The sequence below is a fragment of the Pongo abelii genome, chromosome 10 (genome assembly GCF_028885655.2).
Source record: "Pongo abelii isolate AG06213 chromosome 10, NHGRI_mPonAbe1-v2.0_pri, whole genome shotgun sequence".
Taxonomy (NCBI): domain Eukaryota; kingdom Metazoa; phylum Chordata; class Mammalia; order Primates; family Hominidae; genus Pongo; species Pongo abelii.
Window position 1 is genome coordinate 100,463,625 of NC_071995.2, and position 126,804 is coordinate 100,590,428.

The following is a 126,804-nucleotide window of genomic DNA, read 5'->3' on the forward strand; positions in this document are numbered from 1 at the left end:
GACACCACCCTACTCATGAGCTCTCCTTGTTGCTCTCAGGGCAAAATCCAATCTCCTTAGCATGTTACATGACCTCCTTTACAATGTCATCACCACCAATCTCCCCAGCCTTATCCTCATGTGTTCCAATCACATTGGACCACTTATCCCCTAGACGAATCAAGTTCATTTGAACACCATGACCTTGAATTCAGGCACTGTTTTCTTTCCATATCCTTGATCACAAAGCACAATGACAAATTGTACATCCTCAGTCACCGTTTGAATGAATTAATCATGGATCTTGGATGGTGGTTTCTGAATAAGACATTAATTAATATTATTATTATTACATATTTTTTGAGACAAAATCTCTTTCTGTCTCCCAGGCTGGAGTGCAGTGGCTTGATCTGGGCTCACCACAACCTCTGCCTCCAGGGTTCAAGTGATTCTTTTCCCTCAGCCTCCTGAGTAGCTGGGACTGCAGGTGCATGCCACCACGCCTGACTTATTTTTGTATTTTTAGTAGAGATGGGGTTTCACCATTTTGGCCAGGCTGGTCTCGAACTCCTGACCTCAAGTGATCCACCTGCCTCAGTCTCCCAAAGTGCTGGGATTACAGGTGTGAGCCACTGTGCCCAGCAAGATATTAATTATTCAGTAAAAGAATTATGAAAGAAACCCCCCTCTCAAAAGAATCCCCCTCTCATTGTCCTTGAGCAGGGAAGCAAACAATTACCTTCTGAACTTTTTGTCATTATCGTAGCCACTTTCAATTCTTGTCCAATTCATGTCAGACTATAAAAAGAAAAACAACTGTGGCCAGGAGTGGTGGCTCATGCCTGTAATCTCAGCACTTTGGGAGGCTGAGGCGGGTGGATCATCTGAGGTCAGGAGTTTGAGACCAGCCTGGGCAACATGGTGAAACCCAGATTCTACTGAAAATACAAAAAATAACCAGGCATAGTGGTGGGCGCCTGTAGTCCCAGCTACTCGGGAAGCTGAATGGGGAGAATCGCTTGAACCTGGGAGGCAGAGGTTGCAGTGAGCCAAGATCACGCCACTGCACTCCAACCTGGACAACAGAGTGAGACTCTGTATCAAAAAACAAACAAACAAACAAGCAAACAAAAAACCTGACAAAATCTTTTCCTCCTTTTGTAATATATTCACTATGTGGAGAGATAAATCAATGAGATCTTTGTGAATGGGAGTATCATACTTAGTTTGTCTGCAGATAATGACAACTAAAACATGAACTGCACCTTGTAGGAATACCCTAGTAGAATTGTTGAAGTAAATAGAGATTTATGATTAGCTAAACTGAGAAAGTCAGAGCATATGAGTTCCTATATTCATGAGGTAATTTAGAAACTATTCATAAGGGGAAGGGAGAAAAAAAACCTGACCTCTTAAAACTTACAAGAATTTCTCATGTTGTCATAATGGAAATTCCCAAATTTCTCAAATGTGCTTTTTTTCTTCATCTCTGGTAGCATGAAAGCATCTGCCAAAAAATATGAAACTTAAGATGTATTTAATGCCATTGCCCAAACTTGTAACAACTTGTAATAATCAGATTATCCTTACAACAGTCAAGTGTCATTCCCACAAAGAGCTCTCTCCCTTTGAGTAATGAAAAATTTTAAACCTTTGCTTCTTCCTTCTGATGTCTGTACTCATAGGGTTAACAGTACCTTTTATGAGGTGCTACTATGCTGCTGGTATGTACAAATGTATAGCATCAGATTCTCTAGGTAATAGTGTCAAACTACTATCAAGCATGCATCTATCTGTACATATGTTTTCAATAAACATGTATTAACCACTTATTTTGTGCTGGTGCTTGGCACTGGAAATATAAATATATGAGATTCAATTCCTGCTCACAACATGTAGAGTCTAGAGTCTATCCACTATGTTGACAAGTTAACATTGTGAAATCTGTAATAGAAAGAGCCTGAGGATACAGAGAAGTGACACAGAGGTCACACTTTGGGGCTGTTAGGAAAGGCTTCCTGAAGAAGGCCATTGCCAAGGAGAATACAATCCGCAAGCGTTTATTAAGTGCCTGTGTCAAGCCCAGCTCCAAGCCTGGGAATACAGTAGTGAATAAAGGAGAAAGATATTCCTGTCTGCATGGAGCTTACATTCTAGGAGAATAACCTGAAGAAAGAACAGAAGCTTGCCAGATGAAGGATCTGGCATAGAAGAAATGAACAGCATATCTTTGGAGGTTCATTATATACAAGTAAGTATAGCTCAGAAAAGTCTCCAGCTCACTGTGTAATCTCTGTCTGATCCAAAACTCATTGAGAACACGTTGAAGTGTCCCCAGTTTCTATAGAGGAGTGCTTCCCTCCACACCAGCGAACAGGGCCTAGAATCCATTCACAGGTGAGGGGCCTCTGCCATGAAAAAGACATGTGCAGGCGCATATGTGCACTCAATCACAGAGACACACATGCACATGCACACACACAGGGTGAGCCATTCACATGGTGACCACTGACACTGCACCGGCTGGTCCCAGTCTTGACATCCCCATTGTAACAATGCTCAGTGCCAGAAGCAGGAATAGAAGGAAGAGATTCTACCTGGTCCCTACCCTCAAGAGCTTGTTTTAAGTTTCTTCCTAATCACAAAAGGGAGAGTAGATGTTGTAGTATTTATGGTGCTTTTTAAAGAGAGAGTATGCACTAGTATGTGTACCCCTTTTATTCAGAGCAATGGTTATGCACACTCACTCAAATAAACTTACTTAAGTGTTTCAAAGGACTCTTGGATGGAGGATGGTAACATCTACTTGGGTGTAATGATCCCTATGATCTTGCAATTTAAAAATATAGTATCTTGATTTTTTTCAAAAGATATAAAGATGCGGGCAGGGTGTGGTGGCTCACATAATCCCACCAGTTTGAGAGGACAAGGTGAGAGGATTGCTTGAGCCCATAAGGTCAAGACCAGCCTGGGAAACATAGTGAGATGCTGTCTCTATTTAAAGAAAAAAAGATATAAAGGTGTGGGTGTGAATGCATTCCCTCCCTCCCTCTCTCCCTTTTTCCTTCCTATTTCTTTATTGAACACATACTGTATATCCAGTGTAAAAAAATTAGGCATACAGATATTTTTATAAATGAAAATAAAAGGGGAATCATATGGTTCCAGATGACGTTGCTAATAATTTGGTATATCGTTTTACAGATTCATTCTTCATGCTTATTTTTCATAAATTAATACACATGCATTTTATTTTACAAAGTAAGTATAATACTATACATCGGGGTCCCCAACCCCTGAACCATGGACCAGTACCATCTGTGGCCCATTAGGAACCAGGCTGCACAGCAGGAGGTGACCAGCAGGTGAGCAAGCAAAGCTTCATCTGTATTTACAGCCACTCCCCATCACTCATATTACAACCTGAGCCACGCCTCCTGTCAGATCAGTGGCAGCATTAGATTCTCATAGGAGCATGAACCCTATTGTGAACTGTGCATACCAGGGATCTAGGTTGTGGGCTCCTTATGAGAATCTAATGTCTGATGATCTGTCACTATCTCCCATCACCTCCAGATAGGACTGTCTAGTTGCAGGTGAACAAGCTCAGGGTTCCCACTGATTTTACATTATGGTGAGTTGTATAATCATTTTATTATATATTACAATATAATAATAATAGAAATAAAGAAATAACTAATGTGCTTGTCTCATCCCAAAACTACCCCCCAGCCCCCAGCCAAGTAGGTTTTTAAGAAAAAGAAAAGGTAATTCCTAACTTGTTTCCGAAGAATTTATATTCAAATAACATAAGCTATTGATTGGCCGTACATTGTTCTTTGTATCACAAATTCCAGGAATTCAATGATAATGGGTAAGGCAGCTAGTCAGGAACAAAATATCTTTAAACAATTGTCCTCAGGCCTGGGCATGGCAGGGCATGGCTGAAGTCCTCTACTCATGTCTTTCCGGCCTGCTAAATTTTACATACTTCCCATACCACAGGCTGCTCTGAGTTATTTTTCTTTTCTCAGAGGCCTAGGAAATGAAGTCCCTGCCTGATAAGCCTCTTCCCAGCAAGAACTACACAGTAGAAAAGTAGCATAAATCTCTTATCCCAGGTGAACATCTCATCATTTCTGCCTCGACATATGTTTTCTGCTTCTACAATACAACTTAGAAAAGTAGTATGGTTGTCAGACTAGGCGCAGTGGCTCATGCCTGTAATCCCAGCATTTTGGGAGGCAGAGATGGTCAAATCAGCAGGTCAGGAGTTTCAGACCAGCCTGACCAACATGGTGAAACTCGGTCTCTACCAAAAATACAAAAATTAGCCAGGTGTGGTGGCATATGACTGTAATCCCAGCTACTCAGGAGGCTGAGGCAGCATAATCACTTGAACCCAGGAGGCAGAGGTTGTAGTGAGCTGAGATCACGCCATTGCACTCCAGCCTGGGCGACAGAGCCAGACTCCAACTCAAAAAAAAAGGAAAAAAAAAAAAGGAGTATGGTTGTCATAGTGAAATGGGATTGTTCCCTTGACCTTGACCCCCGTCATGAGTGGGAACTGAAATGGCTCTTTTCACTCAGCCCACCGCTGGCCACTCCTCACGAGAGGTAGCATGTGAGCAAGTGAGTGTGGGAACCGGAGGGAATGAATGCTGGAACCACCCAGTCACTCCTCTCTGGTGGGAGCAGGCTCTGTGCAGTGTTCAAGCCCCTGCCCTCTTGGCACCCAGGTTCTTGTCCGGCATCCAGGAAGAATCAGGTCACATGAATAGATTGAAGGGTAGTGTATACAGAGGATTTTATTGGGTGATGGATGTGGCTCTCAGTGGGATGGGAGTTGGAAAGGGGATGGTGTGGGAAGAAGGGATCTTTCGTTGAAGCTGCACCCTCTGAAGTTAGCTGTGTCTATCCGTAGTTTCCAATGCTCAGTTGCTGCTTCTCTGCTTGCCGTTCAGCCGCTTGTATCCCCCATGCTTAGCTGTTTTTTTCTTTTTTTGCTTTGCCAGCTGATGTTCTTTGTGGGCACAGCATAAGGGCAGGGCAGACCAAAAAGGTAGCGTTTGGGTGGAAAAATGGAGTCAGTTGTTTTCACTTAGGGCCAGGCTTAGAGTGGGTTTAGCTGGGACCCCAGGCATTCTGTATCAGTAAGGTGACTGAGTGTTATGAGCTACATATTTGTGTCCCCTTCAAAGTCATTTGTTGAAACCTTAAACCCCAACGGGGTCAGTTGCAGTGGCTCATGCCTGTAATCCCAGCACTTTGGGAGGCCGAGGCAGGTGGATCACTTGATGTCAGGAGTTTGAGACCAGCCTGGCCAACATAGTGAAACCCCATCTATACTAAAAATGCAAAAATTAGCTGAGCTTCGTGGCATGCACCTGCAGTCTCAGTTACTTGGGAGGCTGAGGCAGAAGAATTGCTTGAACCCAGGAGGCGGAGGTTGCAATGAGCTGAGATCACTCCATTGCACTCCAGCCTGGGCGACAGAGAAAGACTCCATCTCAAAAAAAAAAAAAAAAAAAGAAGAAAAAAGAAAAAAAAAGAAAAGAAAAAAAGAAAACCACAATGGGATGCTAACAGAATGCGGAGGCTTTGGGAGGTAATTAGATTATGAGGGTGGAGCCCTCATGATGGGATTGATGCCCTTATTAGAAGTCATGAAATGTGCTGGCTTCCTCTCTCGTTATACTCTCCACCCTGGGAGGACACAGCAAGAGGATGCAAATCAGGAAGCTGGGGTTCACCAGACATGGGATCTGCAAGCACCTTGATCTTGGACTTCCCAGCGTCCGCAACTGTGAGAAATATATGATTGTAATTGGAGCCACTCTATCTATGGTAATTTGTTATAGCTGCCCAAACTAAGACACTAATGAAGTGTGAAATTATATGAGATTGTATTTTTGGTTTTTGAGACAAGGTCTTACTCTGTTGCCCAGGCTGCAGCGCAGTGGCGAGATCATGGCTAACTGCAGCTTCATCCCCCTGGGTTCAAGCAATCCTCCTACCTCAGACTCCTGAGTAGCTGGGACCACAGGTCCAGCTATTACACTTGGCTAAATTTTTAAATTTTTTTTGTAGATACAGGGGTCTCCCTATGTTGCCCAGGATGGGCTTGAACTTCTGAGCTCCAGGGATGCTCCCACCTGGGCCTTCCAAATTGTGAGAATTATCCAGGCGCAGTGGCTCATGTCTGTAATCCTAGCACTTTGGGAAGCTGAGGCGGGCAGATGACTTGAGGTTGGGAGTTCGAGACCAGCCTGGCTAACATGGCAAAACCCTGAGGTCAGGAGTTGAAGACCAGCCTGACCAGCATGATGAAACCCCATCTCTAATAAAAATACAAAAATTAGCCGGATGTGGTGGCACATGCCTGTAGCTTCAGCTACTCGAGAGGCTGAGGACTGCTTAAACCCAGGCAGCAGGGGTTGTTGTTAGCTGAGATCATGCCACTGCACTCCAGCCTGGGTGACAGAGTGAGACCCTGTCTGTCTCACACACACAAACACACACACACACACACACAAATTATGAGAATTACACCCCGAGACAGGCCTATTGAACTTTCTTCAGGGCTCACCAAATGTCACCAGACAAATAAGAAGGGTTCTCTGAGTTAGGCCTGCTGGACTTCCATCAGCAATTCCTTCTGAGATCCCTTCCACATATACAAACACACACAAAGATATGACGGACAGAAGGCCTTCCAAATCAGATCCCTAACCAAGAATTCCAAGAGTATCCCTTCCAAACTGTCTTATTCTCCATCTGAGAAATCTCCCTGAAATCTTCCTCATCAAGGAGAAGTCTCCAGAATCAGGAATCTTCCTATTAGTTAGGGAGAGCCAAGTGAGACCTCCCAGGAGCCAAACAAGACAGACAACCTATGATGGAGCTACAAACAGACACCCTGCCAAATCCATCTCTTTGGGTCAACTGTGTCCCACCAGCAGAGAGTACCAGAGTCAGCCCCCAGTCCAAGAGAACTAGGTGGCTGCTTGGGCTGGCCTCTGGATCCATTGTTGGAGGGGGGCTACTGAACCACAGGCAGGTAGTTACAGGGCAATCCCAGACAAGCCCCCACATTTGTAACCGCCTAATGGGTTCACCTTGTCCACTGCCTAGACAGAGCCAATTTATCAAGACAGGGGAATTGCAATAGAGAAAGAGTAATTCATGCAGAGCCAGCTCTGTGGGAGATGGAGGAGTTGTATTATTACTCAGATCAGTCTCCCTGAGCATTCGGGGATCAGAGCTGCTTGTTGGTTTTTTTCTTTTTTTGAGACAGAGTTTTGCTCTTGTTGCCCAGGCTAGAGTGCAATGGTGCGATCTCAGCTCACTGCAACCTCCACCTCCCCGGTTCAAGTGATTCTCCTGCCTCAGCCTCCCAAGTAGCTGGGATTGCAGCTGCCTGCCACCACACCCACCTAATTTTTGTATTTTTAGTAGAGATGGGGTTTCACCATGTTGGTCAGGCTGGTCTAGAGTTCCTGACCTTGTGATCTACCTGCCTTGGCCTCCCAAAGTGCTGGGATTACAGGCATGAGCCACTGCGCCTGGCAAGGGATCAGAGTTTTTAAGAATAATTTGGTGAGTGGGGAAGGTCAGTGAGTCAAGAGTGCTGATTGGTTGGGTCAGAGATAAAATCATGGGAAGTTGAAACTGTCATCTTGTGCGGAGTCAGTTCCTGGGTGGGGGCCGCAAGATCAGATGAGCCAGTTTATCCATCTAGGGTGGTTCTAGCTGATCCATCAAGTGCAGGGTCTGCAAAATATCTCAAGCACTGATCTTAGTGATACAATGATAGAGGCAGGAGGCAGAGAAATTCTAGGCAGACAGGGGCAGGTCTCTGGCGAAGCCCCATCCTCAAGCTGAAAAGCCTGAGACCATGGCTCAAAGTGAGAACTTATATCCCCGTTTTCCCACTTGAATGTTGCCTTTTCCTGAATCACCTATGGCCCCGCCCTACCCTAGCTTGTGCCTGTAAATACCCCGGACTCACCTTCAGAAAGGAGAAGCAGCTGGACACTGGGGACTATGGCTGGACGTTGGAGAGAAGTGACTTGACTTCAGAGGGACAGTTTGATGGCATAACTTCAGAGAACAATCTGGCCAGAGACAGCTGACTTCAGGGGAAGATTACCTACCCACTGCATCTTTTTTTTCAGCTCCCCTTCCCGCTATAAGCCACTTTAATCAGTCATAAAATCCCCTGCATGACCATCCTTCAATTAGTTTATGTGACCTCGTTTCTTCTGGACTCTGGACAAGAGCTCAGGAGCCACAAGTGCAGATTCAAAAGGCTGTCTACTGGCCCTTTGCCTTTGCTGGCAGAGGGCAGCTGCCTACACGAAAGGGCAGCGGGCCCACTGAGCTGTTAACAAAGTTGCTCATGGATGGCAGAGCTAAAAGAGCACTGTAACACGCCCCCCGGGGCTTTGGAAGTTGCAGGTACCCCTGCGTGGACCCTGCTGGGGGGCCTGCACAAAGTTCACTACTGCTGGTGCCCAAAAGCACTCACTCTGGCTCCTGCATCCATTCACCTGTGTGCTCCCTCCTGCAAGGGATGGAACACAATGGGCCTGCCTGAGTGGAATTTGATCCCACTGGTGCTGAAGGAGCTAGCCAATTCCAGTGCTTGTGCACTCCAATTCCTGCCTTGCTCGCTTGCGTGCTTCCTCCTGCAAGGAGTTGAGAGTGGTGGGCTAAGTAAACAAGGCACCCCTGTTGCAAGTCCCGTGAAGGGGTCAGGGAAATATCCTGCTTCATTAGGAACAGTATAGGGAGGGTCAGAATCTTGTAGCCTCCAGCTGCATGATTCCTAAACCATAATTTCTAATCTTGTGGCTAATTTGTTAGTCCTACAAAGGCAGTCTTGTCCCCAGGCAAGAAGGCGGTTTGTTTTGGGAAAGGGCTGTTATCATTGTTATCATCTTTGTTTTTTTTGTGATTGTTTTGTTTTTTGTTTGTTTGTTTGTTTTGAGACAGAGTCTCTCTCTGTCGCCCAGGCTGGAGTGCAATGACGCAATCTCAGCTCACTGCAACCTCCACCTCCTGGGTTCAAGCAATTCTTCTGCCTCAGCCTCCTGAGTAGTTGGGATTACAGGCATCCATCACCACGCCTGGCTAATTTTTGTATTTTTAGTAGAGACAGGGTTTCGCCATGTTGGTCAGGCTGGTCTCAAACTCCTGACCTCAGGTGATCTGCCCGCCTTGGCCTCCCAAAATGCTAGGATTATAGGCATGAGCCACCGCGCCTGGCTTATCTTTGTTTTAAACCATAACTATAAGTAAGTTCCTCCCAAAGGTAGTTCAGCCTATGCCGAGGAATGAACAAGGACAGTTTGGAGGTTGGAAGCAAAATGGAGTTGGTTAGGTCAGCTCAGTTATAATTTTGCAATGGTGGTTTCAATGTTAACTTTAATCAGCTTGTTAAATTGGTGTCTACCATATTTCTCCTGCAAAGATCTTTTTTTCTCTTTCCATACTCAAGTCTTCAGAAGCAAATCACTTAGTCCACACTCCTTTTTATTATTTTTTTACATTTTATTTATTTATTTCAGACAGGGTTTCACTCTGTCACTTAGGCTAGAGTGCAGTGGTATGAGCACAGCTCATTGCAACCTCTGCCTCTGGGCTCAGGTAATCCTCCCAGCTCAGCCTCCTGAGTAGCTGGAACTACAGGTATGTATCACCATGCCTGGCCAATTTGTTGTATTTTTTGTAGAGGTGGGTTTTCACTATATTGTCCAGGCTGGTCTTGAACTCCTGGCATGAGCCACCATGCACAGCTTTAGTCCATACTCTAAGAGAGGTGATTGGCCAGGCGCGGTGGCTCACGGCCATAATCCCAGCACTTTGGGAGGCTGAGGCAGGCGGGTCACCTAAGGTCAGGAGTTTGAGACTAGCCTGGCCAACATGGTAAAACTCCATCTCTACTAAAAATACAAACATTAGCCAAGTGTGGTGGCAGGCGACTGTAACCCCAGCTACTGAGGAGGCTGAGGCAGGAGAATCTCTTGAACCTGGGAGGCGGAGGTTGCAGTGAAGTGAGATCATGCCACTGCACTCCAGCCTGGGCGACAGAGTGAGACTCCGTCTCAAAAAAAAAAAAAAAAGAGAGAGAGAGAGGAGATATTCCAACTTTTTGAATGGAGAGATAATTGAGGTTTTTACTGCCTGTGAATAAAAACATATAGAAGTAAAGACATGAGGCTGGGCATGGTGGCTTATGCCTGTAATCCCAGTTCTTTGGGAGGTCGAGGCCAGTGGATCACCTGCGGTCAGGAGTTCAAGACCAGCCTGGCTAACATGGCGAAACCCAGTCTCTACTAAAAATAAAAATTAGATGGGTGTAGTGGTGTGTGCCTGTAATCCCAGCTACTCAGGAGACTGAGGCCAAAGAATCACTTGAACCTGGGAGGCAAAGATTGCAGTGAGCCGAGATCATGCCAGTGCACTCTAGTTTGGGCAATAGAGCGAGACTCTGTCTCAAATTAAAAAAAAAAAAAAAAAGGCCAGGCACGGTGGCTCACGCCTGTAATCCCAGCACTTTGGGAGGCTGAGGTGGGGGGATCACAAGGTCAGGAGTTTGAGACCAGCCTGGCCAACATGGTGAAACCCCGTCTCCACTAAAAATACAAAATTAGCTGAGCGTGGTGGCGCGTGCCTGTAATCCCAGTTACTTGGGAGGCTGAGGCAGGAGAATTGCTTGAACCCAGGAGGTGGAGGTTGCAGTGAGCCGAGGTCGCCTCACTGCACTCCAGCCTGGGCGACAGAGCGAGACTCCATCTCAAAAAAAAAAAAAAAAGAATTACGCTAAATCTGCACTGTGTTCTATAAATGAATAACAACATGTGGATGACAGCACATCTGTTTACAGCATGATTTACTGAATATTTTAAGCCCACTTTTGAGACCTACTGCTCAGAAGATTTATTTCAAAATATTACTGCTCATTGACAATGCATCTAGTCACACAAGAGCTCTGGTGGAGATGTACAAGGAGATTAATGTTGTTTTTATGCTTGCCAACACAACCATTCTGCAGCCCATGGATCAAGGAGTAATTTCAACTTTCTTTTTTTTTTTTTTTTTTAAGAAAGGGTCTTGCTCTGACACTTAGGCTGGGGTGCAGTGGTATGATTGTGGCTCACTGCAACCTCTGCCTACCAGGCTCAAGCTATCCTCCCACCTCAGCTTCCTAAGTAGCTAGGACTACAGGCACGTGCCACCATGCCCAACTAATTTTTTAAAATTTTTTGTAGACGTGGGGTTTCTCCATGTTGCCCAGGCTGGCCTTGAACTCCTGAGCTCAAGCAATCTTCCTGCCTCAAAGTGCTGGGATTACATGTGTGAGCCACCATGCCCAGCCCCTAACTTTCAAGTCTTATTGTAGAAATACATTTCATGAGGCTATACCTTCCATAGATAGTGATTCCTCTGATGGATCTGGGCAAAGGATTCACCTTCTGGAAAGGATTCATCATTCTAGACTCCATTAAGAACATTCATGATTCATGGGAGGAGGTCAAAATATTAACATTAACGGGTGTTTAAAAGAACTTGATTCCAACCCTCATGGATGGCTTTGAGGGGTTCAAGACTTCAGTGGAGGAAGTAACTCCTCCACTGTGGAAACAGCAAAATAACTAAAATTAGAAGTAGAGCTTGAAGACGTGACTGAATTGCAGCAATCTCATGATAAAAGGTAAACAGACAAGGAGTTATTTTTTATTTTATTTTTTTTTGAGATGGAGTCTCACTCTGTCACCCAGGCTGGAGTGCAGTAGTGTGATTTCAGCTCACCACAATCTCTGCCTCCCTGGTTCAAGCAATTCTCCTGCCTCAGCCTCCCGAGTAGCTGGGATTACAGGCGCACGCCACTGCACCCAGCTAATTTTTGTATTTTTAGTAGAGATGGGGTTTCTCCATGTTGACCAGGCTAGTCTTGAACTCTTGACCTCAGGTGATCTGCTTGCCCCGGCCTCCCAAAATGCTGGGATTACAGGTGTGAGCCACTGCACCCAGCCGTACTTACTTCTTATGGATGAACAAAGAAAATGGTTTCTTGAGATGGAGTCTACTCTTGTTGAAGATGTTGTTAACATTGTTGAAATGACAACAAAAGATTTAGAATATTCCATAAACTTGGCCGGGCGCGGTAGCTCACGCCTATAATCCCAGCACTTTGGGAGGCCGAGGTGGGTGGATCACGAGGTCAGGAGATCGAGACCATCCTGGTTAACACGGTGAAACCCTGTCTCTACTAAAAATACAAAAAATTAGCCGGGCATGGTGGCGGGTGCCTGTAGTCCCAGCTACTTGGGAGGCAGGAGAATGGCGTGAACCCAGGAGGCGGAGATTGCAGTGAGCCAAGATGGGGTCACTGCACTCCAGCCTGGGCGACAGGGCGAGACTCCATCTCAAAAAAAAAAAAAAAAAAGAATATTCCATAAACTTAATTGATAAAGAAACAGTAGAGCTTGAGAGAATTAACTCCAATTTTTAAAGAAGTTGTGCTGTGGGTAAAATGCTATCAGAGTTGCATGCTACAGAGAAATCTTTTGTAAAAGGAAGAGTCAATTTTCTCTGTCTTATTTTAAGAAATTGCCACAGCCACCCCACCCTTTAGCAACCACCACCCTAAGTCAGCAGCTATCAACATCAAGGAAGACCTTCCAACAGCAAAAAGATTATGACTTGCTGAAGGCTCAGATGATGATTAGCAATTTTTTGCAATAAAGTATTTTTAAAAATACATATTTATCTTTTTTTTTTTTCCCCCATAGAGATGGAGACCTCACTATGTTGCCCAGGCTGGTCTTGAACTCCTGGCCTCAAGCCATACTTCTGCCTCAGCCTCCCAAAGTGCTGGGATTACAGGCGTGAGCCAGCATGCCCTGCCAGCAATAAAAGTTTTTTTTTTTTTTTTTGAGACAGAGTCTTGCTCTGTCACCCAGGCTGGAGTGCAGTGGTGCAATCTTGGCTTACTGCAACCTCTGCCTCCTGGGTTCAAGCAATTCTCCTGCCTCAGCCTCCTGAGTAGCTGGGACTATAGGCGCCCTCCACCACGCCTGGCTAATTTTTGTATTTTTAGTAGAGACAGGGTTTTATCATATTGGCCAGGCTGGTCTCGAACTCCTGACCTTGTGATCTGCCTGCCTTGGCCTCCCAAAGTGCTAGGATTACAGGCGTTAGCCACTGTGCCCAGTCAATAAAGTTTTTAAAAAAATTATTTTTTAATATGTTTTTTAAGGGAGCCATGCTAATCTTCTCTGTATTGTTCCAATTTTAGTTTATGTGCTGCCAAAGCAAGCACCATTTTGTTTTGTTTTTTGTTTTTTGTTTTTTTTTGAGTCAGGGTCTCTCTGTCACCCAGGCTGGCATGCAGTGGTACAACTATGGCTCACTACAGCCTTGACCTCATGGGCTCAAGCAGTCCTCCCACCTCAGCCTCCCAAGTAGCTGGGACCACAGGTGTGCATGACCATACCTAGCTAATTTTTTGATTTTTTTGTAGAGATGAGGTTTCACTATGTTGTCCAAGCTGGTCTGAAACTCCTGAGCTCAAGTGATCCTTCTTCCTTGGCCTCCCAAAGTGCTGGAATTACAGCCATGAGCCACTGTGCCTGGCCATATTTTTAAATTAAGGTCTGTACATGGTTTTTAAAGACATAATGCTATTGTGCACGTAATAGTTTATCGTATAATGTAAATATAAATTCTATATGCACTGGAGAACAAAAAAAAATCATGTGACTCTGAAACTGCCATTGCAAAATTATAACAGACAGTGAAAGAGATCTGATCTAACCAACTCCATCTTGCTTCTAACCTCCAAGCTGTCCTTGTTCATTCGAACTAACTTTGGGAGGAACTTAGTTTATAGACTATAGTTTGAAACAAAGACAATAACAGCCCTTTCCTGAAATAAACCCCCTTCTTGCCTGGGGCCTAGACTGCCTTTGTAGGACTAACAAATTACCCAAAAGATTAAAAATTATGGTTTAGGAGTCACGCCGCTGAAGGCTACAAGATTGACCATCCCTAAACTACTCCTAAAATCAATGGCTTGGCTGGGCACAGGTGGCTCAAGCCTGTAATCCCAGGACTTTGGGAGGAGGAGGCAGGTGGATCACCTGAGGTCAGGAGTTCAAGACCAGCCTGATCAATATGGCGAAAACCCTGTCTCTACTAAAAATCCAAAATTAACTGGGGGCGGTGGCACATGCCTATAATCACAGCTACTCGGGAGGCTGAGGCAGGAAAATCGCTTGGACCCAGGAGGTGGAGGTTGCAGTGAGCAGAGATCGTGCCACTGCACTCCAGCCCGCATGATGGGAGCGAGACTCCACCTCAAAACAACAACAACAACAATAACAACAAATTAGCTGGGCATGGTGGTGCATGCTTGTAGTCCCAGCTACTTGGGAGGCTGAGGAACAAGAATGCTTGAACCCGGGAGGCAGAGGTTGCAGTGAGCCAAGATTGCACTACTGCACTCCAGCCTGGGTGACAGAGTGAGACTCTCTAAAAAAAAAAGAAGTAAAAAAAAAGCCAGAACTTTTACACTTACAGTGTATTTATTTTAAATATATATGTATACATACTCTTTTTTTTTACACTCATTTACATATTTTTATTTGGAAATGTTTATATCAGTACAAGGAAACAATTTTGGAGACACTGGATGTTATTAGTTTATTATAAAAGAGAAATATGGAAATTATTTACATGATGAAAGATTTCAGAACTTCAGTAGAATGGGCAGCTTCACATTGATGCCATTTCAATAGTGACATTTCAGTCTACGTACTTTCCAAGAATGTCACCATCTCTAAATAGGAAATAATCCTCGTCATCTAGAACTACTTTGGTGCCTCCATATTCTGGGAGAAGAACTTTATCTCCAACTTTCACGCTAACTGGTTGAATCTCTCCACCCTTTCCTTTAGAACCCCATCCAACAGCGACTACTCTTGCTTGCAATATTTTTCCTTGAGATTTTTCTGGAAGCATAATGCCTCCTTTGGTTACAGTTTCAGCAGCACTCCTTTCAACCAAAACTCGGTCAAAGAGTAGAAGAAACTTTCTAAATGCTTAGCCTGCCATGATTTCCTCCGCCTCAGACTCGTACTCTGCTCTCGTGTATACATACTCATCTTAAGTGACAAATTCTTGTTAGCTCTATAGTCAGACAACTCTTTTTTTTTTTTGAGACCGAGTTTTGCTCTTTGTTGCCCAGGCTGGAGTGCAGTGGTGTGATCTCGGCTCACTGCAACCTCTGCCTCCGGGACTCAAGCGATTCTCCCGCCTCAGCCTCCCGAGTAGCTGGGCTTACAGGGGCCCACCACGACACCCGGCTGATTTTTGTATTTTTAGTAGAGATGACATTTCACCTTGTTGGCTGGGCTGGTCTCGAACTCCTGACCTCAGGTGATCCGCCCACCTTGGCCTCTCAAAGTGCTGGGATTACAGGCATGAGCCACCATGCCCGGCCTCAGATCTTTTTTTTTTTTGAGACAGAGTCTTGCTCTGTCGCCCAGGCTGCAGTGCAGTTGCGCTATCTCGGCTCACTGCAAGCTCCGCCTCCCAGGTTCACACCATTTTCCTGTGTCAACCTCCTGAGTAGCTGGGACTACAGGCACCCGCCACCACGCCCGGCTAATTTTGCTTTTGTATTTTTAGTAGAGACGGGGTTTCACCGTGTTAGCCAGGATGGTCTTGATCTCCAGACCTCGTGATCCGCCCGCCTCGGCCTCCCAAAGTGCTGGGATTAGAGGTGTGAGCCACTGCACCTGGCCAGACAATTCTTATATCTGTGTTAAAAGTGATTAGCCAATTGAATTGCTTAATTAAGGGAATTACGTAAGCAGCAGAAGGGTAAGATGATCAGGTGAATTCCCTTTGATATTATAATTTCTTTGCTTACGGAGAGTTTTTTTTTTAGTCTGATGAATCAGTAGTAGGGCCGGAAAGGAAAAAAGGGAAGGAATAGAGTGATTTTCAGAACACAGAAACCTAGGTAGAGATGACAATGAAACCATGGTTGCTAACTTTTGTGATTTTTATTTTTTATTTTTTAAATTTATTTATTTATTTATTTAGAGACAGAGTCTCTATCTGTCGCCTAGGCTGGAGTACAATGGCACGGTCTCCACTCACTGCAACCTCTGCCTCCTGGGTTCAAGCAATTCTCCTGCCTCAGCCTCCTGAGTAGCTGGGATTACAGGTGCCCGCCACCACGCCTGGCTAATTTTTGTATTTTTTAGCATTGACGGGGTTTCACCATGTTGGCCAGGCTGGTCTTAAACTCCTGACCTCACGGTCCGCTGGCCTCCACCTCTCAAAATGCTGGAATTACAGGCGTGAGCCACTGTGCCTGGCCATTTTTTTTTTTTAAAGACAGGGTCTTGCTCTATTGCCCAGGCTGGAGTGCAGTGGCTGCAATCTCAGCTCAACTGCAATCTCTGCCTCCCAGGTTCAAGCAATTCTCATGCCTTAGCTTCACGAGTAGCTGGGATTACAGGCGCGCACCACCATGCCCAGCTAATTTTTGTGTTTTCAGTAGAGATGGGGCTTCATCATACTGGCCAGGCTGGTCTCGAACTCCTGACCTCAGGTCATGTGCCTGCCTCAACCTCCTAAAGTGCTGGGATTACACTGCACCTGACCATTTTTAAATTTTTATTTGTTTTTGAAATAGAGTCTCAATCTGTGATCCAGGCTGGAGTTCAGTGGTGTGATCACAGCTCACTGCAGCCTCGAACTCCGGGCTCAAGTGATCCTCCCACCTAAGCCTCTCATGTAGCTGGAACCATAGGTTATGCAACACCACACCCAGCTAATTTTTAAATTTTTTGTAGATATGGTTGCGGGTCTCACTATATCGTCCAGGCTTCAGCCTCCCAAAGCGCCGAGATTATAGAACTGTGAGCTACCACGCCTGGCCAGTTTTGTGGTTTTTAAAAAGCCTTATTTTAAATTTTCTATTTTGTTTTGTATGGCGGGCACTCACTCCACAGCCACAGTGATCTCTTGAAATACTAGTCTGCCCATGTTCCTACTTTCTCCTTAATACCAAAAATAATCCAAGATTCTCAGCAGGACTCTGGTGACTTGGCCTCTTTGTTCCTCTCTCCATTTGCTGCCTCACACTTATTTAAGTGCTTTCATAGTCCCAGGGAAGCAAGCTCTATGTATGCATTTCCTCCAGTTGTTTTCTGGGCCTGGAATGCTAATCTCATTTTTCTTTGCCTGGTTAGTAATTACTTCCTTTTGAAAACTCTGATGTCATCTGTCAGAATACCTCTGTGGTCCTTCATCTGAGCCCAGGCCCCTGGCCCTCAGCTCTGCGCATGTCTCTCCTTTCCATTTTAAAATCCTCTCCTTTCCATTTAATAAACCACATAGCATAATTTTGTTATTTTGTTTTTATTTATTTATATTTTTGAGACAGAGTCTCGCTCTGTCACCCAGGCTGAAGTGCAGTGGTGTGATCTCAGCTCACTGAGAAAACCTCCACCTCCCAGGTTCAAGCGATTCTCCTGCCTCAGCCTCCTGAGTAGCTGGGATTACAGGCGGGAGCCATGGTGCCTGACTAATTTTTTGTATTTTTAGTAGAGATGGGGTTTCGCCATGTTGGCCAGGCTGGTCTCAAACTCCTGACCTCAGGTGATCCACCCACCTTGGCCTCCCAAAGTGCTAGGATTACAGGCATGAGCCACCATGCCCGGCCTAATTTTGTTATTTTGATCTATCAGTGTCCTCGTCCTGAGGGTACTATTACTATTTCATCTTTGTAGCCTAGCATGGCACCCATGAAATGTGTTTGTGGCTGAAAGGAACCTATCTTTGGTCACCAATGACCCAACAATTTCGGCCACATATGTTGGGCTCAGACTCCCTAAACTGTCAAAATCATGTGCTTATAAGTGCCTCCAGAACACAAATCCCTTTCACAGGGCTTGAAATGTATCAAGTCACCATTAATCATCTTAGGCCAAGGCTCCAGAACCCGGAGGGGAGAAAGGGGATTTTTTGTTTTTTTTTTTTGAGACAAGGTCTTGCTCTGGCACCCAGGCCGAGTGAAGTGGTGTGATAAAGGCTCACTGCAGCCTCGACCCCCAAGGCTCAAGTGATCCTCCCAACTCAGTCTCCTGAGTAACTGGAACCGGCTTTTTTTCTTTTTCTTTCTTTCTTTTTTTTTTTTTTTTTGTAGAAGCGGGGTTTCGCTATGTTACCCAGGCTGATCTCTAGTTCTTGGGTTCAAGCGATCCTCCCACCTCGGCCTCCCAAAGTGGTGGCAATTCCAGGGGTGATGGCTTTTGGATGCCTCCCAAAGTGATGGCTATTCACGGCGCCCGGCCTGGGAAATCTTATTTCCAGGAAATATTCTCCTGTTGCGCTCTCCTAGAAAGCAGCACAATGGGCCTCCCGGCTCCGTGGGAGCGCAGTCCCACCCGCCTGCCCCGCACCCCACCCGCGTACTCTCCACCCCACCCGTTCCCACTCTGTCTGGGTTTTCGGGTGTTCACCATTGAGGTGGGAGCCACATCTTCGCCCCGTCACCTAGCGAACCTCACTGAACACTTCTGCCCGACCCCCGCAGCAGCAGCGCGACCGGATGGCGTGGGTGTCACCACGCAGTGGCCACTCTCACTGCCGCGACGCGCCGGCGGCGGGACCTCGGAGGGGGCGCCCTCGGGGTGCGAGGCCCGGCACTCCGGAAATCCCCCGGGAGGGAAGGGTTGGGAGAAATAAATCCTTTTCTCCAGAGTTGCGCAAGAGCCAGCGCGGTAGGGCCAGGGTGGGAAGGCCAGAGCGGGCGTCCCCGCCAGTGACCCCACGCCGCCCGCCCGCGCCCAACCCGGCCCCCCCCGAGTGTCCGAACCAAAAGCGAAAGGAACCCGACCCCCGCGTCCCCTCCGCGGGTCCGGCGTCGCGTCCGCTTGGAGGTCGCCGCGCGCCTGCGACCCTGCCGGGCCGCTTTGTGACTTCACTCGTTTCGCAACAAGCCCGGGCAGCCCGCGCCCCACCCACTCTGGCCCGGCAGCCTCGCCGCCCGCAACCTCGCTCCGCTCCTCGCGCTTCCCCTCCCTCCCGGGCTGGGCCTGCCCAGGCCGTCGCGGAGCCTCCCTTCCCACCATCCGTGACTGTCCGCGCCCGGCTGCCGCCTCCAGGCAGCCCGGAGCAACCCGGCGCCCGGCCCCGCTGGGCGCAGCACTCCGTCGGCGGCGGCGGCTGCGCGATGCTGTGCTTCCTGAGGGGAATGGCTTTCGTCCCCTTCCTCTTGGTGACCTGGTCGTCAGCCGCCTTCATTATCTCCTACGTGGTCGCCGTGCTCTCCGGGCACGTCAACCCTTTCCTCCCCTACATCAGGTGAGCGGCAGGGTGGGCGGCAGGGCCCCAGGAGCAAGGCACAGGGACCACAGGGAGCGCTGCCGACGGGGAGGGAAGGCGTCCGGACCCAGCTGGGGGCGTCGTGTGGTCAGGCCGAGGTGTAAGTAGGAGGAGAGGTACTCCCGACAGCCTGGGATGTTTAGGGAGGCAGCGGGTGCGGCGCTGAGCACTTCTGCCTGTACCCGGAGCATGGAACAGGGTGGCAGCAAGGAGAAGTTCAGGATAGACGGTAGAGCTTTCAGTCTGGGTATGGGACAGAATCTCAGCAGGCCGTTCTTAGGCGATATTGAAACAAGATGGGTCCTGATAGATGACATATATTATACAAGAGGTAGATCCAGGTATATGCTAACAGCCACTATTTTCACTTCTGCATCCCAACATCCCTTGAAGTGGATGTTTGGGCTTATTATTCCTGCAAGGGAGCAGTAGTATAAAGTTGATGAAATATCATCAACGTGACACTGATGTCACACTAGTTAATGGTAGGAGCAGAATTCACACCCAGCCATGCGGAAAGCAACACTGTGCTGCCCCCAGGTCCCTGGGAGTCTGGCTTAAATTCTCTGGAGCTGCACCAGACACCTCTGGGCACTGTGACCCCAAAGCCCTCAACTTGTCAACAACTTGTGACATCTTTTGTGTTATTTTACCCATTCACTTTTCCTGTGCTTTGGCCTCCACCTTTCCTGAGGGGCACTTCAGTGCCAGGGACAATGGTCTGATCCTCCTATGTGGGTTCCAGCTCAGTGCCTTTCTCATAGTGGCAGTATTCTTTAAACGTTAGAACCATCCATCCTTATCTAAGTAGTATGACCCCTCTGGACATGCATTGGTTGGTGAACGGATGATAAGATTGGTGACACCCAAGGTTTGTTACTGCTGTGATAGAAAATGTAGGGCGTCTTCTTCCCTACAGCCATTCTGTCTGGTGAGCAATGTTCTGTTTTTTGTTTGTTTGTTTGTTTTTCGGTTTTTTTTGGGGGGGGGTGAGGAGTGTGGAGAAAGGGGAAACAAAGATCGAGCAAGAGGGGACTAGCATTTTTTAAAAATTTTTTTATTTTTTTGAGACAGAGTCTTGTTCTGTCGCCCACGCTGGAGTGCAGTGGCGCAGTCTCAGCTCCCTGCAACCTCTGCCTCTGGGGTTCAAGCGATTCACCCGCCTCAGCCTCCCAAGTAGCTGAGGTTACAGGCGTGCACCACCACACCTGGCTTAATTTTTTTGTATTTTTAGTAGAGACAGGGTTTCACTATTTTGGTCAGGCTGGTCTCAAATTCCTGACCTCAAATGATCCTCCTGCCTTGGCATCCCAACATGCTGGGATTACAGGTGTGAGCCACCGTTCCCAGGGAACTAGCATTTAAAAGATACAGGGAAGAGAGCAATAGGTAGAATAGTGCACAGAAGCAAATTTGCAGTAATGGTGGTGGTTTTTGCCTATGAAAGAAGAGATGTTATGTATATCGAGGAGACGTTCCCATCTGGCCTTTTGGTTTTTTCCACTTTTTATTATGGTTTTTTATTTTCAGTAGAGACAAGGTCTCATTATATTGCCCAGGCTGGTCTTAAACTCCTGGGCTCAATCATTCCCCCTGCTTTGGCCTCCCAAAGTGTTGGGATTACAGGCGTGAGCCACCACACCTGGCCCTCCCATCTGGTATTATGCTTGAAAGAAACCTAGGCTTGGTTTCTCATGGCACATCTCAGGCCCAAGTGCCATCATCTTGCTTCTGAAGCAGGATAGATCCTTCTAGATTTGTGTAAAAGTAAAGAGCTGCTCGGCTGGGTGCGGTGGCTCATGCCTGTAATCCCAGCACTTTGGGAGGCCGAGGCTGGCGGATCACGAGGTCAAGAGATTGAGACCATCCTGGCCAACAAGGTGAAACCCCATCTCTACTAAAAATACAGAAATTAGCTGGGCGTGGTGGTGTGTGCCTGTAGTCCCAGCTGCTTGGGAGGCTGAGGCAGAATTGCTTGAACCTGGGAGGCAGAGGTTGCAGTGAGCCGAGATAGAGCCACTGCACTCCAGCCTGGTGATGGAGCGAGACTCCGTCTCAGAAAAAAAAAAAAAAAAAAAAGGTAAAGAGCTGCTCTACCTGCAGTGCTGTTTCTTTTGTTTGTTTGTTTGTTTGTTTTTTCAGACAAAGTCTCGCTCTGTTGCCCAGTCTGTAGTGCGGTGGTGGGATCACAGCTCACTGCAGCCTTGACCTCCTGGGCTCCATTGATCCTTCCGCCTCAGCCTCCTGAATAGCTGGGGACTGTAGATAGGCGTGCACAACCATGCCCAGCCAATTTTTAATTTTTTTTTATTTGTAGAGATGGCATCTTGCTGTGTCCTGCAATGCTTCCTTTTTTTTTTTTTTTTTTTTTTTAAGACAGAGTCTTGCTCTGTTGCCCAGGCTAGAGTGCAATGGTACAATCTTGGCTCACTGCAACCTCCACTTCCCGGTTCAAGCAATTCTCCTGACTCGGCCTCCCAAGCAGCTGGGATTACAGGCACCTGCCACCACGCCCAGCTAATTTTTTTGTATTTTTAGTAGAGATGGGGTTTCACCATGTTGGTCGGGCTGGTCTTGAACTCCTGACCTCAGATGATCCACCTGCCTCAGCCTCCTAAAGTGTTGGGATTACAGGTGGTGTGAGCCACCGCGCCCAGCCTGCAGTGCTTCTTATTGAGAAAACAGTAGCCATGTTTGTCCCAGATCTGAAGGTTGAGGACAGATAATATGTGATATTCATTGGCCAGGCTGTCAAAAGCAGGTTTTGAATGTTCATAGAGGTGTCTGATGTAGATGTGATTAATATCACTCCAAGGTGAACTTGAAATGGGAGACATTCAGAAATGGGAAAATAAGCTGACAAGGTTAACCACTTATGAGATGCTCAAATCACAGACCCTACAAGGAAGGGGTTTAAAATTTAACGAGGAAACCATCAGGAAAAGCAGAATTACAGGAGAAAAAGGCATGCCCCCTTGTTGCCAGGAGTTCTCAGCCAACACACAACAAACATATGTATTGATTGCCCATGTGTGCCTGGGGCTTTTAGGTTGTTTGCTCTCTGCTTACCTGAGCAGCCGGAACACTGGATTGCCTCTGCCTGCTCCTAGAAAGCAAGTCCTTGGTGCAGCAACAAGATGTGGATAAGAACGACACATAGAGAAGAAGGCCGGGTGCAGTTTCTACTAAAAATATAGAAAATTAGCTGAGCGTGGTGGCACATTCCTGTGATCCCAGCTACTCAGGAGGCTGAGGCATGAGAATCGCTTGAACCTGGGAGGCGGAGGTTGCCGTGAACCAAGATTGTGCCACTGCACTCCAGCCTGGGTGACTGAGTGAGACTCTTTCTCAAAAATATAAAAGAACTAGACATAGAGAAGTGATAACTCTACATTTATCCACTGGCCCTGAAATATTCAACCTTATCTCTTTTTTTGTTTTTTTTTTTGGAGATGGGGTCTTGCTATGTTGCTCAGGCTGGTCTTGAACTCCATGGCTCAAGCAATCCCCTGACCTCAGCCTCCTGAGTACTTGGAATTAAAAGTGTGCACCCCCATGCCAGGCTGACAGTATCTTTTAGCTCATCACCTCCTCCTCTCCTCTACCCCTGCTTTTTGTACTTCCCTTCAACCACGCTGGCCTTGTGTCTTAAACACATCAAGCACCCCTCCTTCTCAAGGCCTTTGCAGTGGCTGTTCCCTCTGTCAGGTGTTCTTCCTGCAGCTATTTTTCACTTACCTCTTTTGTTCAAATGTTACCTTCCTGCAGACCTTTTCACTTCCTTTGTTCAAATGTGATCATCTTGATGAGACCTGCCCTGATCACCCTTTTTAAAAATTGCACCTGGCCACTACTGGTCCCCATATCCAGTCTTATTATTCACCACAGCACGTATCACCTTCTAACAAATCATGTGATTTAACTTATTTATTATGTTTATTTTCTGTCTCCCTTCACTGGATTGTAAGATCCATGAAAGCTTTCAATATCTGCTGAATGAGTATTTCTTGGGTACTCACTCTTTACTCCAGGACAGGGCACATCCCTTAAGGAAAAGCTTGACATGGCCATTCGGTTTGGTGGCTAGTCAGTGATTTGAAAGTACTCAGGATGAGTTTCCTTTTACATTCTAACATTGTTCAGCCATTCTGATGATCTAAGGTTTTTTTTCTTTTTTGAGACGGAGTTTTGCTCAGTCGCCCAGGCTGGAGTGCAGTGGCATGATCTCGGCTCACTGCAAGCTCCGCCTCCCGGGTTCACACCATTCTCCTGCCTCAGCCTCCCGAGTAGCTGGGACTATAGGCGCCCGCCACCACCCCTGGCTAATTTTTTGTATTTTTTTTTAGTAGAGACGGTGTTTCACCGTATTAGCCAGGATGGTCTCGATCTCCTGACCTTGTGATCTGACCGCCTCGGCCTCCCAAAGTGTTGGGATTACAAGCTTGAGCCACCGCGCCCGGCCCCTGATGGTCTAATGTTTTTAGCACAATTGAACACCTTAAATAAGAGCCACAACCATAAGGAGGACCTCTCCCCAGTATGACATTTAGAATCAGCTTCCTTATCAGATACTTTCTCTTTGTAACATTGTTATTCTTCAGCATATTGGATAAATTGGCAAATGGCTCTTAGACATATGAAAAGATACTCAACTTTATGACTAGGAATAAATATTCAAATTAAAACTCACTGATGCCAGTTGTGATCTACTGGGTTAGCGGAAACCCAAATGTTTGATACTAGTACTGGTGAGAATATGGGGAAACAGTCTCTCTCATACATTGCTTACAGAAACGTGAATTGATTTCAGTCTCCATGGTGGGACTTGGGCAATATCTATGGAAATAACAGATACACACACACATCCCCATCATTTGATGCAACAGCCTTTTTTTTTTTGAAATTTATCCTATAGGTATACATGCCCATGTGAAGAATGGCATTTCTGCAAAGTTACTCAGGGCATTGCTTTGAATAACAAAAGATTGGAAACTACAAATGACTATCAGTAGAGAATTGCCTAAATAAATATGGTTTATTTATTAAAGGATACTTCAAGTGAAAGCTCTCTGTACCTAGCAGATTCTTTTTATGTCAATACACTTATATGGAAAAATCTCCAAGATACATTGTTACATGGGAAAAAGCAAGATGCAGAACAACATATGCTCTCATTAGTTAAGAAAAAAGAGGAGAAAAATAATATATATTTGCATTAGCTTGCATAAAGAAACTAATAAAAGTGGTTTATCTGTGTGATGGAGGGAGGAGTAGGTCAAGGTCAGTGAGACATTGGCAGATGGGGAAAAAGGATGATTATAAGGCATACCTTTTTGTTTTATTTTTTAGCCAAATGAATAGGTTTCTTTCTTTTTTTTTTTTTTGAGATGGAGTTTCACTCTTGTTGCCCAGGCTGGAGTGCAATGGCACGATCTCGGCTCACTGCAACCTCCGCCTCCCGGGTTCAAGCGATTCTCTTGCCTCAGCCTCCCGAGTAGCTGGGATTACAGGCATGTGCCACCATACCCGGCTAATTTTTTTGTATTTTTAGTAGAGACGGGGTTTCACCATGTTAGTCAGGATGGTCTCGATCTCCTGACCTAATGATCCGCCTGCCTCGGCCTCCCAAAGTGCTGGGATTACAGGTGTGAGCCACTGCGCCTGGCATGAATGTTTCCTACCAGAAAATTAAATTAAAAACATGAGGCCGGGTGCAGTGGCTCACTCACGCCTGTAATCCCAGCACTTTGGGAGGCCAAAGCGGGCAGATCACAAGGTCAAGAGATCACAACCATTCTGGCCAACATTGTGAAACCCTATCTCTACTAAAAATACAAAAATTAGCTGGGCGTGGTGGCATGTGCCTGTAGTCCTAGCTACTCAGGAGGCTGAGGCAGGAGAATCGCTTGAACCTGGAGGTGGAGGTTACAGTGGACCGAGATTGTGCCACTGCACTCCAGCCTGGTGACAGAGCGAGACTCCTTCTCAAAAAAAAAGAAAAAAAAATTGAAAACATGGGACCAACCACCATGAGATATAACAAGTTAGGACAGCATAAAGTGATATTTCTTATTCTGAAACCACTAACAAAAGCATATCAAAAGGAAGGACAAATAAAAGCTAATCTCAAAAAATTAGTTTAGATTTGCACTCGGGTGCAGTGCCTCATGCCTGTAATCCCAGCAGTTTGGGAGGCTGAAGTGGGCTGATCACTTGAGTCCAGGAGTTTGAGACCAGCCATGGGCAATATGGTGCAACCCTGTCTCTACAATACATACAAAAAATTAGCTGGGCGTGGCGGGATACACCTATAGTCACACTTACTCAGGAGCCTGAGGTGGGAGGATCACTTGAGCCTGGAGTCTGAGGCTGCAGTGATCTATGATCACACTGCTGCACTCCAGCTTGGGTGACAGAGTGACACCGTCTCAAAAAAAAAAAAAAAAGATTTGCACAAGGCCACACCCACATTCTCAAGCCAAATCATGCTTAACTTGTTATAGTTTTTTAATCAAATTATTAACTTTTTCCAGCTGATAGACCACTGTCTTCCATCTTCTTTTTGGCATGTGTGTCTTGCCGTGATATCTTGCTCATGATATTCTGTGATCCTTTACTCTTCAGTGTTGCCAGTTCTAGATCCTGCCTTTTCTCTTTATTAGCATGTCTCACTTTCTGTGTGAATACAGTTTTGTGAGATAGATTGTGGCCTTTGGCCACCCATATTGTTCTTCCTCATGACCCCACAATCTCTGCTCAGTAGTTGATGACAGAAAACTGGGTCACCTAGAATCAAGCCACTTTAAAAGGAGGAACAAAATTGCAGAGTAAATGAAGTAAAAGAAATTTGGTCTTGTCTTTAACTTCAAAAATGATACTAAAAATTAGGAAAATAACGATTTTAACTTGCATTTATATAACAATCACAAATTTTGGGTTATGACAAGTATGTGTTAATTCTTCAGATGCTGATCTTTATAGAGAAAATGTTTTTTCTTTTTTTTTTTTTTTGAGATGGAGTTTCACTTTTGTTGCCCAGGCTGGAGTGCAATGGCACAATCTCAGCCCACTGCAACCTCCTGCCTCCCGGTTCAAGCGATTGTCCCACCTCAGCCTCCCGAGTAGCTGTGATTAGAGGCATGCGCCATCACGCCCGGCTAATTTTGTATTTTTAATAGAGATGGGGTTTCTCTATGTTGGTCAGGCTGGTCTTGAACTCCCGCCTTGGCCTCCCAAAGTGCTGGGATTACAGGCGTGAGCCACCACGCCCAGCCTTGCATTCTTTTTCCAATACAATTTTATGATTATATTATAGTAAGTCTTTCATTTCACATTTAACTTTAAAGAAAGTTTCCTTCTTCTCTTTTTGTTTGTTTTTTTATAAACCCTTGTGTCAAGCGCTTTCAGTAGCTCAAATCGAGGGAGGGAGCTGCTCTGCTACTACAAAACCCTGCCCCAGGAGCAGGTTGTCTATGAATGGTTTAACACCAGGTTTCCCGTGAACCACATTAAGCTTTTGAAGGGGGATATGAAGAGGTTCATTTTTGCAAAAATGTCTGAAGACTCCAATTTTCCCACTGGACTTTTTTTTTTTTTTTTTTTTTTTTTAGACAGAGTCTTGCTCTGTTGCCCAGGCTGGAGAGCAGTGGCATGATCTCAGCTCACTGCAACCCCTGCCTCCCAGTTCAAGCGATTCTCTTGTGTCAGCCTCCTGAGTAGCCAGGACTACAGGTGCCCGCCACCATGCCCAGCTAATTTTTTGTATTTTTAGTAGAGACAGGGTTTCACCATGTTGGCCAGGCTGGTCTCGAACTCCTGGCCTCAAGTGATCTGCCCGCCTTGGCCTCCAAAAGTGCTGGGATTACAGGTGTGAGCCACCACGCCCGGCTTCCCAGTGGCGATTCTTAATCTATATGTAAGGATATTGATCTTGTTTATTGCCTGTCTCACACAAAATATATGCTCCATGAAGATAGAGATTTGGGATTTGTCCACAGCATTTGTGACAGAGCCTGACACATTGCAGGCACTTGATAAATATTGGTTGAATGTTGAACAAGGTAATTTGTGTAATATGGTCCTGTTTCATTAACCTTGTTAGTTTCCTCCTCTTTAATTGTTAACTGATTCTGCCAGCATCTCATTGTTCATTGACTTTTGTTGCAGTTCTGTTTTCCAGCACAGTTAGAAATGAAATCCCTGTGTTTCAGAAGATTTGCAGTCCCAGTTTGTGGTCGATTTGACTTGCATTGTTGACTATTTACAATATTTAATAATAATACTGAGAGGGAACATAGCATGATTAAGAGCAACAGCTTTGGAACAGACAGCCTGGATTAGGGTATGGTTCTATTATGTGTTCCAGCTGTAGAACTTTGGACAGGTTACTTGACTTCTCTCTGCTTCTCTATTGGTTAATAATTGCACATACTTCATTATTAACATGAACTCACAGAAAACTCATTAACACCCTGTTGGAAGAACATAGTATGTAGAAGCACTTGCTATTAGTATTATCAAGGGGCCAGTCCACATTGGTCTAGTTAAGAAAGGATGTTTGGTTGGGAGCTAATTTTAGAAGTGATCGCTTTATATGTGAATGTAATATCAGAAGCTCTTTTATTTAGTAGCCTCAACTTAATCAACTTGCTGGGTTAACTGATGAATTTGTTCTTTGAAAAACGCACTGACTGAAGCCAATGGCCCCTCAAAACTCCTTCCTGTGAGGGCCACTCTGTAGGTACTTGCTTCTCTTACCCATGTCTTTGTATTCTTATCAAATGCCAACTGTATTTATTCCCAAATTGTATTTATGTTCATGCCAGTTTTATTTTGTATTATAACTGTGTGACTTAACACAATACATATTAACTATTGATCTGTGTAGGCAAAAAGAGAATTGTAATTTCTAAAAAAATTTGGTTGGGCCAGACGCAGTGGCTCATGCCTGTAATCCCAGTGCTTTGGGAGGCCGAGGTGGGCGGATCACCTGAGGTCAGGAGTTCAATACCAGCCTGGCCAACATGGTGAAACCCCTTATCTATTAAAAATACAAAATTAGCTGGGCATGGTGGCACATGCTTGTAATCCCAGCTACTCGGGAGGCTGAGGCAGGAGAGTCGCTCGAACCTGGGAGGCAGAGGTTGCAGTGAACTGAGATCGTGCCATTGCACTCCAGCCTGGGCGACAAGAGTGAAAGTCCGTCTCAAAAAAAAAAAAAAAAAAAAAAAAATTGGTTGAGTGCTTTGGAAAGATTAAAAAGAGACAAATTGTCCAAAAAAAATTTGCAGTCCTTTTAGTAATTGATCTGACAACTGTAAAGATTTAGGAAACGAGTATAAGGAAAACTGGAAGGAGTCTGAATTCAAATTGCTTCAAAAGTGTTTTTAAGACTTCCCTCCACTTTAAAGAAACCAAAATTAGAAATAAGATGATTCAGAGTAGATGTGATTTATATGCCAAGAAGACATAATGGACCCATACTCTTGTAACGGCATTGGTCTATATCCACAGGTGGGCAAATGAATATACATTGATACACTTTAAGTTAAAATAAAATGTTTGTGGTATGTATTCATTCATACAAGTTTTGAAGACTTTTTTTTGTTTTTTTTTTTTTTTGAGACGAAGTCTCACTCTGTCACCCAGGCTGGAGTGCAGTGTTGCAATCTTGGTTCACTGCAACCTCTGCCTCCTGGGTTCAAGCAATTCTCTGGCCTCAACCCCCTGAGTAGCTGGGACTACAGGCTCCCACCACCATGCCCAGCTCATTTTTGTATTTTTAGTAGAGGTGGGGTTCACCATGTTGGCCAGGCTGGTCTTGAACTCCTGACCTCAAGTGATCTGCCTGCCTCAGCCTCCCAAAGTCCTGGGATTACAGGCATGAGCCACTGTGCCTGGCCCTAATTTTTGATGACTTTTGCTTAAACCAACTTTTTTGATTACTGAGACTATACAGAATTTCAGGCAGTGGTGATGTTGGCTTTCCTGTTCAGCCGTAACAATGGGTACCAGGATAAAAAATAGTCAGTTAATGAGGGCTGTGTGCATAAAATCACATGTTCTGACATGATGTTAATGACATATCAGTTTTTACAGTGCAGTGATTATAACCTTGTAGTATTTCTAATCTATAGTGTCACAAAGACAAAAAGACAGGCATGCCATTTAAAACCTTTAGCTAGAAAAGTATTATTATTATTATTGTTTTGAGACAGAGTTTTTGCTCTGTTGCCCAGGCTGGAGTGTAATGGTGTCATCTCAGCTTACTGCAGCCTCCTCCTCCTGGGTTCAAGCAATTCTCCTGGCTCAGCCTCCCAAGTAGCTGGGATTACAGGTGTCCGCCACTGTGTCCAGCTAATTTTTGTATTTTTTAGTAGAGACAGGGTTTCACCATGTGATCAGGCTGGTCTCGAACTCTTTGACCTCAGGTGATCCATCCACCTCAGCCTCCCAAAGTGCTAGGATTACAGGCGTGAGCCACTGTGCCTGGCCGAAAAGTATTATTTTTGAGATGATCATTTATAATTGAATATTGATTTCACAAACACATGAAATTAGTTGATTCTAAGAAAAGCACAGTAAGAAAAGTGAAGATCCCAAACTTTTGCAGCCCCAAAATTAACTGAGGGTGATGGATGCAGTGTTGTTCAGCCTGAGTCTACTGTAAATATATAATTTATCCTCTGGTTTAAATTTTCCCTGTCATTTGGGTACAACAAATTCTTTTGTTCTCAGTGAATTCAGTAAAATTATGAATATTTTTCTTCTATTTTTCCTTTTAAAAGGGCATTAGAGTATTGCTCAAAAGTCTTGACTGATGCAGGGCTGACAACTTTCAAACATCTCAATTTTTTTTTTTTTTTTTTTTTTTTGGTCAAGGGACAGGGTCTCACTCTGTTGCCCAGACTGGATTGCAGTGGCATGATCTCAGCTCACTGCAGCCTCTGCCTTCTGGGCTCAAGTGATCCTCCCTCCTCAGCCTCCCAAGTAGCTAGGACTACAGGAACATGCCACCATGCTTGGCTAATTTTGTTTTTTTGTAGAGACGGGGTCTCACTGTATTGCCTGGGCTGGTCTTGAACTCCTGGGCTCAAGAGATCCTCCCACCTCAGCCTCTAATAGTGCTGGGATTACAAGTGTAAGCCACTGTGCCCGGCCTCAATCTCAATTAATAAAAAGTTTCATAGTCTTCTTTACCTCACAGTAATTGCCTTTCATTCCATCAAGAACATGCATTGAAGAGCTATTGTGAGCCAAGGACACGATAGCTGGCTCCAGAAGAAATAGCTAATACACCCCTGATTGAAATGTACAACATGTAAACTCACATGAAAATCATAATAACTTTAAAGAAATGTGATATAGCACAGCAGAGAAGAGTTCCTGAATTGTTTCCATTGAAATTAGAGAGTTCTAGGGTTCTTTCCTCTTGGAAGTCCCCTCTCATGAGAGAGCTGTTTTCCTTTCTCTTTCTTTTCCCTATGAAACCTCCACTCAGAAAAGAAAAGAAAAGAAAAGGAAAGAAAAGAGATGAGATGAAACGAGAAGGGAAGAGAAGAGAAGGGAAGAGAAGAGAAGAGAAGGAAGGAAGCAAGGAAGGAAGGAAGGAAAAAGGAAATTGGAGAGTTCTAAATGCACAGCTTGGCTTCCTTGTTTACTCTGTGATCAAGTTAGTTTTCTAAGACTGTTTCCTCATCTTTAAGATGGCAATAGAGAGCCGGGTGTGGTGGCTCACGCCTGTAATCCCCACACTTTGGGAAGCCAAGGCAGGTGGATCACTTGAGGTCAGGAGTTTGAGACCAGCCTGGCCAACATGGTGAAACCCCGTCTCTACTAAAAATACAAAAATTAGCCGTGCATGGTGGTGGGTGCCTGTAATCCCAGCTACTTGGGAGGCTGAGGCACGAGAATTGCTTAAACCTGTGAGGCAGAGGTTGCAGTGAGCCGAGATCGTGCCACTACACTCCAGCCTGGATGACAAGAGTTAGACTCTGTCTCAAAAAAAAAAAAAAAAAAAAGATGCCGGTAATGAGTACTTTCTAATGTTGTGAATATCAAGTAAGATGTGCCTGGCAGAATGTAGTTGCTAAGGAAGTGTTCATTTCTAATTTTTTCTTTTTCTTTTTTTTTTTTGATTTTTATTTATTTTTTGAGATGAAGTCTCACTCTGTCGGCCAGGCTGGAGTGCAGTGGCACGATCTTGGCTCACTGTAACCTCTGCCTCCTGGGTTCAAGCGATTCTCCTGCCTCAGCCACCCGAGTAGCTGGGATTACAGGTATGTGCCACCACGCCTGGCTAATTTTTGTATTTTTTAGTAGAGACAGGGTTTCACCATGTTGCCCAGGCTGCTATCAAACTCCTGACCTCAGGTGATCTGCCCGCCTTGGCCTCCCAAAGTGCTGGGATTACAGGTGAGAACCACTGAGCCCGGCCCTATTTTTTTTGGTCCTTGTAGCCACTGGAGTCCATGTGGGGATGGTTTCTAGAGATTCCCCTCAAATAACTTTCCAAATCAAACCACGTTCATCTCCCTCTTTATCACCATACCGGGCTAAGCCACTGTCATCTCTGGACAAACTGCTCAAATAGCTTCCTTACAGTCTCCGTGGTCCACAATTGCCTCTCTACAGTCTTTTCAAAACATCCTTTAAAGACGTGTTGTATGTGTGAACAAGAGGGAACTCTGATGGAGAGAGGGCAAAATTGCTTGTGGGTAGTGAGAAAAGAGCAAGGTATTTGTATTTGTCAGCAGGAAATTCTTTTTAAGTTTCAGAATAGTTGATATAGCTGAAGGGTGCCCCCCCCATTCTATTTTTTTTTTTTTTTTTGAGACGGCGTCTTGCTCTGTCGCCCAGGCTGGAGTGCAATGGCGTGATCTCAGCTCACTGAGTCACTCAGCTCACTGAATCCGCCTCCCGGGTTCAAGCGATTCTCCTGCCTCAGCCTTCCGAGTAGCTGGGACTACAGGCGCCCGCCACCATGCCCAGCTAATTTTTATACTTTTAATAGAGACGGGGTTTCACCACGTTGGCCAGGATGGTCTCGATCTCTTGACCTTGTGATCCACCTGCCTCGGCCTCCCGAAGTGCTGGGATTACAGGCGTGAGCCACCGCGCCCGGCCTGCCCCCCCATTCTAAAACAGTCATCACCAAGCGAAGCTGCCAGAAAGTTAGCTCTCGTAACTAAAAGTAGCTAATAAAATGTAGTATGACTTTTTATTCTGTACTTATCCCTTTTAAATAATATATTTAAATATTATAAAGATAAAGGAAATAATGTTCTCTTTATACTGGGGAATTATGGTTTTTTTAGATTCTAAGTCCCTATCAATCATCCAAGCAATTAGCCTATGAGTTTGGAACAATCTAATAAATTTCAGGCTGGAGACACACATGATGTTGCATTTTGTTAGCATCTAAGTTCCTCCAATAAACCATAATTCTAGGCTTTGGAGTATTTAAATCCTGTGTATCCAGTAACTTAAAGAACAAAGTTTGACCAAGCTTCGGAAAGTCTTCTATTATCCAGCATGTTTTCTTTGTATCGTTTTCATTCCTTTCAGTATCAAGTGATTATTCACTAGCTTAACATCATAAATTAGTTTGAAGTAGGATGTTACACAAATGACTTGGAATTTTCCACAGTCTGCTTAACTTGCGGAAATGTAAATACAGGAAATGTGGACATAAACGGATTTCCTAGGCACAACCTACCCCTAAAATAACTGTGTACACATAACAGCCTCAACAGCTTCTGAACCACAGGCAAATGAACAATTTGCTGGCCTTGTCCTCTTTACAGTTTCCAGAAAGTGCCTTATTAGCAAGGAGGCAAATCAGGTGGTGGGTGGAGCTGGGCAGGGCCCACTGCACTGCAGAAACCATGTGGTGCAGAATGATGTGGTAGGAGCCGGGTAGAGAGACTACTGCTGCCAGGCTGGGAAGCAACTGGTTTTGCCTCTCACTCATTCTCCAGGTTACTGAATCAGGCACCCAGGCACAGTTAGGCCAACCAAATACTACTACCTCTGCCCTTGCATGATGGAATCATTTAGCTTGAGCTTAAAAAAAGTAAATAAATAAAAAGAGGTTGCCCACAGGGTCTCTTGGTTACCTCTTAGTGTTTACTTATCTGGATTCCAATATCACCAGAAGATGTGACTTAATATTTACTTATGTATGCTGTCCAAAAAAGCAAAAAACAAAACAACAAAAATAAAACATATTTACTTAATATATAGGATCAGACATGGAAAGACATAAGAACATTTTTCATTGAGAGGTAAGAGCTCTTTCATTTTTATTTTATTTTTTTTGAGACAGAGTCTTGCTGTGTCGCCCAGGCTGGTGTGCAGTGGCGCGATCTTGGCTCACTGCAACCTCCACCTCCTGGGTTCAAGAGATTCTTATGTCTCAGCCTCCTGAGTAGCTGGGATTACAGGTGCCCACCACCATGCCTGGCTAATTTTTTTTTTTTTTGTATTTTTAGTAGAGATAGGGTTTCACCATGTTGGCCAGGCTGGTCTCAAGCCCCTGACCTCAAGTGATCCACCTGCCTCGGCCTCTCAGAGTGCTGGGATTACAGGTGTGAGCTAATGTGCGCCCAGCCTTCTTTCATCTTTAAAATGGTAATGGGCAAACGCTATTGTTCTTAAAAGTTTTGAAACATTCACATTTTCATTTGCCTCTTGGAAAGTTTTCATGAACTATTCTTGAGCAAAATTTCAGCTGATGTAAATTGGTACTGCTTTGTCACTTAGTGGAATTTTTTTTAATTTTTAAAATTATTTTTATTTATTTTTTCTTTCCTCACCTCTTTGAATTCTACACTTAGTGTAAATAAATCACAAACTGATCATTGTTATCTGATAGATTTGGGAATTTTTGACTCAGATTGTATCTAACAAATATTTTGCTGATGAATGAGTAAATTCTATAGCTATCTGTGGAGTTAAAAGAAAAAACTTTGGAAAGATGGGTGTTTAATCAAACAACTGGTTATGAATTTTTGTTGTATCAACACTGTTGTATTGTACTGTTGTAGTGCAAAGGTGTAGGAATGTGGGCTATTGATATTCAGGCATTGATGGTGGGTGTTATAGCCTCGGTCATCCTGAAAAATAATCAGATTTACCATGGCAGTATTTGGCAGAAAGGTTTTACAATTATGGCGTTTGAGGAGTTTCTAAGATCTTGCCTAGTTTACATCTTTCTGGTCTACAACAAAGGCATAATGATGTCTTCTCATCACCATGCTGGTTCATTCCCATGGTGTGCTGGAGCTAGCTGGTGTCTGCTCCTGAGCGTGGACTGTGTGCTTCTCTTCCAACTCCACGTTCAGTGACCTGCAGTTTGGTAGCCCAAATTTTATTTTTATTTATTTATTTCGTTTTTTTGTTTTGATTCTTTTGGTAGCCTGAATTTTAACATGTTGAGAGTATTTTCACCATGGAAATTGGCAAATGCCACAAACCAGGCACCCTCCAGAGCTGGCTGTTAAACACTGACCAGCATCTATATTAGTGTTTGCTCCCTGCCCCCAATCATTCTCCTAATGGCTTAGTTCCTTGTCTGCTGTTAAAGCAGAGTAGAGGCTGGGAAGTCAGGGAGTTAAACATCTGGATTGGGATAGGGAATCCTCTGTGTAGCTCTGTGATCTTGAACAAGTTATATAGCCTTTCTAATACCCAGTTTCCTACTTTGTAAAATGGGATTGATATAGACCCCCCTCAGGTTTGTGAAGATGAAATGAAATGATGTATGGTAAGCACCTAATGGTGCCTGGTGGGTACATAGTCAATGCTCAGTAAGTGGTATCGATTAGATCAATTTTTTTTTTTTGGCCAGTACTGATACTCATTCAATGGCTATTTGCAAAGTGCTTTTGGTTCCACCTGTATAGTTTTATTTATTTATTATTTATTTTAATCTTAGTCCCAAATATTCTGAGCTTCCCTTCACCTGTATGCTTTTTTTTTAAATTTGTTTATTTATTTATTTATTTTTGAGACAAGATCTCACTCTGTCACCCAGGCTGGAAGGCAGTGGCATGATCTTGTCTCACTGCAACTTCTGCTTACTGGGCTCAAGCGATCTTCCCACCTTAGCCTCCCGAGTAGCTGGGACTACAGGTAGGTGCCACCATGCCTGGCTTTTTGTATTTATTTTATTTTTTATTTATTTTTTAATTTTTGAGATGGAGTCTCATTCTCTTGCCAAGCTTGGAGTGCAATGGCACGATCTGGGCTCACTGCAACCTCTGCCTCCCAGGTTCAAATGATTCTCCTGCCTCAGCCTCCTGAGTAGCTGGGATTGCAGGCATGCACCACTATGCCTGGCTAATTTTTCTATTTTAGTAGCCATGAGGTTTCACCATGTTGGCCAAGCTGGTCTTGAACTCCTAACCTGAAGTGATCCGCCCGCCTCAGCCTCCCAAAGTGCTGGGATTACAGGCATGAGCCACCGCACCTGGCCAGTTTTTGTATTTTGTAGAGACACAGTTTCACCATGTTGCCCAGGCTGGTTTCGAACTCCTGAGCTCAAGTGATCCATCCTCCTTGGCCTCCCAAAATGCTGGGATTACAGGTATGAGCTACCACACCTGGCCTCCACCTGTATGGTTTAAATGTACAGATAAGCAAGAATAAAACACGACCCTGGAATTCCGAGTTTTCAGATCACGTGTTTGATGTCATGTGGACTCCACACCTGGGCCTTTGACATAGTCTCAATTTGCCATCAATAGACAGAGTCCCCAAGTCTGGTCTTCTCTTCAGTCAGAGCACCTAGAGCACCTTCATATCCCCACCTTCCTATCTTCCTAAATATCCTCCTCATTCTTTCATTGCCTTCCCTTTCTCCACAGACAGGAAAACAACCTTCTTCCCAGTGCTTCTCTGTGTTTGCTCGCATGCCTGGCATGTTGCTGTCTGAGGTTCAGAATTATTCTCAGACCTGTGTAACAAGAACTCTAGGATGAGTCACCTGATGCCTGCTTTTTTATACCCTCAGGCCAAGGCAGGGAGGCCTGATTTCCCTGGCAGAGTTAATTGTGTGGCAAAAGTGCTGCCCAAGGTTATGAGCTGTCTCTGATTTTTTTCCCCATTGCTGGTTCCCATTCCTGTCTCTTTGCCCATTCAGCATTGTGCTCAGAAGGGCATCCTCCACCTCAACATTCCTTTAGTGTGAAAAACGGCTATTGTAGGAAAAGTGGTAATGCTAAATTCTAAACCTTTCAGGTTCTTTTTTTTTTTTGGGACGGAGTCTCGCTCTGTCACCCAGGCTGGAGTGCAGTGGCGTGATCTCAGCTCACTGCAAACTCTACCTCCCAGGTTCAAGTGATTCTCCTGCCTCAGTCTCCCAAGTAGCTTGGATTACAGGCACCCTGTACCATGCCCAGCTAATTTTTGTATTTTTAGTAGAAACAAGGTTTCACCATGTTGGCCAGGCTGGTCTTGAACTCCTGAGCTCAAGTGATTTTCCGCCTTGGCCCACCAAAGTCCTGGAATTACAGGCGTGAGCCACTGTACCCGGCCTAAATCCTAAACCCTTCAGGTTCTTGCAAGTACCAGTGACATTGAAACTGAATTAATTTGGAATAAAGGCATTTGCTGTAAGGGAGGCTTTTTTTTTTTTTTTTGAGAAGGAGTCTCACTCTGTCACCCACACTGGAGTACAGTAGTGCGATCTCGGCTCACTGCAACCTCCACCCTCCAAGTTCAAGAGATTCTCCTGCCTTAGCCTCCCAAGTAGCTGGGATTACAGGCATCTGCCACCGCACCTGGCTAGTTTTTTATATGTTTAGTAGAGACGGGGTTTCACCATGGTGGCCAGGCTGGTCTTGAACTCCTGACCTCATGATCCATCCGCCTCGGGCTCCCATAGTGCTGGGATTACAGGTGTGAGCCACCACGCCTGGCCATAAGGTAGGCTATTAACTTTTTCTTCTTTTTTTTGAGACGGAGTCTTGCTCTGTCGCCCAGGCTGGAGTGCAATGGCGCAATCTTGGCTCACTGCAACCTCTGCCTCCTAGGTTCAAGGGATTCTCCTGCCTCAGCCTCCTGAGTGGCTGGGATTATAGGCATCCACCGCCATGCTCAGCTAATTTTTGTATTTTTTAGTAGAGATGGGATTTCATCGTGTTGGTCAGGCTGGTCTCGAACTCCTGACCACAGGTGATCCACCCGCCTTGACCTCCCAAAGTGCTGGGATTACAGGCATGGGCCACCGCGCCCGGCCCTATTAACTTCTTTATACTCCAGTTTAAATATGAAGTGTTCGCAAAACTTAAAAAGTTCCTGCTTTCTGCACACAAAGGCTCCTTGTGGAATTCTTCAAATACTTACAAGTGCATCATTTTCACTGTGATCAGTTTTTTAATACTTAAATTTCAGAGCTGTTTACAAATGTAGAAACACTCAAAATGAGTACAAGTTGTTTCATGTTGGGAGCTCTTTTGCCATCAGTTTTAAAGTGAGCAGCCTGAAAATGAAAAATATTAAAGCTTGGCACTAACAGAAAATAGAACATGTTGGCCAGACATGGTGGCTCACACCTGTAATCCCAGCATTTTGGGAGGTTGAGGCGAGAGGATTGCTTGAGCTCAGGACTTCAAAACCAGCCTGGGTAACATAGTGAAACCCTGTCTCTAAAAAATAAAAAAAAAGAACATGTCAAACAGTATTTTCCAACTCATTTAATTAATTGAAATACTGTACCTGAAAAATGTTTTACAGAAGCCCTTTTTTTGTTAAAATAATTTACCACAATTAATATACCCTAGATACCCTATTATTTCCATAAAGTATTCCTAGAGATCAATAATATTGTTCAGTTTTATTTTATTTTATTTTATTTTATTTTATTTTATTTTTTTTGAGACAGAGTTTCACTCTTGTTGCCCAGGCTGGAGTGCAATGGTGCGACTTTGGCTCACCGCAATCTCCGCCTCCTAGGTTCAAGTGATTCTCCTGCCTCAGCCTCCTGAGTAGCTGAGATTACAGGCATGTGCCACCATGGCTGGCTAATTTTGTATTTTTAGTAGAGATGGGGCTTCTCCATGTTGGTCAGGCTGGTCTCGAACTTCTGACCTCAGGTGATCCGCCTGCCTCAGCCTCCCAAAGTGCTGGGATTACAGGCGTGAGCCACCGTGACCGGCCTCAGATTTTTATCATAATATTTTCAGCAGATAATAAAATCTCAGTTATTAGAAGATAAAGTGATGTGTTTATGTGTATTTAACATGCCAATATTAGAATTTTCAAACATGATTTATTTTTATTTTTATTTTTTTTGAGACCGAGTCTTGCTCTGTTGCCCAGGCTTGAAAGCAATGGCATGATCTTGGCTCACCATAACCTCCGCCTCCCTGGTTCAAGAGATTTTCCTGCCTCAGCCTCCCAAGTAGTTGGGACTACAGACACCCGCCACCATGCTGGGCTAATTTTTGTATTTTTAGTAGAGACAGGGGTTTTACCATGTTGGCCAGGCTGGTCTTGAACTCCTGACCTCAGGTGATCCTCCCACCTCCACCTCCCAAAGTGTTGGGATTACAGGTGTGAGCCACTACGCTCGGCCTCAAACATGATTTTAGATCTTTTTTTTTTTTTTCAAAGTAGTCATTCTTCACTGAGAATGAACACATACCAAGGTTAGTGGGTTTGATCATTTGAAAAATGGCAGCACTATTCATTTTAAACATTTCCTGGCTTTTTACTATGGAACCTCTCATGGTATAAAAATAAATTTTAGATTTTTCAGAGCCAAAATGAAAATACTTTAGAACAAAATCAGGCCAAATCTTGGGAATTCAAAGTGGCTGAACACCTAAAAGAAACACAATATAAAACTTGCCAATTACATGTCTTCCCAGAGGTCTGGACAGAATTTCTTTCTAATAATTAGGACATTTCTTGTCTTTGCCAGTGATACAGGAACAACACCTCCAGAGAGTGGTATTTTTGGATTTATGATAAACTTCTCTGCATTTCTTGGTAAGTACACAATAATTATAAATAATTGAAAAGCTCACAATTCCAAGTGAAGTTAATGTGTCATTTGTAGTTTTCGTATAATTTTTATTTTGTTTTATTTTATTTTATTTATTTTTTCTGAGACAGGGTCTCTGTCATCCAGGCTGGAGTGCAGTGGTGTGATCACGGCTCACTGCAGCCTCAACCTCCCAGGCTCAAGCAATCCTCCCACCTCAGCCTCCAGAGTAGCTGGTACTACAGGCACACACCACCACGCCCAGCTAATTTTTTGTGTTTTTTTTGTGGAGATGGGGTTTCACCATGTTGCCAGGCTGGCCTCAAACTCCTGGGCTTCAGTGATCCACCTGCCTTGGCCTCTCAAAAGTGCTGAACTTACAGATGTGAGCCACTGCACACGGCCTTGTGTATAATTTTTTTAAAAGCACAACCTTTGCAGCTAGATTTTTGTCCTATTTTGAGAAACTGAAGTAAAAAGACATAAAAAATTATGGCTTTATTACAGAACTACAATTAGTAATTTGTAACAGGATTTGCTGTAGGTGGTTTTAAATACCAAACTTCTGGAATGGATTTTAAGAGTAATTTGGTTTTTAAAAGTGTTGATTTATGGTCAAGACACTTAGGTAAGCCAAAGACACCCAATGTGTAAGCTAAGTTTCGCAAAATGTATTCTGAAGGCAAGCTGATGAAAAATCACCTGGAGTTCTGGTAAAATGCAGGTTCCTGGGCCATGCTATTCAACCAGAACCTCTGGGAGTGTGGGTTCCTGAAGATGTGTTGTAAACAAGCACTCTAGGGGACTTGGTTTCTCACTAAAGTTTGAGGACCATTGACAGAGGCATTATCTTAACTGTTAGAGAAAGGGGACAGGTGGAGCAAGGAATAGTATGATTTTTCTTTTCAGTTCCTCAGATGTACCTGAGATGCAGTTGATAGGGTACAACCTTGTCATAAGCCAATTAATGTAATGCATATTAATTACAACTATTGTATAATTAATGTAAAGCTCAGTCTTCTATAAGGTGATCCAAGTATATAGATATCAGATGTGGGGCATTTTCTCTTAGTCCTTCTATAGTCTCCCCCCATGGAACAATCAAGTGTTTGCCAAGGGCCTATCTTGTAACCAGCGCTTTCTGTTCCTCTCTACTGGTACAGTATGAGAAGGGACAGTGATGCTGACCCTACTTAGTGACTTGGCATTTTTGGAATTTGTTCATCCTACTTGGTAGTGGGAAAGTTTCACCGCATCACCATTTGTAGTCCTCCTAAAGTTTTGGAGGTGAGCAAGGGGAAGTAGCAATATGGAGTCAATCAATCCCAGTGTCCTCTTACACCATCCTTGCCAAGAATCCAGACTTGGAAAACAGAGAGATTATTTTATCACAGCAAGTGATAAATACAGCTTTTGCTTCTGAATAAAGCAGAAACTGACATATTCATTTGAAATGGTCTATGTGAGCTCACGCCTGTAATTCTAGCATTTTGGGAGGCTGAAGCAGGACGATCTATTGAGCCCAAGAGTTCAAGACCAGCCTGGGCAATGTAGTGAGATCTCATCTCTACAAAAAGTTAAAAAAAAACAAAGAAAGAAAAAAGAAATTAGCTGGGTGTGGTGATGTGTGCCTGTAGTCCCAGCTACTTGGGAGGATAAAGTGGAAGAATTGCCTGAGCCCAGAAGGTCAAGGCTGCAGTGAGCCATGACTGTGCCGCTGCACTCCCACCCAGGTGACAGAGCAAGTCCCTGTCTCCAAAAAAGAAAAAAAAAAAGATTTACGATAAGTTATTAGTTTACAGCCTGCTTTTTAAAAATTCAGGAATAGATTATGGCCATCATACTATGTAAATATATACACATCTACTTTATCCTTTCCACACATGCATGATATCTTTCACAAGGATGTATTATCATTTATTTAGTCAGTTCCCTATTGTCCAACATTTAGGCTATTTCTGGTATTTTGTAATTCTAATGTTGAAGTGAACATCTTTTAAATATATCTTTGCATATTTGTGTGAGTTTTTCTATAAGATAAATTTGCTGAGTTAAAGGGAATACGTATCTAAAATTATGGTAGCTATTTATTTATTCAACATTTACTAAGTACGTACTATGTGATAGGGTTTGTGCTTGTTTATGACTTAGTGTTGAGGTTACAACAGCAAACAAAACAGACATGGCCCCTGCTCTCATGGAGGCTACATTTTATTGCCAAATTATAACAAATGGTATTTGGTTAATTGACTAGCTATTTGGAAAAACATACCTTTACTATCCTCCTCACATCATACACAAAAACCAATTGCAATTTAATAAACATGAAAAGCAAAACTATGCAATAATTAAATTACAGGAGAATATTTTTTAAACCTTGGAATACAGACACAAAACCCAGAAGTAGATTAAAAATTAAAACTTCTAAATGATGAAAGATACAAGATACAATGTTAAAAGACAAATAGCAGAGCAGAAGAAAATTTGCAATATTTATAGCAGATAATAGACTAATGGACATAATGTGTAAAAAGTAACTACAAATTAGAAATCGACAAGCCCAAGAGAAGAATAAAAAGAAAATTGTAAACATGCATTTCTCAGAAGATGAAATGCGAATGACCAGTAGATATACTGAAAGTTGCTAAATCTCACTAATGATCAGGGAAATGCAAACTAACCCAACAGGTTGCATTTTCATTTATTGGACTGACAGAATTAAAAAGGCAAGGGCATACAAAATTGCTCGCAGATTCTGCTGGTGGGAGTCTAAATCGTCAACGGGCTGGAGCAATTTGGAGGTGTTTCTAATTGTGCATGGTTTTTTGACCCAGCAATATTACTTCTAGGAACTGGTCTTTCAGAAACCCAAAGATTTATATACAAGGATATTCATTGAGTATTGTTTGTAGCAGGAAAAACATGGAAACAATGTAGAAATTCATTCTTAGGAGAATGAGGAATAAATATAGTATCTCATACCATAGACCATGATGAGATCCCTGAAAACAATGAAGTAGATCTGTTTGTAATTGCTTGAAAAGATCTCCATGGTAAATTGTTAAATGGAAAAAGCAAGTCACAGAGTAATACATGTACTATAATAGCATTTACATGAAAAGGACAACAGCCAAGGTGTGTGTGTGTGTGTGTGTGTGTGTATGTGTCTGTTCATGCTGGGGAGAGAGTAAGATGGAGTCAGGAGGGACAGGGGTGGGAAAGTGGGGAGACTTGCTGTCGGTACATTTTTAAAAAGTGATACAAAACTGCTCCTGTTTTCCATCCTAAAGAAATCAAATTATGAACATTCATCAAAGTTCTCTTCTTTTTCAGGTGCAGCCACGATGTATACAAGATATAAAATAGTAGAGAAGCAAAATCAAACCAGCTATTTCAGCACTCCTGTTTTTAACTTGGTGTCTTTAGTGCTTGGATTGGTGGGATGTTTCGGAATGGGCATTGTCGCCAATTTTCAGGTATAACCTGGAGCTTTTTCAGTTATGAGGAGTGGTGGAGTGTATGTGTCTGAAGAGAGCAGCAGAAATGCAAGAGGCACACTTATGCCATTATAGCCATTAAATGCTTGATGAGTTTACAACAAGTGGGTTAGTTTGCTTTTTAGAAACCTTTAACATTTGGAAATCAGGGCCAGGTGTGGTGGCTCACACCTGTAATCCCAGCACTTTGGGAAACCGAGGTGGATCATGAGACCAGGAGTTCAAGACCAGCCTGGCCAACATGATGAAGCCTCATTTCTACTAAAAATACAAAATTAGCCAGGTGTGGTGGCACATGCCTGTAATCCCAGCTACTCAGGAAGCTGAGGCAGAGAATCGTTTGAACCTGGGAAGTGGAGGTTGCAGTGAGCTGAGATCGTGCCACTGCACTCGACAGAGCGAGACTCTACCTCAAAAAAAAAAAAAAAAGAAAAAAAAAGAGCATTTGAAAGTGAGTTCTGATACTTGGGAGAAATGGGGTGCACATTTGCATAATTATGAGAGAGTGTGTGATTCAGAGGAGGCCTTGGGCTTTGCATTGCTGCATGTTGTCATTGATGTGGTTTGATGTGTTGGGAGAGCTACTTCAGCTACTGTGATGATTTTGTTAAGAGTATGAAAATATTTGTATGTGTTTACCAGTTCTACCATTTAAACCTCTGGTATTCAAAGAGGAGGCTCTCGGTGACATTTCCTTATATTTTTATGACAGTATGCATTTTGTTTTTCATAACAACAAACATTTATTAAAATTTTCCTGTGACACATTTAAGAAAATATTCCATATTTTAACTCATACAATTATAATAAAAGCCTTGTAAGATAGGCACTATTATTTTCCCCATTTATCAATGGTAAAATGGAGGGCTAGAGAGGTTAATACTTGCCCAAGATCAGATGAATAATGCATGGCAGAGGCGGGCTTTGAATTGAAGTCATCTTCCTAGAGCCTGTGAGAGCTATCGTCAATGCTAACATGAAGATATATCTGTGACAAAAAAAAAAGCAAGTACACGATGCATAGTTCTACCTTCAGGAAGCACACACACAAAACATTTAAAAAGGAAGACCTTGAGTGATATAATTTGTCTAGTACAGTGTGGTTATGGTTTAATGGGGGTTAGTATAGATATGTCACTTTATCCTCTGAATAACCACATCATGAGAGATACAGATGTCAGTTTTTAAACCATTTAAAGGCTGACTTTAAGAAGAAAACTTAGATGATTAAATAATTTCAACTTTTGGTTCCCCTTAAGTCTTCAATGATGTGATTAAATCTTCACAAAAGCCAGAAATAGAATCTTAACTTCCCAAGGAGCAAAGTGTTTGACTTGTCATTGTTCCGATAACTGTATCTTTACAACTTCCTTGTTTGGTATCCTGTAATTCATTTTTGTCATCTCAGGAGCAAACCAACTTGAGCTAACTCAAGACGATTTTGAGATGTGAGGGCAAGAGAGAGTGTGACTGCCTCTTTTTTTTTTTTTTTTGTGGAGACAGAGTCTCACTCTGTCGCCCAGGCTAGAGTGTAGTGGAGCGATCTCGGTTCACTGCAACCTCCGCCCTGGGTTCAAGTGATTCTCATGCCTCAGCCTCCTAAGTAGCTGGGATTACAAGCACCCACCACCATGTCCAGCTAATTTTTGTATTTTTAGTAGAGATGGGGTTTCACCATGTTGGCCAGGCTGGACTTGAACTCAAGTGATCTGCCTGCCTTGGCCTCCCAAAGTGCTGGGATTACAGGCGTGAGCCACCGTGCCCAGCCATGGTGATTTTTCTTGAGTTGCAATAAATCACATTTTTGAGAATTTCACAGATAATCTTTTCCCCAAACGGGTGGGTGAGATGGCTACTTTTTGGTGTGTCCTCACTGACTTCTGTCAATACTTTATTTTCCTTCAGAAAGTTTTCTTTTTGAAATTCTGTCATTTGTGGCAACATGGACGAACCTGGAGAACCTTATGCTAAGTGAAATAAGCCAGTCACAGAGGGACAAATACCGAATGCTGTCACTTATATGTGGAATCTAAGAAAATCAGACTTATAGAAGGACAGAGTAGAATGGTGTTACAGGCGTGAAGAGGAAGATGAGGAGGGGGGAGGTATTGGTCAAAGGGTACCAAGTTTCAGTGAGACTGAATTAATAATTCTGGAGATCTATTACTGCACAGCATGGTGACTGTAGTTAATAATAGTGTATTGTATATTTCAAAATTGCTAAAACAGTAGATTTTAAACGTTCTCATCACACAGAAAAATGAATAAGTATGTGAGGTGATTGATATGTTAATTACCTTGATTTAATCATTCCATAGTGTAAACATGCATCAAAACATCTACAGCCAGGCGTGGTGGCTCATGCCTGTAATCCCAGCACTTAGGGAAGCCAAGGCAGGAGGAATGCTTTAGCCCAGGAGTTTGAGACTAGTCTGGGCAACATAGGGCAACACAGGGAGACCATGCCTCTGGAAACACATACACACATACACACACACACACACACACACACACACACACACACCCCCCTACAAGCCTCATAAATATGAACAATTATTATTGTTTTTTGAGACAGAGTTTCTCTCTGTTGCCCAGGCTGGAGTGCAGTGGCGCGATCTCGGCTCACTGCAACCTCCGCCTCTCAGGTTCAAGCAATTATCCCTGCTTCAGCCTACCAAGTAGATGGTATTACAGGCACCTGGCACCACGCCCAGCTAATTTTTGTATTTTTTAGTAGAGATGGTGTTTTGCCGTGTTGGCCAGGCATGTCTTGAACTCCTGACCTCAGGTGATCCGCCCACCTCGGCCTCCTGAAGTGCTGAGAGGCGTGAGCCATCGTGCTCAGCCTATAAACAATTATTATTTGTCAATTAAAAATAAAAACTTTTAAAGTTTCCTTTTTAGAAAAGAAACTTTCCAAGGTTTAACCCTGTCAGTATTCACATATTCTTTTTTTTTTGAAGCGCTGAGTGATAGAGCTTTATTTAACCATTATCCCTCTCTCTCTCTCGTTGTTGTTGTTATTACCTTTTAAATTACCAAGAGAGTTTCTAAAAAGCAGTCCAAAAAGAGTGCCAGATTTTAACTTTATCGAAAATTCATGTCTGATCTAAAAATCATTTCCCTGCTTTTTTGATTGATTGGTTGAGAAAGGGTCTCGCTCTGTCACCTAAGCTGGAGTGCAATAGCACAATCATAGCTCACTGTAACCTTGAATGCTTAGACTAAACCTTGAACTCCTCCTGTCTCAGTCTCTTGAGTAGCTGAGACTATGAGTGCATCACCATGCCCAGCTAATTCTTATTTTCACTTTTGTAGAGATGGGATCTTGCTATGTTTCTGAGGCTGTTCTTCAACTCCTGGCCTCATGTGATCCTCCCATCTCCACCTCCCAAAGTGTTTGGATTACAAGCACAAGCCACCGTACCCTGTTGTATTTTATTTTTCATATGTAACGTCCCTGAATCTATATGCCTATGTTAGGAATCTTATTTATTTATTTATTTGTATTTTTATTTTTACCTTTATTTTTTGAGACAGGGTCTTGATCTGTTGCTCAGGCTGGAATGCAGTGGTGCGATCACGGCTCACTGCAATCTCTGCCTTGTGAGTTCAAGCAATCCTCCCACCTCAGCCTCCTGAGTAGCTAAAACTACAGGTTCTGCCATCATGCCCAGCAAATTTTTATAGCTTTTGTAGAGACAGTGTTTCACCACATTGCCCAGGTTGGTCTTGAACTCCTGAGCTCAAGTGATACACCTGCCTTGGCCTCCCAAAGTGATGAGTTTACAGACATAAGCCACTGTGCCCAGTCTTTTATTTATTTTTATTTTATTTTTGGAGAGAAGGTCTCACTCTATTGCCCAGACTAGAGTGCAGTGGTGCTATCATAGCTCACTGCAGCCTTGGTCTCCCAAGCTCAAGTGATTCTCCCACCTCAGCCTCCCAAGTAGCTGGGACTACAGGCACACACCATCATGCCCGTCTGATTTTATTTATTTATTTATTTATTTATTTATTGAAATGGAGTCTCGCTCTGTCACCCAGACTGTAGTTCAGTGGCACAATCTCGGCTCACTGCAGTCTCCATCTCCTGGGGTCCAGTAATTCTCCTGCCTCAGTCTCTCTGGTAGCTGGGATTACAGGCACGCGCCACCACACCTGGCTAATTTTTGTATTTTTAGTAGAGACGCGGTTTCACCACGTTGGCCAGGCTGGTCTTAAAGTCCTAACCTTGTAATCTACCTGCCTCAGCGTCCCAAAGTGCTGGGATTACAGGCGTGAGCCACGGTACCTGGCCCATGCAAGGTATCTTAGGTATACAGAAACTATGTGATGTGTTGCAGAGTCAGTGCAGTCATATTTGAATATAATACCAATCATGTAATGAATTTCTCCCCTTATTTCTAGGTTTGATACTAGGAAATACATTTCCTTAGAAATAGGTTAAAAGGTCTTTTTTTTTTTTTTTTTTCTGCACCTCCCTTTCTTATGTGGTGAATGAAAATTTAATATCAGTTCATTTGTGCTCCAGCTTGAGGCTGAACTGTCTGGATGGCAAACATTGTGGTGCTGGGGAAGCCCAGGTGGCTTAGGTCAGAGGGAAGCTGGGGGAAGAGTGTGTTCACCATGAGCTGAGGCCAAGGGGTGGCCTGTGGTCAAAACCAGGCTCTCCTGGACAACACTTTAACTTGCCCTTTGCAAAGCTTGCATTTTCAAGCTTAAGTCGAGACCCAGTGGTTCCATCTAAATGTTCCTCGACTGGAAGGTTGTGCACAGTGCACATTTGAAAAGAGCCGAGGCCGCGTGTGGTGGCTCATGCCTATAATCCCAGCACTTTGGAAGGCTGAGGTGGGTGGATCACCTGAGGTCATAAGTTCGAGACCAGCCTGGCCAACATGGAGAAACCCCCGTCTCTACTGAAAATAGAAAAATTAGCTCAGCGTGGTGGTGCATGCCTGTAATCCCAACTACTCGGGAGGCTGGGGCACGAGAATCGCTTGAACCCGGGAGGTGGAGGTTGCAGTGAGCTGAGATCTCATCACTATACTCCAGCCTGGGTGACAGAGCAAGACTCTGCCTCAAAAAAAAAAAAAAAAAAAAAAAAAGAAGAAAGAAAAGAAAAGAAAGGAGCCGAAGGTGAGGTGCATTCTGAGTGTGTAGTGTGTACAGGGTCTGCACCAACTTTCTGCCTAGACTGGCATAGGGGCTGCCTTCTGGTTGAAATGGCTGGTTACAGGATGGCAGGGACAGGGAACTTATTTAGAAGCTGCCTTTGAAAAAAAATTAGCCAGAACTGGGTGTGGTGGCATGTGCCTGTAGTCCCAGCTACTTGCTGGGGTGGGAGGGTCTTTTGAGCCCAGGAATTCAAGGCTGCAGTGAACTGTGATCATGCCACTGCACTCCCACTTAGGCAACAGAGTGAGACCCTGTCTCAAAAAAAAAAGAAGAAAAAGAAGAAGCCGCATTTGCATAACAAAAGCAGTGGTTTTTACTTAGATGGTGTGTTCATTTGAGGTGCCTTGGGAGGGATGAGTAGAGATTATCAGGGAGCAGGGAGCCTAAAAACCCCAAACCACCCTTGGCACCATCATGGAACGAGTCACGGACTTTGGTTTTTTTTTTCAATCATATCATACTGAAGTTTACTGATGACATCAAACAAAAATTTCTGTAACGAAAAAGGCAGGGTGTGGTGGCTCACACCTGTAATACCAGCATTTTGGGAGGCCGAGGTGGGAGGATCACAAGGTCAGGAGTTCAAGACCAGCCTGGCCAACATGGCGAAACCCCGTGTCTACTAAAAATACAAAAATTAGTCAGGCGTGGTGGCACGTGCCTGTAATCCCAACTACTTGGGAAGCTGAGACAGGACAATTGCTTGAACCTGGGCGGCAGAGGTTGCAGTGAGCCGAGTTCGTGTCACTGCACTCCAGCCTGGGCAGCAAGAGTGAAACTCTGTCTCAAAAACAACAACAACAAAAAAAGAAAATTGTTTTGATATGTATCCTATAATCTTCACTGCAAACATGCAAGACTGAGATGATTATGCCCATTTTTAGATACAGAAATGAGGCTTTGCAGTAAGGTCACAGAGCCCTATGGTGGAGTCAGGACTTTTAATCCAGGTATACCAGACTCTGAAGCCCACCATACTGAACCCTCCCACCTCTAAGGCAGACCTCCTTTCCTTGTCCCATGAGCCCAGGTTCGCTGTGGAACAACCAACTTTTTGGCATTAACTTCAGCACCTGGAAGGCTTTTCTTTTGGTAGTCAAACAGCCACATTTTCCAAGAAGTGGTGCATCTGTGATGACCAACGGCTCAAAGCAGCCCAGAGTGAGAGTGCTCGCAGCTCGATGTTGACAAACCCACCCAGAGTAACACACATTTATGACTTTTTCTCCAGGAGTTAGCTGTGCCAGTGGTTCATGACGGGGGTGCTCTTTTGGCCTTTGTCTGTGGTGTCGTGTACACGCTCCTACAGTCCATCATCTCTTACAAATCGTGTCCCCAGTGGAACAGTCTCTCGACATGCCACATACGGATGGTCATCTCTGCCGTTTCTTGCGCAGCTGTCATCCCCAGTATCCTTTTTCACATTTGTGCCTTGTTAAAGGAATAAAACATTCAATGACACTTGTTAAAGAAGGGTAATGAAGACTTTATAGGGACCACTGCAATGGGTTCTGACAGCAGGGCAGAGAGATTGGGCTCAACTCTGAATACAGCATTGGCAAGTGCGAATTTATAGCCAAGGAGTAGGATGAGGTCAGTGAATGGAAAAGTACTAAAAGGAAACCTCAAGGATGAGTGGGAATTCTGGCCAAACCAACCTAACAGGATTCTTGTTGAGTACTGGCCATGTGATCAGACATCACCTGGGAAGGGTGGAGGAGGAGGAACCCAATCAGATATCGAGTGTGATCAGATATCAGGGTTGAGGGGGGGGTCCTTGCTAAACTGACTTAGCCAGGGTTCTTTGCTAAAACTGGATCTTACAAGGAAGTGCACAGATGGACCTAGGAGAAGTTTCAGGAGCTTGACTAAAGTTCAGCCAAGCAAAGGATCTTTGTCACGGTGTCTTAGCAAAGCTTGACACTTCCTTTCCCCACAACCAAAAAAAAAAAAAAAAAAAAAAAAAAGAAAAAGCAAAGGATAACAACCAAGTTTCCACGTTTTTCAGAAAAACAATTGGGATAAAAGTGTAGATCAAGCCGGGCACGGTGGCTCACACCTGTAATCCCAGCACTTTGGGAGGCTCAGGTGGGTGGATCACCTGAGGTTGAGAGTTCAAGACCAGCCTGACCAACACGGAGAAACCCTGTCTCTACTAAAAATACAAAATTAGCCGGGCATGGTGGCACATGCCTGTAATCCCAGCTACTTGGGAGGCTGAGGCAGGAGAATTGCTTGAACCCGGGAGGTGGAGGTTGCGGTGAGCCGAGATCACACCATTGCACTCCAGCCTGGGCAACAAAAGTGAAACTCCGTCTCAAAAAAAAAAAGTGTAGATCATTAAGAAAATGTCTCAACATTGTCTAGTTAGATCAAAAGTCTCTTTAGGGGGAAGAATGGTATGAAAGAAGGGTGGAAAATGTAGGAACACTTCAGTCTCTGTTTACTTTCCTTCTCACAGGGCCAGTTTCATGAGCCATATGAAAATATTTATTTTTCTTTGTAGTGCTTGGCTAAAGACACCAAATATTGATATTGTACTCAAAGTAATAGCCCCACGAAGTCCCTCAAGGCTAAACTCTCCCCCTCCCTGTACGTAGGTGGCAAGACAGTTTGATTTACTCATCCATGTGAAGAGATTTTTAAAAAGCTCTAAATCACTTATTACTGAGTAAATTAAAATATTTAGCCTTTTCTTTTTATAGTTACTCATTTCATTTTCAAAATGAAATCCATTTTATTTTCTAACTCAGCAATCTGAAAGGAAATGAAAATATAAATTTAGCATGCTTGTAGATTCTGATTTAGAGGAAACGAAAGCTTTTTCTTTCTCTTTTTCTTTTCTTTAATGAAGTATTTAACAAAGAAAAAAAGCCGTTGTCTTAAAGAGTTGCAGAATTCCCCATCTTTCAAAATACCATCTGTAGTCATATCAGAGAAAGCTTCAGGGTCATTAAACAATGATGACTAATGTCAGATTGTAGGAAAATTGTAACTATGTTATCGGCGGCACTTTTGTTAGTCTGGGTTGTTACGGTATGAAGTGGGCAAGATGGAGTGAAAACACATCACTTGCTTCTAAATATTAAGCTTTGTGTTTCTTTTCTAAAGTAGAAACTACAAAATGTGAAGTCTAAGTATGATTTTGGGTTTTTTTTCCATCTTGGGGAAGGACGTTTTTAATTACAAAATCTCCAAGCACAGAGTAGCCAAATCCTAGTACCGAGAAATTTACCAACAAAATATATACCCTTGTTCCTAAGATAGTTGCTTCTCAAATTCCTTGTCTTACTTATAGATTAAAGGAACACTTTCTCTTTGAATATATCTCCTTCAACTTTTTATCTTGTGTTAGTTGTAAAATTCATAATAGTGGTTGTAGTGTTACAATCAAAGTTTCTTGATGCAGGAAATCTTCCCTTGCTTCCAACTTCGGAAACAGATCCCTAGATATCAAAGTCAGAGAGTTTTAGCAAAATAAGCATTTCAGGCCTCAGAGTTTCACTTACTAATAATTCTCATTTCTAGGAAGTTTTTTTTTTTTTGAGACGGAGTCTCGCTCTGTCACCCAGGCTGGAGTGCAATGGTGCGATCTCCGCTCACTGCAACCTCCGCCTCCCGTGTTCAAGCGATTCTCCTGCTTCAGCCTCCCTAGTAGCTGGGATTACAGGTGCCCACCACCACCCCCGGCTACTTTTCATATTTTTAGTAGAGACGGGGGTTTCACCATGTTGGCCAGGCTGGTGTCAAACTCCTGACCTCAGGTGATCCACCCGCCTCAGCCTCCCAAAGTGCTGGGATTACAGGTGTTAGCCACTGCGCCTGGCCTCTAGGAAGTTCTTATTATAAGTCATGCCAACAGGAAGCAGCCCCACACAGAAGGGGGTTACAACCCTATTTCAGATTAGCTTGAAGGAATTCATCCACATGAAAAGATCTTCTGTCTTAAACGTTAGAGTGGTATTTATATTTCCTTACAAAGAATTGACAGCATCTTTAAATAGGCTGGGTGCGGTGGCTCACGCCTGTAATCCCAGCACTTTGGGAGGCTGAGGCAGGTGGATCACTTGAGGTCAGGAGTTCGAGACCAACCTGGCCAACATGGTGAAACCTCATCTTTACTAAAGATACAAAAATTAGCCAAGCGTGGTGGCATATGCCTTTAGTCCCAGCTACTTGGGAGGCTGAAGCAGGAGAATCGTTTGAACCAGGAGTGGGAGGTTACAGTGAGCCAAGATTGTGCCACTGCACTCCAGCCCAAGTGACAGAGTGAGACTCCGTCTCAAAAAAAAGAATTGAAAGCATCTTTAAAACGCCCTGATTTCTTCTTACTGCAGTATTTCTGGGTAATAGCCTCATTTGACTACCGAAGAAACCGAGGCACCTAGTCAGGCAGACATTAGAATCCTGCTTCTAAACCTTTCCTGATGAATTATCTGTCTTGCACCGGGCTTCTAAAGCTTCTGAAAGCCTTCACAGAAGTCACCAACAGCATAAAGTCCAGGTTCCTCTGCATGAGACCCATGATCTGAGACCTCCTATTTATTTCTTCATGCTTGTTTTTATGGTTTCTCCCTCAGGCTTGGTTGTTTGTTGTCCTCTGTTTTTAATCAATCTCTACTTGGCTGGATTATCCTCCTCCGCTTTGTCTTGCTAGAGCTGTTGGTTCAATATGGTACCCACATGTGGCTTTTGCATACTTGAAATGTGGCTAGTCCAGATTGAGATGTGTCCTAAATGTAAAACATACACCTGATTTCAAGGACTTGATAAGAAAAATAAGTAAAATATCTCAATAATTTTTTATATTATTACACATTGAAATGATAATATCGTCAGCAATATTGTTTGATATATTGAGTCAAATAAGATGTATGTTGTTTATCAATATATAAGATATGTTTTGCATATTATGTATATCTTATATTGACAATATTTTTATGTGTTGGGTTAGATAAGATATATTATTAAAATTAAGTTAGGGGTCATGCATGCCTGTAATCCCAGCATTTTGGGAGGCCGAAGTGGGCGGATCATTTGAGGTCAGGAGTTTGAGACCAGCCTGGCCAACATGGTGAAACCCCATCTCTACTAAAAACAGAAAAACTAGCCAGGCGTGGTGGTGGGCATCTGTAATCCCAGCTGCTCAGGAGGCTGAGGCGGGAGAATCGCTTGAACCCAGGAGGCGGAGGTTGCAGGTGAGCTGAGATCACACCACTGCACTCCAGCCTGAGTGACAGAGCGAGACTCCATCTCAAATAAATAAATAAATAAATTTGGATATTAGAAAATTAAAAATTACACATATTTCTGTGGGATGGTGCTGCTCTAGAGAGCTCCTTAAACTTCACAACCTACATTAAGTTTCACTTAATGAAGCTTTCTCCCATTCCATTCTGAATTAATAATTTTCCCTTACAGTCATTGCTGTACCCAGTTCTTTTCTCTCTAGTATGGTACGTTCCCTGGGTCTGGTCCAACAAAGTTGTGATATTTCTGAGAGCTGAGACCAAGTTTTCCCTTCTCCCACCCCCAGACCAGAATGGTACCTGGTGCACTGAAGATGGAACTAAGAATAAATAAAGGAAAGAATTAAGAGGCTTTTAAACTATTAGAAACAGATGTGAGGTGATGAAATGATCAGAGAATCTTCTGTGCTCTCTACTTCTTTTATTTTGAGAATCAGAAGTGTTAAACTCTGCACAATTCGCGGGGGTGGGAGTTAAGAGAGATGGCGCTGACTCTGAATTCAGAGGAGGCTCTAAACTTTGCTTGGCTCAACATTTTTTTTTTTTTTTTTTTTTTTGAGACAGAGTCTCACCCTGTTGCCCAGGCTGGAGTGCAGTGGTGCAAACTCAGCTCACTGCCACCTCCTGGGTTCAAGCGATTCTCCTGCCTCAGCCTCCCAGGTAGCTGGGATTACAGGTGCACGCCACCATGCCCAGCTAATTTTTGTATTTTTAGTAGAGACCGGGTTTCACCATGTTGGTCAGACTAGTCTCGAACTCCTGACCTCAGGGGATTCACCCGCCTCAGCCTCCCAAAGTGTTGGGATTACAGGCATGAGCCACCGCAACCGGCCTAACATTTTGAATTTCTAATATTTTGCAGACTTTTTAGAGCATCCCATTTCTCTCTAGCTTTCTCTTTTGCATTCTAAGTTCAATCAAAATGGTTATCACTGCCTTCGTGCAGAAAGTATTGCCCGTGGAAGATAGGAGCCTCAGCCCTCGGCATTATTAGGCTGGACTGTAGGCATGTGTCAATCATCCCTGAAGTCTGATATGGGGCGAATCTCTTTGATTTGCCAGATCTTTGGGCCAGGAAGGAAGGGCTCACCTTATACCCAATTACCCAACAGAAGTCTGTTTTTTAAAGATAATAGTTTGAGTTTCTGTAGCTTGTTTTTGTATATGAGCCTTGGCACTTTGGAATTTAACATTTTCCTTAAAGCTGTTACCTTGGAAATAGTATTTTAGGCTGGGCATGGTGGCTCACACCTGTAATCCCAGCACTTTGGGAGGCCGAGGTTGGCAGATCACCTGAGGTCAGGAGTTCAAGACCAGCCTGACCAACATGGCGAAACACCGTCTCTACTAAAAATACAAAAAATTAGCTGGGCATGGTGGTGGGTGCCTGTAATCCCAACTACTCAGGAGGCTGAGGCAGGAGAATGCTTGAACCCAGGAGGTGGAGGTTGCAGTGAGCCGAGATTGCACCACTGCACTCCAGCCTGGGTGACAGAGCGAGAGTCCGTCTCAAAAAAAAAAAAAAAAAAAAAGGAAAGGAAAATAGTATTTTAGGGAAAAAGTATTTTTATTCAGTGGGAAGTACTCAAAAAGAACCATCTTGGACTGCTGGGTCAGTCATTTTGACCAAATTTAAACAGCTAGTTTAAGTGGGAAGATCCAGAAACATGCAGGGTTGTGCAAAATGTAGCGACAAATTTTAATAAATTTTACTATACACACTGGAAAACTATTATGAAGGTATTTCCATATTGTTATTTAACTCTCATCATTGAATTTAAAGTTTGAGTTTATAAGAAGCTAATATAACTGGTTTGATTGTAGAAATGTTGGTATTAACATTTTAATTGATGATAGAAATGTTGGTATTAACATTTTAACAGCGTATAATGATTATATTATTAGGAGAATAATCTAGTCTTAACATTAAAGGAACTGTTGTGTGCTGTAGTTTCCTTAACTGTTTACCTTTTTCAGTGATTGTCTGTGCTTCACTAATTTCCATAACCAAGCTGGAGTGGAATCCAAGAGAAAAGGTAACATTTAAGTTGTTGTGAATGTGGTTGTTGGACGTGGTTATGTGAGCTTGTGGCCAGGCTAGGCCTAGGGAAGATCACTGCCGTTTCTTAGAACAAGTTGCAAAATGTGAAATAAACATGGCATGTAATCAATTTACTGTCCAATCATTTGGCAGTATGTAGTAATTAGCTATCAGGGTAATTCCAAATGCTTCCTGGAATTATTTTCAAAATTTTGAGTTCCTAATTTCTTTCTTTCTTTCTTTCTTCTTCTTTTTTTTTTTTTGAGACAGAGTCTTACTATGTTGCCCAGGCTGGAGTGCAGTGGTGCAATCTCAGCTTACTGCAACCTCTGCCTCCCAGGCTCAAGCGATTCTCCTGCCTCAGTGTCCCAAGTAGCTGGGACTACAGGCACCCGCCACCAGGCCCAGCTAATTTTTGGTTTTGTTTTGTTCTTTTCTGAGACAGAGTCTCGCTCTGTTACCCGGGCTGGAGTGAAGTGGCGTGATCTCAGCTCACTGCAATCTTTGCCTCCTGGGTTCAAGTGATTTTTGTGCCTCAGCCTCCCGAATAGCTGGGACCACAGGCCTGCGCCATATGCCTGGCTAATTTTTGTATTTTTAGTAGAGACAGGGTTTTTCCCATGTTGGCCAGGCTGGTTTGGAGCTCCTGGCTTCAAGTGATCCCCCCGCCTCAGCCTCCCAAAGTGCTGGGATTATAGGCATGACCCACTGCACCCGGCCCTCTAATTTCTTTGTTTTCTTTATTTTATTTTTATTTTTTTGAGACAGAGTCTCGTTCTGCCGCCCAGGCTGGAGTGCAGTGGCACAATCTTGGCTCACTGCAAGCTCCGCCTCCCAGATTCACGCCATTCTCCTGCCTCAGCCTCCCGAGTAGCTGGGACTGCAGGCGCCCGCCACCACCCCCAGCTAATTTTCTGTATTTTTAATAGAGACGGGGTTTCACCGTGTTAGCCAGGATGGTCTCGATCTCCTGACCTCGTGATCTGCCTGCCTCAGCTTCCCAAAGTGCTGGGATTACAGGCATCAGCCACCGCACCTAGCCTCTAATTTCATTCTTAAACACTTCAACTATCTATCTTCAGTAAAAGAGGGTAGAGGGACAGTGCGAATGAAGGTGTTTGGTGGCTAAAGGGAGCGTGGAATGTTAAGTAGAGAGGATGATACCAGCTCCAGTGTGGTGGATAGTTTATTTCAGGATAGAGTGAGAAATCACTGCGGCCAGGGATAACTGTGCAAGGGTGTAGTGGCTGTAAGAGGCAGGCAGAGAGGCTTGTACTTGACATGGGTGACCAGAGTAAGACTTTGAAGACTTTTTTTTGAGACGGAGTTTCGCCCTTGTTGCCCAGGCTGGAGTGCAATTGTGTGATCTTGGCTCACTGCAGCCTCTGCCTCTCGGGTTCAAGCAATTCTCCTGTCTCAGCCTCCCAAATAGCTGGGATTACAGGCGCACACCACCATGCCCAGCTAGCTTTTGTATTTTTAGTAGAGACGGGATTTCACCGTGTTAGCCAGGATGGTCTTGATCTCTGCACCTCGTGATCTGCCCGCCTTGGCCTCCTAAAGTGCTGGGATTACAGGCGTGAGCCACCACACCCAACCTGCAGACTTTCGAACAGTAAAGCAAATAGAAAGAGTATTATTAGATGAGTGTTAGACAGAAGCAATGCCTGGGATGGCTTGGAGAGCTTGGCATTAGGAGGGCAAGGAGAAGGCAGTTCTACTAGTTCACATTTCAAATAGGGGAAATCTGATGGGTGTTGGCAAATGACTAACATAAGAATGAAGTGGCATGATGAATCAAAGATGACTTCTAAGTTTTTATCTTAGGTGAACCAAAGAATTTATTCCCTTGACCAGAAATAAGGCCCCTAACAGGGATAAATAATTTAGTAGGTGGAAGTGGATGAGTTTGGTTAGAATTGATGACTCTGAGGATATGATGAGATATCAAGGTTAGAAACATGGGCCTAGGCCAGGTGCTGTGGTTCATGCCTGTAATCCCAGCACTTTGGGAGGCTGAGGCAGGAGGATTGCTTGAGTCCAGGAGATCAAGACCAGTCAGGGTAACACAGTAAGACCCTGTCTCTACAAAAATTAGCCAGACGTTGTGGCATGCACCTGTAGTCCCAGCTACTTGGGAAGCTGAGGTGGAAGGATCGCTTGCACCCCGGTGGGCCTAGACTTCTGGTGGGACTGGGAGTCATCCGAGTGTAGGGTAGAGTTGTTAGAGTGTGGGGTAGACCAGGACATATTGGACCAAGCATCAGAACACATGGAACCAAATGTTTGACACTGAGATCAACTCATCCTGTTAGATACCTGTAGTAGTGGTTCATCTAGATGTCTTGTAGGAGAATCAAGGATACCCCAGGAAAGAAGAGACTTAGTGAGAGACAGAGGATTCTTTCCCCCAAGGATCGGGTGGAAGAATACCTCCAGCAAAGGAGAAGTAAAGGGATCATGGACCAGAGAGAAGAACTAGACTTGTGCTGTATGGTAGACCTCATTGATGAGTCCCTACCACATGCAAGACTGTGAAAGATTATAGAGGGCAGGGTGGCCATGGGATAGAGGATCCTGAGGGATTTTATAGTTCAGAGGGGCAAACAGCCAGTTGTCAATGGCTAAATGTAATACTTTGAAGAATAAAAAAATGCTGAACTGGACTTCAGACAACACATTGTGGAAATGCAGAAGCAATAGCAATTAATCCTAACGATGGATTAATCCCAGAGGAGATACGATCCCAGAGACTAAAGGACATTTTTCAAAGGCAAGGGAAATGGCTAACTATGGCATATGCAGCTGAACAGCCTTTAGGAATGAAGTCCCTCAATTTGGGCAATAAGGGAGTCAGTGATGTTTGTCAAAAAGTAATTTCAGTAAAACGCTGAGGTTAGAAGCCAATGGCAAGAAGTTAAATAGTGAGAGGGATGGTTCATTCATTCAGCTGTCAACCAAATGTTTATTGAGTTCTGTTCTGGACTGGAGGTAAGTGGTAAAGGAGGAACACCAGGGTGGCTAGAGGAGACAGGAGGATTTCCCAAGACGGAGAACTCTGGCAGGTAATGGAAGCCTGCCAAGACAAAAGAGAGACAGGAGATGGTGAGGAAGAGAATGATCCAGACAGGAGATCAAAAAGTGCTTCTTGGCTGGGCGCGTTGGCTCAGGCCTGTAATTCCAACACTTTGGGAGGCCAAGGCGGGTGGATCACTTGAGGCCAGAGTTCAAGACTAGCCTGGCCAATATGGCGAAACCCTGTCTGTACAAAAAAAAAAAAAAAAAAAATTAGGTGTGGTGGCACACACCTGTAGTCCCAGCTACTTGGGAGGCTGAGGCAGGAGAATTGCTTGTACCCAGGAGTTGGAGAGTTGGAGGTTGCAGTGAACCGAGATCACACCAATGCCCTCCATCCAGCCTGTGCAACAAGAGTGAGACTCCATCTCAAAAAAAAAAAAGGGCTTCTTTAAAATCTAACCTTAAAATGGTCAAATTAGTCAATAGATTAGACCTAGGCAAAAAGCAGTTTTTTTTTCTTTCTTATATGTGGGGAATTAGCCCCATCATGCGAAGGGGGTTCAGTTCCTCTTTCCATTGGTGAGAACCTCTTTCCGAAAGTGAGACCGCATAGCGGAGCAGCTCAGGTGTACTTTACTTTTCAGCCACTCGGGGGAGACCTTCTACCGCAAACCCGCTGCTGGGAAGGGCTTATCGAAGTATATTCCCAGGCAGTTAAAAATCTGTTATATTCCACTTTCTATCTTAAAAATGTGAAAAGCACATGGTTTTCTATTCACTCCATAAATGACTGTGCCACTCTTGCATTTCCTTCTGTTCCTAATATCAAAGGATGTAAAAAAATTTCCTTTACATTAATTCATTGAATAATCATTTAGGTACTGCCTCAAACTTCTGTGTAGTGATCTACAGCTTTCACAGCACATTTATATGCAGTGACTTACTTGGTAGGGGGAGGTGAGAATTATAATGTCACTATCTCATTTCACATAGCAAGGATATTAGGGCTTTGCCTTCATTCAGGACTCTTGGTTCCATGTACTTTCATTAATATCATGCTTAGGAAATTCCCCCCGAAGTTCTGCCTTTATTTTTAGAAGCCATCTTCCTTGTTCAGGGATGATACAGGATGGGGCAGGTCCCCTGGTGCTGGTACCAGAAGGAGGAAGCCTCTGTTCTCTACCTCCTACTGTAGGCTGGTCAGGTCCTCCTCGGTGTGACCTAGCATGAAAACAGTGGGTGGATGTGACCATGACAAGGAGAGTGAAGAGTGACACTCAGAGGGCTTGGTGTGCCTCCACTCGATCTGTCTGGATGAAAACAGGATCAAAGAAAACAACTGTCACCATGGAGCTGCCCTGTGATCCAGCACGTTTACTCACCCTCGTAGCCTACAGCAGTTTGGGGCAGAACAGCAGTGGGATCAGCCCTCAAGGGCACGTGCTAAGGGCAGAGCAGCCCATGTAGACAGCTTTGGAGGGCATGGGGGTGTAGGGAGTTAGGGGTAGTTCCTCATTTCAGCAGAGCAGAAAGTGACGTAGGAAATCAGAGGGGGCACACTGACAGTCCCCAGGCCTCATTTGGCATGTGAGCTAACGTCAGAATGCAGACGTGCATATCTGACTCAGAGTTTTATTTATTTTTATTTTATTATTATTATTATTTTTGAGACAGAGTCTTGCTCTGTCACCCAGGTTGGAGTAGAGTGACGCAATCACGGTTCACTGCAACCTCTATCCCCCAGGCTCAAGTGATCCTCCCAGTTCAGCCTCCCAAGTAGCTGGGAATGCAGGCGCAGGCCACCATGCCCAGCTAATTTTTTTTTTGTCTCGTTATGTTGCCCAGGCTGGTCTCAAACTCCTGGGCTCAAGTGATCCTCCTGCCTCAGCCTTCCAAAGTGCTGAGATTACAGGTGTGAGCCACTGCAACAGAGTTTTAAAATTAGTTTCCAGTACTGAAAAATCAGGGGATATCACACACAGACACATACACAGACACACAGACACACAGACACGCACACACACACACACACACGGTATTTTTTTTTTTTTTAAAAACCTCTTTGAAAGCAACACCAGTGTATTATTTTCCCATGGAATTGAGCTGATGAGGCGTGGGCCCCCAAACTTCCCTCTCTTTTCACAACCATCAGTTTTATTTATTATTGTTAATTTTCTGGCCTCCATAGGCAACTGAGTTTGGAACATCTGATTGAAGCCATTCTCCTTGGCTTCCATTCTCTCATTCTTGCCTCCAAGAAGATATACAGTTAACATGTGGATGTCCATTATTAGCATTTTCTTTGTAGCTGTATTTACCTTAGGATGTTAAGCAGAACTATTTCCTGAATGATCATTTCTATATAAACAGGGAAACACGAAACCTAGGGGACTAGTTGGCCAAATTCATCTAGATGTGTACACACTTTCTTTGGAACAACTGTGAGAGCACTTGTTAAGTATGCCCTTACACTTAGGGATTCTCAGCAGAGCGAGACCAAGTCATGCCTTGTATGGAAATTTCTTTCTTCTGTTGAGTCCAAATTTGCTTCCCAGTCTCAGCCATTTTGTAGTCCTGAGTCTACCTTTTGAAGTGACAAACTGAATCTTAAAACGAGAGTTTGTGCGAGCCAGAAAGAACTTTGGAATACCTGCCTTCGCATTCTCAGTGGGTAGGTGCCCTGACACTTAGTAACGTGGTTGTGCTTACCGTATATCCTCAAAGTTGTGACTTATGCTCACTGGACAGCTTTTTCCTTTGGTTGAACCTCCTCATTGTATTTCAGTATGTACATTAAAGTGAGTTTTTTTTAGGCTAAATTCTGTTTCTTTATTATTGCATTAGGATTATGTATATCACGTAGTGAGTGCGATCTGTGAATGGACAGTGGCCTTTGGTTTTATTTTCTACTTCCTAACTTTCATCCAAGATTTCCAGGTAGGTGTTTATCAATTCAAATGTTCTAAATTGCTGACAATTAGGATTAGTAAAAATTTGCAGAAGACATTTTGCATTTTTAAAAAGAGCACCTACTTTTTATCCTTAATGTGTTTGACAAAAATATGTAAGGATTGTGCAACTTCATGTGTTAGCTTATTCCCAGTGGGAGGCATCTTTAATAGCTCTCCCACCAATGAGATTTTCATATGTCCTCTGCTGTTTGATGTTAATAGTCATGTATCCTGGTTGTTTTCTTTTAGGAGGTCTCACTTACTAGTTCCAAGTAATACAAAGTAAATATAGTTTTTGAAAAAATAAAAGTATGCTGGGTGCAGTGGTTCACATCTGTAATCCCACACTTTGGGAGGCCAAGGCGGGCAGATCACCTGAGGTCAGGAGTTCGAGACCAGCCTGACCAACATGGAGAAACCCCGTCTCTACTAAAAATACAAAATTAGCTGGGGGTGGTGGCACATGCCTGTATTCCTAGCTATTCGGGAGGCTGAGGCAGGAGAATCGCTTGAACCTGGGAGGCGGAGGTTGCAGTGAGCTGAGATCATGCCATTGCACTCCAGCCTGGGCAACAAGAGCGAGACTCTGTCTCAAAATAAATAAATAAATGAATAAATAAAACATAAAAGTGTGTTGTTCAAAAAACATTCCCAAAGCAGATAGAAGATGGGACTATATCTGATTTGTCCACAGGAAGAATCTTACATTTTGAAACAAGTGAATTATTAGCTCAAAGGATATAGAAAGCCAAGAAAATTCTTTAGGACCTGACTCAAGCATAGCACAAACCATAGTGAGATCATTCCTTAGGTGGTGCAGAGCTGTTGGAAATGTCATTGTCGATGTTGGGATTGTTTAACTTCTTTTAAACCTTTCTCTTTCATTTTTAAAAATAGAGTGTCACCCTAAGGATATCCACAGAAATCAATGGTGATATTTGAAGAAAGAACAATTCGATCTCACTCAGTGAATGTCGCAGGCCATTTCTAAAAGTGCTACAGAGGACAGACAGGGTTTTGAGGCCACCCTGATTATTGGGATGCATCTGCAGCACATCCAGGACTTGAATTTCGTTACGAGTTCCTAATAGTTGTACTATTTCTAAAGATGTGTTTCCTAGAGAATGTACAGCCTTATGACACTGTAGTGATGTTTTTATAATTTTCTAAGTAGACTTTTTTTGTATTAACAAATTCATATACAGAAAAAATAAGGTGTTACAAAAAATGGAGAGCTCTTATTTTTGTACAGATTCTGTCGTTTATTTTTATTTGTGTGCGATTTATGGAAATACACTAAATGAGTAATTTAGGTTCAGTACATTTATTACAAAGTGAAATCAGGGGATATTCATTTGTAAATTTTATTCTTAGTGAATGAACTGTATAATTTTTTTATCATGAGAGCATTTATAAAATTCAATTTATAAAGATCATATACCCAAATCATAAAGATTTAGTTGATACACTAACACTAAGATACTCTGATTTTTAGCCGAACTAAGCAAAGTGCTTCTACTGAGAGGCTTTTATACCACCATGTACAGTAACTCTAAGTGAATACGGAAGACCTTGGTTTTGAAATTCTGCCACCTTGTTTCTCCCTGCTCATGAGGTCGCACCTTTTGTTCTTGCTGCTAATTGCCCATTCGTAGTGGGTGTAATTCCAGGTGGAATGGTTTCAGCAAGTCAGGTGAAAATCATCCTTTATTGTTGCTGGCACAACTTGATATATAGTCTGACTCAAAACTGAAGCTCACATCTCAAATTCACTTCATGCCAGTAAATGTGGCAAAGAGAAGAAAGGCCCAAGAGCGAGACAAGAAGAATGGAGAAGGGGGCAGCCAAGAAGAACTTCTGGGTTCAGGGTGCTGTTTATTTGCTCCTCCTCTTCATGCCTGTGACTGGATGTCCCACAACACTATAGGAAATATGAGTCAAGCCCTTTGTGTTAAGCAAGAACTACAGACTCCATCTTTTCACCCAAATCATGAATGACCAATAAAAAGCAAGTTATTCCAGAGGAAGAAACAGCCCTTGAAATGTTAAGGCTTAGGCTTGAAAGGTGAAGAGCAGGAATTCTCTCTTTCAAAGACCCTAGAGCATAAACCCATGTGTGGCCAAGTGGGATCAGCCCTCAAGGGCACATGCCAAGGGCAGAGCAGCCCATGTAGACAGCTTCAGAGGGCATGGGGGTGTATGGAGTTAGGGGTAGCTCCTCATTATTTGTTGGGTGAGTAAAGGGGTGAGGCTCAGTGGCAGGTACCTCTGCAATGACAAGCTGCCTCCCCTCTACGTGTTTAGCATATGTTATTAGAACACGTCCCACACCCCTACCACTGCCATTTGGGCCCTTTAATAAGGCCAAGTAGAGAAATCTGACAATAAAAGGCAAATGTAAGCATGCTTTCTTTAAGATGCATCATAAATGGTTTTCTTTAAGTGAATCGAAGAGTTTGACAGAAAAACACCTTTGTAAGAAAACATTAAGAATGCTGGCTGGCTGTGGTGGCTCACACCTGTAATCCCAGCACTTTAGGAGGCCTAGGCAGGAGGATCGCTTGAGCCTGGGACTTCGAGACCAGACTGGGGAACATGGCAAAATCCCATCTCTACAACAAAAATACAAAAATTAGCTGGGTGTGGTGGCATGTGCCTGTAGTCCTAGTTACTTGGGAGGCTGAGGTGGGAGAATCACCTGAGCCCAGGAGGTGGAGGCTGCAGTGAGCCATGCCAATGCACTCCAGTCTGGGCAACAGAGTGAGACCCTGTCTCAAAAATAAGTAAATAAATAAATGAATAAAAAGAATGCTAATCATTTCTGGGTTCACTGTGACTCGTTGTAATGCTGGGGATCCCCCTTGTATCACTGGAACTGAAAGACAGTGATGAAAGCTATGGCAAGCATTCATTATTCCGAAGAGGAGGAGAAATGCCACATACCTTTCCCATGGGACCTGTGGTGGAATGAATCCATAGTTCTGCCTCACTTCGAGCAGACTTTTGTTCTCAGCACTCCTCACGATGGATTTTCATGCTTCATTTTCACATCTCTTCACAATTAGATTGGGAGCTCCTTGAGGGCAGAGTATGTGCCTTTATCTTTGTAATGCCACAATGAACACGGTGCCTCCTGGTACACTCTAGGTGCTTAAGAAATACTCACTGAATGCATGAATGAATGAATGAACAAATGAAGGAATGTTTGTAGTAAGGATGTTTGTAGTGCTATAATATAGAATGAGATTTACTCTGCTTTACCAGTTAGTTTCATAATAAACACATAGTCTGTATCGCCTGGTAATGTTGACTGTTTTTCTTTGTGTACTATAAATATTTCAGTTGTTTCGGCATCACCATTCTATGACAACTATCTTCAACCTGGACAGTTACCACAGAAAATTGTTACATGGGCTAGACCAAATGGTACACCTGTCTTGGCAAACTGAGAAGGCCAAAAAATCACTCCAGACAACCATATTCAGCAGATTCCATGCGACCTCTAAACCCGGTCTTATTCACATTTTGGTATTATTTCTAATTTCCATGAACTTGCATTTCCTTGTACCTCATGGCTGAAATAGTTAAATGAAATGAAATATTTATTTTAAAATTTGTTTTTCTTTTTGCTTTTTTTGAGATGGAGTCTCGTTCTGTTGCCCAGGCTGGAGTGCAGTGGCGCGATCTCGGCTCACTGCAACCTCTGCCTCCCGGGTTCAAGCGATTCTCCTGCCTCAGCCTCCCGAGTAGCTGGGACTACAGGCGCCCACCACCACGCGCAGCTAATTTTTTGTATTTTAGTGGAGACGGGGTTTCACTGTGTTAGCCAGGATGGTCTCAATCTCCTGACCTCGTGATCTGCCCGCCTCGGCCTCCCACTGCGCCCAGCCCAGTAATTTGTTTTTCTGTTAAATTATAAAATGTCACTTGGCTACTACTATGAAGTAGATTTATCTGGGAGATGATTCCAGATCCATCTGGACTTTATAAAGGTATGATTACGATTTAAACCTTATGCTTTCTTAATTCATGTAGTTTTCCACGTGGGCACGATTGGTTCATCTTCGTAGATTCTCAAACGTTAGCATCAGAAGTTTATGTCAGTCAAGATTCAGAGATGAACACATCAGAAATCCAACAAGAAGGAGAAAAAGGAATCAGAAATCCAACAAGAAGGGGAAAAGGGGATCTATATTGCCTCAAGTAACTGAGACATTTAGGAGTGGAACTGGCTTTATGGGGGCTGGATCTAAATGTGCCATTAGGACTCCATCTTCTTTTTCCTCCTCTCAGTTGGCTTCATTCTCAGGCAGGCTTTCCCCTGGTGGAAGTGAGCGGGCATCTAGAACCCCCAGACTCCCAACCTATCCACAAAAAGACGTGGAAAGAAAGGACTTCACAACAGTTCCAACCACAAGCCCATGAATTGTCTCCCATTGGCTGACTTGGATCACATGCCATTGGGAGGTCTGAGGCTCTGATTGGTCAGACGTGAGTCACATGTTCACCTCTGGAGCAGGGAGGGGTCAACACCGCCGAAACTAGTGGGCTGATAGTGGCTGAAAGTTGTTTCTCAGAAGAAAAGGGTGGAAATGGGTCTCTAACAGACGAAAAGCAGCAGATTCCACTGTAGAATTAAAACCCCCTTTCCCTTCATACCCTCCCCGCCCAAAAGTCAACCTAACTCGCTTCACAGTAAACCAAAGTATACTTGCTAATGACCTTTTCGAATTTGAAAGTAAATAAGCCATTTAGATAATACAAAAACCTTGTGTTAACTCCAAAGTTATGTTTATATTTTTAAAAAGTTCTTGTTTTCTTATTTAGTCTCTCTTATTTAGAATCAGTTTTCCTGATTTCTAATCAAGTGGGTCTTTTTTTTTTTCTTTTTTAACATTAACAGAGGATTCCACAGAAATTGCATTTTATAAACCAAATTAAGTGCATCAGTGTTGTGCTGTGTTTGGGTTTCCTAACATCCCTTACATGTGGCATTGTCCCATGTTCCCATTTTTACTCAGTTGGAGACACACTAGTCTGGTGTTTGAGCCTGGAATGAGGAAAGGGGAGTGGGAGGAAGATAAGTGGTATCCCATTCTCTCCCACTGCCTGATTCTGGCAAGCCAGTAAGCCCAGCCGTCTCCCCACACACATACTCTTGGTCTGGCTCTGAATGCCCCACATTCTCCAGTCCAGAATGTCATGCATCTGCATCATGTCTGTTGCACAAGAGATCAACCACAGCCTCAAGCCCTGGAGGAGAAGCCTCTGACTCTCCTTGGTCACTCCCAGCAGATTCATCTTCATTTTTTTTTTTTTTTAGACAGAGTCTCGCTCTTGTCGCCCAGGCTGGAGTGCAATGGCGTGATCTCGGCTCACAGCAACCTCTGCCTCCTGGGTTCAAGCGATTCTCCTGCCTCAGCCTCCCTAGTAGCTGGAAATACAGGCGCATGCCACCACGCCCAGTTAATTTTTGTATTTGTAGTAGAGACGGGGTTTCACCATGTTGGCCAGGCTGGTCTCAAACTCCTGACCCCAGGTGATGCACCCACCTTGGCTCCCCAAAGTGCTGGGATTACAGGCGTGAGCCACTGCGCCCGGCCCCAGATTCATCTTCTGAAATGAAGGGTAGCAGTTTTCCAGACCCATATTGGAGGTGGCAGTGACCTCCAGAGTCCATGCTTGGAAAATGCTGAAGAAGATGTCAACAATCTGCCTTGTGGTTTAAGACAGGGTGGCGTGGGGTGCCTGGAAAGCCTGTGGTTTAGGTAGTTCCTCAGCAAGGAGCACTGCTCTGTGCCCCACCATCCTCAAGGCCAGTTCCGTCTCTGGACGACTCAGTTACATGAGTTGATAAAGTCTCTAACTTCAATAAACTGGGGTTACACTTCAGATGATTATACCTGTAAGAGTCCTGACTGATAATGGATACACAAGAGTTCCCCTAATATGAAAATACAGTAAACAACTATCATCTAGAGTCATTTTTATTTCATCTTTTTCTTTTGCATTTTTTTTTCAGTACAGACTTGCCTTCACAGGAAAGATCATTTTTATATAAGTGGATTCAGCTGCCCCCACTCACAACCCTCACCCCCTGAACCATTTGTTTTTATTTCAGAAAATTTGAGTAATATTTTCACAATTCAAAACTCAAAACAATATGAAAAGGTATACTGTGAAAAGCCTTTTTGCTTTTCCCTACGTGCATTTACTCAATTCACTCTCTCCTTGCAGATACCCACTTTTTTTTTTTTTTTTAACGACAGAGCCTTGCTCTGTCGCCCAGGCTGAAGTGGAGTAGCATGATCTCGGCTCACTGCAACCTATGCCTCCTGGGTTCAAGCAGTTATCCCTGCCTCAGCTTCCCAAGTAGCTGGGATTACAGGTGCCCACCACCACACCCAGCTAACTTTTGTATTTTAGTCGCGTTGGGGTTTCACCATGTTGGTCAACTCCTGAACTCAAGTGATCTGCCTGCCTTGGCCTCCCAAAGTGCTGAGATTACAGGTGTGAGCCACTGTGCTCATCCTAGGTATCCAATTTTTATCAGATTTTTATGAAAATACAAGCCAAAACAAATATTTTAACATGTTTTCCTTTTCATTTTCACTCCAAATATAGTATACTGTAAGAACAGTTTTGAGCCTTACTTTTTTGACATAGCAATGTATCTTGGAGATGTTTCCTTTATCAACACATAGAGATCTCCCTCATTTTTAAGGTTAATTTGCTTTGTTTTATACCTTACAGTATTCCGTTGTACGGCTGTGCCATCAATTATTTAGCAAGTTCCCTATCTGATGAGCAATTATGTGGTTTCCAAATTTTTGCAATTGCAAGTAGATGACCTTGTACATACATCATATCACACATGTGCAAGGAAATCTCTAGGACAAATTCCAGTGAGTGGAATGTTGGAAACTTCATCTGTTATTTTGCAAATGTTATCTTGCCTTTAGAACTTTTTTACTTGAATATTTTTGTTGGGAACCTCTTTTTCTTTTTCTTGTTTGTTTGTTTCTTTTTTTTTTTTAAAGGCTGGTCAAGTGCAGCAGTGGGAGTGGAGAAGGAAGAAAAAAATCTGTAACTGGGCTGGGCATGGTGGCTCACGCCTGTGATCCCAACACTTTGGGAGGCTGAGGCGGGTAGATCGTTTGAGTCTAGGAGTTCAAGACCAGCCTGAGTAACATAGCAAGACCCCATCTCTACAAAAAAATTAAAAAATTAGCCAAGAGTGGTGGTGCAAGCTGTGGTCTCAGCTACTCAGGAGGCAAGCGGGGAGGATCACTTGAGCCTGGGGAGGCAGAGGTTGTAGTAAGCAGAGATCGTGCCACTGCACTCCAATCTAGGCTATAGAACGAGACTTTGTCTCAAAGAAAACTAAACTAAAATAAAGAAATCTGTAACTGGTTGTGATCAATTCGTTGTAAACATCACTGCACTCGGACAAGCCAGGAATCTTCCTGATTACACACATTTTCTTCTAACCTGAGGATGCTGAATGTAAGTTCATGTTTCCTTGGTGACTTAGTCATCCATGACTGTAGATCAGGTGCAAATGTGGATTTTGCAGTAGATGGTGTGGGACAGAGGCCTGCCAACTTGGTCACGGGCCTTCTGCAAACACCCCTTCTGTTCCCTCTTTTATGTAACCACCTACTGCAGGGAATGCAAGGCTGTGTGCTCCTTTTTCTGCTGACAGCAGAACTCACCTGTCTTCTGCCTCCTACCCCAACCCGGACATGTCTTCTTTTTATGGGCAAGAGTGTCTCCAGTTCACTTGGGTTTTTCATTATGATCTTGCAAACTTTAGCAATTAGTTGCAAAAGTTTTGTCAATGCCTCTTCCAGTTTGTACTCCCTTCCTTTTTGGTATCTCTCTGCAGTCCTGTTACTTGTCTTACACTTCTTCCCTATCTTTTGAGAGGATTGTATTTTTTTTTTTGTTGTTGTTGTTTTGTTTGTTTGTTTTAAATTTTGAGATGGAGTCTCGCTCTGTCACCAGGCTAAAGTGCAGTGGTGTGAGCTTGGCTCACTGCAACCTCTGCCTCTCGGGTTCAAGTGATTCTCCTGCCTCAGCCTCCCGAGTAGCTGGGATGACAGGCGTGTGCCACCACGCCCAGCTAAGTTTGGTATTTTTAGTAGAGACGGGGTTTCACTATGTTGGCTAGGATGGTCTCGATCTCTTGACCTCATGATCCGCCCACTTCGGCCTCCCAAAGTGCTAGGATTACAGGCGTGAGCGACCGTACCCAGCTGGAGACAACTGTATTTTTATAGACATCAACAATCAAGCACAATATTCTCTCCTCCTTTCTGGCAAAGTGATCCAGGACAGAACACCAGGGGCAACCCACAGACCTTTTGATCCTCCCTGACCTTGTAGCTTGGTGGTCACAGCAGAATGACTCAATGAGTGGGGGACACCAGCAATTTAGTAGTCAGAGAGAGAGAGAGAGAGAGAGAGGAAAGAAACTTTACCTTTGAGGAACTTAAAAATTGACTTGGAAATAATCAGCTTTATGTTTGCCTAAATGTATCCTTTATGTCATTTGGAAAAAGAAAATATTATTTGGAATTACCTATGGGGAGGCATCATAATTTTTTTCAGTACCAGGTATTCAGGGACTTTCACCTAAAAACTAAGGATATTTCTTCATCTGCTTACATGATCACTTAGGTTCTGTTAATACTGATTGAGTATTTCCTATATCACAGACACTGTGAGGAGGGCGTTTCCTCATAGTTAACCCTATTTTATTAATAAGGAAATTAAGATGTAGCGAGGTTGTCACCAGATACCAAATGATGGGGCTAGAACCAAACCCAGGACTGTGACTCCTATGGTCAACCTTTGCCATGCTGACAGTGTGATTCCCAGTCACTGCCTTATGAGTATGAATTAATTTGTCAGCTTTTCTAGGGTTATATAAGGCCTGAGAAATGAAACCCTTAAGCTGGCAAGTTTAGAAAAATGGGTGAAATGTTTGGATTGCCACTTCAAAAGGGCAGGTCCTGGTTGAACTCTGAGCATCTAAGAATTGTGGGGGTGGGAGCAGGTGATAGGAATCAGGAGTAGAAACAGTAAGAGAGGGTTTGTATGGTACACCTGGTCTTTGGTGGGAATGGGGATCAGTTCTTATATGAGTCAGTTCTCACGCTGCTAATAAAGACGTACCAGAGACTGGGTAATTTATAAAGAAAAGAGCTTTAATTGGCTTACAGTTTCACACGGCTAGGGAGGCCTCAGGAAACTTACAATCATGGCGAAAAGGGAAGCAAACACATCCTTCATCACATGGTGGCAGGAGAGAGAATGAGAGCCGAGCAAAGGGGGGGATGCCCCTTATAAAACCCCCACATCTCGTGTGAACTCAGTATCACAAGAACAGTATGGGGGAAACCGCCCTCATGATTCAATTATCTCCACCTGGTCCTCCCTTGAATGTGGGGATTATTACAATTCAAGATGAGCTTTTAGGTGGGGACATAGCCAAGCCATATCAGTTCTCCTGCAACCACCACAGCCCGAGGAGGAGCACTGAAGAGGCCAAGGATTCCACTGGGCAGTGAGACAGGGGTGCAGCAGGCTTTCAGTACGATTCAGGCTCTGGTGGCTGTGAGGTGTGGGTTCTTACGACTCTCAACTCCTGGTATCTTTTGCTTCTGGATGGTGCGGTAAGAGGGACTGGGGGTTGTCGTCCATCTGTCTGGACTTCCCAAAGGAGAAGTCATGGTGAGGCCCAGGGAAAGGACCATCTAGGCTATCACAGGGCTGGGTAAAAGAAGTCCTCAGTGCTCACTTTTTTAAAAAGTTATTTTAATTTATTACTATAATAATTATTATTTTTTTGAGACGGAGTATCACTCTGTTGCCCAGGCTGGAGTGCAGTGGTGCAATCTTGGCTCACTGCAAACTCTGCCTCCCGGGTTCAAGCCATTCTCCTGCCTCAGCCTCCCGAGTAGCTGGGACTACAGGTGCCCCCCACCACGCCCGGCTAATTTTTTTTTTTTGTATTTTTAGTAGAGACGGGGTTTCACCATGTTAGCCAGGATGGTCTCGATCTCCTGACCTCGTGATCCGTCTGCCTCGGCCTCCCAAAGTGCTGGGATTACAGACGTGAGCCACTGCACCCGGCTACTATTATTATTTTATTATTATTTTTGAACACTCTTGGTGACCATTATTATTATTTTACTGTGATAAAATATAACATAAATTTTATCATCTTGGCGATTTTTTTTTTTTTTGAGACAGATCTCACTCTGTCGCCCAGACTGGAGTGCAGTGGTGTGATCTTGGCTCACTGCAGCCTCAGCCTCTGGGCTCAAGTGATCCTCCCACCTCAGCCTCCCAAGTAGTTGGGACTACAGGTGTGCACCACCATGCTTGGCTAATTTTTGTATTTTCTGTAGTGATAGGGTCTCACTATGTTGCCTAGGCTGGCCTCAAACTCCTGGACTCAAGAGATCCTTTTGTCTGGGCCTCCCAAATTGTTGGGATTATAGGCGTGAGCCACCACGCCTGGCCATCATAGCCATTTTTAAGTGTGCAGTTCAGTGGTTTTGAATACATTCATAATGTTGTGCAACCATCACCACCATCCATCTCCAGAACCCTTTTCATCTTGTAAAACTGAAACTCTGTGCCCATTGAACAATAACTCCTGGTTTCCTCTTGCCCCAGCCCCTGGCAACCATTATTCTACTTTCTGGCTCTATGATTTTGACTAGTTACCTCATATAAGTGGAATCATACAGCATTTCTCTTTTTGTGACTGGCTTATTTCATTTAGTGTAATGTCTCAGCACCATCCATGTTGTAGAATTTTTTGTGTTGGAATTTTTTCCATATTAAGGCTTAGTAAGATTCTATTGTACATTTGTACCCACTTTGTTTACCAATCATCTGTTGATGGACACTTTGGTTGCTTCCACATTGTGAATAATGCTGCTACAAACGTGTGTACAAATATTTCTTTGAGACCCTGCTTTAAATTCTTCTGGGTATATACCAAGAAGTGGGATTGCTGGATCATATGGAAATTCTATTTTTAATTTTTTGAGGAACCACCATACTGTTTTCCATAGCAGCTATACCATTTTACAGTCCCACCAACAATGCACAAGGATTCTAATTTCTTCACATCCTCGCCAGCATTTGTTTTTTCCTATTTATTTATTTATTTGGGATTTGAGGGTCTTGGTATGTTACCCACGCTGGCCTCCAATTCCTTGGCTCGAGATATCCTCATGCCTCAGCCTCTAAAGTAGCTGGGATTACAGGCACAAACCACAGCACCTGACATATTTTCCATTTTTTTGGTTAGTAGCCTTCCTAATGGGTGTGAGGTGGTATCTCATAGTATTTTGGTTTGCATTTCCCTAAGAATTAGTGATGTTGGGCATTTTTTCATGTGCTTATTGGTCACCCATATATCTTCTTTGGAGAAACATCTGTTCAGTTCGTTTTTGAATCGGGTTGTTTTCCTCAGCCCTCAGTCTTGTCACATGTATGGATGTGATATCAGATCAACAGCACATAAGTTAGTCTTCTTGGAGCTGAAGCAGCAGCAGGAAGCGGTGAGGACTCTGGCTCCTGGATTCCAGCTCTCTTGCTCTCCCTTGCTCATCAGGGTAATATCAGCATGAGTGACAGGAAAGCCTGGAAGACCAACTTCACCTTCTTTAACAATAGTTTTACTCAGGGTCAGCCCAGAGTAGCAAGTTCTGGGTACCACCTAAGACATCTGATTTAAGGTGAAGAGTGATGTATTTAGAATTGGCCAGTGCTTTGACAGCTGCAAACATAACCTTTAACACGCATATTAAAATGAATACTGAGCTTAGTTCAGTCTTTCATTTCCTTTTAATACTTGAAAAGCTACAGTTTTGTTTTAAAGTTCTCTTAAAAGGCTCTAGCAGGTGAATTTATTCTTCCGCTTGATTGCATTTGGACCCTTAAGTAACAGCCACCTTGAAACTGAAACCGGGAAAACCCCAGGTCTCTGGCCAGAAGAAGCAAAGGTATGTTCTGAGATTTATTAAATAATTACCTACTTGTTGAAATGTTGTAGGCGGGAGAAAAAAGCTGAGATGTTGGCAAATATGAGTAGAGATTAGTAAGGATCTTGAGTCATGAGGCTTATAAATGTGGTAGAACATTTTGGTGTTACTGACCTTTGACTCAGGACAGTTGAACCAAGCGATGTGGTCTTCAGACTCAACCTGGCCTTGGCTTGGTATATCTTTATATTGACTGTCTCAATGACCGCAGTCAACTGTGATCCAGTTGTTTGGAGCATTTACAGCAATGACTTGAAGGGAAGAGAATAAGGAGTGAGAAACAAAACTCGGAATTCGTTGGCCTTTGTGACAGCCCGTCTGCAGTTGGTCTGAATGGCACATAGAGAAGGTTTCCTAATGTAGTACATTGCTCTGAAACTAATTTGATTTAGAGCGCCAGGGAGGGAGGATGTTTTCACTTGGTGATACCTTCCATCAGTTTTCCAAACCTCAGCCATCTGTGCTTCTTTTGAAATTTCTTGTCATGCTGTGTACCAAAATTTACTTAATACTTTGCAATGGCTCCTTAACTTAAATATTTTTATTTTAAAGAGAAACTTCTCCTACTGCTTTACCTCCTGGATTGCCTAGGTTGGTCAATGATGTTACCATCTGTTGGGTCACCCAGGGCAGAAACATGAGCATTATCCTAGACATCTCACTTTGCTCAAAGCCCACACCCCATGTTCTATTAACATTGTCTCCTGGCCGGGTGCGGTGGCTCACGCTTGTAATCCCAGCACTTTTGGAGGCCCAGTCTGGTGGATCATTTGAGGTCAGCAGTTCAAGACCAACCTGGCCAACATAGTGAAACCCTGTCTCTACTAAAAATACAAAAATTAGCCGGCGTAGTGGCACACGCCTCTAATCCCAACTACTCGGGAGGCTGAGGCAGGAAAATCACTTGAACCCTGGAGGCGGAGGTTGCAGTGAGCCAAGATTGCACCACTGCACTCCAGCCTGGGCGACAGAGTGAGGGAGACTCCGCCTCAAAGAAAAAAAGAAAACGCTCCTATGTACAGTATGAATAGATAATTATCATCCACATTAGGGCATTTTGGGGAGCAAATGGGACACTACTAATAATCATACCCAGGGTAAACTGTCTGAAGCAAATGGGGATGTATGGTCAACCCATCCATATGGTCTTGAATCCTCTTCCCATTACATTCTCCCTGCTATCACTGCCTTAGTTCAGGCCTTCAAAATTATTTGCTTAGACTAGTGTAGTAGCTTGCTACGGTTTCCTTGACTTCAGTCTTGGTCCTTTCCAACGTATCTTACACACTGCACGTAAACATTTGATCTATCACCCTTTTCAGACCTTTCAGTATCTGCCCGTAATGTCATGATACATTTCAAATTCCTTAGTGTGGCTTATGAGGTTCCTCACAGATCTGGTTCCTTCTAGCCTTCCAGGCTGTTTGCTCGTTTATCTATTGCTCTATTCACATTTATTGTCACTGTGGGTAGTACAATGTTAGGCTCCAGGAATATAATAATAAGATGAGTTTTTGCCCTCAAGATATTTATAGTGGAGTAGAGAAACAGTCAAGGGGATGCTGTAGCAATATGTACCATGGCAAAGCACCGCAACCTATGGCTTCACTATTCAGGGTGTTGTCCAGGGACCAGCAGCATGACCATCACTTGGGAGCTCTGTAGAAATGCAGAATCTAAGTCCTAGGGTAGTAGCTCAAATCTGTAATCTCAGCTTTGGGAGACTGAGGTGGGAGTATCACCTCAGGCCAAGAAATTGAGGCCTGCGTGGGCAACACACCAAGACCCCATCTCTCAAAAAAAAAAAAAAAAAATTAGCTGATGTGGTGGCACACATCTGTAGTCCTAGTTACTTGAGAGTTAAGGCAGCAGAATGGATGGCTTGAGCCCAGGAGTTTGAGGCTTCAATGAGCTATGATTGCACCACTGTGCTTCAGCCTGGGCAACAAAGTGAGATGCTGTATTACAGGCACAAACCACAGCACCTGACATATTTTCCATTTTTTTGGTTAGTAGCCTTCCTAATGGGTGTGAGGTGGTATCTCATAGTATTTTGAAGAAAGAAAGAAATGCAGAATCTTAGTGCCCCGAGCCAGACTCAGTAAATGCGAATCTGCATTTTAACAAGATCCCTAGGTGATTGGAATGAATGTCAGTTTTTGAAGTCCTGGTCTATGGGACCACGCTAGTTAAAGCACTTGATTCAGATCCCCAGGAGTGGTCATGCCTGGCAAGAGACTTGGAGAAGATGGAGTTTGCTAAATGAAGGCGAGGAGGGAAGAGGCACATGTCCTGGACAAACTGGCATGTGCTTTGGCACACAGGCAAAAGAGGATGTGCTGTTTGGGGGAAGTTACAAGTTCCATATTTTGGGAACAAATTGCTGATGGTGGCCTCACTTACCTCAGACATGCCATCAATTCAAGGAAAAAGTTTGATCAAATTTGATACCTCCATCTTGTATTTGAGCCAATCCTGAAACATAGTGATTAAGAATGAGTACTTTGATTCATAAAGAAAAAGCAGAATAGAAGTTACCAGGGGCTGGGGACAGGGGGAGATGGGGAATTCTTGCTTAATGGATAAGAGTTTCTGTTTGGGATGGTGAAAAATTCCTGGAAATGGATAGTTGACAACATTGTGAATACCATGAAATTGTAAATACTTTAAAATGATTAAAGTGGTAAATTTTATGTTATGTATATTTTATCATAATTTTTTTTAAAGAATAAGTACTTTGGAGTCAAGACCTAATTTTCAAGACCTACCATTTCCTTTCTGTCACGCCCCAGTCAAGTCAGATAACATCTTGGTGTCTCAGTATCCTTATCTGTAAAGTGGGAATAATGCTGGCACCTGCCTTGTAGGCTTGTCACAAGGATTCCTTGAAGCAATGCCTGTAAAGCACCTGGGAACTTGTTGGTGATCCTTATGCCTGCCCATTGAAGCTTGAAATGCCCAGCCTTAGCACATTGCCTGGCACAGCCAGAGTTGCGCATGGCAGATGCTGTTATAGCCCTTCCACCTCCTTTTCGACTGCATACCCTCAACTGTCTTCTCCCTGTACAGCAGCAGTTTTCAACTCTGGCTGCACATTAGAATCACCTGGAGAGTTTTTTAAAACCCTGTTGCCTGGAGCAATTAAATCAATTTCAGGAAGTCAGATGGAAGCATTATTATTTCAGGTGATTTCAGTGTGCAGACAAGGCTGAGAAACACGGTTCTGTAGTAGCTGTTTGCTAACTTTAGTGTGCATCAGAATCACCTGGAGGGTTTGTTAAAACACAGTTTCTGGGACCTGCCCCAGAGTTTTCCATTTAGTGGATACAAAACAACTCTCCTGCTTCATTCCACCATCTGTGTGGCTGCTCTTTGCTTTTGTTTGCTATCTGTATCGTTTTACCCTCTTCGTAATAACCTCTTCCAGACCCATTACTGAAATCTTTGTTGAAAAGATTTGCCAATAGGCATCGTCATGCCAATGGTGTCTATATTCTCAAACCTGTTCTGGCTTTAGACGCAGTTGACTATGTCTCTAAATTCTCCTCTGAATTCAGAGCTGCCACTCTTGGAGTTTTCCTCATTTCTCTTTCCTTCTCCCTCCTCTACTTGGAACTCGGGACTCCCATGACCATTCTTTAGGTCCCTATTTTATCCTTAAAAAGAGCACAGTCTTAAGTGTGAGAAAGATGTGGGTTTATGTCTTGTACTTGGGCAATTCAGTCAAACTCTGAGCCTCATTTTTCTCACTGGTAAGTCATGGGTGATGATAATAGCACCCCTATAAATAATACCTCCCTGGCACATAACACTCAACTTTAGCTATTACACTGTTACACCTTTAAAAACATTGCAAAATCTTGACCTCAGAGAGAATTCCAGGGGCGGTGGGACTAGCCCAAGGGATGCAAAGAGCTGGGAATACAGAAAACAGCATGGAGGAATGAAGCCAGGATTTACCAAAAGCAAGGAGATGGTCCCAGGAATTTTCCAGGAGACCTAGGCAGACAGGGAAGTGACTGATGGGATCTGATAATAGGAACTGACCAAGAGACTCCCTGTGACGGCATTAAAACGTGGGCCTGACGAACACAGGGAGGGTGTTATTAATGGCACTAGGATGGGCTGTGGAATGGCCCCAGAGGAAACCCACAAGGGGATTTCAACCCCATCAGTGTGGAACTCAGTCACTTTGGCAGGAAACAAAGTGAGAAGGAACCTGTTACACTTTTCACCATCTATTATAGTCGATGCAAAACATGACTGTGGGGTGTTACACAAAGCTCTCATTACAAGATAAGGTCTCTGCGTGCCGTTTCCCGTCGATGATGTTATTCAGCAGGATGGCTCACATGTTGAAACTTGAAACTCCTTGGGTGAAAAAAAAATCCCTCTGCAGGCTATACCAGATGTTGCTTGTTGTAGCTCCTCAAGCCCAAAAAGATGAGTTAATCCTTGAAGGAAATTATTTTGAACTTGCATCAAACTCAGAGGCTTTGATCCAACAGGCCATGGCAATTAAAAACAAGGCTATCAGAAGAGCTGTGGGTGGTAGTCCTGTCTCTGAGAAAGGAGCAGGGCCACTGGCTGACGGCTGCATTCCAGAACGCCTCCAGATGCAGAGGGCCTCACTTAGTGTGATGTTGTGAAAATACTGCACTTTAAACACATGTAGTCATAAACAAAGCTTCCTCACCCTTTAAAGACCTCACAGAAGTATCACTCTAAGACGCTTCTCCTCTCCTGAATGCTCCAGGGCTTGCTGACCTCAGTTACCTTGAAGTTTCTCTTACCCTCGTCACCCACGGCACACAGTTTACCACTTATTATTCTCCAAATACATAGTCTCCTTTCTCCAGTTATATGGTGAGTTCCTAGACATCCTAAACCCATCATATTTGATATTCCTCTGTCTCTCTGAATGCCTAGCATTCTAAGAGGAACATAATTTAAAAAAGCATCATGTTTCCCTTTGCATCCCTGAAATCTAGCACAGCACCTGGCATGTAGCAGACACTCAATAAGCAAATAGGTGCTTATTAAATGAGTGGAATTGTTGATTGATAGCTAAGTTGAGTTGGCATGAAAAGGTAGATAGGGAAGTTTTACCAGGCATCTCTTATATTGTTTACCTAGCACCTCACTCATCTCCTTCCAGAAGTTTCCCTCACCCAACCCCATCTTTGTAGCTGCCACAGGAGTTGATGCAAACTGCTTCAGTGAGTTCTTTTTTGAGACGTTTTGACTTGGAACCAGAGACAATGTTAAGATAGTGTCTTTCTAGGGACCAAATCTATGTGGATGTACTGGTAAATTTAGGAGCTATTGGCTCCCTTGTTTTTCACTACACAGAGAAGGTTCATCTCTAGCTGGAGTGAAGAATGAAGCTAATGAAGGGATTAAGTGGAGCCACAGAGACAAGAAGAATCAAACAGAACATTGCTAGTGTTCATGGCCACCACATTATCTCTTAATACCCTTCCCACTCCTTTTGCCTAAATGAATTTGAATTAGGTCTCTGTCACTTGTAACCACACAAGTCCTAACTACTACAGAAGACTGTCTACTATTATTGCACGGTAGATAATAAAAAAGAGGGGATGAATAAAATCTCATGATACCAAGTGATGAAGTCTTGCAAACAGGAATTTTTCAAAACTTCTCATCCTCATTTGTGGTGTTAATAAGCACCTTTTCACCACCCCTCCCAGAGCTGGTGTAGTACCAGATATAGAGGAGGCACATAGCATACCTGGATGCTACACTTTCTGGTAGCTTGGGTCTTTGCTTTTCATTTTCAACAACTTTTTTCCATGTGTGCATTTGTTGAGAAGTTCAGATGCCTGGAGCTGCAATACCATCTGTGCATAATGAAAAACATAAAGACTTTCTAAAGTACACAAAGGGTGATGGGCTCTCTGAACAGCAGCCATGGACTTACACCAAAATATAGTCTCCATGAGCAAAGGCAGTGGGAAAGGGCCTTTGCAGAATTCCATGGTAGAGAAGATGGTTATAAAGACTGAATGGTGTTCACATTTTCTGAACCTCAAACTCGGGCACATAGCATATGAGGGAATTTATGGAAACAACAGGACAGCTTGTTTGATGTTGGGAAACCAGCTTGGCATCGCTGGTTACCATATTTATAGAGCTAATCTTTAGCATCAAGACTTACTCTAGACAGGCTAGTTTACTTACTGCCACCCAAGTGGCCCATGTTGGTTTTATCCTTGGCATATGCCACAAGTTCTGAGTGTCAAATATTTCTTCCTCCCTTTGTCGGTTTTCCATTCACGTCCTACCCGTTCTCCCAGGTCCAACTTTCTTACCTCCTCCAGAAACCACTGTTCTGTCTAATCTGCCACACCTGGCATTTCATTATTCATTCTAAGAATGGCAAATACATGTCGTATAAGCACATACCCACTCTCCACACATCCGTGACAGATATCACTAATTGATGTTGGTGCTTTTTCCTTGTGTAGCTGGCAAAACCCTCAGAATTCTTCCCAACACAGCACTGGAGGCAGCCACTAAAGGCTGACTGGAGTTCTGTGAAGCCTAGTTGCTGTCTCTAATCTATGTATTCCCTTATATCGCTATTCAAAGTTTCTGAGCGTGCTTGTTTTCTTTCTCCAGCTGAGCTAAGTCCCTGAGGGCAGGGACCATGCCTCAATAATCCTAACAACAATAATAGCAGAGGCAAATATTCATTGAGTACTTATATGTGCTGGCACTGTGCTGGCCATTTAACATGTATTATCTAATGGAATCCTCAACAATTCCTCTGGAGGGGGTATTATTACCCCCACTTTATAAATGGGGAGTCTGGGTCTTAGAAGATGATGAGCAACTTGTCCAGTTATATACAGTCAGGATGTAGCAGAACCAGAACTTGACCCCCAAATATTTTCTCTTATCCAAAGTAATGCACTATCTTGACCTCCTTTGTATCTGTGCATAGTAGGTGCTTAATGCAAATTTGTTGAATAGGAGCTTTTTAGAAAACAATGAAGTTCTTCACAAGAGGCAGAAAGAAATTGAATTGAAAATACGGAAGCAAATTCCCTTCCCCAAGGAGTTAGAGCATTCGTGAAAAAGGGTTTACTAAACTTTCCCAACATCCTTGGCTAAAGGCAACACCATTCCCCATTCCACAAGTAAACACGCTTTATGGATACAGAAATACTAAAGGCCAACTCCAGTGAATGGCAGGGATCCTGGTGAGGAAGTGGCCTGGGAGCCTCCTGACAGGAGCCTTGCAGTGTCTACTACCACCCAGTCACTGGCACCTCCCTGGGCTTCAGTTTCCAGACTTGTAGAACGATTCATTTGGACTTGATTAGCATTTCCCAAGTGTGTTCCCTGGAATATTGGCCCTGCAAGAAATTCATATAAAAAGTGGTTCTGTTGTCAAAAGCACGATTGGGAAATTGCCTTTCCCTTGGGAGAGACACAGTCCATATTAAATGTTCTGAGAAGGCCAGCAGGAAAGAAGCTCCTTATTTAATGTTACTTAATTCTTATTTAACCCAGCATTTCCTAACCCTCTTTGGTTTCACATAATAACAGCAAATATCTCTCATAACGAATCCCATACTTGGTAAAACAAAACAAAACAGAACAGAACAAACACACAATTGGCTGAATAGATTCTAAGGACCCTCCCTCACATTCTGTAAGTTTATGAAATAATAATATAAGTTGACTATAAACTTCCCCTCAGTGAATTAAAGGTGGAATCGCAATTTTGGATTTTTGAGATGTATGCAAAAGGTTTAAAGGGTTTTAAGATAAGGAACCAAAAGTTTAGTAGTTCATGCTGCCTGGTTATTTTTGCAATATGAACGACAGGGGGCACTAAGGGACTGTAGTAATGGCCACCCCTCCACAAACTCAGCAAGAAAGGGCAAACCAAAGTTGTAGCAAACGGAGGGAGGGATTTCAGCAATTCCTTTTCTAGCTGAATGGAAAGCTATTGAGAGCAATTTGGGTTTCTCTCTGGCTTTCTGTTGGAGGAATACAATGAGATAGAATCAGGATAGGTTAACATCTTTCTTTTGCTCATTCCCTTTATAGATAGAAAATCACATAAAGCCACTCTTTTCAACAACTGCTTGTTAATGGTTTGTTTCCACCTTGGGGCAATTACATTCCACTGTGGAAGTTCTTATTGAAGAAACATAGAGCCTATGAGTTGAGAAATGAATGGTTCTTTCCTTCACCGGCTTTCTCATTTTAAAGGGGGAATAAATTGCACATGTGAGGAAAAGAACAAACTTCTTTAGGACATAAGTTCTTTGTAATTTAGATTTTTTCTCTAGACTTTGGGCTCAAGACTTATACAATAAGACTCTTTTTAAATGATGTGGCAGGCTATAAAAGGATTGGAGGGAATTGAGAGAGGAGAGGAGGGAAGGGGAGGGGAGGGGAAGGGAGGGGAGAGGAGGGAAGGGAAAAGGAGGGGAAGGGAGGGGAGGGGAGAGGAGGTTATTACCAGCCAATATTGCCCCTACACAGAGCCTCCCACGTATGTGGATATATCACATAGCTTTTTCTAACTTATCATGTCTTTATTGTTCTCCTGTAAAGTAGAACAAGACAGACCGGCCTCCCTATCCAAGCCAAACACAAGAGATTTATAGAGCCAAACACAAGAGACTTAAGGTAATTGTCAGCAGCAAATGCTCAGGTTGGTTATTTTTTTTCTCCACATCTTCCCTTGTTATTACCCGCCAACACAGCCCCTACACAGAGCCTCCCACGTAGGAGAGAAGACTTTACCTAAACTTTTAAAATGTTTTCCTCAAGAGAAAGAGAAAACAAGATCCAGGAACATAGCCCACAGAAACCAGCAAAAGACAGAGGAATCACTCTCCACCCATAGCAATCACCAGCTCAGAGAAACTCTGAGTTTGGAGAGTCTTTTGCATTCACCTAATTTCGTCCTTGCATTATGTACAGGAGGGCACCAGGGAGTCATGCAGAGAGGTACCAGCCTGGCCAGTCCCAGAGCTTCTAGACAATTGTTCCCCAAAGCAATGCCCTTCCCACCGCCCTGTGCTGGACCCCAGTCTCAAGCCCTTAAGAGACTTCAGGTGCTTATCTCTGCAGGCAGCAAAGTGCAAGAGCAATAGCCACATCCCGTCCTAATTCTATACATTGCAGGGCGCGAATTGTTTTTGACAATCCCATTCTTCTCCCAGTGAGAACAGTGGAGAAAATAGCATGTGAGGGGATATTGCTAGAGCAGCAAACAAAGTGCAATTTGTCTGTCTGATTTGTGATCCATTTCTACCATTCACCTCTCAAAGAAATGCTGGGAAGAGCTTGGAAGCTAGCAATTAAGCAGTTTAAACTCTTTGGAAAGTTTCTAGTGCCTTAGAATTCCAGGAAGTGCTGAATCATAGAGTCGCAGAATAGGAAAAGATTTGTAAGACAAGAATAAAATGAATATTTATTGAACATCTCCCATATTATTGGATATATTTTGTCTCAACCTCACAGTCACTCTCAGAGGCGGGTGTACTGTGATCTCCTGTTAGAGGAGGAAACTGAGGGTCAGAGTGGTTAATTGGAACTGGTAAGCTAGGATTTGAACTTAGGTCTATTTGGACTGAAGAAACAAATACTCAGAAGTATTATGCTATTACTTTCTTTGTTCTCCCTTCCTCTTTCTTACTGGAGGATGCTCAGTTTATATCCTCTATCTGTGAAAGATACTTTCCCCCCTACTATCTTCAGATTATCTTCTTACAGATAGAAACATTCTACAACCACATTTGTATCTGCCTTTCACAACCATTATAGTAAACAAGTTCTTCCTAGCATCTAACTTAAATCCCCCCAATGCACTGACAGCCACCAGCCCTGCCCTCAGGGAACATGCAACATGGCTAGAACATTCCAGTTAGCAGCAGCTTCCCAGTCTTGGTTCCAAACTGCTTCTGTTAAAAGAATCGCCAATTCAAAACACATGCACTGTCATGAAGCCTCGCCCCAATCCAGATGCTCCACTCCTTGGGCCCCTTTCAGGGTGAACATGAATATCACTCAGGCTCAGGCCCGGTTATCCAGATGCCATCAAGAGGGATCAAGGCTTTCCTTCTATCTCCATTTCCGAGCTAAGCCTAGATTGGACCTCCTTTTTCAAAGTACATTCTAGGACTACCATTTTATGTGATCAAATAAAGGGCCTATTTATATCTGAGCTGTGTCAGGGATGAGAAAACAAAATTCTTCCACTGGGAATTTGGGCACCTTCTATATTCTGTGACTCTTTTTTTTTTTTGAGACAGAGTCCTGCTTTGTCACCCAGCTTGGAGTGCAGTGGTGTGATCTCAGCTCACTGCAACCTCCACCTCCCAGGTTCAAATGATTCTTATTCTTCAGCTGCCCAAGTAGCTTGGATTACAGGAATGTGCCAACACACCCAGCTAATTGTTTTGTATTTTTAGTAGAGATGGGATTTCACCATGTTGGCCAGGCTGGTCTTGAACTCTTGGCCTCAAGTGATCCACCTGTCTCAGCCTCCCAATAAGATTACAGGTGTGAGCCACACTGCCCAGCCCACCTTCTGTGTTTCTTTACTAACAGAAAAATCTAGCCCTTTGCAAAAATGCATTCATGCAGCATGATAGAGAATATCCTTCAATCTTGCTCCTTTAGGGGCATATCTTTATACTTTATGTATTTAATAGCTGATTTCAATAATAGCTCATGTTCAATGAGTGTTTACTATGTGCTGGGCTTTCCATGTTTTAAGCTTTACATGTTTTAGCTCATTCTTAGCAATTCCAGGAAGTAGATGCTGTCTTTAGCATTTTGATTTTTTTTGTGTGTGTGTGAGGCAGGGTCTCACTCTGTCGCCTGGGCTGGAGTGCAGTGGCGCAATCTCGGCTCATTGCAACCTCCATCTCCCAGGTTCAAGCTGCTCACCTCAGCCTCCCAAGTAGCTGGGACTGTAGGTGTGTGCCACCATGCCTGCCTAATTTTTGTGCTTTTTTGGTAGAGATGGGGTTTCACTATGTTGGCCAGCCTGGAGCATTTTGATTTTACAATTGAGGCAAAGAAGGGAAACAAATTACCTAAGGCTGCCAGGTAATAAGTGACTGAACCTAGCCAATCTAATTCCAGAATACATGCTCCTGAGCACTCTATTAGTTAGTATTCATTTTGACTGTGATAGCAGAACCCAAAACAACAGTGGTTTAAATTAAATGGAAGTTTATTTCTCTTAGGTAAAAGTCCAGAAGTTAGTCCAAACTAGATAGTCCAAAACTAGACTAGAAGCTCAACTCCACACAGTGCTCAGGGCTCCAGGCTCCTTCTCTATTCCAATACTCCTAATGTGTAGTTTCATCCCCAACATCCAAAATAGATGCTAGAACTTCAGCCATCCCATCAGTATTCCAAGCAGCAGGATGAAAGAAGAGACAGGATAGAAAAGGGACAAAACACATGCCAGTTGTTTACTATGGACTGTACCTGGATGCAGCCATGTGACATTTCTGCTTACATCCCACTGATCATAGTAGCAAGAGGGCTGGGGGTAGTTGTTATTCTAGGTGGCTTTGTGACTGGTTATAAAGTAGAGGATTTCATTACTGAAAGAAGGAGAGGAGTAATCAGAGGCTAGATGGGTATATGGAGGGGTAGGGGGAGATGTAGCTGGAGAAGGGGGCAGGGCCTGGGTGATGAGAACCTACCAAGACCCTACATTTCCCCACTCTAATCTTTGGGTTCATTTTCCATTCCAGCAGGTACCAAGAGAAGGCAGGGCCATCCCTTGAAACCATCAGTTTTGACCACTGACTGGCCCCCTGAAGCTCTGTAATCAGCACTCCTAGAACACAACTCAGGTGTCCACCTTGGTGATGAACTTGAGGCAGGTTCCAGCCTGGGACCATCAGTTCATTGGGTTCAAATGGAGGTGGGTGGCTTCTGATTGATGTCTCCAGAAAGCCCCGAAAGGGAAGGTGGTGTGGAGAGGAGGACACTGTGATGGGCCACAGCCTCAGAGTGGCTTTTGCCTCTGAACCTCCAGAGCGAGCCTGGATACCAGCCATGAGAGAATAACTTCATGGTTTCCAAAGCTCCTTTGCATATGCTATTTCCCTTGAAACATACAAGACTATAATAGGGCTTGCTCTGCTCCCTGTTTTGCCAGTGAGGAAAAAGGAGTCAGAATCTTCCTGTGATTTTCAGTAGGATGAGCTGAGGTCTTAGAATCTGTCTTTTCACAGGGGTGCCAGGGGATTCTTATGTTTAAAAAACTTTGGGAGACACTAAGCTCAGGGTGGCAAGTGATATAGGAGGGCCACATCTTAGGGGGCAGATAAATCACAAGACTGTCGACTATGTGACGAATAAATGCTCCAATTTATTTTTGTTTTGTTTTGTTTTGTTTTGTTTTGAGACATGGTCTCACACTGTTGCCCAGGCTGGAGTGCAATGGCATGATCTCGGCTCACTGCAAACTCTGCTTCCCGGGTCCAAATGATTCTCCTGCCTCAGCATCCTAAGTAGCTGGGATTACAGGCACCCGCCACCATGCCCAGCTAATTTTTATATTTTTTAGTAGAGACGGAGTTTCACCATGTTGGGCAGGCTGGTCTCGAACTCCTGACCTCGTGATCTGCCCGCCTCGGCTTCCCAAAGTGCTGGGATTACAAGTGTGAGCCACCATGCCCAGCCAAAATGCTCTAATTTATAACCAGTCACAAAGCCATCTAGAATAACAGCTAACCCAGCCCTCTTGCTACTATGATCAGTGGGATGTAAGCAGAAATGCCACATGGCTGCATCCAGGAACAGTCCACAGTAAACAACCGGGACATGTTTCATCCCTTTTCTATCCTGTCCCTTTGAGTTATACCTGTCATTGTCACTGCTCTGTCTCTGTACCTGGCACACTGTAGATACTCAATACATATTTGTTGAAAGGATGAATAAAGACAAGCTTAGACATTCAGACTTTTAGATCCTACTTCCTCTAGGGCCATGGAAGAATCCTAGAAGGAGCTCACATTTTATTATGCTTACCACCCTCAAGATGAGAGATAAGTACTATTAAAACTCGTTTTACAGATGTTAAACGCTGGGGTTAAATGACTTGCCCACGGTTACACAAACAGTAAGTGGTAGAACCAGGATTTAAACTCATGCTCTTAAATATGATGCTCTTTTTTTTCTTTAATATGGAGCAACTATTTATTCCATTGCAATAGATTTACCATAGCTCAAATCATTCCCTGGGAAACAGAAAGTCTATTCTATAGATTTTTCATATAACGAGTAACCTAATACACAGATGTGAGCCCTGTCACATGACACCGCCCATGTTATAGAAAAGTTCCACTCTGCTTCACAGACTATTTGCTCGCATTGAGGTGCCAAACTAGATTGGCGGAGAGGAGCATATATTGACCTTGAATGTTTACTTTAACTCGTGAGCACACACATCTGTTTTTGTTTATGGGGATGGCGGCAATCAGAGCGAGCTCTCCTCAGCAGACATTCTTGACAGTGGATTTCTCTCCCAGTCTGAGAAGTTTTATCATCTCTGAGGCTGGCAAGCAGGCTGTCAGTTTAGACCGCACCCTTTTGAACCCAGAGGCTTCTGGGCTCTTCTGTTCTTTCCAAAGAGGCATTATTACTTCAGGGCTGAACTGAATCTTAAGGAGATGTGAGATTTTGTGGTGGAGTAACTACATCCAAGGGACCTCACATAGACCTGGAAGAGTGAAACAGTTCTAAAAGCCCCGCTCTTATCCATCGACAAATTCAAAGTACAAGAGCTGAGCCCTTATCTGATCTACTTTTTTAGGGGCCCTCATTCCTCTGCCCTCTTTTGCATCCACTGCCCCAGCTCTCGCACGTGCGGCAGAGGGGAGGTTGCCCGCATGGGGAATAGTTTCTGTTTCCTTCCTTTGTTGACATACCTTTAGGGAAGTCATAATGCACACAGATTGCACTGGCACGTGTTGTCTCATAACGTGTTTGGTATTAGTAGCCTTCAGGTGGTTTCTGGCTAGTTCTTCCTCTGTCTTAGACACAGACTGGCCCCTGCACTGTCTAACACAGAGGCAGGCTCAGATAGTTGGTAGTGGGTTTCATGAGGACTTGGCTTTTTCACTCAGCTACTTTCCTTGAAAGAAGAGTTAAAAGCAGGACTTTATGTTCCTTGGGTACAAGCAACTATGACTGGGTTTTTGCATCTGTCCCATCACCCCAAGTGATGAGACCAGTAGTCAATTCATTGGCTGGCAGAGGGTATATCCTGTGACACTTTATTGAAGTGAAGCTTTTTCAAAGAGCAGGGTATGAAAAATTAGTGGCTGTGGGAGGCGGGAATACAGAGGGCGTTGGTAGTAAGTGTGTCCGTGAAGTGCTGTTCAGTCTGACTTTGTGTTTATAGCCTAGCTCAATAAAAATGATGTGATTTTTTTTTCTTGGCTACAAAGGAAATAGGATGGCTCATAGGTCAATACTTCCATATCTGATTTCTTAGACCTGTGACATTTATATCACACTTCCAACAGTTAAAACTTTTGTCTTCTGAAATATCTGCTCATTCCACTGGGAAAAGCATTCTGGAATACACATAACCTTCTGTGACCCCAGCCATTCATTTCCCTTTAACTCCCCACACCCGGCATGCCATACTTACTTATTTACACTCTTGTTGCCCAGGCTGGAGTACAATGGTATGATCTCGGCTCACTGCAACCTCCACCTCCTGGGTTCAAGCGACTGTCCTGCCTCTCAGCCTCCCAAGTAGCCAAGATTACAGGCACCCACCACCATGCCCGGCTATTTATTTATTTATTTTTTTGTCTTTTTCGTAGACACGGGGTTTCACCATGTTGGCCAGGCTGGTCTCGAACTCCTGACCTCAGGTGATCCACCCGCCTTGGCCTCCCAAAGTACTGGGATTACAGGCGTGAGCCACTGGACCCGGCCTATTTGTTTAATTTTACAACCAGCAACAAGCCTAGCATGCCACACTTAAGTGTTCTCAAATTATAACTCTTCCAAGTAATGGGAACTAGAGGTTTCTTCCTGTGGTGCTGACAGAGGTGACAGTGGGTAAGCAACAGGTGGTTAAAAGTTTGAGCAGGAAGGGGCCCTGTACCCACTCCAGTGTCTTTGAGGTAGATATAAGGCACGTGGAAGTGTGAGAACCAGACACTGCCTTCAATGCTGTGGGAACCCACATGAAGTTTCCCCTTTATAAAGTTTTCCCTATGCCTCCCTTAGAGGGATGAGGCAGCAGAACAGAGCTCCCCACCTTTACACAGTCATGCAGGGTCCAGGATCCCCACCATCTAAGAGAGACAAAGGAAACTGGGAAAGAGATCTGTTATTGAGCTTCCTGCCAATTTTGTCCTGTGGGACACTCAAACTGGATTTAATTTGATATAGCAAAATAAGGAAATACCATACACTCTATGAGTGTTGTGTAAACATTCTTAACTGTTAACAATATATAACAAATCAATCTCAATTTGCAAAGATATTAATATTTAAATCAGAAAATTTTCTCCAGTAGATTAACACATATATGGCTGGGTGCAGTGGCTCATGCCTGTAATCCCAGCACTTTGGGAGGCTGAGGCAGGCCGATCATTTAAGGTCAGGAGTTCAAGATCAGCCTGGCCAACATGGCGAAATCCTGTCTCTACTAAAAATACAAAAATTAGATGGAGGTTGCAGTGAGCCGAGATCACGCTACTGCACTCCAGCCCCAGCAACAAAGTGAGACTTCATCTAAAAAAAAAAAAAAAAAAGATTAACATATATATGTATATATATATGTGTGTGTGTATATATATGTGTATATATATATATGTGTATGTGTGTATATATATATATATATATAAAATATTTCAGTCTCAGGGGCAACAAAGATATTTTTAAAAGCTCACAGCCAGTAATGGTGAGTGAGGGTATGGAGAAATGGTCATGCTTACACACTTTCATTAGATACATAAATTGGTACAATCCTTTTGGCACATAATTTGATAAATAATAACAACCTTAAATTTCGGCCTAGTAATTATTTTTCCACCAGTCTATTATTTAGTGGAAGTTGTTATTATTATGAAATAATCAGAAACTTGGATAAAAATTTATAAACAAAGCTGTTTATGGGAGCGTTATTTATAGTTCTAATAAATGTGATGTTAAAAGTGTGATTTGAATAATAAAAAATGGTTAAATAAATGATGGCACATCCATAAAATTTAATATTGAGGTAGACATTAAGGTCCTTCAAAACTATTATGGCTTCCTCCCAGATTAAGTTAGAAATAAACACGTGTATAAGCCAGCTCTTGCCGCATAACAAACCACCCCAAAATTCAGTGGCTTAAGACGCTGTCAAAATTCATGGATTGGCTGGATGAATCTTTTGGTCTGAGCTGGCTCAGCTGGAGCTGGTTGCATGTATGGGACAGCTGGGATGGCTCAGCCTCTCTCTCCATGTGGTCTTTCATCCCCTAGGTCAATCTTAGGCTATTCTAAAAGCATGAAGAGAGAAAAGCGCCAATGCACAAGCATGTGTCAAGCTTCTGCTCACGTTACATTTGCTAAGGTCCCATTAGCAAAAGTAAGTCACATGGGCAAGCCCAGAGTCAACAGGTGGAGAAATAGACTCAATCTCTTGATTGGAGGACCCGCAAAATATTGTAGCCATTATATATATATATATATATATATATATATATATATATATATATACACACACACACACACACGCACGCACGCATATTGGCTGGGCTGATGCCTGTAATCCCAGCACTCGGCAGATCACTTGAGGCCAGGAGTTTGAGAGCAGCTTGGCCAACATGGTGAAACCCTGTCTCTACTAAAAATACAAAAATTAGCCGGGTGAGTGTGCATGCCTGTGATCCCAGCTACTTGGGAGGCAGAGGCATGAGAATCATTTTAACCTGGGAAGCGAAAGTTGCAGTGAGCCAAGATTGCACCACTGCACTCAAGCCTGGGCGACAGAGAAAGACTCTGTATCAAAAAAAAAAAAAAAAAAGAATGAAAAAAATTAAATATATATATTTATTTCACACCACATAACTTGCTTTGGCTAATAAAATATGTACACTTTTCTATATTCTCCTTTCCTCTTGCTCGATGATCAGATACATTTGAAATAGCAGCTGCTCAGTCGGGCTGTGTTTCAAAGTGATCAAAATGCTGTCCTGCACCAGACATGAGGCTTGAATCAGAAACAAACCTTTGCTGTATTAAGTCACATAGCCACATTGAGAATTTTTGTTATTGCTACAGAACCTACTTTGTCTAAAGTAATACAGAAATTATGCAGGGACTAAAATGATGTTTTTAGAAAATAATTATGTGGGAAACAATTCAATAATAAAACTCTATATAAATGAGCAGCCTATGAAGCAGATGCATACTTGTGTATGTTATATAATCCCAAATTTGCATTTGAATTTACAAACACATACACACATATATACTAAAGGAAATATATCAAAATGTTAACAGTGGCTTACAGGTAATTATTATTTTTTTCTTCTCCATATTTTCCGAATTTTTGATAATGAGTTTGTATTGTCATGGGTCAATTATATATATATTTTTCAATTTCTCCCTAGCCCGTCCCTATGAGAGTATTACTCAGCTGAGCACGGTGGCTCACGCCTGTAATCCAGCAGTTTGGAAGGCCGAGGCGGGTAGATCACTTGAGGTCAGGAGTTCGAGACCAGCCTGGCCAACATGGTAAAACCCCATCTCTACTAAAAGTACAAAATTAGCCAGGCATCGTGGTGCATGCCCGTAATCCCAGCTACTCAAGAGGCTGAGACAGGAGAATTGCTTGAACCCAGGAGGCAGCAATTGCACTGAGCTGAGATTGTGCCACTGCACTCCAGCCTGGGTGACAGAGTGAGACTCTGTCTCAAGAAAAAAAAAAAAAGATTATTACTCATCCCTGTCCATCAGCAGGTGGTTTACTATCCTTCTTGTGGGGGAATTTTATGTCTCCACCTCACTGGACTTGGGCTTGGCCATGTGACACACTTTGGCCAATGAAATGTGAGTAAATATGGCATCTGCTACGTTGGGTGTTTAAGATGCATTGTGAATTTTGGCCAGTTTTCCTGCTCTTTCCCAGGTATGTCCCATGAAGGAGTTATTCTCTTAGCCTGGTTCCTGGAATGAGACAGAAATACAGAGAGGGAGAAAAAAATTTTTGTTCTAAGTTGTTGAGATTTGGAGGGGTTTTGTTAACACAGCTAACCTCACTAAGAAAATGTATTTTTTACTTTAAAAAACACACCTAAAAATATGACCATCAGTGGCTCATAAGCCACCAAATTCTAAGTCCTGTCTGTAAAGGACACTGCTTCCTTCTTTATCCCACACCATTTTCTCTCTCTCTCCCTTTCAACTTCAAGGTGGCATACTACAAAATCAGGTTGTCCTGAAATAAACCAGTTCACAGATACAAGGTCTACTCTCATCCTCTTATAAAGTAGTAGTTCACATCCCCATTTTCTGGAGATGTACCAGGAGCTGTCACTTCTTTGGACCTCAGGACAGGTTAAAAAAAAAAAAAGGAGCTCATCTCTTTTTCTACTGAATATTATAGAGCAGGGGTGTCCAATCTTTTGTCTTCCCTGGGTCATATTGGAAGAAGAAGAATTGGTGGTCTTGGGCCACCGATTTTTTTATGTGTAGTTTTGGGCCACACATAAAATATACTAACACTAACGATAGCTGAGGAGCTAAAAAAAAAAAACTCATAATGTTTTAAGAAAGTTTACAAATTTGTGTTGGGCCGCACTCAAAGCCATCCTGGGCTGCATGCAGCCCATGGGCTGCGGGTTGGACAGGCTTATTCTAGAGAATATTTTAACACTGGCAGGGAGTATGGCATCATTCAGAAGTCATTAACCAGCATAGAACCCTTATTCTGAATTAAAGTAGACTTGTTTCTTTTAAAACCTCGCCAGGGATTTCTTAAAATATACAGAAGATTGATCATTTATACACAAAATGCTTATTTATTCAAAGAAAATGAAGCTTCTTATTTTTCTATAAATTAGCTAATCCTCCTATAAGCTCCACCCTGCTGAGTAACAAGGAAACTTAGATTTAAGTATTTCAGTGTCCCCTCTGTCTTCTGCTCCAAGTGGCTTGTTAGGGTTTGCTGATTGTGTCGCTGTGGTGATGGGTGGGTGGAACTCCAATCTTTGTGTTGGTCTCACGCCAGATCTTCACCCGTTTTGAAGAAATGATGTCCCTGTCTACCCTGTCACTCCTCACTCTACCGGCACCTTCTGCAAACATCTGTGGCTACAATAATACTCTCGGTCTGCTGTCTCTCAGCTCAGCCAGGGTTTGGGGGCCTCCTGGTTAACTTGCATCATCTCAGCTCTCTGAGATTGTGTATTTCTTTAAAGTTGTGGGGATTCCCACTCGTTCACCAGCCCAGGTGGTCTGCCCACAAGCTCCCACTTTGGTAACCCTCTGCTGAGCTTGCCAGCACACCATCTACCTTCTTTATCTTTCAATGGGCCCTTGAAGGACTTCAGGACACTCTTCACACCACATGAGAGCCAAGGACAGCTGGGCTTAGCAGCCCAGATTGGTAGAGGGGGCACTCCGTTTTGTTCCAATTGCTGCCCTTATACAGGAGAATAATTTTCTGCCTTGCTGGAAGGATGTGAGCTAGACTTCCTGTCCTTGGCTTTGGGTGAGGGTCACAGAAGGAAGTTGGGCGCTATTATCCCAGTGGTTGCAGTGAGTTCTCTGCAGGCTCTTCCGATCTGAACAAGATTCTCTCCTGCTTCTCTGAGAGTCATTCTCTAGTCATGTTTGGGAGCATAATTCCCATCTGCTTATCATTTCCCCGGCATAGAACATGGGAGGTCAGGATCACACAACATTCCCTTGTTCTCAGGATGCCTCTGAACTCTGATCCTTGAATGTTTTGCTCCGATTCATGCTGAATTTCTTGAATGGCCCCCAGCACACCGGTGCCATGTTACTTCCTACTTCTGAGCCTTGTCCCATGCTGTTTTCTCTGCCCAGACTGCCCTTCCAACATCTACTGCTCTTGGAAAACTTCTGCTCATCCCCTAAGACACTGCGCAGGACTCTTTCTCTGAGATGTTCACTTCACTCTGGGCACTTTGCATGATGAACTTCATCAAAAAACCTTCTGTGTCTGTCTTCATCTGAAACATCTTTGTTTTCCTAATGTCTGGTACAGAAAAATGCTCAACAAATATTGGTTTGCAAAAATAAATCTTGGGCCAGGTGCGGTGGCTCGCGCCTGTAATCCCAGCACTTTGGGAGGCCAAGATGGGCAGATCACGAGGTTAGGAGATCAAGACCATCCTGGCTAATATGGCGAAACCCTATCTCTACTAAAAATACAACAAATTAGTTGAGCGTGGTGGCATGCACCTGTGGTCCCAGCTACTCAGGAGGCTGAGGCAGGAGAGTCGCTTGAACCCAGGAGGCGGAGGTTGCACTGAGCTGAGATCACACCACTGCACTCCAGCCTGGGCAACAGAGTGAGACTCTATCTCAAAAATAAATAAATAAATAAAATAAATTAAAAAAAGAAACCTTGGGTAAAGTATGCATGGGATCTCACTGTATTACTTCTTACAACTGCATATAGATTTACAGTGATCTGACAAAAGTTTAATAATAATTTTTTTTTCAAATCCCTAAATGAACAGAGCCCATCATTTTCGAAAGCTCCCTGGTTACACCCTGGTAGAAGACCAGAGTCTAAAGTAAGTCTGAGGCCTTGAAGAAGATGCCATTTTCAAGTGGAGGGTGGATGCTTCAAATTATTAATAGTTGGATCCCCCACTTGCCCTCAGAACCATCAAGTTCAGAAAGCTTTGAAGGAAGTTGGAGCACCTGTTAGCACATACAAATTACAGCAATTATAAAAAGGAAAGCCTCTGGGCAGATGAATTAGAAAAAATGGGCTTCTCTAGGCTTGGTGGGTGGTAGTGTCTTTGTGTGAAATAAAAGCATGGTATTCCTTCCACTGGATGCTTCAGCCACATAAGCTAAGAGAGGAGTCAATTTCAGCCTCTTTCTTCCCCTTAGTCCCTCTCTCTTGTGTAAGGCATAACCCGAATGCAGCAGCCCAGGCCTGAGTATTTTCCTAGGTTTGCCATCTCATTTCAAAGGAACAACTACCATGTTTTCATCCCCACTGGAGTGTCTGCTCATGCGGAAATATTATCTTTGGTTTGTAGCAAAAACTTAGTATTTTCTGTTAAATTTCTTAAATGAGTCAATGTAAGTAAAGAGTTAAGGTCGTGCACAGTGGCTCATGCCTGTAATCCCAGCACTTTGGGAGGCCAAGGCCGGCAGATCACTTGAGGTCAGGAGTTTGAGACCAGCCTGCCCAATATGGCAAAACCCCGTCTCTACTAAAAATACAAAAATTAGCCAGGCGTCGTGGCACATGCCTATAATCCTAGCTACTTGGGAGGCTGAGGCAGGAGAATTGCTTGAACCCAGGAGGTGGAGGTTGCAATGAGCCAAGATTGCGCCACTGCACTCCAGCCTGGATAATAGAGTGAGACTCCATCTCAAAAAAAAAACCAAAAATTAGTATACTTCAGTGAGTGGTCCATTCTCCAACAAAATTGGTTCCCTTTTAGTGAAGATCCCCTCTGTCTTAGTCCATTCAAGCTCTAATGATAGTATACCATAAGCTGGGTGGCTTAGAAACGACAGAAACTTATTTCCTACAGTTCTAGAGGCTGGGAAGTTCAAGAGCAAGTCTGGCAGATTCAGTGTCTAGTGAAAGCCTACTTCCACTTCCTGATTCACAAGTGGTGCCTTCTGCTGTAATTCACATGTTGGAAAGGACAAGGGAACTCTTTCAGATCTCTTTTATGAGGGCACTAATCCCATCCCCCTGACTTCATCGCCTCCCAAAGGCCCCACCACCATCACCTTGGGGGTTAGGATTTCAATATATGAATTCAGGGGGCTCATAAACATTCAGACCATAGCATCCTCTTTTGGAGTTTCTTCCTAGTGGAAGTTCTTGTTAGGATAAAGTTTTCTGTAGCGGATTTTTTGTTTGTTTGTTTTAATACCTGGAGAGTGAAAGTGAGGATCCAGGAACCAGTTCTGGTCTCTTTATGTTTGTCAAAGGAGTGGTCCTACAGGACTTTGCTAAGCAGGCAGAAATATGCATCTTAGTTAAGATTACAATCACTGCACATAGTATATTTGTTGCATGGAGTGAGGATGGAGTAACAGCTTGTTAAAGTCATTTTTTAAAAGAAGAAATGTCTATAAATGTATTTGCATCTATTATTGCCTTTGATTTCTTTTCCACAAGACTATGAATTCTTTACGCATGAGGACCTTGAGTTCACACTTGCATGGCTAATCTGCTGGGGTCTGATGTTGTCATGCTAAGGTGGCACAGATACACACCTGACAAGTGACATGTAGCAGAGAATGAAATATGGTTTACTGGGGATGCTTCGATGTGGAGTGGCAGCAGAATGCTTAGTACCCTGGCTGTAATCATCGACAAAAAGCTGTGTGCTTGGTCAGCCAGAGCTGGATGCCAGCTCCTCGGCAGTGGCTCCTGGGAAAGGACCCTGCCCCTTATTGCTCTATGTATTTATGGGAAATGATGGCAGAGGACATCTAGCACATTGCAGATATTGGGAACTTCTTGGTTGAGGAAGCAGCCTTGTTAGAAGAGAGAGCTTCTAGAGTTTAGCCCCTGGCATCAGCCTGTTTTTCCTTTGAACTAACACAGACCTGTTCAGCCAGCTTCTTGCTAAACTACCAAGAAGTCTGCTGGGATTTATCTGTCCTCTAGCACTGAGTAGGTAATTGGGAACTCAGTAAGTGTTGGATGAATAGAACTATTATTGTTAGGAGGAAATTCATATTTATTTCATTTAAATTTGCTCTCCTCTCGCAATCTGGCTATAGTAAGGTCCCTTAGGAATGGATGGGCTAGGCAGGGTCAGGGGGATTTTCTCTGCCTGCCCATTTCATAGAGAAGGGAGGGGGCAGATTAGCTACCATGAGGTTTTTTGTTTGTTTGTTTGTTTATTTGTTTTTTGCACCTGGATCCTAAGAATAAAAACCAAGAGAGCTTCTCTGTCCTGCTGAGTAGAAGAGGTAGCCACTAGAAAGACCTAGGTACGGAGGAACCAGAGAAGGCATAGCTATATGCCCCAAATCACAGTTTGGGCAGAGCAGCCCATCGTACCCCACTGTGCCAAGGAGAACCTAGAGACCATTCTTGGGAGGAGTCTGGGAAGGTATGACGGTCATGTTGTTTCAGCCCAAACCTCAGGGCAGCCACGTGGCAGCCGTTAAGTGCTCTTTTGGAGGTAAATGTGTGAAACCAGGACTGTTCCAAGGGGAAAGCAAGTCCAGGATTCATCATTAAGATGGGTTTCTTGTGGTTCCTGAAGGCCTCAGCATCACAGGAGATTCCAGATCTGCTGCTCTGGGGATCCACATGAAGTGGGATGATGTGCCTGCTGAAATTAAAGGGACAGGGTGGTGGGAAAAGTCTCCATCCGAGGATGGCAGGCTTCCACAGCCGCAGCAACTCATGACAGGCCTCATGGGGGGATGAGCAGAGCTGCGTCCTTTGGAGCCAGAGACATCAGGTCTCAGGTAGTGTGAAGGATCCTAGCCGTGGAGCGGCCAGCCACTAAACTGTGTTGGGCAGCGGAGTAGTAAGAAGCTGCATGTCCTTCCATGGGCAAGAAGAGGCACTGCAAGAGAAGACAGAAAATGTTTCTGGGCATTGGGCAAGCCTTTTTTTTTCTCTCCCTCAAATGGAACAGAATCCCAGGGTAGGATGGATCTGTGACCTCCTGGTGGCAGGTGGACCTAAGAACTTGAAATACCAAGGACAAGGAAACAGCCTGTTCTACTGAAGGTTCATATGGCCCAGTGATCCCCAACCGTTTTGGCGCCCAGGGACCAGTTTCATGGAAGACAATTTTTCCATGGACCAGTGTGGGGGGAGGGGTGATTTCAGGATGATTCAAGCACGTTATATTTATTGTGCACTTTATTTCCATTATTGTTATGTTGCAATATATAATGAAATAATTATACAACTCACCATAATGTAAAATCAGTTGGAGCCCTGAGCTTGTTTTCCTACAACTAGATGGTCACCTCTGGGGCTGACGGGAGACAGTGACAGATCATCAAGCATTAGATTCTCATAAGGAGTTCACAACCTAGAACCCTCACACGTACAGTTCGCAATAGGGTTCGCGGTCCTACGAGAATGTAATGCTGCTGCTGATCTGACAGGAGGCAGAGCTCAGGTGGTAGTGTGAGTGATGGAGAGTGGCTATAAACACAGATGAAGCCTCTGTCACTCGCCTGCCACTCACCTTCTGCTGTGTGGCACAGTTCCTAACAGGCCACGGACCAGTACTGGTCCGTGACCTGGGGCTTGGGGACCCCAGATATGGCCCATCTCATACTACTACTATTACTAGTGCTGCTACTATTACTGGCTAACGAGGCACTTTGCTAAAAGCTGTACAAGCATTTTTCCACTTAATCCTAGAAACAACCTTATGAAGTAAGTACTGCAATTTAGGAATCTGAAGCTTAGCAAGGCTGCATAAATTGTTCAAGATAAAATAGCTTGGAGTGGTCTAGCCTGGAACAGAACACAGTTACGTTGGACTCCAGAGTCCACAAGCCTCAGCATTACTCTGTGTGCGTCTCAAATGTCTTAAGTAATTGATGCAGCCAAGATAGCTTCCCTCGGTGAGTGCCATGTGGCAGGAATTGTGTTTATTCTCTTCACCACTGTGGTCCCAATGCCAAGTACGGTGCTTGGTTCCCAATAGGTATTAGATATGTATTTGTGGGATAAAAACAGGGATGTGTGTGCAGCAGAAAACCATCAGTTTATACTGAGCTTCTTTCCTGAAGACAGTTATGAATCATATTCCCATACCAGGTCAAGGGATGGAAAACGTGATCATCAGGCTGTTTGTGCTTTTAACATTTCAGATTCAAAACAAGCATTGTTTTATGATCAAAATGAATTATCCTGACATTCTATCACATCTTATCAGACTCTTTTTTATTCAAAATGCTGTTGGTACTGTTACTTAATAAACTGGAGCAAGCAATAAATTCCACTGGTCTACAGAGACTGTGGTTGGGTTCCCAGTACCAAAATGATTTTGATTATTGAGTTGGCATATACCTCTAAACATTCCTAAATCAGTGGTTGGCAGCAGCAATATTCTGAAAGAAAGAGAAAAAGAAAAAACAGCGCGTGCGCATGCACACACACACACGCACACACACACACGTGGTAGCTTCAAAGCCTCTTACACATTAATGGATTCCTTATGGATTACATGGCTGTAATTGTGAAAGAGCACAAAGAACTAAAGGGAACCTTATTTCTTTAAACAAAAACATTTTTAAAAAGATGTTCCTTTTGAAAAGTCTTTTGTTTTTTCTGAAGAGAGTAGGAAAAAAAAGGCTCCAACATAATGGAACTCTTAAAAATGTGTCAGGAACACAACAGAAAACCAGAATAAATGTAGGCAAGGCAACCACATGAAGCCAGTCGCAGACTGAGTTCATTTGTACTCTAACAACAGACATGGATGGAGAAAACAACCAGCAGGAGAGAGAGTAGTGAGAAGTGCCAACTCATAGTAAGGGGGCCAGTAGGAAGGGAGACGGTGTGTGGTAGGGGGAGGGACATTCTAGAATCCAAAACAACAGACTATTCATATCATATTCCTAAAATCGGTATAATGAAACCTGTTTATACTATCCTCAAATTAATTGTTCAATGTTTGAATGTCAGTGTCCCAGCCAATGACCCACCAACAATTTCCTTGTTCATTGCATTTTCTTTCCTTGGTCTTTCGAAAAAGTAACGAATGAATTTCTCTATTTATAAAGTTTCTCTGAAATGTCTTCTTACGTCATGGAGGCTGGGAGTTCATCTTGGGACACTGGATGTGATGGGGGGCCCTTGGCTGGGATCAGGAGATTTTTGTGATTGTGAGGCAACTTCTGATCCCATTAGCTGACGGTTGACTGACATTTTGGAACAAGATTTTGCAAGAGACTGGGGAAAGGAAAAAAAGGAGCATGGGAAGGAGGCACTTAAAAGATTGAGAAGGCAGGAATAAGCTGAGTGCTCCCAGATTTGAGGAGGATTTTATTATTGGACACAGATCTCTGGTGAGCTTGCAGCCAGGATGTCGGAGGCCTGGTATGGGGGACCTAGTTTGGGTTTTCTTGTCAGCTTTGTACTGACCTTACCAAGCAAACTGGCTCTGTGAGAAAAGGTAAATTACTTCCCATTTATAAATTAGGTAGCAATGTATACACGCATGAGGGGGCAGCCTTTCCTGGAGGGTTTAAGGTAATATTTTAGAGAAAATAAAAGGAAATACCACTTTAGATGCCTGGAAATTGCTTCCCAGAGAAGTGGCATAAGCCGAAAGTAACTATGAAAAGTTCCATGAAAGATTTATCTAGATTCTTTGTTACTAGATTTGCAAATACTTTTCTTAGTGGAAGTGAAATGCTTTAGGGAATGTTTTTAAGTTTTCCTTAGTATTCGTGTCAGAAGCAGAATATTGGTTGGGTTGCATAGGATCTGACTGATTATGTAATTTCTCACTGAAAATATTTATTACACTCTGGAAGACTTCAGGAAGGCCCTCTATCCAGAGTGTGTGGAAAGGTAGAAAAAAGGAATGGGCTTTGCAGTCAGACAGCCAGGAGTTTGAAGCCTACTTGCATTACCTGCTAGCTGTAAGATCTTGGGGAAACCACTTCACCTTTTTGAATCTCAGCTCAATGCTAAGGACAAAAATATGTGCCTAACAAGGTTTCCGTGAAGAGCAAGAGAGATCATACGTGTGAAAATGTAGCATAGGACCAGGCACATAGTAGTAGTACTAGTAGTATTAGGTTGGTGCAAAGGTAACTGTGGTTTTTGCCATTTAAAAGTAATGACAGGTCAGGCACAGTGGCTCATGCCTGTAATCCCAGCACTTTGGGAGGCCGAGGCAGGTGGATCACATAAGGTCAGGAGTTCAAGACCAGCCTGGCCAACATGGTGAAACCCTGTCTTTACTAAAAATGCAAAAATTTGCTGGGCTCAGTGGCAGGTGCTTGTAATCTCTGCTACTTGGGAGCCGGAGGCAGGAGAATCACTTGAACCCAGGAGGTGGAGGTTGTGGTGAGCCAAGATTGTACCACTGCACTCTAGCCTGGGCAACAGAGTGAGACTCTGTCTCAAAAAAAAAAAAAAAAATAAGATTAAAAAAAAAAGTAATGGCAAAAACCACAATTACTTTTGCACCAACCTACTTGCTGTCCAATAAATGTTAGCTCCACTCATTTTCTCCCTTATATAAATAAGTAACATACTAGCCCTAAGCACTTACCATACATATAACTTCATTTATCCTCAAAACAATTCTATGAGAGAGGTACCATTATTGACCCAATTTTACAAATCTTAGTGAGTTTAAATACTGTTTAAGATGGAAATTATTCTGCGTAACAACCCCCAGAACATAGTGGCTTGAAACAACCACCATTTTAATATATCTCATGATTCTGTGAGTTGACTGGGCTCGGCAGGGTGGTTCTTCTGCCCCACATGCTGTTGTCTGGGGCTGCATTTATCTGAAGGCTCAACTGGGCTGGAACATGCAAGATGGCTCACTTGTATGGCTGGCAGTTGATGCTGGTTTTCAGCTGGGAGCACAGCTGGGACCGTCCATAAGGGCACAAACCCATGCTTCTCCATGTACCTCTCATAGGATGGCAGCTGTGTTCCAAAAGGGGGCATTCCAAGAGAGAAGACATGTAAGCTTCTAGTTCTCTTAACGCTTGGGCTCAGAAATCTCAGAATGTCACTTCTGCCACTGTCTAGTGATCAAAGCAGTCACGGGCCCACCAAGATTTAAGACAAGGGGAAACAAATTTTACCTTTCAGTGGAGAAGTGGTGTGCATACACAGGAGGGAAGGAGTTGATGACAGCCATGATTGGAGACTATCTACCACAAATGCTTTGCCAAAATCACAGAACTAGTCAGGTGTCAGAGTTAGGATTCCAACCACACAAATCAAACTTCAGAATACATATTCTCAGCCACTAGGCCATACACATACACAAGACAATATACAATTACATGCCCATATGTATGGAAAACACAAGTAAAACATAATTTCAGAGAAAAGATCAGAACAAAATTAAGAGCTCTAAAAGCCAGAAACTAAAAAACATACACTTTTTGTGTGCTTTCTCCCCATATAATGCAGAATAAATGTTACTTCTTGAACACATACTTATTCACCCTGTTGGGTAACCCATGCTTGTATGGAAGATGTCAGAGAGACCTATAATTGTTAAGGGAAGCTTCCAGGGAGAAGCAGAATTTAGCCTGACTCTGAAATCTGATTAGGATTTGAATAAGACAGAGAGACAAAGAAAGGGGAGGAAGATAAAATATGAACAAGAATGAGCAGGAAGTAGTAGCTAGGGGATGGAGGAAGGACAAGGCTGAAGTGATTTGGAAACAGTAGGGCTGATTAATAACTCAACTGGTTTCCCATCTTTTTTTTTTTTTTTTTTTTTTTGAGACGGCATCTCACTCTGTCACTCAGGCTGGAGTATAGTGGCTCGATCTCTGCTCACTGCAACCTCTGCCTCCTTGGCTCAAGCAATTCTCTTATCTCCTACTTCAGCCCTCCGAGTAGCTGGGATCACAGGTGCATGCCACTGCACCCAGCTGTTTTTTGTATTTTTTGTAGACACGGTGTTTCACCATGTTTCCCAGATTGGTCTCAAACTTCTGAGCTCAAGTGATCCACCTACCTTGGCCTCCCAAAGTGCTGGGATTACAAGTGTGAGCCATGGCACCCCGCTGGTTCCCCATCTTTATAAATATCCCATTGTAGCACTGGGAACCTGATTACAAAGAATGAAGACCCTCATGACACCAGCCCATCTATGCAAACTCTGTTTCAAGACTTGGCCTTGCTGAAGGTGGACGTTGGAGAGCCTTTTCAGGGGCTGGGTGGGGAGGATGCTGCTTGAAGATCACCCTGATGGCAGGTCTAGGAAGGGCCAGGTTCACACCACTGTCTTTCTAGTTTAATTTGGAAATGGATTGATAAGCATATGACAAACCCAGTCATTATAACTCTTACTATAGAATGCTCTAGAGAGTTCATTAACCTAAATCTCTCTTATATTACCACTCTACCAGTACTGCCTGATGAAGGCAAGGACTTGAGCCATTCTGAGCAAACACCATCTTCAGAATATTTTCCCATGAAGGTGGCTTCTATCATTCTCATTTGAAAAATCTTTGCTCTTTCTTCACATTTGAAAGAAACCCAGTATGACTGTTGTAATTTTTTCATGTAAATTACAAATATTTAGAATCCTTGCCAAAGGAGTGAAAAAAAAGCAGATGTTTTCCTTTATGTTGGCCCCAAGTAATCCCACATTAGAAAATAGAGAGTATTTTCAAGAGTTGTTAAAAGATATTTCAAGAAAATAAACATTTGTTGAATGCAAACAAGAACAGAGTATGGCAGTTAAAAATATTAATTTAGAGCTAAGGAGTCTGAGGCTCAGAGATGATGAGTGATGTGTATAAGGTCACAGAGTGAGTTTGCAGCCATGTCAGAATCTGACCTCAGTTCTCTCAAGTCCCAGTCTGGTGTACTTTCTGTACTCCAGAATGCACTACTCCAGACAAATGCAAAGATGGCCATCCCCATATCCTTTGGGCCTCCCCATATCCACATCCTTTGCAATATGACTTTGCAGTTCCTTTCATCTCAAGGTAGACTGTTTCCCCACTTCTTGAATCTGGGATGGCCTTGTGATTTGCTTTGGCCAATGAAATGTGGTAGAAATGATGGTACACCACTTCTGAGCACAGGCACCAAGAGACCTGTGAGCTTCTGCTTGCTGCAAACTTACTACCCCTATATGGTCAAGTCTAGGTGTTTTAGTCTGTTCCTCCTGCTATGGAAAATGGCTGATACTGGATAAGTTATAAATAATAGAAATTTATTTCTCACAGTTCTGGGGGTTGGGAAGTCCAAGACCAAGGTGCCAGCTGGTTTGGTGCCTGGTGATGGCCCAATCTCTGCTTCCAGGACGGTGCCTTGAACACTGCTTCCTCCAAATGGGACAAATGCTGTGTCCCTACATGGTGAAATAGAGACATGGAGGGGAAAAGGGGCAAACAGCTCCCTTGCACTTCTTTTATAAGGTAATTAATCCCATTCATAAGGGCTCTGCCTTTATGACTTAATCACCTCCTAAAGGCTCCACCTCTTAATATTATCACATTGGTGGTTAAGTTTCAACATATGGATTGTTGGAGGACACATTCAGGACATAGCACTAGGCTAAACTTAGAAGATAAAAAGTCATGGAGAAGATCCCAGTGATTCCAGTCAAAGCCATCCTAAGCTAGCCAACAACCAGTCAACCACCACAGATGAGAGAGCTTACCCCACATTGCCAGAGCTTACAGCTGATCATGAGTGAGGCTTGAGTGAGCACAGCTGAGACTAGAAAAACTGCCCAGCTGACTCATGAGCAGTCACAAATACTCATTGTTTTAAGCAGAATTCAGCAAACCTTTACTTTTAAAGGACCCTATAGTACATAATATAGGTTCATGCAGCATACCCTGTGTTGTAACTCTCCTCTGCTACTGTAGTGCCAAAAAATAGCCATAGATCATGTGTAAATGAACAGACATGGTGGTGTCTAAATAAACTGTGTTCACAAAAACTGGCATCTGGACCACAGGCTATAGTTTTCTGACCCCCGATTTTAAGGTGTTGAGTTTTGAGTGATTTGTTGTACAACAAGAACTAACTGATACACTACATGATTCTGAATTGATATCCCAAATAAAGAAAAACATCAAAGTTAATACCAAGCAATGTATTTGCAAAGACAAAAGGAAGTAGCAAGAGGAAAATATCTCCATTTGCTTGAAGCTTACACCTTAGCTGCCTTTAAAGTTTACACCTTAGCAGCCTTTACAACACTTTGTTTGCAGACTGGGTATATTGTCATAGAACTGCTATTTCAATCGTTACAAATAAGATTTTAATGAGGCTAGCCACACTTCTAGTGGAAAAAAAACTTATTTTGGTTGCAAACTCAGTTTGCAAGCTTCTGAATTCAGATTTCAACCCCACTGAAACAGATTTCAAAGATTTCTGGAGAGCTTTTAAAGCCAAATTCATCAGCCTTTGCTTAGTTCTCCTCATCCTCACTGTCTCCATCATACTTAGTGCTTCTGACCTCAGCCTCCTTGAAATTCTCTTCTCCTTTGGCATGCGTACTGCTTCTAGTTCATTTCTTTCATCTCTGGTCTACAGTAGGAACTCCATATTCAAAGCTGCTCCCCTCCTCACACATGTCAGTCCTGAGCCACTTCTTCTAGTGGGTCTTGGTCAGGCATATGTGTCAGAAGCCTCTATGTAATTTATTTAAAACTTGGAAGCATAATTGCTATAATTTGCAAAAGCTCCTCAGGTGACTTTGGTGAACACTTCTGTGACAGACAGTGTTTTACAAATATGGCTCCAAAATATCTCCCATCCCACATGTACTTCTGCAATGTGTGCCACTCCCACATCAAGAGAATCAAGAGAGAGATAAAGTCTAGGCTGGCCAGGCTGCCCTTGTTCTGCACCACGTGCTCACTGTGGTGGGCCCCATGCCAGGGCAGTGGCTACAGCAGCTGGCAGTGCTAGTCCTGATTCTGGTGCTAGCCTGGGGGGCTGGTCCACTATGGCAGGAGGAGGATCAGCCCATCTATTTGGCAGTGAAGGGAGTGGGGCTTGATGTCACCTCTGGAAAGGGGTTTTGTGGACAAAGAGCTCCCTACAATGCCTTGGCCAGGAAGGACTCCGCTAGAGGGGTAGCCAAGATGTCCTTGGATCATGTAGACCTCACCTGTGACACACTACAGGTCTCATAGCCAAGAAGTTGTAGTCCGTGGATGATGTCTTCACCAGTGTGTACAAAGCCAAATACCCCATTGTCAGCTACAGGGCTCAGACAATTCTCAATGAGTTTGGCAGCCCCAACCTGGACTTCAAGGCTGAATACCAGCCCCTTTTTGACAAGAAGGAAGGGTTCTGAGGTTTCATTTGCAGGAGCAGGTTCTTGGGAGTGTGAGGTAGGAAGACACTCCAGCACTAAATCTCCTGAAAAACAGGCTGCCCAAGCTTCTGACTTACCCAGGTTTGAATAAAACAGATGCTTAATCTGGAGAAAAAAAAAAAAAAAAGAGAGAGATAAAGTCTATTTATCAACTTCTTGAATATAGTGGGGCCCTGTGACATCTTTGGCCAACAGAATGTGATAGTAGTGACTGTGCTAGTTCTAGACATAGCCCTTTATTGATCTGATAGCTTTCACCTCCTACCTCTTGTAAGAAGTGTGATTATCTTGAGACAACCATGGTAAGACAAAGCTAGGCCATGTGAAGCAGCTGCAAAGGATGGGATCCCATGTGTGAGTGGAGAATCCATCTGGGAAGTGGATCTTTCAGGCCCATCCAATATCATGTGGAACAAAACTACCTAGCTATACCCTTTCCAAATGCCTGACCCACAAAATCATAAACAAAATAAATGGTTGTGTTATGTCATTAAGCTCTAGGGTAGTTTGTTACTCAACAATAGGTGAACTAGACCAACCCTTTTTACCTATACACACATACCATCCTGTTAAGAATCACTGATGAAGCTGGCCAGGTGCAGTGGCTCTGGCCTGTAATCCCAGCACTTTGGGAGGCTGAGGAGGGCAGATCACCTGAGGTCAGGAGTTCGAGACTAGCCTGGTCAACATGGTGAAACCCTGTATCTACTAAAAATACAAATTTAGCTAGGCCTGGTGGCATGTGCCTGTAATCCCAGCTACTCTGGAGGCTGATGCAGGAGAATCTCTTGAACTGGGAGGCAGAGGTTGCCGTGAGCCAATATCATTCCACTGCACTCCAGCCTGGGCAACAGAGCAAGATTCCATCTAAAAAAAAAAAAAAAAAAAAAGAATAGAACCACCGAAGGACCTATATTGTCTCCCCGGCCTTAACCCAGTTAAGAACCAGTAACATCCTATACTTCCGCCCACCTGGCCTATATGGATTAAGCCACCTTCCATGAGCTGATACTTCAGAAATCTTAATCTTAACTCTTTACTGAGCTCCACACCAGTTACTTATGTAGACATCTTGCTGGTACTTCAAATGCAATACATTTGTTGCTAAACTGAACACATCAGCTCCCTTTTTAAAAGTCCTGTCCCCCTTTGCAATTAATTGTACCATTGTCTACCAAGTCACCCTTGGAATAATTTTTTATTCCCCTCTTTCACCAGGAGCAGCCATTAAGTCACAACATTCTTTTTGTCTTCTTCTTTCTATACTTTTTGTCATTATCCTAATAATGACTTTATCATCTCTCAGCTGCATTACCGCAGAGGTCTCTCTGCCTTTTATTCTTTAGTCCATCTTCCACAAAATGGTCAGAGTGAGCTTTCTGAAACATGAGTAGGTTCACATTATTTCCCTCCTTCAAAAGCAGCAATAGTTCCTGAATGCTCACCAGGAAAATCTGACACTTAGTAGGCAGGCAATGTCCTCCATTATGGAGTGGCAAAGTAACTTCTCTATCTGTCATCCATTACCTCCTTATCACAATATAACTCTCAGCTACCTGGTCTACTAGCTGCCTTTCCCTGACTCTGGGCTTCTGTACAGACTTTTTCCTCAGTATGGAATGCCTTTGCACTCTTTCTCCACATGTAGAATTTTTTTGAGTATCTCAAAACCCAGTTCAATTTTCATGTTTTCCTGGATGTGTTTTCTGATTGCTCTTTTCCCTAGGGCTGCCACATATACCTGTGCAGGTGTGTACCACACAACTCTAAGGAGAGACATTCATAATTACAATGTAAGTTGCACTTCCTAGAGTTATACAATGTACAACTTATAACAAGCTCCAGTCATAAGTAATTATTTTGTTCTCCGTACTCCTTCAATACAGTTCTTTATTTTGTTCCCTCAGCATACGTTTATAACATTCACTATATGCCAGGCACTGACAAAAGATCACAGACACAAATATGAATATTATTAGGTCTTGGCCTCAAGAAGGTTACAGTTAGAGCAGATAGACATATAATCTGTATGTTACATATATACACACACGTATGTTACATATATACACACATAAAATGTATACTACAAAAATCTTTCACCTTTATTTTGTCCTTACTTTCATCTCCTCTATATCAGTGTTGGTTGAGAGCTCTATTTTAGTACAAAATTCTTAAAGGCAAAAAGTAATGTTTTATTTATCATAACCTACAGCTAACACTAGAATGTGCACCATACAGGGCTGAGATAATGGTTATTGGATTTGGTCAGATGTACAAATAGTAACAAGAGTAATCATTTATTGAATTTTTACATAGAACATTGTGAACTCTGACATGCTGGATGAGAAGTACACATTTAGAGCTGTGGCAGAGGCTGCTGTGTGTTCACCTAACCCCATTCCATTTTCTTACTGGCCATTCAGCTAGACTATATTTCCCAGCCTTCCTTGCTGTTAGGTGTGATCATGTAACTAAGTTCTGGCCAATGGAATGTGGACAGGAAGTGATTATATATATAAATATATAATATATAACATACATAATGTAATACATATTATATATAATGACATATATTATATATTTTATACATATATATATATATATATGGCCTATAAAAACCTTCTGCTTAATCTATATTTTTTTCTACATCTGATAGCTTAATGGAGAGGACCCTGAAGATCTAGAAGAGGTAGAATTACAAGACAGAAGGAGCCTAGGCCCCTGAGTTGCTATTAGGGGGATTAATAGCTGACTGAGAACACCTGCATGATACTAATGCATGAATTAGAAATAAAGTTTTATTGTGTACAGTCTCTGAATTTGGGACTGCTTATTACAAATGTTAGCTTATCTTGACTAATCTAAGTACTAAGTTTAATGTGACCTTCCTAGATTGATCATAATTACCTACTTTTTAAAAAAGTACCCCATAAAAAAGATTCCAAAATTGTGTTTATTAATCCATTTAAGTATAAACTCCCTCATTTCTGTGATTAGAAATAATAGCTTTGTTCATTTGCTTACATTTATAGTCTTCAAAATATGTGAGTGGTAATAATACCCCAAAAAGATCAATTTCTCTTAAGAGATACTTTAACGAACCTAGAGAAAACTATTAGGCATAGAGTATGAAAAGATCTCAGGGATCCCCGTCACTGGTAAGGACAGTGCTTGAGCCTTCCATAGCAGGCTGCTGTTTACAGAGGCTGTCATAAGTTGGGGACACTGAGGTTCAGGCCTGCTGAATGTTGCAAAAGAGGGACCAAGCTTTGAGTTCCTTGATGTCTTAGAAGCAGTATGGCACTTGTCACTACTCTGTGATTTGTATTTATGTCACAACCTTACCACTTCCTGTTTTCATCCCCAAAAAGAGCTTCTAGGAGAAAAACAAGACCACGAAGTGTAGAGGGCCGACTGTGCCCCTTTCTTCTTGTACTTTCTCAACATACATTCACTAGGCACCCACTACTTATACTTCTCTGTGTGTGCATGGTGTGTGTGGTGGAATAGTTCAAATAAACATGATAAGCAGAGCTGCTTCCAGGGAAGTTTTTAGGCTGTTGAGATTTGACAAAGCAAACAGCTATTTAAAACACAGTACAGTGTAGAAAGGACATTGACTTTCGTGAGACAGACCTGGGTTCAAATTCTGGCTCCATTAATGACTATGGTTTAAACATGGGCACCTATTTAAGCACTTAAATTCAGTTTTCCTAATTGCAATTTTTCAGGATTGTTATAAGAATTAGAAAATTTTCTAGCATGGTGCCTGGAAAATAGTGGCTGCTTAATTAGTGATAGCTATTCTTACGTAGGAAGACAGCACACACATATGCACACATGCACACACACACACACACACACACACGATCAGTTAAATATATGAGAAATGGCAAATAATTCACACAAACAAAAATAATAGACAAGTCTGGAGGAGGGGAATAACATTGGGCTGATATAGATGAAAAAAGAACAAGGCTTCCTTTTAGAACATTTATCATTTCTAATATAATAAGGAAGCCAGATCTAAATGGGCGACTCTCCTGCAGGTATCACCAAAAAAGAATAAAAGGAGAAAGGAATTCACTGTTTCAAAAGAAACATTTTTATATCATACGAAAAAAATTTGAGCAGGCACTGTTGACTCATACAGACACATTTGTGTGTGTGTGTATGCATGTGTGTGTGTGTGTATGAAGGATAGATCATAAAAATTGTTCATATGTTCGGGAACAAAATTAGGATATATTTTCTAAAATTGTAGAGATCCAGAGTCAGAAGAGGACCTTTCAACCCAAATGAATCATTTCACAATCAAAGTGACAGACTCAAAGAGGTGAAATGACTTGTCTAAGGCAAACAACTAGGAAACAGTTGAGCCAGAACTTGAATCCTGATCTGGATTTCCAGTCCAATGCTTTCTAGTCAAGAAAGTAGTTATTACATGATGCCACTGAATAGACCTTTTCGGAGGTCTTAGTTCCATTTTACAGGTGATAAAAATGAGGCCAAGAGAATGATAATGATGGCTACCATCTATCAACCACCTACCTTGTGCCAGGCACTGTTCCAAGCACTCCCTTCAATAATCTTCACCACAACCCTATGAGATTGGAAATGAGGCACAGGAAGCTAAGTGACTGGTTCAAGATCACATAAGTAGTAAGCAGTAGAGCAAGAATTGACACCAAGGCTGTCTGGCACCAATGCACATGATCTTAACCACTACTTTATACTAACAGATTGGATTCCTGATCTTAATCTTTTTGTTAAAATATGATGCGCATTGGCTGGGCACGGTGGCTCACGCCTGTAATCCCAGCACTTTGGGAGGCCAAGGCAGATGGATTACTTGATGTCAGGAGTTGGAGACCAGCCTGGCCAACATGACGAAACCCCATCTCTACTAAAAATAGAAAAATTAACTGGGCGTGTTGGCACATGCTTGTAATCCCAGCTACTTGGGAGGCTGAGGCAGGAGAATAGCTTGAACTCAGGAGGCAGAGGTTTCAGTGAGCCGAGATTGCGCCACTGCACCCCAGCCTGGGTGACAGAGTGAAACTCTGTCTCAAAAAAAAAAAAAAAAAGATGATGCACATTATGTCAAAACTCTGCTGGTGAGAAGCATAAATTACTTTGTCTACAGGCACATCTGCTGAGAGTACAAGTATTATTTTACAGATAAGAACATTTGCTTGAGTGCTTACCATGTGTCAGAGTTCTGCACTTGTACATATGACCTCAGGTAAAGCATGCAGCATAATGCTGGCCCACAAAAGATCAATGAAACAAAAGTTGGTCGTTTGAAAAGATAAAGTTGACAAACCTTCAGTCAGACTAAGAAAAAAAGGGAAAAGACCCAAATAAACAAAATCAGCAATGAAAAAGGAGACATTATAACTGATACCACAGAAATTCAAAGAATCATTAGAGACTATTATGAGCAACTATATGCCAATAAATTGGAAAACCTAGAATAACTGAATAAATCCCGGGATACATACAACCTACCAATATTGAACCATGAAGAAATGGAAGACCTGAATAAAGCAATAACATGTGATGAGATAAAAGCAGTAATAAAAATTCTCCTATCAAAGAAATGCCCAGGACCTCATGGTATCACTGCTGAATTCCATCAAACATTTAAAGAACTAATACTAATCCTACTCAAACTATTCCAAAAAATTAAGGGTGAAGGAATACTTCCAAACTCGTTCTACAAGGCCAGTATTGCCCTGATACCAAAACCAAACAAAGACACAACAAAAGAGAGAAAAACTACAGGTCAATATCTCTGATAAACATAGAGGCAAAAATCCTCAGCAGAATATTAGAAAACTAATTTCAACAACACATTTAAAAGATCACTCATCATGATCAAGTGGGATTCATCCCAGGAATGCAAGGGTGGTTCAACATATGCAAATCAGTTAATGTGATACATCATATCAACAGAATAAAGGACAAAAATCAGATAATCATCTCGATTGGTGCCAAAAACACATTCAATAAAATCCAACATCTCTTTATGATAAAAACTCTGTCAAAAAATAGAGCATACCTCAACATGATAAAAGACATATGCAAAAAACCGATAGCTAGTATCATACTGAAAGGGCAAAAGCTGAAAAAGTCTTTCCTCTAAGATCTAGAACAAGACAAGGATACCCACTTTTACCACTGTTATTCAACATAGTACTGGAAGTTCCAGTGGGAGCAATTAGACAAAATAAAGAAATGACATTTAAATTGAAAAGGAAAAAGTTAAATTATCATTGTTTGCAGATGACATAATCTTAGATTTAGAAAAACCTAAAGACTCCACTAAAAAAATCTACTAGAAATGATAAACAGATTCAGTGAAGTTGCAGGATACAAAATCAATATACAAAAATCAGTAGCATTTCAATATACCAAAAGGTAACAATCTGAACAAGAAACAAAGAAAGTAATCTCATTTACAATAGCTACAAATAAAGTAAAATACCTAGTATTAGGCCTGGGGCAGTGGCTCATGCCTGTAATCCCATACTCTGGGAGGCTGAGGCAGGCAGATCACCTGAGGTCAGGAGTTCAAGGCAACCTGGCCAACATGGTGAAACCCCATCTCTACTAAAAAATATAAAAATTAGTTGGGGATGGTGGTGTGTGCCTGTAGTCCCTGCAGTCTCAGCTAGGGAGACTAAGGCAGGAGAGTCACTTGAACTTGGGAGGTGGATGTTGCAGTGAGCCAAGATTGCACCACTGCACTCCAGCCTGGACAACAGAGAGAGACTCCATCTCAAACAACAGCACCACCACCACCACCACCACCAACAACAACAGAACAAAACCAAAAAACTAGTATTAAATACCTAGTAGTAAAATACCTTTTTAATCAAACAAGTTAAAAATGTCTACAGTAAAAACAATAAAATATTGACAAAAGAAATTGAAGAGGACACAAATGGAAAAGATATTCCATGTTCATGGTTTGGAAGAATCAATATTGTTAAAATGTCCATACTACCCAAAGCAATCTGTAGATTCAATGCAATCCCTATCAAAATACCAAGGACATACATCACAGAAACAACAACAAAAAAATCCTAAAATTTATATGGAACAACAAAAGACCCAGAATAGCCAAAGCCATCCTGAGCAAAAAGAACAAAATTGGAGGAATCACATTACCTCACTGTAAATTATAATACAAAGCTATAGTAACCAAAACAGTGTGGTATTGGCATAAAAACAGACAAATAGACCAATGGAGCTGAATAGACAACACAGAAAGAAATCCATACATCTACAGTGAACTCATTTGCAATGAAAGTGTCAAGAACATACACTGGGGAAAGTACGGCCTCTTCAAAAAATGGTGCTTGAAAAACTGGATATCCATATGCTGAAGAATGAAACTAGAATCCTATTTCTTACCATGTACAAGAATCAAATCACATGGATTAAAGCCTTAAATCTAAGACCTGAAACTATGAAAATACTAGAAGAAAACATTGGGAAAACACTTCAGGACATTGGTCTGGGCAAAGATTTATTGAGTAAGACCTTAAAAGCACAGTTAACCAAAGCAAGAAAAAAAATAAAAATAAAAGGACAAATGGAATCACATCACACTAAAAAGCTTGTGCACATCAAAGGAAACAATCAACAAAGTGAAGAGACAACCCACAGAATGTGAGAAAATAGTTGCACACTATCTATCTGACTAGGAATTAATAACCAGAATATATGAGGAGCTCACACAACTCAATAGGAAAAAAAAAAACAAACCAATAATTCTATTTTTCCCCCCAAGACGCGGAGTTTCGCTCTTTTACCTGGGCTGGAGTGAAGTGGCGCAGTCTCGGCTCACTGCAACCTCCACCTCCTGAGTTCAACCGATTCTCCTGCGTCAGGCTCCTGAGTAGCTGGGACTATAGGTGCATGCCACCACACCTGGCTAAATTTTGTATTTTTAGTAGAGACAGGGTTTCACCATGTTGGCCAGGCTGGTCTCGAACTCCTGACCTCAGGTGATCCACCCACCTCAGCCTCCTAAAGTGCTAGGATTACGGGCATGAGCCACTGCACCTGGCCATAATCGATTTTTAAAAAGGCGAAAGATCTGAATAAACATTTCTCAAGACATACACATGGCCAATAGGTAAATAAATGCTCAACATCACTAGTTACCAGAGAAATCCAAATCAAAACTATAATGTGATATCATCTCTCCATAAATGGCTTTTATCCAAAAGACAAGCTATAAAAAATGCTGGTGAAGTTGTGGAGAAAGGCAAACTCTTGTATACTGTTGGTGTAACTGTAAATTAGTACAGCTACTATGGAGAACAGTATAGCATTAAAAAAAATAAAAATAGTACTACCATATGACCCAGAAATCCCACTGCTCTGTATATATCCAAAAGAAAGAAAATCAGTATATCAAAGAGATATCTGTACTCTCAGCAATATTCACAACAGCCAAGATATGGAATCAACCTAAGTGTACATCAGTGAATGAAAGGATAAAGAAAATGTGATCCTTATACACAATGGAATATTACTCAGCCATAAAAAGTAAGATCCTGTCATTTGAAACAACATGGATGGAACTAGAGGACATTATGTTAAGTGAAATAAGCCAGGCACAGAAAAATAAATATTGCATTTCCTCACTCATATGTGGGAGCTAAAAAAAAAAGACAACTCACGGAGATAGAGAGTAGAAGGATAGTTACCAGAGGCTGGGAAAGGTAGCAGGCAGACATGGATAAAATGGGACTTGTTAATAAATACAAAAATACACTTAGATAAAGTGAATAAGAGCTAGTATTCAGTAGCACAATAGGGTGACTGTAGTTAACAATAATTTATTGTATATTTAAAAATAACTTAAAAAAGTGGAATTAGAATGTTCCTAACACAAATAAATGATAAATAGCTGAGGTGATGGATGCCCCAATTACCTGACTTGATCATTACACATTGTATGCTGGTATCAAAACATCTCATGTATCCCATAAATATATATAACAATTATGAACTCATGAAAATAAATAAGTTAGCTTAAAAATGCTTGCTCTTAATAGGTCCTCAATATAGTGGAAAAAATGGTAAGCATAGGAATAAATATGTAATGCTAGAAAGAACCAAGAAATTTTTAAGGAGTGGGGCTGCTGGTAGCAATATTCCTTGGTCTGTATTTGGACAAAAATGTTTGTGTTTTTGCAAGGCTGGGTTTGCTTTATTTAAATATAAACAGCAAGTATCTACATAAACTTTCACATACCTGTTGGAAAGAGGACAATTTCTCTACAATTATACATCAGTCAAAAAAATTATTGTGTAATATAATTTACCTGTCTGTTTAAGCCATCCCATTGCAAAGCAGCGACACAGTCCTTGTGAATAAAAAGCAGATTAAAACAATTTTCACTTTCAAGTGAATTCTTTTATAAAGGAATAAAACAATGAAATCACAAAATTTCTTCATTCTTTTCCACCATATGGGTTTCTTTGAGGTTTAATAATATTATAAATAAAGCAGCGCTGAGATGAAATACAAAACAGTGAACAACAATTTAGAAACATTTTGAAGGAGCGAGTATTATATTCTAGTGTTGCCAGGCTTTCAGCATAAGTAAGATAGAAAACAGAGCGTAAACTCTCATTTGTTCTATCAAGAAAGCATAAATATTGGGTTCTTATTAAGACATCCTCTTGCAGCTGTACGCCAGCTCTCAACTATTAAAAAAGATTCTTAAATTCCCAGGGAAACAAAAATCAATTTCAGTCATATAAGTTTGCATATAAACTTTGCTTTATTCCAAACATTTTCTCATCAAGGAATTTGGAACAAAAATTTTTTGAAAGAGGGTCTTCAGTTCACCTATTACACCATTATAAATATTTGAATGACCTCCAGCAACTTTGCTTAGAAAATTTCAACGTCTGTATAACATGCCAATGACAGCGCATCATTAGGGTCAATACATTTCATTATTTGGCAAGATAACCACTCATAGCAATAGATCGAAATTCAGATTGTCATTTTCATATATTTCACTTTCATCACAGCACACTGGATGGTTGCTCTTGACTTTTCTTGCCCTCTTGGCAAGATACTCATTTGTCAGATTATATTAAAATTTTGTTTTATCTGTTAAAGCTTAGAGAGTGAGCTAAGTGATACTGTTTTAATCCCAAATCAATATGTGTAGTCAGGTCTTGAAAGAATTCCAATCATTGTAGCCCTTGTTCATATTTTAGATGGATAAGAATGCTATTGTGTCATTTTCCTTGGAGCTCATTTTATATATTCTGTTTGTAGGAATTATAGTGACAATTGATCACATAGCCTAAACAAGGAAATGGATGTGATATTGATTTTCTGGGTTTTGTAAGAATCTTCACTGGCAAAGTGAAATATTATATATATTTGCTTAAGTTTGGAGAAACAGAGTAGAGGTGTACTTCTCAAACTTTAGTGAGCTTTAGAATCTCCTGGAGAGGTGGTTGAAATAAACTTGTAGGTCTCATAGCCAGAGATTCTGATTCAGTAGGCCTGGATAGAATTTGGGACTTTGGGATAGATTCTCAGTTGTTGCTGATGTTGCCAATACAACTACCATCCTTTGAAAAACAATAAAATAATATGGAGTGGTCAATAGCAAAGGCTTTGCCATTAAACAATCTTGGGCTTAAATCCTGTTTCTTGTTTAAAGATTAGTTGATTTGAGGTAATTTATTTAAACTATTTTTAAGCCTTTGTTTCTCATCTGCTCATTAGGGGTTTTGTATGTATTAAATAAAATAATGAGTGTCCAGCACTTGATATAGTGCTGATAATAAATGACAGCCACAGTTATTAGAAATGTGGTCATCTCTTTTGCTGGGATCTGTTTGGTTAACCATGTGGTGCTTCTGCTTCATATCTTGGTATATTTGGCAAATTATTTGTCAGTTATGTCTAGATTAGGAGTTATCTGATTAGTGGGCTAGCAGCTATTCAAGACTTGAATTGCTCAGGTGGGCCCCAAAACACTTAAATATTTTTATCTTTGGGCTCTCCTTAAACAGGAACTCCAACTAAACACCATACTAAAATTTTGTTTGGTTCTGTCCTTTAAATTATTTTCCATGTAAATAACTTTATAGTTCCACAGTTATGTCTTCTTATGAATGATTTTTAAAAAATGAACATCAGCTTATTTTCAAAATCAAACTCAAGTCTTTGGAGACTAATATCCTTTCTCTCCCATATTTTGCTATTAAGAGGCCTGGTGTTCTGCCAAGGCAACATATTAATAAATTTAAGCTTGAGATTTTCATTGTCATGCGAACGTTGAAATTGGCCCTCAATTACACAAAGCAGCCAATTCAGCAGGATACGTGAACTGGATTTATAATGAACACGTTTGTGAAGAATTACTTTTAAATCCCTGATTTTGTGGTTTATTTCTAATTCGTTCAAAAAGCATGATCCAGGAGTCACAAAAGTCTCAGCCAATTCAGACCAAGTTTATTTTGAAAAATACATGATTTTACTTTACTCAAGTGTTAATAAATAAATTGGTTTTACATTTAATCATTTTTTCAGTTGTTCATGTAATACTAAATCCCATCTTGCTGGTAGGCACTGGGCTAGACACTAGGGAAAACACTTCATCCTCCCACAGCCTATAGCCTAGTAAAAAAGGTAAAAGTACAGTTGTTAGAACCTCATTTTAACAGGCTGATAAGTCTCCAGTCCTTATTAGTTGACAAGTGTTAGAAAAATATTTGTGTTCATACCCAATTACCCATGAATCTATTAACCATCACCCAAAACTTCACACACTTCACTAGGTGTGTCTTCTAGATGTGGTATCCTCCAGGGTGTCTAGCCAAAGGAGAACTTTATATTTCCTATGGTTGTATTTGTAAAATGAACATAGAGACAGCAAATCAAGGCAGCTCTGTAGTTTGCAATTAGCTGTCACTTAAACTCTCTAGCAAAATGATGTGATTGAAGACAATAACAGTCTATACATCAAACTTGATTTGGGGGGATTTTCATACAATGCAGAAATTTACATTCACATGACCTGTTATGAAATGAATGTTTGTGTTCTCTAAAAACGCATATGATGAGGCCCTAGTCCCTAATGTGATGCTATTTGGCAATGGGACCTTTGCTAGGTAATTAGGGCTAGACAAAATCATGAGGGTTGGGGCCCTTATGATGGGATTAGTGCCTTTATAAGAAGAAACACCAGAGAGCTTGCTCTGTCTCTCTCCACCATGTGAGGACATAGTGAGAAGGCTGCCATCTGCAAACCAGGAATAGAGATCTCACCAGAAGCTGAATTGGTTGGCATCTTGATCTTGGACTTCCCAGCCTCCAGAATGGTGAGAAATAAATGTCTGTGGTTTAAGCCACCCAGTCTATAGATTTTGTTATGGCAGCCCTAGCCAACTAAGACATGATCTTAGAAAGATCACAGGGATTTGTACAAAATTATGGAAACGCTCTAAACTTGTCTCTTATTATATCCAAATGGGGCCCCTCAACCCCAGTCTGCCAGGCCGGCTCTTTACCATTGCCCAAACACAATTTGCTCTTTCTTGCCTCTACTATATACTCCTCCTTGTGCTGTTTTCTTTACCCAAAATGCCCTCCCCAAATCTTCCACTTCTAGCTGAGAGACTCTTCTTTAAGAAATCTTTCCTGATTAGCCCTAGTTCTTTCCTAAACGATCCTTCATTACAAACTTCATGTTTCACCATGCACTCACACCTATCTCACTCTATTGTGTCCTTATGTTGGTTGAAGGCTGTAGGTCTTATCTCTTCAACTAGACCCTGAGCATTCCCAAGACAAGCCTAAGGTCTAGATTTTTAAAATCTTTTGTGTCCTCCACTGGCTCTCTTAGAGTATTGTGCAAATACAATGGGAATAAAACTTATTGAATGAAAATTGAACTGGATGCCAAGAGCCAACGAATGTTCTAAGGCAAATGAATCAAGTGGTACGGGGAAGCACAATAAAACCCTGACTCCAGAGGCTGCGGGTGCAGGGTGGGGTGAGAGTTGTTCTGGATAAGTGAGTTTAATGTATGGCTGAGGATTTATCTTTTTAAGCATCAAAAGTTTTACTTTTAATTATCTTGGATGGAAACATTTCCAATATAGCAACCTTAACTGCCTTCTCAAATAGTGCATTATGAACATGATCCAGCCAGAGGACTCGGGGTTGTCATTAAAGGCTATAACACTGAGAAGCCCTCAGGCCCCTCTGAGGTTTGCAGAACTGTTTGTCCCTATTCTAAATGGCTGCAGATTTCTGTGTTTTTATTGTTGTTTTTTTTTTTGGCTCTTCTGAGTCCTCCCTTGCCGCTGTCCATCTCACTGACGTCCATGTGAGTGTGCCATTTCTGTTCCCTGATCCTAATTTGCTGCTTCTCATCTAAAATGAGCTGGAAATCAGATGCCCATGCTCACTGTGGTTGTTGTCATGATTATTATTGTTAGAAATGTGTGTAAACAAAGAGAAAAGGGCTCTCTGTGTGAGGACTTGCCAGAGTCTCCATGGCCAAACTGGGCAAGAGTCAAACACATCTATGTTGTGAACGCCGAGTTTGGCTGCTCCGAAGACTTTTAAATTTATCTCCGAAGACTTTTAAATTTATCTCTTACTTTTCTGTTCTGAAAATAAAACTTTCTGGATATATATGTTTCAGATAAATTCAGTCAGGTATTCAACAGATAACATTGTTTACAAAGTGCAAGATGCATGCTAGGCACTGTATGATGACCCTCTAAAATGAATATTCTATATCTGTCTGGCTCACTGTTTTCTGTATTGCATTAGCACAACACAAATAATAAATATTAGTTGAACAAATGAAATGAATCTTACAATTTGAGCAGTGATGAGATACTGACATACTACACACACAAACAAGCTTACAATGTAAACTACAGAGCGAATCATCATAGAGATACAACTAAAGTCTACACAAAGACCAAAAGATTATTTTCTGCTGAAAAAAATCCAGAAGGACTGCCTGGAAGAGATAGTAGCTTTGACTGGGACTTGAAGGATGGTGTCATATTTCAATCAGCGAGAAGTTAGGAAAGTACGAAAGGACAAGAACACTGCAGACAAGACCCAGATGCTAGAATGGGTAGGGTGTATTTGGGAGTTGATGAGTACATTTTGGCTGGAGAGCCTGTAGGGGAGTAGGAGGAGATCACATTATAATGTTATATTGGGGTCAGACCATGGGTGGGCCTTGACTATCAGGCTAAAGAATTTGGACTGTGTTTATTAGGTGAAGGGAAGGAGCTGAGGGTTTTTGAGCTGGGAGGCAACATGCTTAGACCTGGGCCTTAGAAACATCACCTTGATAGAAGTTGGAATTTAGGAGTTGAAGGGAAACAGGGCTAGAGGTGATTCCAAAGGTATGGGTGAGAAGTGATATGGGCCTGAACTAGAATGTTGGCAGTGGAAACAGCAAGGTGGAGCGATTGCCAATGATGCCGCAGAGGTAGAATAAGAAAACTTGGCAATGTATTTGTTGTCAGGAGTGACACCGAGGGACACATTGAGTGTAATTCCAAGTAATGTCCTTTTGATAACTCAGAGAGTCCACAAGAACAGGTTTTAGAGAGATGGTAATGAGTTTGATCTGGAATATGCTTAGGTATGAGAGTGAACTGTTGATACCTCTGCTGTAAAAACATGAATAAATGCCGGGCCTGGTGGCACATGCCTGTAATCCCAGCTACTCAGGAGGCTGAGGCATGAGAATCACTTGAACCCAGGAGGTGGAGGTTGCAGTGAGCTGAGATCACACCATTGCACTCCAGCCTGGGTGACAAGAGTGAGACTCTGTCTTAAAAAATAAAATAAAATAGGCCGGGCGCAGTGGCCCATGCCTGTAATCCCAGCACTTTGTGAGGCCAAGGCGGGTGGATCCCGAGGGCAGGAGATTCAGACCATCCTGGCTAACACAGTGAAACCCCGTCTCTACTAAAAATACAAAAAATTAGCCGGGTGTGGTGGTGGGTGCCTGCAGTCCCAGCTACTTGGGAGGCTGAGGCAGGAGAATGGCGTGAACCCAGGAGGCAGAGCTTGCAGTGAGCCAAGATTGCACCACTGCTCTCCAGTCTGGGCGACAGAGTGAGACTCCATCTCAAAAAATAAATAAATAAATAAATAAAAATAAAATAAAATAAATGAAATAGGCCAGGCCTGGTGGCTCACACCTGTAATCCCAGCACTTTGGGAGGCCAACGTGGGTGGATCATTTAAGGTCAGGAGTTCGAGACCAGCCTGGCCAACATGGTGAAACCCCATCTCTACTAAAAATACAAAAATTAGCTGGGCGTGGTGGTGGGTGCCTATAATCCCAACTACAAAGAAGGCTGAGGCAGGAGAATCGCTTGAGCCCAGGAGGTGGAGGTTGCAGTGAGTTGAGATTGTGCCACTGCACTCCAGCCTGGGTGACAGAGTGAGACTCCATCTCAAAAATAAAATAAATAAAAATAAAATAAAATAATAAAAACATGAATGGAAAACGACACTGAAAAATACTAAAGAGAGAATTAATACTCACAAAATGAGTGCTTATGTGGATTCAGGCCACAAAAAGGCGTTAGAAGGTCCATGTCTCATTTTTAGTCCCTTCGTGATATGACTATGCTAAAAAGTATTAATTCTTCTTTTCAAATGCTTCCAAGTGAACCTTTAAAATAAAGCTTTTACTTCTTTTTCTAAGAGACTACTCTTGATAAGACTGAAGCATTAATGCTCTTCAAAGTGTGAGCATTTCTGGACTAGCTCATGGAAGTAGCTGTAGATCCTCTCATCAGAAACAAAGGTGTTTTCGGATTAGCAGGGCAACTCACCATGGAATAAGTAGGGAAACTAAGACACTGCACTGGATTTCATAGAATGGATGTGTAGGATTTTGACTTGTAAATAAGAGGGAAAAGTTCATTCTAGACAAAGGAAACTATGTATATAAACCTGGTGTGATAAGAATGATAAGGCATGGTCAAGAACTGGCAAGAAGCGATTTCCATGTGGCTGGAGCACCTGTAGAGAGAGCGTGGGGAGATGCTGTACAATTAGGGAGCTAGATGGACACTATACTACTGATGTGCTGCTGGAAGCAAATGAGGATCTGAGCAAATGAGGTTATGAATGAAGCTACTGACCAGCCTACAGTGGCACTGAATGTGTGCTCGCTGATAGGCTGTTCATGTTGACAACAGCTTTTGGCCCATCAGAATTGGATGAGCCTCCTCTTAGGTTCAAATTAGCTTCAGCAGTAGGTTGCAGGAACAGAGGCCTTGAAGTGGGAAAGATTCTAGAAGATTAATATTACAGCCAGCAACCAAGATTCACTTTTGGCTTGGGGCACAATTTTAATATAGAAGACAAAGGGAAGCAAATGCCATCTTGTAACATGCATATCACCCTAAGACATAATCATTCTGGACAGGAACGTATCAGGTCCTTGGGGGTCAGTGAGGGGGATAATATAGTTTCTAAACAAGTCCAAGGGGAAAACTGCAAGGGCTATACATCAAAGAGACTCTATTCCTTTTTCAAATGCAATAGATATGTGAAGCAATTCTATCCTGTAGAATTGCTCTCTCCAACATGGTAGCACTAGTCACAAGTGGCTATTGAGCATTTGAATGTGACTAGTCTGAATTCAGATTTGCCGTGAGTGTCAAATACAGTTTACCATATTTCAAAGACTTAATATGAGAAAAAAGTATAAAATGTTTCATTAGTGCTTTTTGTACCAGCTACATGTAGAATACAATTTCAGATATATTGGGTTAAATAAAATATATTATTAAAATAAATGTTTCTTTTTACTTTGAAAAATATGGCTTTTAGACAAAATTAAAATAACTTATATGGCCTATTATACTATTGGTCAGAACTTCTATAGAAAGGTCATATTGCAATCATAAAATTGCTCTATTTCCTCTGATTTTTCTGAACTTTTTTCCTCTTAGGGAACTTGCCAATATGTGTACTAGGAAGAAATTCAAACTGTAATAAACAGGTTAATGCATTCTTATCTATTGTCTAGGATCGTTTATCTGCATTTTAATGTTTCCATGGAGATGAGTGCAACTGCAGGCTCATTTTGATAGCCATGGTGTTCAGTACAGTTTGCATATTATAAAAATTATTTAAACAAGAAATTTGAGATGGTTTATTATTTGGGGACATTAAAAAGCAAAAAAGTCAAGAAGGGGAAAAGGTCTCATAATAATAACTTTCATGTCAGGCAAGTTGTAGTCTGACATGTTCACATCGAGTCAACATTTTTAAAGAAGAGGTTATTGCAAAATACTCTCTTGCAAAGAGCTTGGAGCCAATATCTCTATTAGAAGATCACATAACAATAGCAAATTCTCAAGAAACAGTACTTGAAGGATCATTTTGCTTTCACATTGGTAAACAGCAAGCAACTGTTCAGAAAGGGCATTCCTGGATTCAACTGCAGGGCTTCCAATTATTATTATTTTCCTGTGGACTAGTGGAAATTGTAATGTTTGGTCATAACACTGGCATTTAGCTTAATTTGTCTTAATTTTGCAAACCTTCCTGCTTCATACCAACAATCTCCCATGATTCTACAAATTTGGTATGTGTTAGCATTCAACAGAATGTGAAATAGCCCCAAGGAGTCTCCACCAATGAAAATAAACTTAAGCAAGGGTCTGAGACATCCTGTAAAGTATTTTACTACATTTTGCAAGGCTCTTTGCATTTAGGAAGTAAGTTTGTTTTTAAATAGAAGTGGTCTCTTTAAAAAAGCAAAGCATTATTCACTGTTTCTGAAGTGTAAGCAAGCAAAAAAAAAAAAAAAAAATTCAGAAGTTAAATAATGACTATCCAATTCAAAGGGAAGAGTTACAACCTGAGGCGTGCCTACCACACGGAAAGTCTGCGGTGCTTTAAAACAGTTGGGAGCAGTTTAACTATGTATATGGACAGTCTGATAGTACTTGGTAGACAGTGAACCTTTTGGAAGAACGGGCAGTTCCTAAATACCTGTCACCAGGGTTATATTGCAGAGCGAGATGGGACTGAAAGATTCTCATGTCAAGCCTTTAATATCAGCACAACAAAAATGACTTCATCTGTGCAATTAATGAACAAGCTGTTCCCACTCGTGTAATAGTTCCAGGAGAAACTTATTTTGACTTTGATTTGTCCCGGTTTTCCTCTGCACTGAATGTTGTAACCTTGTCGACTAAAATCTCTTGGCCTAATAATTACAGTCAACATTGAAAAGCTCTGCCCTCAAATTATTAGTACAAACAAAAGGAGGGAAAAATAAATTAAACTTGGCCCTTCCACCCCCATGTGATGGATGACATCCACCTGCACCTTGGAAGTTTTGTGCTCAAAATGTTTCAGCACTTTTTCATCTGGAAAATCAAACTAAGTTTCTGCTAATAAATTAAATTTACAGAGTTGTGTTTTGCTACTACTATCATTGCTTTACTAGCCTGTTTGGACAGTGTAGTTCCTAAAGTTGAAAAATAATTGCATTCTTTTACTTAAACGTAAGAAACTCTAAGAGATCCTTTTCATTTCCATTCAGTTTCAACTGTTTAAAGTGAGATCGCTTCCAGAAATGTATGGTTACTATGAGGGCAATGTATAATAAGAGCTAAATTGTGACTTGAGCATCTCACCTAGAAGAAAACTTTCAGTTATTAACATGCTATGTCTCAGAAAAAAAAAAAAAAGGCTATGTGTTTTAACTTTGACTCAACAGTAAGCCCAAATAAGCAGACTTATTGCTCTTCTTCATTGAAAACTGAAAAGAAATATCCAAAAACCTCTCTAAACAAATCATACTTCCAGTCCTGATCTATCTTGCTAGTGATAAGCCCTCAGAGTCTAGGGACTACAATTCAAGTTACTAAATGAAGCCAATTCCTTCTAGCACTTAAGGATCTAGATTTATCATTCTAAAGTAAAAAATAAATGTAGAGCAAAAGCAATACATCAGGAAATGCTCCCTTTAAAAGCAGCAGTGATAAGTCGTTTATGCTGTGGCTGTCTGCTGGTACTCTCACTAAATTCCATTTTAAGTTGAGGAGAATATGTTAAGAGAATATTTAAGTGAAATTATTTTCACTTAAAATTTGTTTTCATTTAATTCAAATCTGATTCTTTTAATCCAAATAAAGTGTGATTTTTTCTTTTAATGCTGGAATGATGTATGCAGTTCAACTCTTGTCATTTCAAATTACAAACATGCCAGTAGGGATAAAAGAAGACCAGCTGTAGTGAGGATGGAGGGAGCCTAAATGCCTACTATGTGCTAACACAGTTATTAACTTTGAACTGAGTTTACTTTATTCTTCTGATTTAAGAGACAATTTTACCCAAGACATTTTTTTTTTTAAAGCAGGTAGCCTGGTAGTGTGTAAGAGACAGAGGCAATATGCCAATACTAGCCATTCTCTAGCACTTTCTAGTGTTCAGAGCATAAATTATAATGTGAGACCAGGGCCACGCTAAATTATTTTGGCAGATCAGACGTACGAATCATTTCCTCTGAGGAAAATTTAGGCCACTGGATTAGACTACTGTTTGATGGGTACACAACTGATTAGAGATTCTGCTCACAAAGATATCAGCAGATTAAGTCAACCAGAGGAACCTACAGTTTATGTAGGTCTTCTCTTGGAAATTTTTTTCTAAACATTTAAAAAGTTCTATGTAAGGCCGGTTGCATTGGCTCATGCCTGTAATCCCAAAACATTGGAAGGCCAAGGTGGGAGGATCACTTGAGCCCAGAAATTCAAGACCAGCCTGGGCAACATAATGAGACCTGTCTCTGAAAAAAAAATTGAAAAAATAAATTTTTTGGACGTATGTTAACCGCACCAAGGTGGATATAGGAGAGTCAATATTTCAGGAGAGTAAACGGAACTGATAATGTTTACTTCCTAAATGCAAATGGTTAGAGAAATGGTTAGAATTAAAAGAAAAAAAGTTTATTGAGGACAATACTGAAGGAAACAGACATCATTCATTCAAAAAATATTTAACGAATGTCTACTATGTGCCAAGTTCTATTCTAGGTGCTAGCTTAATTTCAATAAGCTCACATTCTAACTAAATTTAAGATTCTAATTGAAGTTAAAACATTGAAGTTTCACCTATGGCCATAATAGAGTAGCCAGAACAAAATTTGCCCTCCTTTCTTAAAAAATTAAAAATTGGTCGAAAATCTATGAGACAATGATTTTCAGACATTAGAAAAAAGGCATTCCCCCGAAAGGGAAAAAAAGCCAGGATGAACCTGAAGAATGACCCAGATTACTGGCTAAAGAATTTCCAGGTCACTGCATAGGAATGGGAACCTAGCCTAGTTTGGTGATCTACCTAAGCTGAAGAGACAGAATTCAGAGTTCAGAGAGGCCAAGGCAGCTAGACTTCATAGAGGGGCAAAGTACAGGATAGAAGGAAGCTGCAATGAGAGAGAGAGAGAGAGAGCTCCAGATATCTGCAGAGGGTCCCTTTGAGTCTTTAGCTGAGTAATAATTAGTGCATGAATTTGAGGAAACTATCAAGCTTGAGAAGAAACCACTGGAAAGGAGCAGGTGGAGCAATCCTTGGAGCACACACAGGGCTGGGAATACTTTACGTTCCCATGAGCTACAGTAGAAAGACTTCTTAACACAAAAGAAACTGAGTGGAGAGTGGAGCCTTCCAAAGGATATTGCCTCAATAGTAGTGTCAAATTATCCCTAGACTAAAGGCTGTTCTGCACCCACCAAACAAAGCTAAAGAGCAAGGCTTGAAAACATCACACTGTTTTCACGTAATTTTTTTTTTTCAGATGGAGTCTCACTCTGTTGCCCAGGCTGGAATGCAGTGGTGTGATCTCAGCTTACTGCAACCTCTGCCTCCTGGGTTCAAGTGATTCTCGTGCCTCAGCCTCCTGAGTAGCTGGGATTACAGGCATGTGCCACCATGCCCAGTGGCTAACTTTTGTATTTTTAATAGAGAAGGGGTTTCGCCATGTTGGCCAGGCTGGTCTCAAACTTCTGACTTCAAGTGATCCACCCGCCTCAGCCTCCCAAAGTGCTGGGGTTATTTGCTAAATTACTAGCCTGTTTGCAAGTAATTTAACTGCATTC

General features: G+C 42.6%; 1 protein-coding gene and 2 pseudogenes across 3 annotated transcripts; 1 reads left to right on the plus strand and 2 right to left on the minus strand.

Moving 5' to 3' along the window:
- Positions 1 to 13,215: 13,215 nt before the first annotated feature.
- Positions 13,216 to 13,309, minus strand: LOC112135934 (U6 spliceosomal RNA; annotated as a pseudogene).
- Positions 13,310 to 14,691: 1,382 nt separating this feature from the next.
- Positions 14,692 to 15,102, minus strand: LOC100937833 (10 kDa heat shock protein, mitochondrial-like; annotated as a pseudogene).
- A 2,346-nt stretch (positions 15,103 to 17,448) lies between these two features.
- On the plus strand, positions 17,449 to 64,620 carry DRAM1 (DNA damage regulated autophagy modulator 1). Of its 3 annotated transcripts, XM_024256827.2 has the most exons (7): positions 17,449 to 19,371; positions 39,320 to 39,387; positions 42,716 to 42,858; positions 49,289 to 49,466; positions 55,284 to 55,342; positions 61,210 to 61,302; positions 62,214 to 64,620. In XM_024256827.2, exons 1-7 carry the CDS (start codon positions 18,617 to 18,619, stop codon positions 62,256 to 62,258), a joined length of 1,341 nt encoding a protein of 446 aa, XP_024112595.2. In that variant the 5' UTR covers positions 17,449 to 18,616; the 3' UTR covers positions 62,259 to 64,620. The 3 variants fall into 3 exon arrangements, with proteins under 3 accessions (XP_024112595.2, XP_024112596.2, XP_054383534.1); XM_024256828.2 differs by lacking the exon at positions 61,210 to 61,302; XM_054527559.1 differs by lacking the exons at positions 49,289 to 49,466; positions 55,284 to 55,342.
- The last annotated feature ends 62,184 nt before the right edge of the window (positions 64,621 to 126,804 follow it).

What these genes read in the sequence shown, in the direction of transcription:
- DRAM1 (XM_024256827.2), top strand. Translation starts at nt 18,617, where the DNA reads ATGGCGTGGGTGTCACCACGCAGTGGCCACTCTCACTGCCGCGACGCG. An exon ending in CCTTTCCTCCCCTACATCAG is followed by an intron (nt 19,372 to 39,319) that starts GTGAGCGGCAGG and finishes TGTCTTTGCCAG; the next exon opens with TGATACAGGAACAACACCTC. An exon ending in AAACTTCTCTGCATTTCTTG is followed by an intron (nt 39,388 to 42,715) that starts GTAAGTACACAA and finishes CTTCTTTTTCAG; the next exon opens with GTGCAGCCACGATGTATACA.